The sequence below is a fragment of the Semicossyphus pulcher genome, unplaced genomic scaffold, assembly GCF_022749685.1.
Source record: "Semicossyphus pulcher isolate SPU_LCO1_2020_fin unplaced genomic scaffold, fSemPul1.0.p SCAF_23, whole genome shotgun sequence".
Lineage (NCBI taxonomy): Eukaryota > Metazoa > Chordata > Actinopteri > Labriformes > Labridae > Semicossyphus > Semicossyphus pulcher.
Genome location: NW_027211697.1, coordinates 15,096,611 through 15,219,425, shown reverse-complemented (window position 1 = coordinate 15,219,425; position 122,815 = coordinate 15,096,611). Strand labels below are relative to the sequence as shown.

Here is a 122,815-nt window from a genome sequence, read left to right as displayed (position 1 = left end):
CTCGATGTTAGGCGAGGCATCATGGCGAAGGTTATCTTCGCCACGGCACCAGGGTCACGACGTCTGTTGAAACCTCACTGTGTTTTTTCACAAACCTTGATCAAGGTCTTAAGGCTTTCCTGGCCAAAGTTTGATGTTGATGTGTCTTACCACCTTGGAGGAGAAGCTTGGAGAGTAAAACATGTAATTTCCTGTTTCCAGTAGGGGGCGCTAGGCCCGATGGGAAATGTTTTCATGTAGTTGTGTTCAGGCAGGGACTGTTATCATACATGTAAAATATAAAGAACATTGAACATTGTGTATGGGAGTTACAATGATTTTCTGTTTTTGGCCTTTGACCCACCGCCAAGGCCCCGCCCTTTGATGAAAACTCAAGCTTGTAATAACTTTGAATGTCCAGTGTGTTGTCAATACACTGACTGAGTTTGAAAAGGATCAGATGAAGTCCCTACGAGGCATTCGTTAAAGTATGACCACTGTAAATGACCAAAAACAAGAAGCTGTTTTGTGCATCTTGACCTGCTATATATACCTACCAAAATTCACACGTGTAGGTCAAAGTAACCTATGTGGGGAACCCTTTTTGAAATTTTCTAGGGGACGCTATGGAGCCATTTTGCCATGCCCATGTGCGTAACCCACAAAATAGCAAACTTTTCGTCAGACCTGATGCACAATCCAAATGTGGTGAGTTTTTTGGCATGTTTAAGCTGCGAAATTTGCGCTTCATTTGGGGTAAAAAGAAAGGGTCTTTGCACCCATCGGTGCTCGGGCACCAATAATACGAGTGACTCTGGTTCAATTAAAAATGTCAGTAAATATTAGATTCTAGATTAAATTCTGAAAGCTGTTATTCAACACAGTGAAATTTGAGGTGTTTCATATTCAGGAATAAAAGAAGGACGATTTCTTTTATGTTCCAAAGAATGAGGAAACTGTAAATGATCATTTTCTACATTAAGTTTTCTTGCTTTGCCCGACCACACTGCAGTTAGAACAGAGGAAACATGATGATCAAATATGACTAAATATGTCGAGAACACACAAAGAAAATCTCCCACCTGCCCCCAAAACACTCCTTATCTCTCTGTGAGGAGGAGTCAATGCAAACTGTGATGTCTTCCTCCTCTACTTATGTGACTGGAGAGAGGAGGACAGAGAACAGTGGACACACAGTTTAACATGATGGACTACAGGACAGGACTGCTGCTGTTAACTGTCTGCTGGGCAGGTGAAGATCATCACTATATTCATATTACATAGCGTATATATCTGTCAGCAGCTGATTTCACTTGATGTTTTTATCCTCTCTCCAGGTGTTGATGGTCAGACTCTGACACAATCTGAACCAGTGGTTAAACGTCCTGGAGAATCCCACAGACTGACCTGTACAGGCTCTGGATTCACATTCAGCAGCTACCCTATGGCTTGGGTCAGACAGGCTCCTGGAAAAGGACTGGAGTGGCTTGCCTGGATTAACACTGGTAGTAGCAGCAAATACTACTCTCAGTCAGTTCAAGGCCGGTTCACCGTCTCCAGAGACGACAGCAGACAGCAGCTGTATCTGCAGATGAACAGTCTGAAGACTGAAGACACTGCTGTGTATTACTGTGCCAGAGAGCCACAGTGAGAGACAATAACAGGAGAGTCGTACAAAAACTTCTTCCTCTATTTATCACCAGCAGCAACATCATTACAATAATAACTATATATTTTTTTTTACATTTGAAGGACATTAATATTAATCCAAATCAATCTCTAAATCTAATCTTGTTTTATTAACATGTTACATGATATTTTAATTGCAGGACTTCAGGGAGTTTTTCAGTGATCATCATCATTAAAGTGCTCAAACATACTTCCTGTTTCTCACTAAAGTTACTTTCTCTGTAGTTTCCTCGTGAGTGTGAAATCTAATCAAACCAGCATTACTGTGACTCACATTCATTCAATTATCTGGCAGTGATAGAAATTCCACTGATTGACTCAATGTTGGGATCTTTTTTCATCTCATTCAGCTGAATCTGAAATTCAAATTCAACCTGAAAATCAACATTAATATAGAAAGTTGTTGTTTGTCTTCTGAGGAAGAGAGCCAGAGAGCCACAATAACACAAACCATCAGCAGAGCTGAACAAAAACCCCTCAGTGCCTGAACACTTGTAACATGAAGCCACCAGAGGAGGAGCCCTCAGACCACTAATGATTATAACAACAGTCTCAGTGGGACAAACAGGCTTTAAACAACCCTGATCGCTGTACGAGAAGCACTGAAGCATGTCGGGCTTTAAAAACATTTCCCCTTCAACAATGAAGAATTAACACTGACGCACATTTGATCAATGAAAGTGTGTTTGTCAGCATGTTGGGACAGTTCATCATGACTCACAGCAACAGCTGCATTTATGTAAATACATCATCAATACGACTGAACAGAGAACTGTACTTTAAAAAGCTCTATCACATTATATTCTGTTTTTCTACATAAACCTACAAATACATCTCCACATAAACTTTTACAAGTTTAAACACATTTTCACTGTATGACTCAAATCAGAGCGGCCCTACAAGTTTGATATATTAACCATCTAGATGGTGACATTTCATAAAAACAGAACAAATAAAAAATGATGTTTATGTTCATTTAAGAAGAAAACAGAACCTCCAACTGATTCAAATTAAACTGAGATTATTTAAAAATATGCAAATATATGTAACTTGTACTTAAGGGCGTGTTTGTGTCAGAGAGAGAAGAGCTCACATCAGTCCAGCTTCATCATCAGCCATGTTCTCTGTAGCTCTGCTGCTGCTGCTGACAGCTGGATCCTGTGAGCAGCTTTAAACTAATAAACACATTAGAAACAGTGAATAATCAGATGAATGAACAGGTGAACAGATGAACAGCAAAGAGATTCAAACACAACCATCTTGTTTCTTTTTCTTCTACAGAACGATGAAACTGAAAACAGTTTCAGTCCCTCCTTTAAAACTGTTGAGGGCAGACAAGGACTGACTGTATTCAGTGCTGATCACAGTAATGGCCTCCATGGAACTGTATGTACAAGTAATGGCCCTGAGGAAAACACTGACAGTTTAACACAGTTAACACCCTCAAACATCCTCTGAGTGTCTGTGATGCTTTCCTCATCCTGTCAACACACATGTATTTAGGTAAAATGGCTTTTGGAATCCTTTCAGGTGACAATATGTGTGAATGTGTTTGTCTCGTGTTTCAACTTGCTTGTTGAGAATGCAATGAGAAAAGTCCAGTCACCATGAAAAAGACAAAGTGGTTTGGAAGCTTGAAAGAATCCTGGTACCGCTCTACAAACAAAGTTGTGTCTCACGTCAGGCTATAAAACTCATTAGTGCAACGTGTCATTAATTAATGAAAGGGGTTATATGTTGCTTCTACTGTCTGTCTGTCTGTCTGTCTGCTGAAATCTGGCACCAAAGACTCGATCCATTCAGTTTGATTTATCGTGCACGTCTTGTCCAACCAGCCCTGAAACCTCCAATAAAAAACAACATGGAAATATGAGGCTAAATCTTCATGCTTCTATTTTCAGCTCTGTGAGGCGGAGTCAATGCAAATCTACATCTCTTCCATCGTTATTAATCTCACTGCAAACTGAGGACAAACCAATCCACCAACCAGACATACAAACACATTTTCACAATGACTTTGGATGTTTTTAGTTTCCATTAGTGCTTATCTTCATTGTTATAGCAGTGCTGATTCTAATAACATTTTCTATTGTCCATGAATGTTACATTAACATGAAGTAATAATGTTTGTCATTTGAAAATCAACATAATGTTTCAGTATCATATTTCTTTCAATGCAAAACATTCAGACATTAATATTCTGTAAATGTTGGGACATTTAAATGTAAATGAAAATATCACATGTGAAGCAAAGGTGATTTCCAGGCATGTTTCCACTCGACTGCCCCTCCCTGCTTCACACACATAACATTCATAAAAACATTTAAATCAAGAATGTCATGAATTAAAATAAAACTATTTAAATAAAGTTATTTAGAGGAACACCAATACACGTATGCATGAAGTAATAATTCTGTAGTGCATTTGAATTTGTGTTTGCAGCTGAGGGGAAATGTAAACTGCAGAAACGAGATAGGCCTGAAAGTATGGCTGACATCTTAACATTAATAAGTCAACATCTGGGTAACATTGTCCATCGACTTTGGCTACAATACAGCCCCAAGCATCACTGATGTAAACACACAGTTTACAATGTGAACAACAGGAGGAGCCCTCAGACCAACAATGATGTCAACATCAGTTCACTGTTACAGCAGCAAGAAAAACTTGAGACTTCATGAAAGAACTCTTCTGTTTCCATCAATAGAACTGATCATTATCAGAATCATGTGAGCATTGGAAACTGAACCAGAAGTCACCTTTATTATTCAGACTACAACAAATGAAGCTTTCAATACCAATCTAAACTCTGGGCAGATACCCAGAAACAAAGGAGACAAAACCTCCCACACATGTCGACAGTGAGATCTATAATGAAAGAACATCACGGGCAGTTAACACCTGATAGAGGTTTATATGGGAGCAGATCTTCTGGTGTCAAACAAGAGAAGAACTTACTGCTTCAGTCTGATGAACTGAAAATAACAGAGATAAAAGTCAAATGATATTCCTCCCTGAGGAGGAGTCAATGCAAACTGTGATGTCTTCCTCCTCTACTTATGTGACTGCAGAGAGGAGGACAGAGAACAGTGGACACACAGTTTAACATGATGGACTACAGGACAGGACTGCTGCTGTTAACTGTCTGCTGGGCAGGTGAAGATCATCACTATATTCATGTTACATAGCGTATATATCTGTCAGCAGCTGATTTCACTTGATGTTTTTATCCTCTCTCCAGGTGTTGATGGTCAGACTCTGACAGAATCTGAACCAGTGATTAAACGTCCTGGAGAATCCCACAGACTGACCTGTACAGGCTCTGGATTCACATTCAGCAGCCATGAGATGGCCTGGGTCAGACAGGCTCCTGGAAAGGGACTGGAGTGGATCGCCTGGATACAAACTGGTGGTAGCAGCAAATTCTACTCTCAGTCAGTTCGAGGCCGGTTCACCGTCTCCAGAGACAACAGCAGACAGCAGCTGTATCTGCAGATGAACAGTCTGAAGACTGAAGACACTGCTGTGTATTACTGTGCCAGAGAGTCACAATAACACAAACCATCAGCAGAGCTGAACAAAAACCCCTCAGTGCCTGAACACTTGTAACATGAAGCCACCAGAGGAGGAGCCCTCAGACCACTAATGATTATAACAACAGTTCACTGTTAAGAACAGAACAGACATATTTAGAAACAGGAAAAGTCAAAGATTATAATGTATAAAAAGATATTTAATATACAGTGAAGTGTCAACATGTGAAATAGTGACATTATTTCTCTTCACAACTCTGTCTCAAAAAGGTTTCCATGAAACAAATGAAACATTAAAGATGGAATTTCTGTCTTTGACTAAATAACATGGGGTTAAATGGCATCTATGTTCTGAGGGCTTACACACGTTTCCTCACTTTGTTGTTAAAGCTTCATTAATATCCACAAATGTTTTCTACACATTTATTCCTGCTGTTTTTTTCTTAATGATGTTCTGAGAAATAAAACTGATGAGAACTCAGTGAGAAAATAAACAACAGCAAGAAAAACTCTGAAGGTTTGATTTGTTGGGAAAACTCACTTTGGCAAAACTTTCAAACTGATTAATTGTTGTCAAAGTCGACACATCATGCAGCCTGAGCTCCAGAACGTGAAGTTTAGTTTAGTTCATTTCGGTCATTATCTGACTTCTAATAGTACAATGCACTGGTAGATAAATAATAAATAGACAAAACAAAAACTGAATGAGTCGATGCTCCTGGCATTGACAACATATGGTAAACAAACAAAACAGGACTGAAAAGGTGTAGGTTGAAGCCTTAGCTTATGACACCTACCCTTTTAACATTCATTATTTTTCTTGTCAGCTTCCATTAAATTATACAAAGTAATAAAAAAAAAGTAACAAGCTAAATATAGAGCTAAGTTATGTAATCCTATTGTCTACCCAAGATCCCAAACACATTTTATGTTCACTCTGATACTCTAACTTCATTTTGATATTTGTTGATCATCTTGCTTTGAAATATTTTTTTAATATTACACACTTTCATTTCCATTTCTACGCCATTCCACACATTTACTCCATATACTGAAACACATCTTTGTTTTACATTTGTTCTGTTCTTGTTGTTGTGAACATACAGGTCCCTCTCAGTTCAAACTGACATTCTCTTGTTTGGAACAGCCTCCGGATACAGTCTGGTGACGTGTTATTGAATGCTTTGTACACGAGTGATGCTATTGTAAAGTCTACAAGCTCACTGATTTTAAGTGCCTGTGAATTAATAATTTATTTGTTGGTTCTCGATAATCAGCTCTGTTTATAATTCTGATCACTCTCTTCTGCAGCAAGAACATCGGTTTTTCCCCAAACCTCCACACAATATGTAACGTATGGAAGTATGAAAGAACGACACAATATATGTAATGAATTTACGTTGAGAACATCTTTTGTCTTATGTAATATTGCAATGGACTTTGATATTTTGGTTTTAATATGACTTTAGAGCAACCAATTAAAAATGCTTTAGTCAACATATCACACAAATTAAACTGAAACATGAGAGGAACGACTCATCACACTGAACATTCATTCTCCTGTTTCATTAAACAGTAACTGAGATCCAAGTTAAACCCAGTTTCTCTCTGTGAGGAGGAGTCAATGCAAACTGTGATGTCTTCCTCCTCTACTTATGTGACTGCAGAGAGGAGGACAGAGAACAGTGGACACACAGTTTAACATGATGGACTACAGGACAGGACTGCTGCTGTTAACTGTCTGCTGGGCAGGTGAAGATCATCACTATATTCATGTTACATAGCGTATATATCTGTCAGCAGCTGATTTCACTTGATGTTTTTATCCTCTCTCCAGGTGTTGATGCTCAGACTCTGACACAATCTGGACCAGTGGTTAAACGTCCTGGAGAATCCCACAGACTGACCTGTACAGGCTCTGGATTCACACTCAGTGACTACTGGATGCACTGGGTCAGACAGGCTCCTGGAAAAGGACTGGAGTGGATCGCTTACATCAGCAGCGGTGGTGGTAGCAGCATCTACTACTCTCAGTCAGTTGAAGGCCGGTTCACCATCTCCAGAGACGACCGCAGACAGCAGCTGTATCTGCAGATGAACAGTCTGCAGACTGAAGATTCGGCTGTTTATTATTGTGCTCAATGACTGGAGAGGGCTGAGCAGCTATACAGGTCCTACAGAACTGTGTGGTGTTTGGGTCTGTGGGACCCGTTTTCAATGTTGACCAAAAGAAAAATGGCCTTAGTCCATCATGTAGACTGATATGGAAACTGTATCTGTTCAAAGGGGCTGGTGTTTTTTACGTGTTCAATTTCTTAACATTGTTTCATTTAGATTTGTTCAAACTAAACAGATTTTTCCCCCTATATGTTTAGACTGATTTTTATGGCTGCATTGATTTAAAAACACAATAATGTGGTGGGTCCAGCAGACCTGCAAACACTGGCTGAGTAACAAAAACATGAACACTACACAAGGGTTAAGCTGGTGAAGCACAAGCATGAACATTTTGATAATATATATTTGATATGTTAAATATTTCATTCTAAATTGATTGACTAATGTTTTAATATCTATATTTAACATTAAACACATTTTCATAAAGAAAACTCACTTTTAAAAGGGCCAAAGAAATCACAACCATCTGAAGCAGACATTTAATACAAATGCTCAACAACCTGGCAAATTAAGACACAAAGTCTGTCTCAAAAGGTGATATTAAAGATCTTACAAGATGAACTTGAGAGCACAATATAAATATGATCAACTTTAGGGACTTCACGGGTATCTTACATGTGGACACGGCCAACGGGAAGTCACATGTTTGACTTTTGGAGACACAAGAGATCATGTTTGCAAGAGATGCTGGGCAAATGCTAAGTTCTCAAAGCTATATCCCTTGCCAAGGCTAGTTTATTAGCTGGCTTAGAAGCTAGCATTAAATAATGTTTCCCAAAGGATACATTTTTCATAAATGCTGAGTAATATTTGAAATGTTACAACTGAGTGTGTTATGACAATATCACATGTAAAGCAAAGGTAATTTCAAGGCATGTTTTCAGTCTGCAGATATAAAAGCAGTGAACACAATCTTCTAAACCAACAAGACCCCGAGATACTTCAACACCTTCTAATATCTCACTTCCCGCCCGAAGGAAGCACTCTGTTTTCCGACAGACAACCCTGGCCTCAGACTTGAAGGTGCTGACTCTCATCCCAACAGTTTCACAGGCTGCAAACCGCCCCAGTTACTGCTATAAGTCACAGCTTGATGAAGTAAACAGAACCACATCATCTGCAAGAAGCAGAGATGCAATTGTGAGGTCCCCAAACTGGACACTCTCCTTCCCCCAGCTCCTTGAAATCTTTTCTATGAAAATCACAAAAAGAAGCTGTGACAAGGGGCAATCCAGTCAAACTTGAACTTGTTGTGTTCCTCAAACCATTCCTGAACCATTTCTGCAGTGTGGCAGGGCGCATTTTACTGCTGAGAGAGGCCAAAATAACCTCCGTACACCTGCACATTTTTTCTGCTTCCAACACATCAAATTTGAGGACAAAATGTTCACTTAATTCCTAACCCACCCGCTGACAGGAACCATTGTAATGCGATTATCAGTGTTATTCACATCACCTGTCAGTGGTCATAATGTTATGGCTGATTGGTGAATATTAAATGACCCTTGGCTGCTTGATCTCGAGGAACTTTAGTTACAGATCAAGTCTGTTCCAGCTGTACGTTCTGGTGAGGAGGAGTCAATGCAAAACTCAGATGTATCATATGTAAAGCAGAGGTGATTTACAGTCATGCTTTCATATAGTCAGAGCAACACTGATGCTTCATATGTTTGACTCTATGCAAACTCAGTGAGCTTCCTTGTTACTCGGCTATAAAAGCTTCACATCAGGCTGTCAGTGGAGTTCACAGCACGTCACTTTAACATAAAGCATGTTTTCTGTAGCTCTGCTGCTGCTGTTGGCAGCTGGATGTGAGTCTCTCTGGATTTGTCAAAGTCAACAGTTCTTCTTTTGCACTTTAACTTGATCATTTCTTACAAAACATGTTCTTTATTTTAACAGGTGTGAAGTGTGAACAGTTGACACAGCCAGCCTCTGTGACTGTGCAGCCAGGTCAACGTCTGACCATCACCTGTCAGGTCTCTTATTCTGTTAGCGACTACTACACAGGCTGGATCAGACAGCCTGCAGGGAAAGGACTGGAGTGGATTGGAATGAAATACACTGGTGATTCTTACTACAAAGATTCACTGAAGAACAAGTTCAGTATCGACTTAGACTCTTCCAGCAACACAGCGACTTTAAACGGACAGAATGTGCAGCCTGAAGACACTGCTGTGTATTACTGTGCAGGAGACCCACAATAACACAAACCATCAGCAGAGCTGAACAAAAACCCCTCAGTGCCTGAACACTTGTAACATGAAGTCACCTGAGGAGGAGCCCTAAGACCACTAATGATTATAACAACAGTTTACTGTTAAGGACAGTGTAGGGATGAGCTAGTTATTAAGGCTCAAAAATGTATCAAAAATCCAAAAAGTGCAGTCCAAGTGAATTTATTTGAAGTGAAAAATCAAATCATGTGCAGCAATATTTACAGTGCAGGCCTGGTCCAAATACAAAAACTTGAGAAATTATAATTATACTTAAATAACAAAAGAATCAGTGAAACAAAGAAACTGTATACAAGGCTTAAAGTCTGGTCTCTTGCAGCTTTAAACACTGTGACTCACTTCACCTCAGACAACCAAACTCCTGCCACAACTCAGCTGCGTCAAGGACCTCCAGCCTTCTCTTTTATAAGAGCTGGGTGATAACTACTGACAATTCAAAACCAATTAACTAAAAGGAGATATATACGCAGTCTTCTACATAACAAAACATGCAATAACAATGTACAGCGTACCAAACACATTTGAAGTAAGTTAATATTCAAAATGCTTTTAAAAGGCTACCTGCTTAGCTGTCACTTCTCTCAGAGGGAAAACCTCAGGGTATGGTGGCATGGTCACTATTGAGCAGGGTAAACTTCTTTCCTGCTTGGCTCCTCTTAACTGGACCCACTACACTCAAATTGGGTACTTATGACAGGAAGTTGAACAAGAGGGACCAGGGCAAGGTCAATGGGCAATGAATCTGTCTGCAACTCTGGACCTGAAAGTTCCTGCTGTCTGCGCCTCTCCAATCTGTCCTCATGTTTAGCTCTTGGCTCTGCTACAACCTCTTCCCCAAGGAATGGCATTAGCTGCATTGTGTCTATCTAATTGTCTAGTGTGCTTGGTAGTGAGGCTGTTGCTGACACTTCCTCAGGTGCAATGTGAGGGTCTGCCTGCTGTGCTCCTGAACACACTGCTGGCAGTCGTACAGAGACTGGAGCAACTGCAACCTGCTTTGCCTTGAAACGAGTTACTGCACCACAGAATATTTCCTATACTGTAGTGAATGAGATCATACAAGACTGGCAAATCTGAACCTAGCAGGATGGGACAGGTGAAGACCATCACTATATTCATGTTACATAGCGTATATATCTGTCAGCAGCTGATTTCACTTGATGTTTTTATCCTCTCTCCAGGTGTTGATGGTCAGACTCTGACAGAATCTGAACCAGTGGTTAAACGTCCTGGAGAATCCCACAGTCTGACCTGTACAGGCTCTGGATTCACATTCAGAGACTACAGCATGCATTGGATCAGACAGGCTCCTGGAAAAGGACTGGAGTGGATCGCTTTCGTACACACTGGTGGTAGCCTCAAATACTACTCTCAGTCAGTTGAAGGCCGGTTCACCATCTCCAGAGACAACAGCAGACAGCAGCTGTATCTGCAGATGAACAGTCTGAAGACTGAAGACACTGCTGTGTATTACTGTGCCAGAGAGCCAAAGTGAGAGACAATAACAGGAGAGTCATAGACATTTGAACACAGAGAAGATTAAAAACAACAGACAAGTGATACAAGTGACTCCTGTTCAAATAAAATGTCATTAAATATTTGGTTGCAGATTAAATATTGAGATTGTTCAAAACGTAGTGAAAATTGAACTGTTTTATATTCAAGAATAAACGAAGGAAGATTTATTTTATGTTCCAGAGAATGAGGAAACTAAATGATCATTTTCTACATTAAGTTTTCTTGCTTTGCCCGACCACACTGCAGTTAGAACAGAGGAAACATGATGATCAAATATGACTAAATATGTCGAGAACACTCAAAGAAAATCTCCCACCTGCCCCCAAAACACTCCTTTTCTCTCTGTGAGGAGGAGTCAATGCAAACTGTGATGTCTTCCTCCTCTACTTATGTGACTGCAGAGAGGAGGACAGAGAACAGTGGACACACAGTTTAACATGATGGACTACAGGACAGGACTGCTGCTGTTAACTGTCTGCTGGGCAGGTGAAGATCATCACTATATTCAGGTTACATAGCGTATATATCTGTCAGCAGCTGATTTCACTTGATGTTTTTATCCTCTCTCCAGGTGTTGATGGTCAGACTCTGACACAATCTGGACCAGTGGTTAAACGTCCTGGAGAATCCCACAGTCTGACCTGTACAGCCTCTGGATTCACATACAGTGGCTTGTATTTGAACTGGGTCAGACAGGCTCCTGGAAAAGGACTGGAGTGGATCGCTTTCATCAGTGATGGCGGCAGCACCAAATACTACTCTCAGTCAGTTCAAGGCCGGTTCACCATCTCCAGAGACAACAGCAGACAGCAGGTGTATCTGCAGATGAACAGTCTGAAGACTGAAGACACTGCTGTGTATTACTGTGCCAGAGACACACAGTGAGAGACAATAACAGGAGAGTTGTACAAAAACTACTTCCTCTATTTACAACCATCAACTTTCAGCTGTCTCAGCATCACTTTATAAAAAGGCCTCTACAACTTATATTAGACTAAATGTAAAATATAACAAATAAAAATGTAATAATGATCGCAGAGTTGAAGTTCATTGATAAAAAAAACAGCTGATCGGTCTGCGGCTAAGCAGCCCCATACACAACAATGTGATGCTCTGTGTGTTCTGACACCTGTCTATCAGAACCAGCATCAACTCTTTCAGCTCTTTCAGCTACAGTAGCTCTTCTGTTGGATCGGACCACATGGTCCAGCCTTCACCCCACACGAGCATCAATGAACCTCGGCTGCCCATGACCCTGTCACCAGTTCACCTGTTTTCCTTCCTTCACCACTTTTGGTCGGTACTGACCGCTGCAGACCGGGAACACCCCACAAGAGCTGCAGTTCTGGAGATGCTCTGACCCAGTCATCCAGCCATCACAACTTGGCTCTTATCAAAGTCGCTCACATTCTTACACTTGCCATTGTAACGAGATCATCAATGTTATTCACTTCACCTGTCAGTGGTCATAATGTTATGGCTGATTGGTGAATATTAAATGACCCTTGGCTGCTTGATCTTGAGGAACTTTAGTTACAGATCAAGTCTGTTCCAGCTGTACGTTCTGGTGAGGAGGAGTCAATGCAAAACTCAGATGTATCATATGTAAAGCAGAGGTGATTTACAGTCATGCTTTCATATAGTCAGAGCAACACTGATGCTTCATATGTTTGACTCTATGCAAACTCAGTGAGCTTCCTTGTTACTCGGCTATAAAAGCTTCACATCAGGCTGTCAGTGGAGTTCACAGCACGTCACTTTAACATAAAGCATGTTTTCTGTAGCTCTGCTGCTGCTGTTGGCAGCTGGATGTGAGTCTCTCTGGATTTGTCAAAGTCAACAGTTCTTCTTTTGCACTTTAACTTGATCATTTCTTACAAAACATGTTCTTTATTTTAACAGGTGTGAAGTGTGAACAGTTGACACAGCCAGCCTCTGTGACTGTGCAGCCAGGTCAACGTCTGACCATCACCTGTCAAGTCTCTTATTCTGTTAGCGGCTACTACACAGCCTGGATCAGACAGCCTGCAGGGAAAGGACTGGAGTGGATTGGAATGAAATACACTGGAGACACTCACTACAAAGATTCACTGAAGAACAAGTTCAGTATCGACTTAGACTTCCAGCAACACAGTGACTCTAAACGGACAGAATGTGCAGCCTGAAGACACTGCTGTGTATTACTGTGCTTGTAAGTAACTTTTAAAAAGGGTTTTAATAACAGATTATCGCTGCCTGTATGCTTTTATTTGTTGTTTCCGCTTTTACTATTACATGCTTTTATTTTGGTGCTCCCGGGCCGGAAGTAGAAGTTGTGCATCTAATAACGACTTGACTTCGCACGGAGCAGACAATAACACGGGACGGTCAGAGATCAACATAGCTCCGCAATTTAAGGATTTCCCTGTATGTGTTAAGCACCTAGCTAGAATTGGGAACAAGGTATGTTGTAAAAATATGTTTTGCTTGGAGTTATGTGTGTTTAGCGGACTTACTGTGAGAGAGTGTTCATTTTCACCATGCTGATATTTATGTCGCTGGTTAAGCTAACTTTAGCCTGTATATGTGTATATGTGTGTATGCTGTGATGTTAAGCTAAAGGAAGCCTTTGAGTCATTTCATGGTTAAGATGGTTTATTTGTTTGTAAGAGCTCATTTTGTTTTATTTGTCTGTCCTTAGCTCTTACGGTGTTCCTGAAAGGAAAGGATTTATGTGCAAAATAAGAACAAACGGCTGTACATTAATAAACTCATCTGGAAACATCAGTACGCTTCACCATTGTCTGGCTGGGTTCGCTACAGTAAGAGCTTGCCCATCGTTTCTGATGATTTGCCGCTGCTGAGACGGGCCACGACAGAGGGTTTCCACGGCGTGTTGCTGCTACTGCTGTCGCACCACTCGCTGTCCACAGAGGGTTTCTCCAGACAACGCACATTCCCATACGTCAACGCCTGCTCTACGGTGATTCGTGTGGCAGTCACAACGATTCGGTGCAATGGTCAAGTTCAGTTATACTCAATGACATTGAAGCAGAACTATTAAACATGTAAAGTAAACATATAAATACTTACCTGCTCAACTACAGTAAAAGGGAAACTGTTGATACATTATATGCTATAAATGGACTCTTTCTAATTGATGGACATTTTTCACCTTTTGTTTTGCATTTATGCACCTTGAGAATTGCATTTATTGTGGTGTTTACATTCACATTTACAGCCAGAGTGTCTCTATATTAATGTATATGCGCTGCTGATTATTATGCACTGACGAACTATATGATGTGCTTACGCTGTTCACTTTAAGTTTCCTGAGCATATCTGCCTAAGGGTTTTCTTCTAACTTAAAGGGTTAAAAAATTCAGATGATGATGGCAGAGTCAGCTAACAAGAAAGGGGGGGAGAAGCAGACGGCTGGTTCCCAGCATAAAGCTCATGACCCACAGAGTGAACTCCACACAGCGGCAGATGCTTCTGAGAGAGTAGGTTTGGAGGAGATGGTTGAAGCTAAACAACAAAGCCCCACCGATCAGCAAGATAAATCAGAAAAAACAGGTGATGACCTACCTGAGGACCTCCGTCGCTCTGAGCGTGCACGGCATCCTACAGAGAAGATGCGTGCACTCCAAGAGGAAAATGCCAAGAAAAAGGAGAAAGGGCTGCTATCCATGTACGAGAAATGGAAGTCCCAAATACGCAGAGCGAGAGAGCAACTGAAGACATACAGGAAAGACAGTGACCTCTGGCTTCTCATTGACGAACTTAAGACAAGTAAAGAAGATATAATGACCAGGTACTTTGAAATTCGAGATCTCACCACACCTTCCACTGACATAAGACGACGAGTTGACACGTGTGAATCGATGTCCAAAGAAATCATCAACATCGCCTACAGCAGAGCGATAGACGAGGAAGGAGAGTTTGACGAGAAACAGGAAAGACGCCGTCTTCATGAACTGCTTCGCCATGACTGTGCAAAATCCATCTATGGATCCGCTGTGTCCATGATAAGTCACGTCAAGTCTGATCACTGCTCCATGACATCATCACTAGCAGCCAAGCGTGCTGATGCAGCAGCTGAACTAGCAGTGAAGGAAGCAAATTACGAGATGCTGTTAGAGGAAGAAAAACAGAGAGAATCTATACGAGAGTTAGAGGAACAACAACGGAAGGCTCTAGAGGCACAAAAGCGTGAGTTGGAACGATTGCAGGCAGAGAAGGAAGTGCGGGCAGCTCAGGCTAAGCTTAAGGCCTATGATAAGGAGACGGAACGTGATGTTGCTTACTACACAGACAATGAAAGGAACAAGGAAGCAAATAACGTGCCTATAACTGCAGTCCCTTCACCTTATGCTACAGCACCCTCTCACACAGACATTTCCTCACTCACTCAGGTCCTTCAAGACAGCATAGCCTTAAACAGACTTCCCGTTCCGGAACCATTCGTCTTCAGTGGTGATCCAATACGATTCACTGAATGGAAAGCAGCGTTTACCTCGCTTGTTGGTCAAAGGGCAATCACTCCACCTGAAAAACTCTACTATCTCAAGAAATATGTTGGCGGCCCAGCACGCCAGGCCCTCGACGGCACCTTCTACCGAAATGACAATGAAGCCTACCAAGATGCCTGGAACAAGTTGAATCATCGCTATGGCCAGCCATTCGCCATTCAGAGAGCGTTCAGAGAAAGACTCTCCAAATGGCCAAGGATTCAACCTAAAGATGCTGAGGGACTAAGAAACTTCTCAGACTTTCTGAACGCCTGTCAAGATGCCATTCCTCATGTCAAGGGTCTTGACATATTAAACGACTGCGAGGAGAGAAACTCGTTCACAAACTCCCAGACTGGGCGGCTTCACGCTGGAACCGTCAAGTCACACGAAGCCTGAATGAGAAGCAAGAATTCCCCACTTTCAAGGACTTTGCTAGCTTCTTGTCAACTGAAGCTGAGATTGCGTGCAATCCCATTACATCTCTTCATTCTCTTCGTTCATCAGACTTAAGCACTGACAAAAGAGATTCCCGAGACATGAAGAGAAATAAGGCCAGCGTTCTCACCATTCAAACAGTTGCTGATAATGAAAACCAAAGGTCATATAACGAGAACCAAAAGTCAAGAAAGGCTAAGACTCCATGTATTCTTTGTCAAGATGCTAAACACCAACTTCATGCATGCTCCAAGTTCGCAGAGATGTCATTAGTCGAGCGACGAAACTACGTAAAGGAGAAGAAACTCTGCTACGGATGCCTGAAAACAGGCCACAGCGCGAAAGACTGTCGCCATCGTCACTTTTGTGACACCTGCAAGGGGAAGCATCCGACAGCCCTTCACGACAACAACTATGCAAAGGAAAGGTCTTCATCCGAGGCAAGGACAAGTCAAGGTCCTGCTGCAACGTCACTCAGCGTAGCATCAGAAGGCTCATCCAACACATCGATGGTAATACCAGTGTGGGTTTCATCCAAAAATAACCCGACTCTTGAGAAACTTGTCTACGCTCTTCTCGACACCCAAAGTGACACTACATTCATCGACCAAGAAGTGAGCGACAGTCTTGATGCTGACAAGTGCCCTGTGAAGTTAAAGTTGACCACCATGAGTGGAAAGGACACAGTCATCAGAAGTGAGAGTGTTTCTGGCCTTCGTGTAAGGGGGTACAGTTCTGCTATTCAAGTTAATCTTCCAGTAGCCTACACAAAGGACTGTATACCAATAAACCGCGCCCACATTCCTACTTGTGAGACAGCTAAACAATGGAGTCATCTTGCAGAAATAGTTGATGAAATCCAACCACTGAAGGACTGTGAAGCAGGGCTTCTCATCGGCTACAACTGCTACAGAGCCATGGCTCCAAGGCAAGTCATTGTAGGAGGAAATGAAGAACCCTATGCTATACGAACGGACTTAGGATGGAGCATCGTGGGACGCTCATCACAAGGCCATGATTCCCTGAGCACAAGTCATCTGTGTCACAGAATCACCGTTAAGGAGCTGCCTCCAGCAACCCCTGCCGATGTGATCCGCATCCTGGAATCGGACTTCAAGGATGGCAGTGAAGATGGTAAAACAGTGTCACAAGATGACATCACATTCCTCAACAAGGTAGAAGAGGGCATATGGAAAAACATACATGGCCACTACGAAATGCCTCTGCCCTTCAAAACCAGACCCTCCTTACCTGACAACAAGGACTCAGCAGTGATACGCCTTAACCACCTCAAAAGGAAACTGCAACGGGATGAAAAATATAAGGAGCAGTACATCAGGTTCATGGAAGAAGTCATTGAAAGGGGGGATGCAGAGCTGGTTGAAGACGGTGGGAGCAAGGGGGAGAGGTGGTACGTTCCCCATCATGGTGTTCACCACGCGAAGAAGCCAGATAAACTTTGTGTAGTGTTCGATTGCTCGGCCAGGTACAGAGAGACCAGCTTAAACGACCATCTTCTCTGTGGACCTGACATGTTAAACAACTTGAGTGGAGTTCTCATCCGCTTTCGACAGCACCCCATTGCGCTGATGTGCGACATCGAGAAGATGTTCCACCAATTCCATGTTGCAGATGCTGATCGCAACTATCTGCGCTTTCTTTGCTGGAAGCAAGGAGACTTGAAATCGCGGCCTAGCGAGTTCCGTATGAAAGTGCATCTGTTCGGCGCGGCGTCCTCTCCCGGATGTGCAAATTTCGGGCTGAAGCATCTAGCTAAGGTTAATGCCGACGTCTACCCTCAAGGCTCACAATTTATCGTGAGGGACTTTTACGTCGATGACGGCCTCACGAGTGTGGAAAGCACTGAAGATGCTATTCAGCTGGCCAGAGAAGCGCGTGAACTTTGTGCCACGGGTGGTCTCAGACTACACAATTTTGTGTCGAACAACAGAGACGTCCTAGAAAGTATACCACCCTCTGAACGGGCAACCAATGTGAAAGATATGGTCCTCGCCTTCGGTGGCCTGCCACTTGAGAGAGCACTCGGGATTCAATGGGACGTGGAGTCTGACCACTTCAGGCTTAACGTCAGCCTCAAAGAGCAGCCTGCAACACGCCGCGGCATTCTGTCCACAGTGGCCTCTCTGTATGACCCTCTCGGGCTTGTAGCACCCGTCCTGCTGAAATCGAAGATCATCCTTCAAGAGATGTGTTGACGTGGCACGGGCTGGGATGATCCACCCACTGACGAACTTCGTCAACAATGGGAACAGTGGAGAAGTGATCTGGCTCATCTGGATAATGTCACCATACCCCGCACTTACTTACCTGCTGGATTTGGAAGGGTCTTAAAAACAGAGCTGCATCATTTCTCCGACGCCAGCACAAAGGGTTACGGTCAGTGCTATACAAAATGAAGATGGAGCTGTTCACTGCGCCTTAGTTTTTGGAAAATCACGCGTCTCACCGACAAAACTCACTACTATTCCAAGACTGGAATTGACGGCAGCAGTTGTTTCCGTGAAACAAGCAACCTACTCAAGGAGGAATTAGGATCTGCTGACACTGAGGAGTTCTTCTGAACCGACTCAAAGGTGGTCTTGGGGTACATAAAAAATGAGGCACGGCGATTCCACACCTTTGTGGCCAATCGCGTTCAGAAGATTCAGCTGAGCTCAGCTCCTCAACAATGGAGATATGTACCGACCAATGAGAATCCTGCTGACCACGCTTCTCGGGGCCTGACCACCAGTGAGCTTCTGTCGTCCACCTGGCTCACTGGACCCCGGTTCTTATCGAACAAGGAAATTAAGCTGCCAGCAGATGATACTCCAGAGTTGACAATTGGAGATCCAGAGGTCAGAAGCGCTTTAGCACTCACCACAAGAACCACGGAGCAAGTAAGCTTGGTTGATCGCTTGTCTAAGCTTTCATCTTGGTCACTGGCAACTCGAGGTGTTGCACGCATTCTAAGGCACATCCGCAAGAACAGGTCAAACAGTCTCACCTCTGTAAAAGAACGAGAAGATGCAGAACGGTGCATAATCAAAGATCTGCAGAAAAATGTGTATCAAGAAGAGTTGAAGCTGTTAAGCAAAGGGATTCCCCTACCCTCTCACAATCCACTTTACTCTCTCGATGCATTCCTGCACGAAGATGGCGTCCTCAGAGTGGGAGGAAGACTGGGCAACTCCTCTCTTCCCAATTCCATCAAGCACCCTGCAATCATTCCCAAGAATCATCACATCACAAAGATGTTGATTGGTCACTATCACGAAAGGATGAAACATCAAGGCAAAGGTCTCACCATTAATGAGATCAGGTCCAATGGCTACTGGATCCCAGGGATTAATCGCGCTGTAGCGTCTTACATTCATCAATGCGTCACCTGTAGACGGCACCGGAAACCGACTGAAGAGCAAAGGATGGCCGATCTTCCCACTGAACGTGTAGAACCATCACCACCCTTTACCTTCTGCGGAATGGACTGCTTCGGCCCATTCCTCACCAAGCAAGGAAGAAAGGAGAGCAAGCGGTACGGCCTTCTCTTTACTTGCCTCAGTTCCCGCGCCATCCATATTGAGATGCTCGACAGCATGTCAACGGACGCTTTCATCAATGGCCTGAGATGTTTCATTGCCATACGTGGCGCTGTTTGTCAGATTAAGTCTGACCAAGGAACCAACTTTGTTGGAGCCAACAACGGATTCAAAGAGGCTCTCAAGGAAGTTAATGCAGACCGGCTGGCTGCATTTCTTGCAGACAAACAATGTGACTTTGTCATGAACGCACCCTATTCAAGTCACGTTGGAGGGGTGTGGGAGAGACAAATCAGGACCGTGAGAAGCGTCCTCAGGACCACGCTTGACCTTTCCTCTGGTAGGCTAAACGATGCTTCTCTCCGGGCTTTTCTCTATGAAGCTATGGCAATCGTCAATGGTCGCCCACTGACCGTTACCAACCTCAACGATCCTCACGGCCTTGAGCCACTCACCCCAAATCATCTCCTGACTATGAAATCTGCCAAGGCCTTACCTCCCCCAGGAGAATTCGTCAGGGAAGACATGTATGGGAAGAAAAGGTGGCGGCATGTTCAATACTTAGCAGAACAGTTTTGGAGTCGATGGCGTAAGGAGTACCTTGCCAATATCGCTCTCAGACAGAGGTGGCACACCCCCAGAAGGAATCTGCAAGTTGGAGACATTGTGATGATGAAAGGAGATGACGTTAACAGGAATGAGTGGAGATTGGGAAGAGTCACAGGAACCACTATTGGCAAAGACGGACTCGTAAGGAGGGTTAAGATCTGCCTCGTTGACAGGAATCTTGGCAAAAAAGGGGGAGTGTCTCAACAAGATGTCTGAAGTAGAGCGCCCAGTCCAGAAACTAGTTTTGTTGCTAAAGGCTGACTAAAACCAGGTTTCTCCTTTAAAATCTTATATCTCCTCCACACACCTTATAATCTCAACACAGTTTGTAAAGAGGTTCTACCTGTGTTCTAAGCTACTCTATGTGTATTCTTACATAAGAAGGGTCATTTCAGTTAAAATCACTTGTGATTAATGTAAATTGTATACTGTTCCATTATTCACTCATGATTGGTGGGAGTGTAAGTAACTCTTAAAAAGGGTTTTAATAACAGATTATCGCTGCCTGTATGCTTTTATTTGTTGTTTCCGCTTTTACTATTACATGCTTTTATTTTGGTGCTCTTGGGCCGGAAGTAGAAGTTGTGCATCTAATAACGACTTGACTTCGCACGGAGCAGACAATAACACGGGACGGTCAGAGATCAACATAGCTCCGCAATTTAAGGATTTCCCTGTATGTGTTAAGCACCTAGCTAGAATTGGGAACAAGGTATGTTGTAAAAATATGTTTTGCTTGGAGTTATGTGTGTTTAGCGGACTTACTGTGAGAGAGTGTTTATTTTCCCCATGCTGATATTTATGTCGCTGGTTAAGCTAACTTTAGCCTGTATATGTGTATATGTGTGTATGCTGTGATGTTAAGCTAAAGGAAGCCTTTGAGTCATTTCATGGTTAAGATGGTTTATTTGTTTGTAAGAGCTCATTTTGTTTTATTTGTCTGTCCTTAGCTCTTACGGTGTTCCTGAAAGGAAAGGATTTATGTGCAAAATGAGAACAAACGGCTGTACATTAATAAACTCATCTGGAAACATCAGTACGCTTCACCATTGTCTGGCTGGGTTCGCTACTGTGCCAGAGAGCCACAGTGAGAGACAATAACAGGAGAGTCGTACAAAAACTACTTCCTCTGTTTACAACCATCACTGGGAACATTCAGTTCTCTCAGCATCACTTCATAAAAACTGAGTGTTATTATCTGTCAGTGATTAAAATGATGGTTATTGAATGTTTTTTCTTTTCTTTTATTTGTTGGAAGGTTTAATTCAGGTCCAACTTCACAAAAACAGTGAAATAATTTCAGTTTTTACTTGTAAGAAATGTTCACAGACACTTATGAAAGATTGTGTCCTGTTTCAATGCTGATTAAATTCATTCTAATTAATGTGGTTGAACTGTGTCCATGTGTATTCAACATGTTAAAGCCCTTTATTATTATTACTGCAATATCTACAGTGGAGTGGGTATTTGTGACGGAAATTCTGAGGCTTCCGTTAAAATAAGCAAAATGAAACATAATTCTACACAAAGAAAGTCAAAAACAAACAGTAACCACCTCTTTACAGCGGTTTGAAGAGACATCCAAACATCTAAACACATTTTAAAGAGTGGGAAACTGAGTTTAATTTGATGTTCAGAGAAGAAGAAAGCTGTTAATCTTCAGTTTTCACATGAACTCTTTTAACATCAGTGTTTTTTGTGTTGATTTACTCATGGCTTTGCCCGACCATACTGCTGTTAAAACAGAGGAAAATATGATCAAATATGACTGGTCAATACAAAGAGATGTTCTCTCTGTGAGGAGGAGTCAATGCAAACTGTGATGTCTTCCTCCTCTACTTATGTGACTGCAGAGAGGAGGACAGAGAACAGTGGACACACAGTTTAACATGATGGACTACAGGACAGGACTGCTGCTGTTAACTGTCTGCTGGGCAGGTGAAGATCATCACTATATTCATGTTACATAGCGTATATATCTGTCAGCAGCTGATTTCACTTGATGTTTTTATCCTCTCTCCAGGTGTTGATGGTCAGACTCTGACACAATCTGGACCAGTGGTTAAACGTCCTGGAGAATCCCACAGACTGACCTGTACAGGCTCTGGATTCACACTCAGCAGCTGGGCTATGGCCTGGGTCAGACAGGCTCCTGGAAAAGGACTGGAGTGGGTCGCTACTGATGGTGGTAGCAGCAGCAAATACTACTCTCAGTCAGTTCAAGGCCGGTTCACCGTCTCAAGAGACAACAGCAGACAGCAGGTGTATCTGCAGATGAACAGTCTGAAGACTGAAGACACTGCTGTGTATTACTGTGCCAGAGAGACACAGTCAGAGACAATAACAGGAGAGTCGTACAAAAACTACTTCCTCTATTTGCCAGCACCACATGGGACACTTGGAACACATTTTTGCAATACTGATTGTGCTTAACTGTCATGTTCATTCTAACGGTGCCCCAATTGGTCGGCCACCGATCGTGATCAGCCGATATACATACTAACTGCTTTGATCAGTGGCCTGTATTAAAGGCCGATCATAAGAGCTGATCAGATGATGCAAAAAAACAATTTCTCTAAGCGACACTAAAATGGCGTCACTGGTCTGGCGGTTTTACTTGGTGTCTGAAGAAGATAATAAATTAGTCATTTGCAAGGTGTGTTCCAAGTTAGTACCTCGTGGGGGAACGCAAACGATAACATTCAACACCACAAATCTCAGACGTTTGAGGTTGAGTCCGGTCAAAGAATATGACGAGTATTCAAAGCGAGCTTGTAGCACTAAGGAGAGAGAGCAGCTGGCATCAGCAACACTGCCACGACTCACTCAAACATCTGCAGCAGAGACATTTCAATGACAGCAACCAGAGAGCAAGGTCAGAAAGAAATCCACCAAAATAATGGTATTGATCACCAGCCGCTGTCAGTTGTGAAAGACGAGGGGCTCAGATGACTCATGTCATACATGGATCTACGTTACTCTCTGCCGGGGCGTAAATATTTCACAGATGTACGCCAGCCGCAGTTATACCAAACAATCTATACGCTTATCGACAGCCTTATGAAGAACAAGATCACTTTGATAAGTTTCACAAGTGACATCTGGAGTTCGAGTGTGTGTCTCATGTCCATGTTGAGCCTAACTGGGCAGTTTATTGATCAAAACTTCAAACTAAACAAAGTTGTTCTTTATCCTCAAGAGTTCTGCAGGTCACACACCACAGTTGCATTCAGTGACATGTTACGAGCAACGGGGATACCGAAGGAAAAAGTGCACGTTATTCTAAGAGATAATGCCAAGAACATGGAAAAGGCCATGAGGGATACGGATTTACCCAGCCTGCCGTACATGGAGCGTACACTCCAGCTTCCCGTTGCCGAAGGAGTTTCGTCACAATGAAGCATCACATTTGAAGCATTTAATAGCCTCTGAAAGACGCATCGTTGGCCATTTCGAACACTCCAAGTATCCAGAAACAACTGGGTCAGCCTATCAACAGGCTTTGAAGAGCTCACACAACAGATCCGCTCATTAACGGCATCTGCTGCAGATGGGATAACATTCATCAGAGCTTTAACTCGTCTTGAGAAAAACAGCAGATTCTGACCATGAAGTAAAAACATCGAGAGCCACATTGTTGGAAGCAGTCCAGAGGAGATTTAGGGACATTGAATCTGAGCGCCTGTATACCATCGCTACAGTCCTAGATCCGAGGTGAGAAAACCTCATGAGCGCATGTGCGTTTGTGTGTGTCCAGTGCTTATGTCGCTCTGAGCGAATTAAAGAACAGGAAAGAAAGCAAGCAAAATGAGTAGGCTATTGAAAATGTTTAGATTCAGAAGCAATGTAAATTAAAACGTATTCATTGCTTTGATAAAAATATGACTAATCAAAACAAGACTTATGAACAATCTTCGAAATTCATAAAATTATTGTTTACATTTATTTTTTTAAATAAAAAGGTCTAAAGAGATATTTTCCCGACACACTAAAGCCAAAGATACGTGTGCTGTTTCCTGAAGTCCTAGCTGCCCAAACGGAGCAACAGAATAGTCAGGCGAGTTCAGAAGCAAGTGGCTCCAAGCCCCCAGAGAAAGTACCACGAGCTAGGTCCTAGCATGCTATGTATGCTGAATTGTTGGATGAAGATGGGGAACATGGTGGCGGCGGCATCTTCAGCCCAACATCATCACAGATGAACCTCTGCCTATTGGAACAAGTTATCCCACGAAGCCGGCAGCCACTTGTTTTTTGGCAGGACAATAAAAGTCGCTTCCCTGCTCTTGCACAAGCAGCACGAGCCTACCTCGGTGCACCATGCACAAGTGTAGATAGCAAAAGACTTTTCAGCACAGCAGGGGATAGTGTTGATGACAAGAGGAAGAAGCGGTCTGCCAAAAATGCAGAGATGCTTATATTTATAAAGAAACATTTGCCATTGATGTCAAATAAATAAGCTTAGAGAGACACTGATCTCCACCCCCCACCACCACCACCTTTCACCCTCTAAACATGCACCAAACTGCCTCAGCTTTACAGAACAAAAGAACAGGACTGTATTATTTACTTGTGATGCCAAAGTCATCATAATGTGGGAAACATGTTTGAAACTTTATAATCAAATGTTTCAGAGTTGAAGTTATATATCCATAAGATTTATAAATGAAATGTTTTAAAAGTTAAAGGTCTTATAGTCTAATGTCTTAAAATTAACTTTCCTATAGTCTAATGCCTTTATAGTTAAAATGTCTTAAAGTTAACTTTTCTATAGTCTAAAGCCTTAAAGTTTTACAGTCAAATGTCTTAAAGTTAAAGTTTTAAAGTCAAATGTTTTATAGTTAAGGTTTTTTTAGTCAAATGTTTTAAAATAAGTTTTTACAATCTAAAGTGTTAAAACTTTAAAAATAGAATCCTAAGCTGAGAAACTCGCTGGGCTCAGTATAAAAGCCAGGTGCAGGGTGGGCAGCTGGCCAAGAAAAACAGGTGTCCCCCCGAGCCCCCCCCCCCTTATCTGTTGTACAGTGCATGAACGTGCCTAATTTATTTATTTATTTATTTATTTATTTATTCCTTCCTTCCTTTCATGAAAAATGCACAACATACCACAAAACCGGTACACAAATCCACAATACACATTTCAAATAAAAAATCCATGCCCTTCATGTCTGAAAAGGAAAGGAAAGGAAAGGAGCAGAAAGAAGAATATAATTCTTGTTATTTATCTGCCCCTTATTAGAACACAATACATCTTAGATGGTCTGTCATTTCCAATAACCTACACCATTATCTACACCCTTGGTTACAACATCATTAAACAAAATAACCTATAAAGTAAAAAAATTACAGGCACAAAAGAAATAAAGTTAAGTTTCATTTGCATATTGTCTAATTTGTAAATTTTTTTAAACTGAAAGATATTTATACAACCTTTTAAATCCTTCTATTGAGAATTCCAAAGTTTCACACCAACAACAGAAACACACATTTGTTTTAAAGTGGTCCGAGCAACTTGATGCTTAAAATCAAATCTCCTTCTGTGATGATCATCATCTGAGGCAAACACAAACAGTTTTTGCATGTTCTCTGGCAATACTCTGTTTTTAGCCTTGAACACAACTAATAATGTCTGCAATTCTATTATTTCTTTGAATTTCAATCATCTTGACTCAATAAATAATCTATTAGTGTGCTCTCTATATTCAACTTAATGCATAATTCTAAGTGCTCTTTTCTGTAATAAAAACAATGGCGTTATATTGCTTATATACGTGTTACCCCACACTTCTACACAGTAAATAAAGTAAGGCAGTATAAGTGAACAGTACAACATTGTCATTGTGTTACAATCTAAAACATGCTTAGCTTTGTTCAAAATAAAAATATCCTTAGACACTTTTTTTTTAACATATGATATATGGGATTTCCATGTCAGTTTTTCATCCACTATAACTCCCAAAAATCTAAACTCAGGTACTTTCTCAATGTTAACTCCATCAATAGATAATAAGACTTCATTCTTTCTTTTATTAGCAAAAATCATGAACTTAGTTTTTTTTTTATTTAACAAGAACTTATTTTCATCAAACCAAGATTTTAGTTTAACCATTTCATTTTCAATATTTTCTGATAACATTTTTAAATTATCTCCTGAACAGAAGAAATTTGTGTCATCTGCAAATAAAACAAAATGCAATAACTTTGAAACTTCACAAATGTCATTAATATATAAAATAAAAAGTTTCGGCCCCAAAACCGAACCTTGTGGAACCCCACATTTTATTTTCATACAGTTTGATGTTTTACCAGCAAATTGCACATATTGTTGTCTGTTGTTTAAATAACTAGTTAACCAGTTTAGAGCAACCCCTCTCACACCATATGTATTTAACTTAGAGATTAAAATTGAATGATCTATTGTGTCGAATGCTTTCTTTAAATCAATGAATACCCCTATTGTAAATTTATGTCTATCAATTGCTGTTGTGATTTCTTCTAATATTTTCATTATTGCTAGACCTGTAGACCGGTTTTTCCGAAAACTATATTGACTCTCACTCAATAAATTATTGTTTTCCATAAAACTATCAAATTTTTGAACAAACAATTTTCCTAGTACTTTTGAAAATTGTGATAGCATTGATACTGGTCTATAATTGTCAAAACTGTGTTTATCTCCTGCTTTAAAAAGTGGAATGACCCTAGCTATTTTCATCCTATCTGGAAAAACACCAGTTCTAAATGAAAGATTACAAACATAACTTAATGGTTTAATTATACAATCAATAGTCTTTTTTACTATGTTCATGTCAATTCCATCACTATCAGTTGATGTCTTGTTTTTTGTTTTAGCTACCACAGATAGTATTTCACTTTCACTCACCTATCCTAGAAACATTGACTGCAGCACCTTATTTTCCCCTTTCCAACTACTTCCTGTTTGTCCATGTTTTTTTGTAATGTCATTAGCCAAGCTAGGCCCAATGTTTACAAAAAAAGAATTAAATTCATTAGCCACTTCATTCATGTTTTTAATCACCTTATTGTCTTTTACAAAATGACTGGGTAGATCTGTTGATCTAATTTTGTTCCCTATTACATTATTTAGAATGTTCCATGTACCCTTAATGTTATTTTTATTTACATGTAAAATCTTATTATAATATTCCTTTTTCGCTTTTCTCAATATGTTGGTTAACTTATTTTTGTACAATTTGTATCGTTTTCCAGCAGTCTCTGTTCTAGATTTTATAAAGTCCCTATACAGTTTGTTTTTCTTTTTACATGCATTTTGTAAACCTTTTGTTATCCAGGGTTTTTTATTATATCTATGTTTATGCTTACATAAAACTGTTGGACACTGTTTGTCATAGAGAGCCAAATAACAATTTAAGAATGAATCATAAGCAGTATTTACCTCATCTGTATAAACCCCTCTCCAGTCTTGTTTTAAGAGGTCATTTCTGAAGGTATTAATTGCCTCATCAGTCCATACCCTTATATATCTGTGACAATCTTCTGCTTTCTTTCTCTGTAATCGATAATTAAATGTTGCAAATACAGGTAAATGGTCACTTATATCATTTATTATTAGCCCACTAGTTATACTGTTATCCAAGACATTTGTGAATATATTGTCAATTAATGTTGCACTAGTTGTGGTTACTCTACTGGGCTTTGTAATTAGTGGGTACAGCCCTCTACTATATAATGCATCCAGAAAATCAGAAGTTTGTTTATGTGTAGAAACCTTGAAGAGGTCGATGTTCAAATCGCCACAAATTATAAGTGTTTTGTTGTCATTTAAGCTATTCATTAATTCTTCCTTGTGTCCTTAAAAGTTTCCACATTTGACCCTGGTTTCCTGTAAACACATGTAACAACGATATTTCTCATTCTTTCTAATTGGATTTCCACAGAAATACAATCCATTAGACCATCAATTACAGCTGTCATGCATTCTACTGGTCTGCCTTTTAAGTCACTGTCCACATAGATAGCCACACCCCCTCCTCTCATGTTAGCTCTACTGCTGACATATAAATCATAACCATTAATATGCAAATCAATATCTTTCTCTTCATTTATCCATGTCTCTGATAAAGCTATCAACTTAAATTTACTTTTAAACACGTCCAAATATTCATTGATTTTAGCAAAATCTTAAGGTAGGCTTCTACAATTGAAATTAATTACTGAGAATGTCTTATCAAGTTCAACAATATCATTAATTGGCCGGAGTGAGGAAGAGTCCTGCGGAAAAGTTGGAAATGGGTTGGGCAAAACTGAAAGGAAACAAACTGAGGGCAGAGAGCCAGAGCGAGGGGGGGTCTCCAACAGGTGTTGATACATGCTGAAGGCCAGCGACGGGGGGGGGGGGGGGGGGGCGGCTTAAGAGTATATAAGACCCGAGCGGCTGAGCTGTGGGCAGTCTCATCCGGATGGACCCGGGTTTTTTTCGTTGTATTTATACGAGAATAGGAGTGCTTCTAAGAGCAGGACCAATATGTGGGGCATGTTACCTGCCTGTTTAAATAAACAGTTGGCAGTACACGGTTCTCTCTCATCTCTTAATTTTAAGACATTATATACAATGTTGTCAAATAAAAGAATAGATCATGTTAAAACAATAAATAGAGCTACACAATCCATCCAGGGCTTCAAAAAGACCCTGTGATCGGCATCGGCAGATCCTGCATCCGGTGATTGGCCTGAAAACTCAGGATCGGAGCACCCCTCTTAAATCCATACTATAGATTCAATGTTGAAGTCTTGTTTAATCTCATTCGTCTGAATGTTAAAGTCGTTTCCATCAAGAATTCAACATCATTCATTTGTCATTGCACAACAGAGTTCCACAATGATTACATGTTTTAGCCCATTCCTGCAACACACAGAACAAAAGGACACATTTTGTAAAGTAGAATAGAAAAAGAAAAAATAAATTGTTATATCCGAGTTATTTAGATACTAATACACTGTTTCATTTGCACGCATAAAGTTATAATTATGTTGCATTCTTTTTGGATTTGTTGTTTGGGGGAATGTAAACGGCAGCAACAAGATAGTGCTGATAACTTTATGCTGAAATCTGAACTTTAAAAACTTGACATCTGGGAAATATTAACTTTTATTATTATTTATTATTATTTAACAATATTTGAGCACCAAGTATCATCGATAAAAACAGTTTCTCCCCTTGTGAACACGAACATGAAGCCACCACAGGAGGAGCCCTCAGACCACCAAAGATTTCAACATCAGTTCACTGTTACAGCAGAAAGAAAAACTTGAGACTTCATGAAAGAACTCTTCTGTTTCCATCAATAGAACTGATCATTATCAGAATCATGTGAGCATTGGAAACTGAACCAGAAGTCACCTTTATTATTCAGACTACAACAAATGAAGCTTTCAATACCAATCTAAACTCTGGGCAGATACCCAGAAACAAAGGAGACAAAACCTCCCACACATGTCGACAGTGAGATCTATAATGAAAGAACATCACGGGCAGTTAACACCTGATAGAGGTTTATATGGGAGCAGATCTTCTGGTGTCAATCAAGAGAAGAACTTACTGCTTCAGTCTGATGAACTGAAAATAACAGAGATAAAAGTCAAATGATATTCCTCCCTGAGGAGGAGTCAATGCAAACTGTGATGTCTTCCTCCTCTACTTATGTGACTGCAGAGAGGAGGACAGAGAACAGTGGACACACAGTTTAACATGATGGACTACAGGACAGGACTGCTGCTGTTAACTGTCTGCTGGGCAGGTGAAGATCATCACTATATTCATGTTACATAGCGTATATATCTGTCAGCAGCTGATTTCACTTGATGTTTTTATCCTCTCTCCAGGTGTTGATGGTCAGACTCTGACACAATCTGAACCAGTGGTTAAACGTCCTGGAGAATCCCACAGACTGACCTGTACAGCCTCTGGATTCACATTCAGCAGCTTGTTTTTGAACTGGATCAGACAGGCTCCTGGAAAAGGACTGGAGTGGATCGCTCAAATTCAAACTCCCAGCATCTACTACTCTCAAACATTTCAAGGCCGGTTCACCATCTCCAGAGACAACAGCAGACAGCAGGTGTATCTGCAGATGAACATTCTGAAGACTGAAGATTCGGCTATTTATTATTGTGCTGGAGACACACACTCACACAGTGACTGGAGGAGGCTGAGCAGCTGTACAAAATCCTACATGACTCATCTTTTAAGCTGGAGCAAAAGCATGAAGGATTATTTTTTTAAAAATACATATTTTTTAATATATTGCATTTTAACATGCTTCATATTCTCTATTTTCCTTCAGAAAGATTTTTAAAATAATAAACAAAATATCCATCCATCCATCCATACATGATCTTTCGCTTGTCCAGGCTAGGTCACGAGGGTAGCAGGCTCAGCAAGGTGACCCTGGCGACCTCCCTCCAGCGAACTCTGGGTCTACCCCGGGGTCTCCTCCCAGTTTTACGTGCCTGGAAAACCTCCAAAGGAAGGGGCCCAGGAGGCATCCTAACCAGATGCCTGAACCACCTCAACTGGCTCCTTTCGATGCGAAGGAGAAGCGGCTCTACTCCAAGCTCCCCCCGAATCTCCGAGCTCCATACGCTATCTCTAAGGCTGAGCCCAGTCACCCTCTGAAGGAAACTCATTTTGGCCGCTTGTATCCGCAATCTCATTCTTTCGGTCACTACCCACAGCTGATGACCATGGGTAAGGGTTGGAACGTAGATCGACTGGTAAATCGAAAGCTTTTCCCTCAGGCTCAGCTCCCTCTTCACCACAACGGTCCGGTACAACGCCCGCATTATTGCTGATGCTGCACCTATCCCCCTGTCAATCTTACGATCCATTTTACCCTCACTTGTGAACAAGACCCCAAGATACTTAAACTCCTACGCTTGAGGCAAAGACTCGCTCCCTACCCGGAGAGGGCAATCCATCGTTTTCCGGCAGAGAACCATGGCCTCAGACTTGGAGGTGCTGACTCTCATCCCAACCGTGTCACACTCGGCTACAAACCGCCCCAATGCCTGCTGGAGGTCCCAGCTTGATGAAGCCAACAGGACAACATCATCGGCAAAAAGCAGAGATGAAATCCTGAGGTCCCCAATCTGTAAACCCTCCTCCCCCCAGCTGCGCCTTGAGATCATGTCCATGAAAATCACAAACAGCATCGGTGACAAGGGACCACCCTGGCGGAGGCCAACACGCACCGGGAACGTACTTGACTTTGTGCCAACTAGTCTACGTTGCCTGCTGCCCGGTTTGCAATGCACCCGACCCCTATGCCTATCCTTGCAGGTGGTGGGCCCACAAGGCGGCGGCTCCACTTAGCTCGTTAGGGCTGAGTCCGGCCGGGCCCCATCAAAAAAAAAGATAAAACAATGTACAATATGTTTCAATATTGAACTGTGGTCAACACAATACATTTAAGCATTAATAGTTAATATATAAAAGCAGTGAACAGACTCTTCTATTGGCTCCACTTAAACCAACACTGACACTTCATATATATGATTCTATGCAAACTCAGTGAGCTTCCTTGTTACTCGGCTATAAAAGCTTCACATCAGGCTGTCAGTGGAGTTCACAGCACGTCACTTTAACATAAAGCATGTTTTCTGTAGCTCTGCTGCTGCTGTTGGCAGCTGGATGTGAGTCTCTCTGGATTTGTCAAAGTCAACAGTTCTTCTTTTGCACTTTAACTTGATCATTTCTTACAAAACATGTTCTTTATTTTAACAGGTGTGAAGTGTGAACAGTTGACACAGCCAGCCTCTGTGACTGTGCAGCCAGGTCAACGTCTGACCATCACCTGTCAGGTCTCTTATTCTGTTAGCGACTACTACACAGCCTGGATCAGACAGCCTGCAGGAAAAGCACTGGAGTGGATTCTAGCTGCACGTGTGGGATACACAACATACTCAAAAAAGATTCACTGAAGAACAAGTTCAGTATCGACTTAGACTCTTCCAGAAACACAGCGACTCTAAACGGACAGAATGTGCAGCCTGAAGACACTGCTGTGTATTACTGTGCCAGAGAGACACAATAACACAAACCATCAGCAGAGCTGAACAAAAAACCCACAGTGCCTCAGCCTCTTGATTCACACTCAGTAGCTCTACTATGGTCTTGGTCAGACAGGCTCCAGGAAAAGGACTGGAGTGGATCGCTCTCATAGGCACATCTAGTTCTCCAATTCGTTACTCGAGTTCAGTCCAGGGCAGATACACCATCTCCAGAGATGACTCCAGCAGTAAGCTCTATCTGAAGACACTGCTGTGTATTACTGCGCAAGAGAGACACAGTGAGAGACAATAACAGGAGAGTCGTACAAAAACTACTTCCTCTGTTTACAACCATCACTGGGGACATTCAGTTGTTTCAGCATCACTCTATTAAAACCTGATTGTGATTATCTGTCAGTGGTTAAAATTCCAAGTAGTGATTGACTGAATATTGGAATCATGAACCACGGTCAGGCTGAATACTTGACTCTGATTGGTTGCAGGTTGTCACTTAATTTCTCACTTTGGATGGTTCTGGCCTCCAAGTCATCCATAATTTCCTGATAATGGAAACATCATCAGGAGGGTGTCCCTTATTGATTTTATTCTCAGGCTTCCTTTAATAATTGGTCTGTTTTCATGTCAGAAATTCATGTTGTCTCTGTTTCAATCATCAGAAAAATACACTGATACACATTTGAACACAGAGAACATGAAAAAAAAACAAATAATAGGAGTGACTCCTGTTAAAATAAAATGTCAGTAAATATTTGATTCTAGATTAAACGCTGAGATCCATATTGTTCAACACGTAGTGAAAAATTAAGTGTTTTATATTCAGGAATAAAAGAAGGAAGCTTTCTTTTATGTTCCAGAGAATAAGAACACTAAAAAATCATTTTCTACATGAAGTTTTCTTGCTTTGCCCGACCACACTGCAGTTAGAACAGAGGAAACATGATGATCACATATGACTAAATATGTCGAGACCACACAAAGAAAATCTCCCACCTGCCCCCAAAACACTCCTTTTCTCTCTGTGAGGAGGAGTCAATGCAAACTGTGATGTCTTCCTCCTCTACTTATGTGACTGCAGAGAGGAGGACAGAGAACAGTGGACACACAGTTTAACATGATGGACTACAGGACAGGACTGCTGCTGTTAACTGTCTGCTGGGCAGGTGAAGATCATCACTATATTCATGTTACATAGCGTATATATCTGTCAGCAGCTGATTTCACTTGATGTTTTTATCCTCTCTCCAGGTGTTGATGCTCAGACTCTGACACAATCTGAACCAGTGGTTAAACGTCCTGGAGAATCCCACAGACTGACCTGTACAGCCTCTGGATTCACATTCAGCAGCTATCCGATGCACTGGGTCAGACAGGCTCCTGGAAAAGGACTGGAGTGGATCACTGCTATAAGCAGTGGTGGTAGCGACAAATACTACTCTCAGTCAGTTCAAGGCAGGTTCACCATCTCCAGAGACAACAGCAGACAGCAGGTGTATCTGCAGATGGACAGTCTGAAGACTGAAGACACTGCTGTGTATTACTGTGCCAGAAGAGACACAATAACACAAACCATCAGCAGAGCTGAACAAAAACCCCTCAGTGCCTGAACACTTGTAACATGAAGCCACCAGAGGAGGAGCCCTCAGACCACTAATGATTATAACAACAGTCTCAGTGGGACAAACAGGCTTTAAGTGTATTTAGGTGTTAAACACTGCAAAATAGTTCATAGTGGTAGTATCAGACCCTCCCATCAAAATCAGAGTTTCTGCATGTATAAAATGTAAGTCATAAAATTTGCACAAATTACCATAAAAATGGTGCATGTAGTTGAAAATTGTCCTTCTGAAACATCCTTTAGCTGAATCCTTGTTCTTGTAAAACGTCTTCACTTAACCTCAGTGAGATGTGAAACAAAACTACAAGTTAACGTGTCTTCATGATACAATAAAAATAAAAACAAAAATAAAGATTAAGTTCATGTGAATAAACTTAATCTTTATTTCGTCACCTGTCACCTGTCAATACTTGACTCTGATTGGTTGCAGGGTGTCACTTCTTTTCTCACTTTGGATTGTTCTGGCCTCTAAGTCGTCCATAAGTTCCTCATAATGGAAACATCTTCAGGGAATGTCCCTTTATTAGTTTTTTAAGAGAACAGTGTTTATTCTTTTCTCTCGATTATAAGCATTATTAACAGGCAATATAAAAAGTCTATCTCTGTTTCTAACTATGCTGATTAAATCATTTGTATTTCTGTCATGAAACAGTATAATAAACAAGTTTTACTGCAGCAAAGAAATCATTGGCAATGAAGTTCTTATTCTCAGGCTTCCTTTAATAATTGGTCTATTTTCATGTCAGAAATTCATGTTGTCTGTGATTCAATCATCAGAAAAATACACTGATAGACATTTGAACACAGAGAACATGAAAAACAGCAGACAAGTTACAGCCGCAAGCGGCGATGAACGGGCCCTCGCACCCATGGCCACGTTGGGGAGTGTCGCGGCTACGGGGTGTGAGGCAGCCTCGGGACGTGCTGCAGCAGCAGGGTGTGCATGAGCCACAGCATGTGCTGCAGCCAGGGGCTATTAACCAGTAGGTGGTGCTATCAGCATCACCCAAATTCCTTTGTAGATCTGTTCAGGCCGAGACTTTAATCAAGTAAATGAAATTTGAAGCTGATTGAACATTGTATATGCGAGTTACTACTGCCTCTTTCCACTAGGTGGCGCCAAGAGTATGAGTGAAAATGTATATGCAGATCTATTCAGGGCAGTACCCCCATGAAAAATCACCAGTGCGTGGCACTATAGCTATCATGAAAAAGTGACTCTGTTCAGGGCGGGACTCAAGCATATGAAATTTGGTGCAGAGATGATGAAGTACAGCCATGTTATCAAAGCCTTGATGTTAGGCGACGCATCATGGCGAAGGTTATCTTCGCCACGGCACCAGGGTCACGACGTCTGTTGAAACCTCACCGGGTTTTTTCACAAACCTTGATCAAGGTCTTAAGGCTTTCCTGGCCAAAGTTTGATGTTGATGTGTCTTACCACCTTGGAGGAGAAGCTTGGAGAGTAAAACATGTAATTTCCTGTTTCCAGTAGGGGGCGCTAGGCCCGATGGGAAATGTTTTCATGTAGTTGTGTTCAGGCAGGGGCTGTTATCATACATGTAAAATATAAAGAACATTGAACATTGTGTAGGGGAGTTACAATGATTTCCTGTTTTTGTCCTTTGACCCCCCGCCAAGGCCCCGCCCTTTGATGAAAACTCAAGCTTGTAATAACTTTGAATGTCCAGTGTGTTGTCAATACACTGACTGAGTTTGAAAAGGATCAGATGAAGTCCCTATGAGGAATTCGTTAAAGTATGACCACTGTAAATCACCAAAAACAAGCCTTATTTTGAAATTCAAAGCAAAATGGATGACTTCCTGTTGGGTTTGAGGTATGGGTGCAAGAGGCTGTTTTGTGCATCTTGACCTGCTATATATACCTACCAAAATTCACACGTGTAGGTCAAAGTAACCTATATGGGGACCCCTTTTTTAAATTTTCTAGGGGGCGCTATGGAGCCATTTTGCCACGCCCATGTGCGTAACCCACAAAATATCAAACTTTTCGTCACACCTGATGCACAATCCAAATGTGGTGAGTTTTTCGGCATGTTTAAGCTGCGAAATTTGCGCTTCATTTGGGGTAAAAAGAAAGGGTCTTTGCACCCATCGGTGCTCGGGCACCAATAATACGAGTGACTCTGGTTCAATTAAAAATGTCAGTAAATATTAGATTCTAGATCAAATTCTGAAAGCTATGTTATTCAACACAGTGAAATTTGAGGTGTTTCATATTCAGGAATAAAAGAAGGAAGATTTCTTTTATGTTCCAAAGAATGAGGAAACTGTACATGATCATTTTCTACGTGAAGTTTTCTTGCTTTGCCCGACCACACTGCAGTTAGAACAGAGGAAACATGATGATCAAATAGGATTAAATATGTCGAGAACACACAAAGAAAATCTCCCACCTGCCCCCAAAACACTCCTTTTCTCTCTGTGAGGAGGAGTCAATGCAAACTGTGATGTCTTCCTCCTCTACTTATGTGACTGCAGAGAGGAGGACAGAGAACAGTGGACACACAGTTTAACATGATGGACTACAGGACAGGACTGCTGCTGTTAACTGTCTGCTGGGCAGGTGAAGATCATCACTATATTCATGTTACATAGCGTATATATCTGTCAGCAGCTGATTTCACTTGATGTTTTTATCCTCTCTCCAGGTGTTGATGGTCAGACTCTGACACAATCTGGACCAGTGGTTAAACGTCCTGGAGAATCCCACAGACTGACCTGTACAGCCTCTGGAATGACATTAAGTAGCTACCACATGGGTTGGGTCAGACAGGCTCCTGGAAAAGGACTGGAGTGGATCGCTCTCATCTACACTGATAGTAGCGGCAAATTCTACCCTCAGTCAGTTCAAGGCCGGTTCACCGTCTCCAGAGACAACAGCAGACAGCAGGTGTATCTGCAGATGAACAGTCTGAAGACTGAAGACACTGCTGTGTATTACTGTGCCAGAGAGCCACAGTGAGAGACAATAACAGGAGAGTCGTACAAAAACTACTTCCTCTGTTTACAACCATCACTGGGGACAGTTGGAACATATGTTTGTAATACTGATGTGCCATAATGTAAATTCTTATTATAGATTCAATGTTGAAGTCTTGTTTAATCTCATTCGTCTGAATGTTAAAGTCATTTTCATCAAGAATTCAACATCATTCATTTGTCATTGCACAACAGAGTTCCACAATGATTCAATGTTTTAGCCCATTCCTGCAACACACAGAACAAAAGGACACATTGTTTAAAGTAGAATAGAAAAAGATACATTGTCATATTTGAGTTATTTAGATACTAATACACTGGTTCATTAGCACAATTAAAATTATAATTCTGTTGCAATCTTTTTGGATTTGTTGTTTGGGGGAATGTAAACGGCAGCAACAAGATAGTGCTGATAACTTTATGCTGAAATCTGAACTTTAAAAACTTGACATCTGGGAAATATTATTAACTTTTACAATATTTGAGCACCAAGTATCATCGATAAAAACAGTTTCTCCCCTTGTGAACACTAACATGAAGCCACCACAGGAGGAGCCCTCAGACCACCAAAGATTTCAACATCAGTTCACTGTTACAGCAACAACAGAAACAGTCTTTAGAACATTGGAAATAATAGACAATGTTCCAATCACTGATAAAATAGTGTATGTTGTCACAGTAACAAACTCCACGATACATTATTAAATATTAAAGCATTCAACAACTTATACAAATGAGGTTGATTACTTTGCTCAGTGTTCCTCGTCTCTGAAAGTCAGTTCCTTTTTGAGAACATACTAAAAAATATCAAACTGATAAGTTATCAGAATCATACGTGCATTAGAGACTGAACCGGTCTTTAGCCAAAGTCATGGTGGTGTTTATTATTTAGGACATAAAAAATGTGATTTAAACATCAATCTCATGACGTTTGATATGACTGAAGTTTCACCAACTCTTTCTGTGAGACGGAGAGAAAACATTTTAATAAACTTTACTGTCCCATGGATGTAAATAAGCCTCCTTGTGTGTTGCCTTATAAGGACATAAAGTGTCTTCTCCTCTTGCTGGTTTCTAGTTTCTATTCATGGCTGCTCCTTTAGTTTCCAGTAGTCCTCTTCTTCATTGTTACAGCAACGCTGATTTTAATAAATATTATCAATGAATGCTTCTGGTTGTTTGCAATTTGAAAATAAATTACATGATGCTTAAAAATCAAATTGTCTCTCAGTGCAAAACATTCAGACATTTATATTCTGTAAATGTTGGGACATTTTAAATGTTGAGTGTTCTGAAATGAAAATATCACATGTGAAGCAAAGGTGATTTCCAGGCATGTTTCTACTCGACTGCCCCTCCCTGCTTCACACACATAACATTCATAAAAACGTTTAAATCAAGAATTCATGAATTTAAAAAAATAAAGTTGAGATAAACACCAATACACGTATGCATGAAGTGATATTATATAATATAATTTCCATCAATAGAACTGATCATTATCAGAATCATGTGGGCATTGGAAACTGAACCAGAAGTCACCTTTATTATTCAAATGGTAAATGGACTGTACTTATAGAGCGCTTTTCTCACTCAGAGCTGCTTTTTACACTACATATCACATTCATCCATTCACACACTGATGGCAGAGGCTGCTACGTAAAGTGCCCAACTGTCAATCAGATATCACATTCATACCCTTTGGCTATGCCACCGGGAGCAATTTGGGGTTCAGTGTCTTGCCCAAGGACACTTCGACATGTAGCCTGAGGGAGCAGGGGATCGAACCTCCGACCTTCCGATTGAAAGACGACCGACTCTACCACTGAGCCACAGCCGCCCCAAACTACAAAACTACAACAAATGAAGCTTTCAATACCAATCTAAACTCTGGGCAGATACCCAGAAACAAAGGAGACAAAACCTCCCACACATGTCGACAGTGAGATCTATAATGAAAGAACATCACGGGCAGTTAACACCTGATAGAGGTTTATATGGGAGCAGATCTTCTGGTGTCAAACAAGAGAAGAACTTACTGCTTCAGTCTGATGAACTGAAAATAACAGATAAAAGTCAAATGATATTCGTCCCTGAGGAGGAGTCAATGCAAACTGTGATGTCTTCCTCCTCTACTTATGTGACTGCAGAGAGGAGGACAGAGAACAGTGGACACACAGTTTAACATGATGGACTACAGGACAGGACTGCTGCTGTTAACTGTCTGCTGGGCAGGTGAAGATCATCACTATGTTCATGTTACATAGCGTATATATCTGTCAGCAGCTGATTTCACTTGATGTTTTTATCCTCTCTCCAGGTGTTGATGCTCAGACTCTGACACAATCTGAACCAGTGGTTAAACGTCCTGGAGAATCCCACAGACTGACCTGTACAGGCTCTGGATTCACATTCAGCAGCTACTATATGAACTGGGTCAGACAGGCTCCTGGAAAAGGACTGGAGTGGCTTGCCTGGATTGGCAGCAGCAGCAAATACTACTCTCAGTCAGTTCAAGGCCGGTTCACCATCTCCAGAGACGACAGCAGACAGCAGGTGTATCTGCAGATGAACAGTCTGAAGACTGAAGACACTGCTGTGTATTACTGTGCCAGAGACACACAGTGAGAGACAATAACAGGAGAGTCGTACAAAAACTACTTCCTCTATTTATCACCAGCAGCAACATCATTACAATAATAACTATATTTTTTTTTACATTTGAAGGACATTAATATTAATCCAAATCAATCTCTAAATCTAATCTTGTTTTATTAACATGTTACATGATATTTTAATTGCAGGACTTCAGAGAGTTTTTCAGTGATCATCATCATTAAAGTGCTCAAACATACTTCCTGTTTCTCACTAAAGTTACTTTCTCTGTAGTTTCCTCGTGAGTGTGAAATCTAATCAAACCAGCATTACTGTGACTCACATTCATTCAATTATCTGGCAGTGATAGAAATTCAACTGATTGACTCAATGTTGGGATCTTTTTTCATCTCATTCAGCTGAATCTGAAATTCAAATTCAACCTGAAAATCAACATTAATATAGAAAGTTGTTTTTTCTCTCATGAAGAAGAGAGCCAGAGAGTCACAATAACACAAACCATCAGCAGAGCTGAACAAAAACCCCTCAGTGCCTGAACACTTGTAACATGAAGCCACCAGAGGAGGAGCCCTCAGACCACTAATGATTATAACAACAGTCTCAGTGGGACAAACAGGCTTTAAATAGTGTATGTAACATTTATATACAGAAGTAATGAAAACATTTGAATGGTTATGTCAGATAGAAAAATAAATGTGTTAGTGTATGAATACTTAAAACATGTTTAAATGTAAGAGACTTGTATGAAACTAAACTGACCAGCATCACTTTCATAAATGGAGGATGTATTTGTTATGACTGAGTCATATTATGAGTCCAGCTGTTGTATTGAGAGTAATGATGTGGCTCTGCCTCCTTGCCTGGGGTGGGTGCTATTGTCTCTCGTTTTGTGTGTGTTTTCTCTCTCGGTGCTGTGTTGCAGGTGGCTGTTTGTGATTGGGGGAAAACTTGTGGCGCCTGTTTTAAAATCGAGCTGCAGAAGTAGACTTTGCCCCGCCTCCTTTCTTCACTCCCAACCCGAACGTAGTGTTGCAGCGTCTTTGAGACAAGTGGATGATCGCTTGAGCGAAATTCTGTAAATATTGTAAATAGAGTAAATATATATTTAAAGTCTGAAAAGCAGGGCCGCTGATTTAGCTCAGCTGGTAGAGCAGGCGTCCCATGTACAGAGGCTACAGCCCTTATTGCACTGATCGCAGGTTAGACTCCCGATCTGCCGATCATTTGGTGCATGTCATCCCCCACCCTCTCCTCCCAATATTTCCTGTCTATCTTCAGCTGTCCTATCTAATAAAAAAAAGCCCAAAAAGATAAATAAAAATCTGAAAAGCAGTCCTGGTAATAGTAGGGCAGAGGAGAAGTTACTTTTCACCCTTCTTTTGCTCCTGTTTTCTGTTAGGGAGTTAGGTAAGAACTTTGCATTTTCTTTATTGAGGTGAGAAAAATTGGTTTTGGGTAAGAGGTTCTGTTGGTTGTTTTGGCCTTGCTCTCCCTGAAGATTGTTTATGCTTTGTGTTGGATTAAATAAATCAGAGATTGTGGACTGCATATTGGTTTGACTGGTCTTCCTTGGGAGTGAGGAAAAGGAGGGGGTCACCTGTGTGCTTCAGTTTCCCCTGGGCCGGGCGTGACAGCACTTTTAATGCATGTGGATGTTTTATGAAATAATTGAGCATGAACCTGTTACTTCAAACATCATTTCTCCTGTTTGATGAATGTTTTCAGTATTTATCAATAAGTATTTCCAAAATCTGTGAGAATGTGCAGCCTGAAGACACTGCTGTGTATTACTGTGTGCGTGTCAGCTCCACTGTGATACAAACCACCAACACACCTGCATAAAAACTCAGAGACTCAGCTACCTCAATAATTGTTAACTTTATAAAGACAATACTCTCTGATTAGAAGATAAGATAAATGTTTATGTAACTCACAGAATCAGAGAGTTCAATATTTCAAAGTATCAAAGCAGATCTAGTTTCACCTTTACTGCAGCCGACATCAGTACAGAAGAATCAGAGAGAAGCTTCATCTTGTGATACCTAGAAACAGTTTGTTTCTGTTTTTATGGGATGGGGCAGAAATTACCATCTGATAATGTAACTACATAAACATTATAGCTCCCCGTCTCACACAAACAGGAAACTATTTTCCCTTTTGGAAATCGTCAAGATAAAAACAGGCTCTAAACTGCTGAACCATGAGTTAAAGATCGTCAGTGAGGAGAGAAAGGTGTATTCTCCTTCTCAGCTGGTTCACATATGAGTTGCCAGGACTCTGATATTTTACAGTTTGCTCTGCTGCTGTAGAGATACTCGACTTATGGAAATGTATCTGTGTCACATGTTCCCTTTTAAACCTGCAGAGGGAGGTCCATGCAAACTCTTCCTCTCTTATAAACACACCATCAGTAACCTGTGGCAGAACACCGGGACACTTTAGTTTATTCTGTAACACTGAGATCAGAGAGATCTAAACTACAGGATGGAAAAAACGATGATCTGGAGTTTAGTTTTTGTAGTTTCTATTCATGGTGAGAAAATCAATTCTGCTTCACTTTTTAATGTCCAACCTGTTCTTTACACGTTTGTTTGATAATGATCACTATTCATTTTTCTACAGGAGTTTGGAGTGAGATCAAACTGGAGCAGTCTCCCTCTGAGGTGAAAAGACCTGCAGAGACAGTGAAGATGTCATGTATCACATCAGGCTTTGACATGACGAGCTTCTATATGCACTGGATACGACAGAGGCCAGGGAGAGCTCTGGAGTGGATTGGTAGGATGAATACAGGCTCAAACTCTGCTAGCTATGCCAGCTCCTTTCAAAGCCGTTTCATCATGACTGAAGATGTGCCCAGCAGCACTCAGTACCTCCAGGTCAACAGCCTGACAGCAGAAGATTCTGCTGTTTACTTCTGTGCTCGAGAAGACACAGTGAGTGAAGACAGTGGAGCAGCTGCACAAAAACCTCCACAGGGAAACAGCCATGTGATCTCAATGACATCTGGGTTTACATACCATAATCCTTTTTACCAAGTCATTTCTATCTGTCCATCCATCCTTTTATTCTTCAGCTTCTTCTCCCTGTTCACTGTCAGGTCAGTGTTGGAGTGTGTTTAAGCACGCTCTAGCTGAGAGGCAGTGAAATCTCCTGACAGGTGAACAGATGAACAGCAAAAACATTCAAACACAACCATCTTGTTTCTGTTTCTTCTACAGAACGATGAAACTGAAAACAGTTACAGTCCCTCCTTTAAAACTGCTGAGGGCAGACAAGGACTGACTGTATTCAGTGCTGATCACAGTAATGGCCTCCATGGAACGAGCTGTATGTACAAGTAATGGCCCTGAGGAAAACACTGACAGTTTAACACAGTTAACACCCTCAAACATCCTCTGAGTGTCTGTGATGCTTTCCTCATCCTGTCAACACACATGTATTTAGGTAAAATGGCTTTTGGAATCCTTTCAGGTGACAATATGTGTGAATGTGTTTGTCTCGTGTTTCAACTTGCTTGTTGAGAATGCAATGAGAAAAGTCCAGTCACCATGAAAAAGACAAAGTGGTTTGGAAGCTTGAAAGAATCCTGGTACCGCTCTACAAACAAAGATGTGTCTCACGTCAGGCTATAAAACTCATTAGTGCAACGTGTCATTAATTAGTGAAAGGGGTTACACTGATCAGCCATAACATTATGACCACTGACAGTTCTAGTGAATAGCACTGATTACATTGCTACAAAGGCACCGTTCAGTGGGTGGGATATGTTAGGCAGCAAGTGAACATTTTCAAAGTTGATGTGTTGAAAGCTGAAAAATGGGCAAATGTAAGGATGTGAGCGACTTTGACAAGGGCCAAATTGTGATGGCTAGATCAGGGGTTCCCAACCTTTTTGACAACAAGGACCAGACAGTAGCAATAATATTTTTGAGGGACCGGGGGGTGGGGGGACACTATGTCTTGTCAAGTTCTAGGTACTCTTCCCGATCCTTGGGAATCCGCTCTGCTCATTGACATGCATGCGCATAAATCATTGTCTCACGCACGGAAATACAGACAGATCGTGTCTATATTTATTCAGTGAGGAGACTGCTTCTAAGTTTTTAATACTGGATGATATGACGAGAGGGATAGACGGCGCAGGTCAGAGAGAGATGATCCAAAGTGTGATCCTGGCAGTTAATCCGGAAACATAATAAACACTCGAAAACTGCAGCTCTTGTAGGCTGTCCCCGGTCTGCAGTGGTCAGAACCTACCAGAAGTGGTTAAGGACAGAAAACCGGTGAGTCGGTGACAGGGCCATGGGCAGCAAATGCTCATTGATGCTAGTGGGGAGCAAAGGCTGGACCACGTGGTCTGATCCAACGGAAGCTCAAGGTGCTAAACACCTGTCCACCGCTGAACGTGCCTACAATGGACAAGAGAGCATCTGAACTGGACCTCGGAGCAATGGAAGGAGGCGGCCTGGTCTGATGAATCACGTTTTCTTTTACATCATGTGGATGGCAGGGTGCATGTGCGTCACTTACCTGGGGAAGACGTGGTACCAGGATGCACTATGGGAAGAAGGCAAGCTGGCCGAGGCAGTGTGATGTTTTGGGCACCTAAACATGGTTTCAGACCAAGTCCACCTCTTCATGGAAATGGTATTCCCTAATGGCTGTAACCTCTTTCGGCAGGATAATGCGCCCTGCCACACTACAGAAATGGTTCAGGAATGGTGTGAGGAACACAACAAGTTCAAGATGTTGCCTTGGCCTCCAAATTCCCCAGATCTCAATCCAATCGAGCATCTGTGGGATGTGCTAGACAAACAAGTCTGATCAATGGAGGCCCCGCCTCGCAACTTACAGGACTTAAAGGATCTGCTGCTAATGTCTAAGTGCCAGCACAGCTTCAGAGGTCTAGTGGAGTCTGTGCCTTAATGAAACTTTAGACTTCATGAAAGTAATCATCTGTTTCCATCAATAGAACCTCCCACACATGTCGACACTGAGATCTATAATGAAAGAACAAAATGGGCAGTTAAAACCTGATAGAGGTTTATATGGGAGCAGATCTTCTGGTGTCAAACAAGAGAAGAACTTACTGCTTCAGTCTGGTGTGTGAGTCTGTGTTATTTGCCTTCTGTGTTGATGTTGATGGACTTAAGTTCAAGTTAGTGAATTTAAAACAGTAAAAGAAGGAACGAGTGGTATCTTAGTCAAATAGTTGTCACCCTCCTGTGAGGAGGAGTCAATGCAAACTGTGATGTCTTCCTCCTCTACTTATGAGACTGCAGAGAGGAGGACAGAGAACAGTGGACACACAGTTTAACATGATGGACTACAGGACAGGACTGCTGCTGTTAACTGTCTGCTGGGCAGGTGAAGATCATCACTATATTCATGTTACATAGCGTATATATCTGTCAGCAGCTGATTTCACTTGATGTTTTTATCCTCTCTCCAGGTGTTGATGCTCAGAATCTGACACAATCTGAACCAGTGGTTAAACGTCCTGGAGAATCCCACAGACTGACCTGTACAGCCTCTGGATTCACATTCAGCAGCTACGGCATGAACTGGGTCAGACAGGCTCCTGGAAAAGGACTGGAGTGGATCACTTTCATCAGCACTGGTGGCAGCAGCATCTACTACTCTCAGTCAGTTCAAGGCCGGTTCACCGTCTCCAGAGACAACAGCAGACAGCAGCTGTATCTGCAGATGAACAGTCTGAAGACTGAAGACACTGCTGTGTATTACTGTGCCAGAGAGCCACAATAACACAAACCATCAGCAGAGCTGAACAAAAACCCCTCAGTGCCTGAACACTTGTAACATGAAGCCACCAGAGGAGGAGCCCTCAGACCACTAATGATTATAACAACAGTCTCAGTGGGACAAACAGGCTTTAAATAATATACAATCATATTCGGAAATAATTTTAAAAATGTAATGGTCATATCAGATATTTCCAAAAAGTCTGAATCTTTTCATCAGTGATCATGAATGAAAAATGTACAAATAGAATATAAATAAAAGTTTTATTCAAATGTGTTAGTGTATGAATTATTAAAACATGTTTAAATGTAAGAGACTCAGATTAAATTAAATTGACCTGCTTCAGTTTAATAAATGGAGGATGTATTTTAAATGGATGTGTTATGAAATGATTGAGCATGAACCTGTTACTTCAAACATCCAGCATAGATGGACAATCAGCTACATGAAATGTTGAATTGAACTCTAACAGTGCTGAGTTCAGGAGCCACTCCCTCTTGATGCAAATGTTCAGTGTGTGCAGAGTACTTGTGTCCTGCTGACTGCTCTCGTCCTCTGTGTGGAGCTTCAGAGGTCACATCTCCAGCCTCAGGATGATGAACACACTCACTCTTCTGCTGGTTGCTCTCTCTCTGCCCTGTGAGTTCTCCTGCTTCTTGCTCTTTAATATTTTATCAGACAACATCGCCTGATGGTCAGTCAGTGATTCCAGATCCCCGTCTCACTTTCTCCTGTGGTTCCTGTCTGCTTTCCTCTCATCAGGTTGTACAGGTCAGAGTATGGAGTCCATTCCTTCCAGTTCAGTGGTGAAAATGCCCGGGGAGACTCTCAGTCTCTCCTGCAGGGGATCTGGCTTCACTTTTAGCTGCTGTGTTATGAGCTGGATAAGACGACCTGCAGGAAAAGCCCTGGAATGGATAGGGAGCAGTTTCTCTGATGCCAGCAGGAACACTTATGCCAGCAGTGTGCGAGGATGTGCAGAAGTCAGCAGAGATGACAGCAGCAGCATGGTGTATCTGAGACTGTCCAACTTAAAGCCAGAGGACTCTGCTGTGTATTACTGTGCCAGAGACACACTGGTTACAAGAAGCACAGAGGCTTTACAAAAACGTCTCAGACAGTGTTTTAACAAAGACCTACAGGTGGCAGCAGAACACATGAAGTCAGATGACTCTAAGGAGAGTGTAACACACTCTAAAACACACATGCAGGAACACACTGAAGGCAACAGCTGTAGTTGTGGTTTGTGACTTCCTGTTTCTTAGTGTCACATTAAACGAATGTTGACCCTGACCCTGCAGACCCTGACTCAGTCTGGACCAGTGGTTAAACGTCCTGGAGAATCCCACAGACTGACCTGTTACGCCTCTGGATTCACATTCAGCAGCCACTGGATGCACTGGATCAGACAGGCTCCTGGAAAAGGACTGGAGTGGGTCGCTGCTATAACTGATGGTGGTGGTAGCAACAAATACTACTCTCAGTCAGTTCGAGGCCGGTTCACCATCTCCAGAGACGACAGCAGACAGCAGCTGTATCTGCAGATGAACAGTCTGAAGACTGAAGATTCTGCTGTTTATTATTGTGCTCGAGACCCACAGTGACCGGAGGAGGCTGAGCAGCTGTACAAAATCCTGTTTCATATTCTTTATTTTACATTATAAACATTATTTAAATAACAAACAAAATATAGAATCCTTCAAACTGCTCCTAAAATGTTTCTAAGAAACACAATAAAGATCACTGGCTCGAACAGGCCGAACACAAAACAACAGTTTGGTTGCTGAAATTATATTTTGTAATACTTTTTTTTATCTTGTTCACACAAGATAATAAAAGATTATTTCCACAAGAGTTCAAACACAAGACAAACACAGGGCAGCAAGTTAATACATCTCTGAGAAGATGATCGCATTGTGCGCACAACATTTGCATCTGGTCTCAGATCCTCTGGCCTGCTTGAAGTTTCTTGTATTTCTGTGTCTTTAAACTGTGATAACACTGACACCTTTAAGAGTCTGTATGCAAACCTGCAAAGCAGCGCTATTAAATATGACTACTATTTACATGATGCTGACTGACGTCACTGTATTTCTGTTAGCAGCAAATGAGTAGAGTTAGTGAGAAAATACATTAATTCATAAATGCTACAATTAGAAACAAAGCTGTTTATAAATGTTCAAAGTCAATCATAAATTTAATGTAGCAGGCGACCGGTGATAAATTCTGTCAGGAAAACTGCTGAAGTAATATTTAAAGTGGATTTTAATCATTTGTAAACTTATTATTAAACTTACTGTAAATGTGGCTCATAAAGTAACAGATAGACAGCTGCTCCTTTAGACTCCATTAGTGCTCATCTTCATTATAGCAATGCTGATTTTAATGAATACATTTTCTATTATCCCTGAATGTTAATGTTAATATTCATAAGAGGAATAATTATCCTTATTGTTGTTCTCAATATGAAAATAAATTACATTATTATTATGTTTCCAGTCTGCAGATATAAAAGCAGTGAACAGACTCTTCTATTGGCTCCACTTAAACCAACACTGATGCTTCATATGTTTGACTCTATGCAAACTCAGTGAGCTTCCTTGTTACTCGGCTATAAAAGCTTCACATCAGGCTGTCAGTGGAGTTCACAGCACGTCACTTTAACATAAAGCATGTTTTCTGTAGCTCTGCTGCTGCTGTTGGCAGCTGGATGTGAGTCTCTCTGGATTTGTCAAAGTCAACAGTTCTTCTTTTGCACTTTAACTTGATCATTTCTTACAAAACATGTTCTTTATTTTAACAGGTGTGAAGTGTGAACAGTTGACACAGCCAGCCTCTGTGACTGTGCAGCCAGGTCAACGTCTGACCATCACCTGTCAGGTCTCTTATTCTGTTGGCAGCCACCACACAGCCTGGATCAGACAGCCTGCAGGGAAAGGACTGGAGTGGATTCTAGCTGGACGTGTGGGATACACAACATACTACAAAGATTCACTGAAGAACAAGTTCAGTATCGACTTAGACTCTTCCAGCAACACAGTGACTCTAAACGGACAGAATGTGCAGCCTGAAGACACTGCTGTGTATTACTGTGCCAGAGAGCCACAGTGAGAGACAATAACAGGAGAGTCGTACAAAAACTACTTCCTCTGTTTAAAACCATCACTGGGAACATTCAGTTCTCTCAGCATCACTTCATAAAAACTGAGTGTTATTATCTGTCAGTGATTAAAATGATGGTTATTCAATGTTTTTTCTTTTCTTTTATTTGTTGGAAGGTTTAATTCAGGTCCAACTTCACAAAAACAGTGAAATAATTTCAGTTTTTACTTGTAAGAAATGTTCACAGACACTTATGAAAGATTGTGTCCTGTTTCAATGCTGATTAAATTCATTCTAATTAATGAGGTTGAACTGTGTCCATGTGTATTCAACATGTTAAAGCCCTTTATTATTATTACTGCAATATCTACAGTGGGGTGGGCATTTGTGATGGAAATTCTGAGGCTTCCGTTAAAATAAGCAAAATGAAACATAATTCTACACAAAGAAAGTCAAAAACAAACAGTAACCACCTCTTTACAGCGGTTTGAAGAGACATCCAAACATCTAAACACATTTTAAAGAGTGGGAAACTGAGTTTAATTTGATGTTCAGAGAAGAAGAAAGCTGTTAATCTTCAGTTTTCACATGAACTCTTTTAACATCAGTGTTTTTTGTGTTGATTTACTCATGGCTTTGCCCGACCATACTGCTGTTAAAACAGAGGAAAACATGATCAAATATGACTGGTCAATACAAAGAGATGTTCTCTCTGTGAGGAGGAGTCAATGCAAACTGTGATGTCTTCCTCCTCTACTTATGTGACTGCAGAGAGGAGGACAGAGAACAGTGGACACACAGTTTAACATGATGGACTACAGGACAGGACTGCTGCTGTTAACTGTCTGCTGGGCAGGTGAAGATCATCACTATATTCATGTTACATAGCGTATATATCTGTCAGCAGCTGATTTCACTTGATGTTTTTATCCTCTCTCCAGGTGTTGATGGTCAGACTCTGACACAATCTGGACCAGTGGTTAAACGTCCTGGAGAATCCCACAGACTGACCTGTACAGGCTCTGGATTCACATTCAGCAGCTGGGCTATGGCCTGGGTCAGACAGGCTCCTGGAAAAGGACTGGAGTGGGTCGCTGCTATAAGCAATGGTGGTGGTAGCAGCAAATACTACTCTCAGTCAGTTCAAGGCCGGTTCACCATCTCCAGAGACGACAGCAGACAGCAGCTGTATCTGCAGATGAACAGTCTGAAGACTGAAGACACTGCTGTGTATTACTGTGCCAGAGACCCACAGTGAGAGACAATAACAGGAGAGTTGTACAAAAACTACTTCCTCTATTTGCCAGCACCACATGGGACACTTGGAACACATTTTTGCAATACTGATTGTGATTAACTGTCATGTTCATTCTAACGGTGCCCCAATTGGTCGGCCACCGATCGTGATCAGCCGATATACATACTAACTGGTTTGATCAGTGGCCTGTATTAAAGGCCGATCATAAGAGCTGATCAGATGATGCAAAAAAAACAATTTCTCTAAGCGACACTAAAATGGCGTCACTGGTCTGGCGGTTTTACTTGGTGTCTGAAGAAGATAATAAATTAGTCATTTGCAAGGTGTGTTCCAAGTTAGTACCTCGTGGGGGAACGCAAACGATAACATTCAACACCACAAATCTCAGACGTTTGAGGTTGAGTCACGTCAAAGAATATGACGAGTATTCAAAGTGAGCTTGTAGCACTAAGGAGAGAGAGCAGCTGGCATCAGCAACACTGCCACGACTCACTCAAACATCTGCAGCAGAGACATTTCAATGACAGCAACCAGAGAGCAAGGTCAGAAAGAAATCCACCAAAATAATGGTATTGATCACCAGCCGCTGTCAGTTGTGAAAGACGAGGGGCTCAGATGACTCATGTCATACATGGATCTACGTTACTCTCTGCCGGGGCGTAAATATTTCACAGATGTACGCCAGCCGCAGTTATACCAAACAATCTATACGCTTATCGACAGCCTTATGAAGAACAAGATCACTTTGATAAGTTTCACAAGTGACATCTGGAGTTCGAGTGTGTGTCTCATGTCCATGTTGAGCCTAACTGGGCAGTTTATTGATCAAAACTTCAAACTAAACAAAGTTGTTCTTTATCCTCAAGAGTTCTGCAGGTCACACACCACAGTTGCATTCAGTGACATGTTACGAGCAACGGGGATACCGAAGGAAAAAGTGCACGTTATTCTAAGAGATAATGCCAAGAACATGGAAAAGGCCATGAGGGATACGGATTTACCCAGCCTGCCGTACATGGAGCGTACACTCCAGCTTCCCATTGCCGAAGGAGTTTCGTCACAATGAAGCATCACATTTGAAGCATTTAATAGCCTCTGAAAGACGCATCGTTGGCCAACACTCCCAGCTTGCCTACTGGTGACCTCAAAGTATCCAGAAACAACTGAGTCAGTCTACCAAAAGACTTGAGCAAGACGTACCCACCCGATGGAACAGTGCGTTATTTATGCTACAGAGTCTACTTGAACAGAAACGTGCACTGTGCGCTTATGGAGCTGACTACAACAGAGTTGTTACTGTTGATCTCAAATCTACTCACGGCTGAAAGGACATTAAATTAAGCTCTCATCAATTTCAAACAATCGTCATTGCATCATTTTTATTTATCAATGTTAAACATATTCGCCTTCATTTTTCACCTGTTTGATTCAGTGTGATCTGTCCTGTTTAATGATCTTTAAATGCCTTAAACCACCAAGACTTTGAAAGCTTCTAGTTTTTCTTTAATATCTTAAAAGTACTTACAAAATGTTGCTATTGTTAGAAAATAAAAAGGTGTTGTACAAAAATGTAGATGTTTAAACTAATGTAGAAGATTGTGATGCAACAGTTTATTGAATATCATAGCTGACTGAAGAATGGTAATGATGGGACTGATGTTCCACCATCTCTTTCTGTGAGATTCTGAGAAAAACAAAACATTTCATCGACACTTTGAATGATTGAATAAAGTTAGTCAGCTGATTAACTGTCCTGTGTGTGTAAATACGCCTCTTTGTGTGTTGCCTTATAAGGACATGAAGTCTCTGTTGGACATGATACATTTCATGACTTATTTTAGACCTAGAAATGATTAGGCACTATTATTTTTCCACTCAACAGGGTGGAAATTCAGTTGATAACTATAAAATACTAAAATAATGTGGCTCCCTTTCTCACACAAACAGGAACTAATTTTCCCTTTTGTAAATCATCAAGATGAAAAATAAGCTCTTTTTTTACTTTCTTGGAGATGTACAACATATAGTTAATGTATTATTTCCTCCTCTGTCATTTGCTGAGGTTTGCTGTTGAAGAGATACTCTGCTGAACTAAATGTATCTGGTTCATATTTAAATTTCCCTGTTAAACCTGCAGAGGGAGGTCCATGCAAACTCTTCCTCTCTTATAAACACACCATCAGTAACCTGTGGCAGAACACCGGGACACTTTAGTTTATTCTGTAACACTGAGATCAGAGAGAACTAAACTACAGGATGGAAAAAACGATTATCTGGAGTTTAGTTTTTGTAGTTTCTATTCATGGTGAGAAAATCAATTCTGCTTCACTTTTTAATGTCCAACCTGTTCTTTACACGTTTGTTTGATAATGATCACTATTCATTTTTCTACAGGAGTTTGGAGTGAGATCAAACTGGAGCAGTCTCCCTCTGAGGTGAAAAGACCTGGAGAGACAGTGAAGATGTCATGTATCACATCAGGTTATAGCATGACAAGCAACAATATGCACTGGATACGACAGAGGCCAGGGAGAGCTCTGGAGTGGATTGGGTGGATGAGTACAGGCACAAACTCTGCTAGCTATGCCAGCTCCTTTCAAAGCCGTTTCATCATGACTGAAGATGAGCCCAGCAGCACTCAGTACCTCCAGGTCAACAGCCTGACAGCAGAAGATTCTGCTGTTTACTTCTGTGCTCGAGAAGAAACAGTGAGTGAAGACAGTGGAGCAGCTGCACAAAAACCTCCACAGGCAAACAGCCATGTGATCTCAATGACATCTGGGTTTACATACCATAATCCTTTTTACCAAGTCATCCGGTGAGTTTATGTAGAAACAGTTTATGTAATATCATAGATGATAAAGAATGGTAATGGACATCTAGTAGGTTGGCGTTCAATATATCAATACAAGAGTATAAAGTAATGTGATTTAAATCAAATGCTTTATACAAACTATAATGCTAAAAAGTAAATGACCTATTTAAAGCCTTAAATAGTTCTGCACTGTTTCTTCAGTGCAGGAAACTGTGTTGGGTTTTTGTACGAGGGTTTATCACAGTGTTCTATGGGGTGGGGCACTGAGATACAGAGCCATACAAAAACCTTACAGCAATAATCTCAAACTCAACCATTCATGTGATGGACCAAAGAGCACAGGACGAAATATATCCCTCTAAAAATGTGGTCACTACTGTGTCGATGACTTTGATACGCAGATTTGTGGTTAGAAGTCCGATTTTTAGTCGTTTACAGCCACAGTTAGTCCACAGATGTAAATGTTACCTCTCAGTAAACCTCTACTTTAAAATAATATTTTGCATCACTCCGAGCCGACGCTTACAAGATGACACCAGGGTTTCACACTGACCGGGACTCCTGACCAGGACTTCTGTCTAATAAGGTTTTAACACATTTTTCTGGTACTTCAGGTTTTTGTTCAAGCTTTGAATGGAGGCGTATCACTGTGACTCCTTTGACTACTGGGGTAAGGGGACTCAAGTCAGCGTTTATTCAGGTAAGTCACATTTAATGTAATATATTTAGAGACTAGTTTCTTTTACTTTTCTTAAAATGATCATTGATGTTTGAGAGGTTCAGCTCAGTTCATATTTAGAAAAATGATTTCACTGCAGCCGTTTCTTAGAAAGCATTTAGAAAAGTTCCTCTTTGGCATTAAAAGTTCATATTTAAGAGATGGTTCATTTTAATCTTTAAATCCACCCGGCCGATTGAAATCCATAGTTTTTGAGAGGTTTGTGTGTTTGAATACAAGGTCTCGATGCCCTTCAATTAAACTCTGAGTGAAGAGATTATTGAGCTCACACTTAAATAAAATGTTAAATATATATTATAAAGTTTCTTTTGAAATTCCAGGAGCATTGACTTTAATAGGACTATATAATTACACTGAACTGTTGATCAGTTTAAGTTCTGAGAAAACAATTCTCATCAAGTGTTTTATATGTCTTGTTACAATTAAACAATAGACCCACTACATTCTAATAATAAATACTTCAATACTTTATTAAAACTGATTATTATCATATACGATTATTATGGCCACAGAACAGTGCAGTGACTTCACTGGCTTCACTAGCTTCTAACATTAAGATTTAATACGCAAGTTCATTATGTAAACATTTTTATTTAATCAGTATGTTTTTCTTTATATTACGTTTTATTAAAAATTGTATTATTTAAAGTCTTTTCAGGTTCATGTCTGTGAAATGCTTAAATTTTGTATAAAGATAACAAAATAATTTTAAATTTTAGACAGAAATTGTTCAGTATATCAAATAAGAATTCTTGAACAAAACATTTGGTAGTCGTAGTATATAGTAGTTTTAGTTTTTAGTGTTTAAGTGTCAGTACCAGAGTCACATCCCTTGAAAGTGTCCACATACTTGGCCAATAAAACTGATTCTGAAATCTGCCGCAATATATTTTATAACAATAGAATAGTTGTTATTTATATATGATTCATATATGATGAGTTGTGATCATTTGTTAATTTCTATTAATTTTATTTTAACCTTATAAAATCTCTCTCTTTGAAAGGACCTCCACCGACTCTGTTCCCTTTGGTTCCATGCGATTCTGGGACTGGAGATACAATCACTGTTGGCTGTATGGCAGACGACTTCTACCCACAGGGTACTTTGCAGTGGACCGATGCCACAGGGAACAGCTTGACTTCTGTACAATATCCTGCGCTTGTCAAAGACAACAAATATATAGGAGTCAGTTTGGTCAACGTACCAAAATCTGACTGGAACTCCTTCAAGTCTTTGAACTGTTCTGCGACTCATCCTCAAGGCCCCCGAAGTGTGAAAGTTAAAAGTATGTAATTTTTTACCCTCTATCGTGGCTCTCTTATGTGTAGTCTAAACGCATGACCTTGTTTTTATGTTAGCAATTGATTTTCTATTTTAAATTTTTATCTACAAAGTCTACAATGAACAATCTTCTTAACTAATCTTCCTCTGCTTTTTCATTACTACGCGTAGAGGCCTCGACCCCTCCAAAGATAAATCTGGTATCAGTGCCAAGAGGAGACACTCAGGCTCTGGTGTGTACAATTGAGGAATTACCTAACAAAGACCTGTCAGTAAAATGGAAGAAAAATGGAATCAATGTACAAGACTTCACTTCTTGCCCCGCACAATCATCCGGAGACCTGTATTCATCTGTCAGTGTCCTGAATGTGAAGAACACAGACTGGGACAGTAAAGCTGTTTACACATGTGAGATGACGCACAGAGGCACACCATATACAAAGAAGGCCTCTAAAGGTACAGTCATTACTGCTGTACTATTACTCCAAGTAACCTGGTCGTAAAATAACAGTGAACATTGAGCTAAAATAAGCTAAATGTTTTCTCTGTTTATCTCGTTTATGTAGCTGCTGTCACAATGACACTCAAACAACCAAGTCCCAAAGAGCTGTTCAATAACAATCAGGCACAGTTGGAGTGTATCGTTACTGGACAAGACAAGGCCATTGTAGATGTGATGAAGATAACTTGGCTAATTGACGGAAACAATGTGAATGACAACATAACAGAGAAAACAGAATCCAGAAACGGTCAACACAGCAGAACCAGCACGATGACTCGGAGTTTCTCGAAGTGGCAGGAAGTTAACAAAGTGCGCTGTTCTGCTGGAGGAGACAACAGGACACCGGTAATTCAAGAATTCACTGTCCACAAAGGAGGTATGTTACCGAGTGATGGAAACTCATTGATGAAACAGCAAGCTGTGTGTAAAATGAACATTAATCTTGTAGATGAACCTCATTGCTAAAACAAGTGTCTCTTTCAGATCAGACGAAACATACTGTGACAGTCAACATCTTCCAAGAGGATCCACTCACTGTGGTGTGTCTGGTCTCCAGTGACAAAGAGCAGGACTACTACATCACCTGGGCAGAGAATAAAGGAGAGAAGACTGGCAACTATGTTGATGGCTTTGACCTCCCCCCACAGAAGACTCCAAAGGGCTACTTAGTTACAAGTATTTACTATCCAACTGAGAAGACAAATATGTTTGTGTGCAACGTCTGGCCTGCTGGCAGCGAAAGATCCTCCATGATTCCAAAATCAGTGTCTCAGACCAAGGGTAACTCGAGTGAATGCGAAACAGTTTAGATTGCATGTGGTATGTAGTGCTCACGTTTTGTTCTGTCTGTGTGTGTAATCTGTGCTGCGGTAACATGTGCACCCTGTGATGTCACCAGTCTTTGTGATTGTAAAACACAACAGTCAACATGTCAATGTAGTTTTGTTTGTCATCATATGGTGTTTCAAACTGTCTGTCACATTGTCTAACAGCTTGAGAAGCATGCTTATTGTTCCAAATAAATGTTGCATGGAGAAAAGTTTGTTACATGTTCATGAATGACTTCTACAATTTTAAACAAACTGAAAAGCTTGCACAAAGTAACTCAATAAATAGGCTTTAATATTAGATTCATTTTGTACTGTTCAACTGGAGAAACCTCCACACATGTGATCATAGAGTTAACAATGCTTCACGTTCACACACGCTTCAAAATAACCACCTTTACCTTCCTCTTCTTAGATTGTTTTGCTCTGAACTGCATAGATGATGCCAGTGAAGAGGATGAGTTCAGCAGCCTGTGGTCTACAACCTCCTCTTTCATATTCCTCTTCATATCCTCTCTCTTCTATAGCATGATAATCAGCCTGGTCAAGGTAAACATGGAGGTATTTTCTTCATTTTAGCTTTACTGTGTTATGATCATCATAACGTAAGTTATAAAATAAAGGCCAGTGACATACACAATGGAAATGCTGATGATAAAGGAAAGACACCTCTGACCAACTCATCTTTGCATAAGTGCTCTGAGTGCCACAGTTTCCTCTGATCTTCACAGACAAATATGTGCAGGAGAAGAAAAGACTTGTTCAGAGACATCACTGTGAAAGTTAGTGTAGTCTACGTGAGCTTGTGATGAACTGCAAACTCAAATACAGTATAATAATGGTCTTACTGATTATCAACGATCTGTGCAGTTTACTGGCACCAAATCATACATTGTGATACATTTTATTTTGTTGACGTTGAAGGACACAATTACACAATAAAGTGGTTAGCTCTGTTATGAAGAGTTTCAATGAAAAGCTTCTCCAAACACTTAAAATGTGCTGGTCTGTGCGTTTAAAATGCTCCACAGCACATAATAAGGATTAAACACTGTGCTGAATCAAATGCATTGCAAGTGTTGGAGTTCCTCTTGCATCAAAGCAAACCTTCAGGCAAATTATTCCAAAAGCAATAACAATGAAGGAATCAGTCCAACACTGAATACAACTGTCATTAAACATCAGTCGCCTGCAGCAAATCTGCAGGTCAGAACTGTCTTCTGTCTTGAAGACACTGGTGAACTCCAGTTTGATTAATCAGTCAAATTGTACTATTGATTAACAATCTGTATTGAATAAGTGAAAATAATCTATTGTTTGTAATTGTTTGATGTTTCTTTATTCCTAGATGAGGAGTCAATAAGGGACGAAATTGCTGCACAGCAGAAACAAGTATTTGTCTTCATTTGTTTGTCTTTTTTTTATCAAGTTTTAAAGCAATGTACATAATGCTACTGCTGTATATCTGCTAAATAAAACTGTCATACATAATGCTTTAAATATTGTTTAAAGTGTACTTATATGTAACCTTTAAAAATATACAGAATATACAGCAGACAATTATTTTGCCATTTTTTTTCTGACACTTTTACTGTCATCAAAATGTTGTGTAAGTGAGGTGTAGTGTAACTTTTCATTGGCGCATTAATAAATTGCACTGCAGTGAAAATGGATATATTGTGATGCTTTTTAAATTTTGACTTGAAATCTTTGCTTTCTACAAACACTCACATAATAGACAAAAATATAATAGATTATGGGAGACATAAAACTAAAGGGAGAAGGAATGATGGAGTGCTCATGATTAAAAGCTTTTGAGGATTTTGTTGTCACTCGAGGCCCAACAAAGGAATCTAAGAACAGCATGTGAAGTCAACGTCCTGCAGACTTCTGTTATCAGTTAAGAGCAGAAGGGTTTTCAATTTCCTGCCGCTGCTAAACATATCATCTTTTGAGAGTCACTTCCCCTTTTCTATGCACCTCTGGGACCACACCTGTGGCAATGGAACTTTGTAGAAACTGTCAGAGCTAGAAATACACTTCCTTGAAGTGAAACACTCATCTTTCACTGCATATATTTGCAAATCAGCACGTAACCAAGCGTGAAGAGGCGAATTTGCACACAGCAGACACATCCTCACAGACAAAGATAACATTAAAAAATGTCTAGAGAAAAGTGTTGATGAAAGCTTTTTACACAAACGTGAAGCAGCAGCATAAATCAGATATATCCAATACACAGAATATTGAAAGCTTGTTAAACAGTACAACAGAACATATGTATGTGTGTAGTATGTTTGTTTTGCTGTGTGGTGAAGAGTTCTTGGTGATATAGAGAGGGATAGTTTCATATAAGCGTTCTTGGTTTGTAGAACATCATGGCAGCACACATCAGACAGAGCTGGAAGCCTCTGAGGTGGTGTTTAAAGAGTCTGACCTTCTCACTGGTTCAATTAAGCTGTGGGGAGTTTCTGTGTCTTGTTGTTGCTTGACTGGAGTATTATAAAAAGGTGAAGAGATGATCAATAGCATTCTGAGGGCAGGTAATATTTTGATCTGCGTCCCAACATCCTCACCAGCTGATTTAAAGCATCCAAAGAACATTTTGTACATTTTAAAGTTAAAAGGAACCATCTTGTGCACTTTGAGACCAAGTTAAGAGGCTAGAAATGTGTGATCTTGTAACCAAATTGGCAGATATGACTGGTGATGACAGAGCCAACGAGCAGTTTGCTGCAGTTACTTATAAGGTATGTCATCCAACATTTCTAACAATGTTTAAATATATGTTTAATGAGCGTAATCAGCCTGGTGACAGTAACTGTTGGAAATGAAAGCTCGCTGCATCCCACTTCCTGATGGCACACACAACCTCACGCCGTGTGTGTGCTGCAGGTGAAGCCGCTAAAGTAAACCTTTCGCAGTATGTCCACTCAGTTACCAGCCCGTATCTGTAGCACCGAGACGAGGTGCCGCTGACAAAAGCACGCACCCCAAACGTTTTAGCCCAAACTGGATGAAGATTCAGCTGAGCAATTCATGAAAAAAGCAACTGTGCTTAAAGATGGAAACAACTTCAACATTTAGAAGAACTTCCTATTGCAGAAACGTGGGGTTTAAGCACATCGACGGTATCACCTTTAAGTTCATCACCTTTGTTTACTAAACAAACTCCTTTATTAAAAAGTCATACTTTACTAACCCCAGATACCATAAAAGGTTTGTCTGATATATGATCTGATAAATGCAATGTCACTTCTAACGTAGATGTCAAATTCATTTTGCGCATTCAGAACCTCTTGGGCCACCAGAAGAGCCACTTTTTGTAAACTAATTCAATAAAACTAACTTTAAATCATATTTATTGGGCAGTTTACTTGTATGTTGTTTATTGAATGTTGTACTATGTTTCATTCAAACTCACTACAACAACTATGTCCTCCTTGAGAATCATATCAAACCGTCAGATGGACAGTTTCAACCATCAAGAAATGTTTCAGTTTCAGCTTGTTGATATGCAAGAGGGATATTTTGGTTTAAATGCCAGCTCCTTACTAGAAGTGGGAAAAGTAGGTAAAAACCACCATCTAGTGGCAAAAGCATCAAGTGTTCTGTCATATTGCTGCAGCAAATGAAGGGGACACAGTTTACAACTTAAACCTCTCCTATGTGAGAAGATTTTAACATTGTATAACACTGTTAGATTTGACACATTTATGACATTTGTTGTTTAAGAAAACAAATCATTACAAAGATATAAAAAAAAAATACCTCTACACTACCACAACATTATTACTAATACTTTGCTGCCATCCACAGGCTTCTACTTTTACTGAACCAGCTGCCCACTCTGCACGGTGTCACCACTTCACAACACATCATTATCTGACACGACATGCAACGCTGATTTCCATTCTTTTTTGTAATTGATCTTTTAAAAGCTCAAGTGATGAGATAGATCTGAGATGACCAGCATCAGAGGAAGGGTCTAAATGATACTGAAATTCTCACACACAGAGAAATACATTTAAAAATATGCACTAAGGCTATAATTCATCCACCACTAAGATATTAAAAGCATAGACCTAACACTAACACCAGAAGCAGTGGAAGCAGACGGCACTGATTCAGCCCATATTCTAACATTAGCTGCAGCCAAATGCGTCTTGGTGTATGTTTGATGTTATAAAATATTCAGCTTTATATTCTTGTATTGCGTTCACATCGTCACATCCTGCTTGAAAAAATAACATAAAACATCAAGAGAATTGCACTTTCATTTATTTTCATATTTTTGTAAAACAATCTCTAAACCATTTAAATTTTTATTTAAAATAAAATCCACTGATTTTCTGACCAAGTCAGAGAACTGTGTTGTCTCCTGCAGATGTGGTGAGGTTTTGTCATGTACTTTTGTCACTGTGGTAACTGATAGCAGCTGGGGTGACGACACAGTGTTACACACTGTAACCAAAACCCTGTTCATACATTCATCTCTCTTTTTAATTGAAATGGCAGCAGAGCTGCTGGTGAATGACCATCAGACTGTCACAGGATTGGTTCAGTAAAAGTACTTATGTTCATTTCAACTATGGAGATTGTAGAAATATAGCAAAAAACATGTTTAAGAGAAGTGAAATCCTGTGTTTATATGCAGAGAATATTGTCTGACTTGACTCTGCATTTACTAAACTGAGTCAGCATAAACGATGTCAGCTATTGTCAACCTTTTGCCAAATCTGAACCATGACATGATGAATGGAGATCCTGATAATAGTTGCCAAGTTAAACAGAAAAAGCTTGTAAGCTGTTTTGACATTGCTTCTTGAAGATTCACAACCGAGAATAATTAAAAATCCTCCAGTAAGAACTGAGTCAGAATGACTAAAATCCATACGTTACCTAAACCTAAAAAGTTAATGGACTAAAACATGAGATACTTTCAGTATGGATGTTGTGGATGATTGAGTGGATATGACAGCCCGATATCATAAACCTATATCCATGTCCAAGTAATGCAGCTAAATCAAGTATATCTGGTTATCCACGCTGCAGTAACTGAAGGTGACAGGAGGATGTGATAAAGCTGTACACCAACTGTTGGCAAACACTTAGTTTTATATAAGCCCCACCACAGGAAAGGAATACCTTTAGGGAAGTGGTTAATAAATGGTACATTGGGGATTGCTTTAGTCAGTGAAACATGTTTGCTTTTCATGGTTTTTTTCATTATAAAAATGTATGTTGGTTAAAACTGTACTCAAACTAACATTTAATCTTTAGTTAAAACATAAGATCAGAGTAAATATTACATATATACACTAATTTACTGAGTAAGTACAACAATTTAGAATATGATACAAGCTCCCAAGTATTTTCGTACTATAGTTCAATTGAAACCTCTCCTTACATTTCAAATGTCATTGATATCACATAATTTGACCTCAGTGGCGTGAAAGGCGTCTTTGAGGTGCTTGTTTTTGTATGTTGGATGTGTTGACATATCACACTGTGACAATGCTTTTGACATCTGGGGAAAAGGAACCATGGTGACCGTCACATCAGGTAAAATAATTCATTTTGGTCTTGATAATGACAATTTGGTGATTACACAGTTAAATATAAGGTATTTTGACCTCAGTGGCTTGAAGGGAGTCTTTGAGGTGCTTGTTTTTGTATGTTGGATGTGTTCACATATCACACTGTGACGGTGCTTTTGACATCTGGGGAAAAGGAACGATGGTTACAGTCACATCAGGTAAGCCAAACACTTTTTTTGTCTTTTTAATTTGTTTGTTTGATTTTGAAGCAGAATTAGGAAATCCAGTTTTGACACCGTAAGTTAATGTATATCTGGAATACTGTATGTTAAAGGTGTTAAAATCCATAGACTCAATTTAAACTGAGCGGATCCAATTTCAAAGTTGGTAAGTGCAGAGGCCAATGTAACTATGTAATAGGGTAGATTATTACAAAATCACACACTATGGAACATGTAGATGCTTGAGATCCAGGTTTTTGTATGCAGCGGTTAATTATTTGTTGAACTGTGACAACTGGGCTTTTGACTACTGGGGAAAAGGCACTATGGTCACTGTCACTTCAGGTAAGTGATTTTAATATGTTTGATTAGTGAATGAAACTCCCATTGATGCCATTACTAATGCAATTTCATCTTTTTTCATGTGGTCACAAGTGTTGAACAAGGATATCATAGCCAACAGTATTTTGTAGGCTGGCATAGAATCTCTGATAATATTAAAACTCCTGGCTGGTAGTTCTATGGACAGGTTTATATCTAACTTTGGTTTTGGCAACAGTTCAAATCAAACTGTTTGATGAGAAGTTATTATTAAGGGATATTACAGTAAAAAGTAAGTTTTCGTGTTAAGTCCTTATGACTTTCTGAACTGTGACAACTGGGGTGCTTTCGACTACTGGGGAAAAGGCACTATGGTAACGGTGTCATCAGGTAAGATTTGCACTGCTAAATCCCTTTTTAAGTTACATTTAAATTGCTAAAACCTCTAAAGATTTGGAGTGTCACAAAATGAAAGTGTTTTACTATAAGGGTAAAAAAAAAAACATCTGTTTGCCGGTAAAAATTCTCTGAAGACACTGGTGAAGATTTATACTAAGTGTATTTTATTTCATTGGAAGAAAATATATGACAAAGCGAGCATTATTAAAAGTTAGAGTAGAGTAGAGTAGCTCTCAACGTTAGTAGACAGCCTTTTCAGACTAGTGGTTCAGTAATTTCAGCACTGTGTTACTATGAAGCTTTTGACTACTGGGGAAAGGGTACAATGGTAACTGTTACATCAGGTAAGAATACTGTTTAATCTCAAACATATTTGCCTAATTTAAACAAAAGTTAAAGTTAACAAAATGATATGATGCCATAAACTCAGTACTGTATGTTTGTCAAATGTACAGCTACACTCCATTTAACTTTGAAAAAATAACAATGATTATCATCAAAGTTACGGACTAAAAGTTATCGACATTTATATTTTAAAAAGAGTAGACCACAAATGATATTACTGAGGGAGGCTAGTTCATCAAATAACATCTAAAGAAATGTGATAAGATAAAGATGTATGTACGGAGCGCACTTCTCTCATTCAACATATGAAAAGGTTAAGGTATTAAAATGTATCCTTGATTGCAATGCTTTGCTATGCTTTTGATGAAGTAAGCCAACTTCATTCCATTGTTAACTTATGTTTGATGAAAAATATCTTATTTTAAATGTTCACTTCACTTTTTTAACGGCATTTTTGTTTCTACTTTGTTAGCATGTGTTTCCAAGCCAACCGTGTATCCTCTGATACAATGTGATTCTGGGACTGGTAACCTGGTCACTCTTGGCTGCCTTGCCACTGGCTTCACACCGTCCTCAGTGACCTACACATGGAACAAACAGGGGTCTAACTTGCGGGAATTCACTCAGTATCCTCCAGTACTGAAAGACAATGTTTATACGGGAGTCAGTCAACTCAAAGTGAGCAGACAGGACTGGGACAACATGAAGCCCTTCCAATGTGTTGTGACAAATACAGCAGGAACAGGACAGGGGACATTCATCAAGCCAGGTAAGTCTTGTGTTTAGTCATATATAAATGCCTTTATAGTAGTTGATTTGAAATTTAGCAGGTTAACATGGCAGAGCTGTTAACATATTTTAGCATTGTGAAACAATTTAAAAGGTTTTCAAATTGATTGTGATGACACAAAGCGTACATGTATTGCCAGTAGATGACAGTAGAATACAGTAACAAATACATAAGATCCATTTCTTACAGTGCACTAATCAATAATAATAATAATACATTGATAAATGTTATTGGTGTAATGTGTCTCTACTAGTTGGTTTTATTACTGTGTTCTTTAGAGGTGTTATCAGAGGTAGACTAACCCCGTCATTGTACCTTTATCCTGAGCTGATATTTTGACGTTTGAAGTAAAAGTAAAAGTGAGCCATCACTGTTGTAATTGTTTTACAATATACTCAATTATGAAGGAACGTGAACACAAAGGAGAGCACAAAAAATAATTTAGCTATTAAAAGGTTAGAGTGTTTCTAAGGTTTCTAATGTCATAATGAGCAGACCTGACCGGTTAACCAAACAGTGTGGTGGAATGAGAAGGTTGGCACTTTCTCGTGCACATACAGCTGCTGACTCAGTCTATATTATCTATTACTAATATTCTGCATGCCCTCTGCACCTGCTGAAGAACAAATTATTGTTGTGTGCTCTGCTTCTTTCCATCTATCTGCATAATCATAGTGATGCAGATAGATTGAACCTTTATGGTGATAATTAACGTTCAAGTTAACTCCATGTTTGCTTGCCTGAGCAGTCAATGTATATGCAGAAGCGAGCATCAGAGCTCTGCTGTTCAATTGTATTTTCCTCGAGTCCTTCTGCGCACTTTAAAAACAAGCTAAAGAGATCCTTTGAGTTTTATCAAACTACATGAACCTCTGCTTCTGCATATATATATTATATACACACACACACACACACACACACACATCCCCTGCTTGCGCATACATATATTTGTTTATATCTTTTTTTTTTTCAGATATGCCTTATCAGATACCAGATGTTAAAGTGTTTGTCTCATGTTATGAGGATCAGGAGGTTGCCTTCACCTGCATTGCCAGTGATTTTTCACCAAGTAATCAAAAAGATCAAATGGCTGAAAAATGAAGCACCAATAGCCGATGAAGCAAATGTGATGAAAAGCTCTTCTGCAGAGAAAAAGACAGCTAATGGACTGTACAGTGTTTACAGTGTTCTCAAAGTACCAGCCAGTGAATGGACTGAGAGCATTAATTATACATGCGAGTTTGAAGGGAAAGGTCAAAATGGTGCAACGTCCAATAGATCCACTGTGTCCTACAAACAGACGTCCTCTCCCTCTAGTAAGTAAATGAATACTAATTATTGAAACATTTTGTGTGAATTTCTATGGTTTATATTCTCATTGGTTTGCAGCCATTCCTGTCCAATAATGTTTCCCTTATTCCTCAGCCCCAAAGGTGACGGATGCAGTGAATTAGCTGCTGACGTAGTGATCAAAGACCCTTCACTGGAGGACTTGTTTTCAAAAGGAAAAGGAACAATAGTATGTGAAGTCAAGGTAAATACGCCATCAGTAGAAGAGGTACGTTGGGAGGACGAGGAAGGAACTGAAATCGCTAATGCCAAATCGAAGGACAAAAAAGGACGTGGAGGCCTTTACAGAGTACCACTCGAGATCACATTTGAGGACTGGACCCGGGGGATAAAACCCAGCTGTGTTGTTATTCATCCAGATTTACATGAACCGCTCAAGAAACCCTTTGAAAGGAATATTGGTAAGAAAACTGAAGGGCTGTCTTTATTTTTTCTAATCATGCCATCAAATCCAGTGATCTTTCTCAGCTGATTATGGAGCAGAGATTTTCTTCAGCACTGTATGTGTGGCAGGAGGTTTAATGTTTCTCTCATGCTTGCAGGAGGACCGACTCGGCGTCCTTCAGTGTTTATGCTGGCTCCAGTAGAACATACTAGACAAGAAATGGTGACCTTGACTTGCTATGTGAAAGACTTCTACCCTCGTGAGGTTTTGGTGTCTTGGCTTGTTGATGACGAGAAAGCAGATTCAACATACACGTTCCATACCACAGAGCCTGTAGAAAACCAAGGATCCTATTCGGCTTATGGCCAGTTATCGCTCAGCCTTGATCAGTGGAAACAGAGTGATGTAGTGTATAGCTGTGAAGTGTCCCACGAGTCTATGGCTCAACCAAACTCAACCAAAGCTATTGTCAGGTCCATTGGGTACAGAATGCATGAAGGGAACAACCTGGTCCACCTCAACATGTTTAGACACATGCCAATACTGCCTTTTTAAAATGCGTTGTTGTCTATTGAATTAACTGACCGAACAACTGTTTAAATCTGGTCTTACCTCGAAGGTTATAAAGTATATAACCCTACAAAAAATGACTCAAATACTTTTGAAATCCAAAAACCAACATTTAGCTTTGAACGTTTTACTTAAACTATGAAGGTCATAATTATGAAGATGTCAGACAAGTACTCATTGTGATATTTTATTATACAGTAATGTAGGCCTAACTGGAAAAGCAGGACTTTGATTACTTTGGTGCATTTTCACTCAACATTTGTTTTCTTTGTCTTCACAGGTTAAATGAAACAAGGTGAACTTTCTGTAAGACTTATTTTGTCTGCCTTTTTTTCATTAACTTCAGAGTCATTATTAAGAGTATTGTGTAAGTATTTTCCTTTGTTTTAATTACAAAAGCTTTATGTCTGCTGAACAAAAATGTTTAAATGTCATTAACCATTGATGTTGATCCATTTTTTGCTTTTCCATTTAATTGTTCATACTATCTATTGTCTAAATGTCTATTTCACCAATAAATATTTTAATACGTAACACTTATTTGTTGTTATTGACATTTTAATTGTTTTATCATGTTATTTATTGCATTACTCTGTTTATCATCTCCATTGCATCTGCAAAAGACAAAAGTTCTCGGTTCTATTATTAAGAGACTTAAACCTTCAGCAGGTCCTGACAAGCAATGCAAAAACTATAGTGCATGTACACTGACATGAGACGACATGAGATATTTAAATGTGCACTCTGTTTCTCTTACTGGCATAACCCCACCTCACACCTGGTGTCTGTGATGCTCCGTTGCTCATAACTTTGTTTCACTTCTGTAATTTGGTGCTTTACTAGGGGCGGCTGTGGCTCAGTGCTAGAGCCGGTCGTCTTTCAAACGGAAGGTCGGAGGTTCGATCCCCAGCTCCCTCACGCTCAGGTCGAAGTGTCCTAAATTGCTCCCGGTGGCATAGCCAACGGGTATGAATGTGATATCTGATTGACAGTTGGGCACTTTACGTAGCAGTCCTGCCATCAGTGTGTGTGAATGGTTGAATGTGAAATGTAGTGTAAAAGCAGCTTTGAGTGGTCGCAAAGACTAGAAAAGCACACAAGTACAGTCCATTTACTTTAGTGGGAGCTGGGTGTTACTCAATGCTTCCGCCTGCTGCTTGCCCTGATCACTCTACCCTGTCATGCTGCAACATCTGTGCAACAGACTTCCAGCCTTCTCTCCAACTAACTTTTAGGACACACACCATCTAGCCTAGACACAAAGGTATTACCATTTACAATTCAGGCCCACATAATGTAAAGGTATGTACAACTGCTGATATGATATCGGCTCATTTTTTATAAATAAACATCTAATAGTTAGAAAGAAGCAAGCAAAGGTAAAATAATACTCTCTCTCTCTCTCAGGACCGCAGGTTGTATCTCCAAACATCAATAAAATCAGCAATAAAAAAAGGTCATAACTTTCTTCAAGGATAGGCTTATACTGCAGTACATTGTTCTCACAATACCAACACCCCTGTGTTACTTAGACTGTCCACAAGAGTGAGACAAAGCTCCACGTACAGCAATGTTGAGCTGCATCCTCTGTGAAACACCAGTTGTGTAGACATTTGATGATTCTGAACTGGACTTGCTAAATGCTAAGACACAGAGGTACATTCACTTGAAGAACAGAGACTGTTTTTCTAACCATTTCTGTTCCTCCATACATACACATGCAGAGTTACTGTCAATGTGTGCACATTCTGTCTTTGAGGTAGAACTGCTTGTTTGTATTGTTTATAGATGCCGATGGTCTCTTTTCCCATTCCCAGTGGAGTGTAGTGCTTTCAGTCTCTTTTCTGCTGCGTCACCATCTGACGTCACAAACGTGCCGGGGACAGGGTTAGTAAAGGTTTTTATTGTACCTATTACTCAGTCTGTTTATCAAACTCGGCACCCACAACTTGGAACGATGTTCGAGCGCTGCTTGGAAGGAGACGGGCGGAAATTGTAGCTGAGTTGACAAGGAGTCACAGAAGTTACCGACGTAGCATGGCATTGCGCCTGAAAGGGGGCGGAGATTAGCGTGTCAACATGGTTTTTGTGTTCCCATCAATGCCGATTGGAGACGAGGCGATAATTACCCGGGTCTACTGCAGAGTCATTTGACCCGGGTCTGAATGTTGATTGTAGCCTTTCCCATTAAGAAAAAAAGATGAGTGTTCCCGGGTGTTAGAGGGTTTTTCGACCAGTGGGGAAAGGGCTTAAGAGAGAGTGTTCAAACATGGTTAGATTAACGTAAGTGGTCCATTCAGGAGACAGGGACTCATATTGGCCCCCGAGCCCACCTTGAGGCACAGATCTTATTCAACATTAAACAGAGCTGAATAAAATTCCAACAAGGTCTTCCACAACATCTATACTTTGATGTTACAAGGGTGATTCCTTTCTTCCTAAACCCTCATTTACAAAAAAACATTGAGATTTCAATTATTTTCATTTTTGGAAATAATATAGTGTAATTATAGTTAATTATAGTGTAATAGTGTGATTAAAAAGCACCTGTAAAGTGCCTTTGAGTGTCATGAAAAGCGCAATATAAATAAAATGTATTATTATTTTAAAATTAAACTGAAATTTAATAAGTGAGCCACTTGTCCCAAACAGTCAAAAAGTACATTTCTATCTGATGCTACTTCAACAGACAACCATAAAAATATTGTACCGACAAAAATTGTGACAACTTCAAATCTTCAATACAAAAACAAAAAGACACTTCACCCGTCATAGCTGCAAATGCACAGGTGTTACTCATAAAACTGATAGCTGTTTTATCAGTGTCCCAGTGAGCTGTGATAAAAGAGTCTTTGCTACGTCTTAACTTAAGGATGAGCTCTGTCTCCTCTTGGACCCTTTAACAATATAATGTGATTAAAATGTTTTTCTTGCTCTTTACTTTAATTAACGGGTTTTGCTTTTGCCGAAATTTCAACGTCATGATGCGGATTAGTAAGTAGTAAACATGAAGCTTTGTCAGGTCTGTCCTCAAGAGGAAACTACTTTTACAATGCTGGTTTGTTGAACGGAGGTCGGATTGATCATTTCTTATGCATTTGAAGAAGTCGGGAAATCTAAACGCTGAACGGCTTTTGTGACACCGTGTCAGGAAATGTAACTCAAGTTGAATCTTGATCTAGATGTATCTTTAGCTGTTAGCATGATGTCTGTTTATAGAGATTAATAAAACACTAAATCATCGCCAGACAGCCGCTGATGGGAGCCGGGATGTCATCTGCCTGCTTTTGCTCTCCACACGGACTGTTTTTCCTGCATACGCAGCAGCCTGCTGATATGTGATTGGTCACAGCCTACAGATTAATGCAAATATTAGGTCTGTGGGTAACATGAGCTTTTAAAAAGTACGACATATACATGTATATTGACAATATGTTTATACTGATGACATGTTGGCACTGCAGTAAATATTGTTTTAGAAACTGACCTTGCTTGTTTTGTTCATCTTCTCGTTCTTCAGTGGAAAAAAGCAGCCAGAGTGTTAAGTTTATTACTGCCACCAAACCATGGATGCATGTTCTTCCTGGAGTGACCTTTGTTGTTACTCACTCCTGCAGTCCTTCCAGGGTGGATCGAGCAAAGTTCCCTTCAGTTTTTCAGACAAAAGGAACTACACTTGTTGGCTGCGGGGATACCCCAACTCATGGGAGTAGACACATGAAAGGCATCTTATGTGAAGTCTGCAGAAAGTTTGCTCTGAGGCCTTCGTGGAATGGATGAAATGTGGATTTGGAGAGCATTTCAGAATGTGTCCAAAGTGAAGAGACATTTACGAGACAGAACTGATGAATGTCATTCAGGTTTGCTAAAAAAATAAATCACACCGACACATTACTGCTTATGTTGGCATTAGAGTATTTGTCAACTAGCTACCATGCATTTTGGCCTGCAGGCAGATAGCATTGTTGACTATGATAGACTCATTACACTCTATTTAAACAGTTTTACTCAGACCCTAAACATTACATGTAGAACCGTGCGCATGCTCTCAGAGATGGAGAATGCAGTAAACACAGCACTGATCATTGGTCACATGACTCTTTATACATATATCAAGCCTGTAATCTTGGTTGTTGAAATAAAATCTATGAATCCAGGATCCTTTTAAGCATTTCTATGTTTTTAACATAGACACCAAAAGCAATCTCACTAGCTGGCTTTTATCAAGCCAGCTAGCTTGACCCACCTGGCCCTACCTTTGTGCCCTTAAAGGTCAGCTTTGTTGCAGAAGAACAGTGGTAGAAATTCACGGTGGGAAATGACGTTTTTTGTACGTTTTTGGAGTATGTTTGCTTTTTCAAACATAGAAACAAAACAAGCTCCTCAGAGTGGATCAAGTTTCCATTTGTTGGTAAGCCTCAGAAAGAAATACCTTAAGCAGCATCAAGAAGCTGCAGCATCTGTTGTCCGAGCGTTTGTTAGACCTACCTGTAGGGTTGCTAGCCTTTAGGGAAGGTGGCCTGTGGGTAGGATAAGTTTGTGCCATAGACTGGCAGGTTTGTTATGTTTAGTGAATCTCACCTGTGTGTCAATTGTAACTAACTTTAATTACTCAACATGTGTGAAACATTGTCCATCAGCTTTGACTACAATTTGATAATGATGATGTATAATTGATGTAAACACAGTTTACACCAGAGGAGGAGCCCTCAGACCACCAATGATTTCAACAGCAGTTTAGTATTATAGCAGAAAGAAAAACTTTAGACTTCTTCTATTTTTATTTGGGAGCAGATCTTCAGTTCAAGTTAGTGAATTTAAAACAGTGAAAGAAGGAACAAGTGGTATCTTAGTCAAATAGTTGTCACCCTCCTGTGAGGAGGAGTCAATGCAAACTGTGATGTCTTCCTCCTCTACTTATGTGACTGCAGAGAGGAGGACAGAGAACAGTGGACACACAGTTTAACATGATGGACTACAGGACAGGACTGCTGCTGTTAACTGTCTGCTGGGCAGGTGAAGATCATCACTATATTCATGTTACATAGCGTATATATCTGTCAGCAGCGGATTTCACTTGATGTTTTTATCCTCTCTCCAGGTGTTGATGCTCAGACTCTGACACAATCTGGACCAGTGGTTAAACGTCCTGGAGAATCCCACAGACTGACCTGTACAGCCTCTGGATTCTCATTCAGCAGCTACTATATGTATTGGGTCAGACAGGCTCCTGGAAAAGGACTGGAGTGGATCGCTGCTATAAGCCATGCTGGTGGCAGCACCAAATCCTACTCTCAGTCAGTTCAAGGCCGGTTCACCGTCTCCAGAGACAACAGCAGACAGCAGGTGTATCTGCAGATGAACAGTCTGAAGACTGAAGACACTGCTGTGTATTACTGTGCCAGAGACCCACAGTGAGAGACAATAACAGGAGAGTCGTACAAAAACTACTTCCTCTATTTGCCAGCACCACATGGGACACTTGGAACACATTTTTGCAATTCTGATTGTGATTAACTGTCATGTTCATTCTAACGGTGCCCCAATTGGTCGGCCACCGATCGTGATCAGCCGATATACATACTAACTGCTTTGATCAGTGGCCTGTATTAAAGGGCGATCATAAGAGCTGATCAGATGATGCAAAAAAACAATTTCTCTAAGCAACACTAAAATGGCGTCACCGGTCTGGCAGTTCTACTTGGTGTCTGAAGAAGATAATAAATTAGTCATTTGCAAGGTGTGTTCCAAGTTAGTACCTCGTGGGGGAACGCAAACGATAACATTCAACACCACAAATCTCAGACGTTTGAGGTTGAGTCACGTCAAAGAATATGACGAGTATTCAAAGTGAGCTTGTAGCACTAAGGAGAGAGAGCAGCTGGCATCAGCAACACTGCCACGACTCACTCAAACATCTGCAGCAGAGACATTTCAATGACAGCAACCAGAGAGCAAGGTCAGAAAGAAATCCACCAAAATAATGGTATTGATCACCAGCCGCTGTCAGTTGTGAAAGACGAGGGGCTCAGATGACTCATGTCATACATGGATCTACGTTACTCTCTGCCGGGGCGTAAATATTTCACAGATGTACGCCAGCCGCAGTTATACCAAACAATCTATACGCTTATCGACAGCCTTATGAAGAACAAGATCACTTTGATAAGTTTCACAAGTGACATCTGGAGATCGAGTGTGTGTCTCATGTCCATGTTGAGCCTAACTGGGCAGTTTATTGATCAAAACTTCAAACTAAACAAAGTTGTTCTTTATCCTCAAGAGTTCTGCAGGTCACACACCACAGTTGCATTCAGTGACATGTTACGAGCAACGGGGATACCGAAGGAAAAAGTGCACGTTATTCTAAGAGATGATGCCAAGAACATGGAAAAGGCCATGAGGGATACGGATTTACCCAGCCTGCCGTACATGGAGCGTACACTCCAGCTTCCCGTTGCCGAAGGAGTTTCGTCACAATGAAGCATCACATTTGAAGCATTTAATAGCCTCTGAAAGATGCATCGTTGGCCATTTCAAACACTCCAAGTATCCAGAAACAACTGGGTCAGCCTATCAACAGGCTTTGAAGAGCTCACACAACAGATCAGCTCATTAACGGCATCTGCTGCAGATGTGATAACATTCATCAGAGCTTTAACTCGTCTTGAGAAAAACTGCAGATTCTGACCATGAAGTAAAAACATCGAGAGCCACATTGTTGGAAGCAGTCCAGAGGAGATTTAGGGACATTGAATCTGAGCGCCTGTATACCATCGCTACAGTCCTAGATCCGAGGTGAGAAAACCTCATGAGCGCATGTGTGTTTGTGTGTGTCCAGTGCTTATGTCGCTCTGAGCGAATTAAAGAACAGGAAAGAAAGCAAGCAAAATGAGTAGGCTATTGGAAATGTTTAGATTCAGAAGCAATGTAAATTAAAACGTATTCATTGCTTTGATAAAAATATGACAAATCAAAACAAGACTTATGAACAATCTTCAAAATTCATAAAATTATTGTTTACATTTATTTTTTTAAATAAAAGGTCTAAAGAGATATTTTCCCGACACACTAAAGCCAAAGATACGTGGGCTGTTTTCTGAAGTCCTAGCTGCCCAAACGGAGCAACAGAATAGTCAGGCGAGTTCAGAAGCAAGTGGCTCCAAGCCCCCAGAGAAAGTACCACGAGCTAGGTCCTAGCATGCTATGTATGCTGAATTGTTGGATGAAGATGGGGAACATGGTGGCGGCGGCATCGTCAGCCCAACATCATCACAGATGAACCTCTGCCTATTGGAACAAGTTATCCCACGAAGCCGGCAGCCACTTGTTTTTTGGCAGGACAATAAAAGTCGCTTCCCTGCTCTTGCACAAGCAGCACGAGCCTACCTCGGTGCACCATGCACAAGTGTAGATAGCAAAAGACTTTTCAGCACAGCAGGGGATAGTGTTGATGACAAGAGGAACAAGCGGTCTGCCAAAAATGCAGAGATGCTTATATTTATAAAGAAAAATTTGCCATTGATGCCAAATAAATAAGCTTAGAGAGACACTGATCTCCACCCCCCACCACCACCACCTTTCACCCTCTAAACATGCACCAAACTGCCTCAGCTTTACAGAACAAAAGAACAGGACTGTATTATTTACTTGTGATGCCAAAGTCATCATAATGTTGGAAACATGTTTGAAACTTTATAATCAAATGTTTCAGAGTTGAAGTTATATATCCATAAGATTTATAAATGAAATGTTTTAAAAGTTAAAGGTCTTATAGTCTAATGCCTTAAAATTAACTTTCCTATAGTCTAATGCCTTTATAGTTAAAATGTCTTAAAGTTAACTTTTCTATAGTCTAAAGCCTTAAAGTTTTACAGTCAAATGTCTTAAAGTTAAAGTTTGAAAGTCAAATGTTTTATAGTTAAGGTTTTTTAGTCAAATGTTTTAAAATAAGTTTTTATAATCTAAAGTGTTAAAACTTTAAAAATAGAATCCTAAGCTGAGAAACTCGCTGGGCTCAGTATAAAAGCCAGGTGCAGGGTGGGCAGCTGGCCAAGAAAAACAGGTGTCCCCCCGAGCCCCCCCCTTATCTGTCGTACAGTGCATGAACGTGCCTAATTGGCCGGAGTGAGGAAGAGTCCTGTGGAAAAGTTGGAAATGGGTCGGGCAAAACTGAAAGGAAACAAACTGAGGGCAGAGAGCCAGAGCGAGGGGGGGTCTCCAACAGGTGCTGTCAAATAAATGAATAGATCATGTTAAAACAATAAATAGAGCTACACAATCCATCCAGGGCTTCAAAAAGACCCTGTGATCGGCATCGGTAGATCCTGCATCCGGTGATTGGCCTGAAAACTCAGGATCGGAGCACCCCTCTTAAATCCATACTATAGATTCAATGTTGAAGTCTTGTTTAATCTCATTCGTCTGAATGTTAAAGTCGTTTCCATCAAGAATTCAACATCATTCATTTGTCATTGCACAACAGAGTTCCACAATGATTCAATGTTTTAGCCCATTCCTGCAACACACAGAACAAAAGGACACATTTTGTAAAGTAGAATAGAAAAAGAAAAAATAAATTGTCATATCTGAGTTATTTAGATACTAATACACTGTTTCATCTGCACACTTAAAGTTATAATTATGTTGCATTCTTTTTGGATTTGCTGTTTGGGGGAATGTAAACGGCAGCAACAAGATAGTGCTGATAACTTTATGCTGAAATCTGAACTTTAAAAACTTGACATCTGGGAAATATTAACTTTTATTATTATTTATTATTATTTAACAATATTTGAGCACCAAGTATCATCGATAAAAACAGTTTCTCCCCTTGTGAACACTAACATGAAGCCACCACAGGAGGAGCCCTCAGACCACCAAAGATTTCAACATCAGTTCACTGTTACAGCAGCAAGAAAAACTTGAGACTTCATGAAAGAACTCTTCTGTTTCCATCAATAGAACTGATCATTATCAGAATCATGTGAGCATTGGAAACTGAACCAGAAGTCACCTTTATTATTCAAACTACAACAAATGAAGCTTTCAATACCAATCTAAACTCTGGGCAGATACCCAGAAACAAAGGAGACAAAACCTCCCACACATGTCGACAGTGAGATCTATAATGAAAGAACATCACGGGCAGTTAACACCTGATAGAGGTTTATATGGGAGCAGATCTTCTGGTGTCAAACAAGAGAAGAACTTACTGCTTCAGTCTGATGAACTGAAAATAACAGAGATAAAAGTCAAATGATATTCCTCCCTGAGGAGGAGTCAATGCAAACTGTGATGTCTTCCTCCTCTACTTATGTGACTGCAGAGAGGAGGACAGAGAACAGTGGACACACAGTTTAACATGATGGACTACAGGACAGGACTGCTGCTGTTAACTGTCTGCTGGGCAGGTGAAGATCATCACTACATTCATGTTACATAGCGTCTATATCTGTCAGCAGCTGATTTCACTTGATGTTTTTATCCTCTCTCCAGGTGTTGATGGTCAGACTCTGACAGAATCTGGACCAGTGGTTAAACGTCCTGGAGAATCCCACAGACTGACCTGTACAGGCTCTGGATTCACATTCAGTGACTACAATATGCATTGGGTCAGACAGGCTCCTGAAAAAGGACTGGAGTGGGTCGCTTACATCTACGCTGATGGTAGCAGCAAATTCTACCCTCAGTCAGTTCAAGGCCGGTTCACCGTCTCCAGAGACAACAGCAGACAGCAGCTGTATCTGCAGATGAACAGTCTGAAGACTGAAGACACTGCTGTGTATTACTGTGCCAGAGAGCCACAATAACACAAACCATCAGCAGAGCTGAACAAAAACCTCTCAGTGCCTGAACACTTGTAACATGAAGCCACCAGAGGAGGAGCCCTCAGACCACTAATGATTATAACAACAGTCTCAGTGGGACAAACAGGCTTTAAATAATATACAATCATATTCGGAAATAATTTTAAAAATGTAATGGTCATATCAGATATTAACAAAAAGTCTGAATCTTTTCATCAGTGATCATGAATGAAAAATGTACAAATAGAATATAAACAAAAGTTGTATTCAAATGTGTTAGTGTATGAATTATTAAAACATGTTTAAATGTAAGAGACTCAGATTAAATTAAATTGACCTGCTTCAGTTTAATAAATGGAGGATGTATTTTAAATGGATGTGTTATGAAATGACTGAGCATGAACCTGTTACTTCAAACATCCAGCATAGATGGACAATCAGCTACATGAAATGTTGAATTGAACTCTAACAGTGCTGAGTTCAGGAGCCACTCCCTCTTGATGCAAATGTTCAGTGTGTGCAGAGTACTTGTGTCCTGCTGACTGCTCTCGTCCTCTGTGTGGAGCTTCAGAGGTCACATCTCCAGCCTCAGGATGATGAACACACTCACTCTTCTGCTGGTTGCTCTCTCTCTGCCCTGTGAGTTCTCCTGCTTCTTGCTCTTTAATATTTTATCAGACAACATCGCCTGATGGTCAGTCAGTGATTCCAGATCCCCGTCTCACTTTCTCCTGTGGTTCCTGTCTGCTTTCCTCTCATCAGGTTGTACAGGTCAGAGTATGGAGTCCATTCCTTCCAGTTCAGTGGTGAAAATGCCCGGGGAGACTCTCAGTCTCTCCTGCAGGGGATCTGGCTTCACTTTTAGCTGCTGTGTTATGAGCTGGATAAGACGACCTGCAGGAAAAGCCCTGGAATGGATAGGGAGCAGTTTCTCTGATGCCAGCAGGAACACTTATGCCAGATGACTCTAAGGAGAGTGTAACACACTCTAAAACACACACGCATGAACACACTGAAGGCAACAGCTGTAGTTGTGGTTTGTGACTTCCTGTTTCTTAGTGTCACATTAAACATGAGCTTTTCTACAACAACAATGGTCAGTGCTGTTATCATTACTCACTTTTAACAGCAGCTGTCAATCATTTATTCGGTCATGTATAATATATCCAGGTTATGGATGAAATGCTGCTGTGCAGAATGAATCTACATTTAATGGTTCTGTGGCTTAAAAGGCCTCTTCATCATTTAAAAAAACATATTTAGAATCATGATGTTAAAAAATGTCTACATCAGATCTCTCTCAGATACATGTATGAGGAGGAGGAGTCAATGCAAATCTCTGATGTCTTCCATCACTACATATGTGTGTGTCAGAGTGAGGACAGAGACTGAATCACTGACACACACACTGGAGACTGGACAGAGACAACCGGCGTTTACAACGACAACACCTGGTTATTTGGTTGTTTTTCTCATACTGTCTTTTCACTGGGCAGGTAAGAACAGTCATTGTTTTTCTGACAAACCTGTTGGAACATTACAGGAAGTAATGAGCTGTTGAAATGTCTGCAGGTACTGAGGGTCAGACCCTGACTCAGTCTGGACCAGTGGTTAAACGTCCTGGAGAATCCCACAGACTGACCTGTTACGCCTCTGGATTCACATTCAGCAGCCACTGGATGCACTGGGTCAGACAGGCTCCTGGAAAAGGACTGGAGTGGGTCGCTGCTATAACTGATGGTGGTGGTAGCAACAAATACTACTCTCAGTCAGTTCGAGGCCGGTTCACCATCTCCAGAGACGACAGCAGACAGCAGCTGTATCTGCAGATGAACAGTCTGAAGACTGAAGATTCTGCTGTTTATTATTGTGCTCGAGACCCACAGTGACCGGAGGAGGCTGAGCAGCTGTACAAAATCCTGTTTCATATTCTTTATTTTACATTATAAACATTATTTAAATAACAAACAAAATATAGAATCCTTCAAACTGCTCCTAAAATGTTTCTAAGAAACACAATAAAGATCACTGGCTCGAACAGGCCGAACACAAAACAACAGTTTGGTTGCTGAAATTATATTTTGTAATATTTTTTTTATCTTGTTCACACAAGATAATAAAAGATTATTTCCACAAGAGTTCAAACACAAGACACACACAGGGCAGCAAGTTAATACATCTCTGAGAAGATGATCGCATTGTGCGCACAACATTTGCATCTGGTCTCAGATCCTCTGGCCTGCTTGAAGTTTCTTGTATTTCTGTGTCTTTAAACTGTGATAACACTGACACCTTTAAGAGTCTGTATGCAAACCTGCAAAGCAGCGCTATTAAATATGACTACTATTTACATGATGCTGACTGACGTCACTGTATTTCTGTTAGCAGCAAATGAGTAGAGTTAGTGAGAAAATACATTAATTCATAAATGCTACAATTAGAAACAAAGCTGTTTATAAATGTTCAAAGTCAATCATAAATTTAATGTAGCAGGCGACCGGTGATAAATTCTGTCAGGAAAACTGCTGAAGTAATATTTAAAGTGGATTTTAATCATTTGGAAACTTATTATTAAACTTACTGTAAATGTGGCTCATAAAGTAACAGATAGACAGCTGCTCCTTTAGACTCCATTAGTGCTCATCTTCATTATAGCAATGCTGATTTTAATGAATACATTTTCTATTATCCCTGAATGTTAATGTTAATATTCACAAGAGGAATAATTATCCTTATTGTTGTTCTCAATATGAACATAAATTACATTATTATTATGTTTCCAGTCTGCAGATATAAAAGCAGTGAACAGACTCTTCTATTGGCTCCACTTAAACCAACACTGATGCTTCATATGTTTGACTCTATGCAAACTCAGTGAGCTTCCTTGTTACTCGGCTATAAAAGCTTCACATCAGGCTGTCAGTGGAGTTCACAGCACGTCACTTTAACATAAAGCATGTTTTCTGTAGCTCTGCTGCTGCTGTTGGCAGCTGGATGTGAGTCTCTCTGGATTTGTCAAAGTCAACAGTTCTTCTTTTGCACTTTAACTTGATCATTTCTTACAAAACATGTTCTTTATTTTAACAGGTGTGAAGTGTGAACAGTTGACACAGCCAGCCTCTGTGACTGTGCAGCCAGGTCAACGTCTGACCATCATTTGTCAGGTCTCTTATTGGCAGCTACTGGACAGCCTGGATCAGACAGCCTGCAGGGAAAGCACTGGAGTGGATTGGAATGAGACAAGTATCCTCAATACGCTACAAAGATTCACTGAAGAACAAGTTCAGTATCGAATCAGACCCTTCCAGCAACACAGTGACTCTAAACGGACAGAATGTGCAGCCTGAAGACACTGCTGTGTATTACTGTGCCAGAGAGCCACAGTGAGAGACAATAACAGGAGAGTCGTACAAAAACTACTTCCTCTGTTTACAACCATCACTGGGAACATTTAGACGCACAACACAAACACACCTGCATAAAAACTCAGAGACTCAGCTACCTCACTAAATGTTAACTTTATAAAGACAATACTCTCTGATTAGTAGATAAGATAAATGTTTATGTAACTCACAGAATCAGAGAGTTCAATATCTCAAAGTATCAAAGCAGATCTAGTTTCACCTTTACTGCAGCCGACATCAGTACAGAAGAATCAGAGAGAAGCTTCATCTTGTGATACCTAGAAACAGTTAGTTTCTGTTTTTATGGGATGGGGCAGAAATTACCATCTGATAATGTAACTACATAAACATTATAGCTCCCCGTCTCACACAAACAGGAAATCGTCAAGATAAAAACAGGCTCTAAACTGCTGAACCATGAGTTAAAGATCGTCAGTGAGGAGAGAAAGGTGTATTCTCCTTCTCAGATGGTTCAGATATGAGTTGCCAGGACTCTGATATTTTACAGTTTGCTCTGCTGCTGTAGAGATACTCTACTTATAGAAATGTATCTGTGTCACATGTTCCCTTTCAAACCTGCAGAGGGAGGTCCATGCAAACTCTTCCTCTCTTATAAACACACCATCAGTAACCTGTGGCAGAACACCGGGACACTTTAGTTTATTCTGTAACACTGAGATCAGAGAGAACTAAACTACAGGATGGAAAAAATGATTATCTGGGCCCGTATTCATAAAGCTTTATAGTACAAAGAGTTGCTCCTAGTGAAGAAATTCTAAGAAACTTCTTAGAATCTTGACGTTTTCTAAGAATTTCCCCTTAAAGTTAAGACTAGATCCTGGTAAAAATAAGAGTTATTCAGAAAGCATCTCAGCCCTTAAGAGAGCTCCTAAGGTGAGACACTGTTAGGAGTAGTGAGGAGGACTTTTAAGAGGCTTACAAGTTTTTTAAGCGGAGAAGAAAATGGGGGAAAGACAGAGAGAGAGGAGAAAAGTTCTCAAAACACTGAATAACAGTGAGCTAATTAAACAATAGCCTACAGAGTGGATCGTGCAGGGATCATGTTTGTGGTAAATCTCATTAGAGATGCGACGCAACAACGCAATATTGCCAGAAATGAAAGTGACGACATTAAAATATTTGGCAACTGGAAACATGCAAAGTGCAGCAGTGATGACTTGGGTCTGTCGCAACTGTCAATCAGCAGAGTGATCATAATTACAGGGAATAGGAACGGGTATAGTGGGCTTGGGTATGGGACGCACATCCATAGAACTGCACGGGCATATTTTAATTCAGCATTTAATTTAACTTTGACAGCAGTTACAAGTAAGAGGTAAACTATCTCACCTGTGCTTGCAGACTCCCGTTTGGGTGCTGCAGTCTCCTCTCTCACGTTAGACTTTAACACAGAGCCTAACACTGCTTTTCGCACTCTTCACTAGTGTGCACAACCAGAGGGAAAGATGCATTTCCCTGCAGCGCTACATTTTCCCATGCCTGCCTCTTGGTTTGAGCTGTAAAACCGGGGCTGAATTTATGTCCTAAAATGTTTTTTTATTCATCAACTACTTGAGATAAAAGTAAACACTGTCCCTCCATCCAGTTGGGATTTCTGGTTCTTCTTGTTCAATGCAACAAACCCATTTTCCCTCGTTAATATCAGTTAGATCTAGAACTTAAAGTAGCAGCATGGTAAATAAAAGTGATCAAGTAAATATAACTACATCAGCATGTGAAGATGAGCAGCTTCAAACATTCTGTAGGCTACTTTACAGTGTGGCTTACAATTCATTCAACAGAGACGTTCAGTACATTAAATAGTGTTCATGATGACACAATGTCTGAGTAAATTCTATGATTAGGCCGATAGATTTCACTGTCCTTCTCTGCCCATCATCACTGAAAGACCTTTTTTTTTCAACCAATCACAGCTTCTGAAAGAATGTGTCATACCTGGCAACGGGGTCAACCACGCCTCCTCACTAAGATACAAGTTTCTGTCCCTTCCTTGCTCAGAGTTGATCTGAGAGTGTTCCTAAATCACTCCTAAGCTAGGACTCTGCTAGAAGTGTATAAGCAAAGTGAGGAGCTCTCTGAGAGTATTCTGAGAATGTTTGTGAATACAGGCCCTGGAGTTTAGTTTTTGTAGTTTCTATTCATGGTGAGAAAATCCATTCTGCTTCACTTTTTAATGTCCACCCTGTTCTTTACAAGTTTGTTTGATAATATTCACAATTCATTTTTCTACAGGAGTTTGGAGTGAGATAAAACTGGAGCAGTCTCCATCTGAGGTGAAAAGACCTGGAGAGACAGTGAAGATGTCATGTATCACATCAGGCTTTGACATGACGAGCAGCTATATGCACTGGATATGACAGAGGCCAGGGAGAGCTCTGGAGTGGATTGGTGGGATGGATACAGGCACAAACTCTGCTCGTTATGCCAGCTCCTTTCAAAGTCGTTTCTTTATGACTGAAGATGAGCCCAGCAGCACTCAGTACCTCCAGGTCAACTGGAGCCCGACATCCGCATTGAGAGACAATAACAGGAGAGTCATACAAAAACTGCTTCCTCTATTTACAACCATCACTGGGAACATCCAGTTCTCTCTGCATCACTCTTTAAAAACTGATTGTGATTATTTGTCAGTGATTCAAATTCCAAGTAGTGATTGACTGAATATTGGAATCATATACCACGGTCAGGCTGAATACTTGTCTCTGATTGGTTGCAGGGTGTCACTTCTTTTCTCACTTTGGATTGTTCTGGCCTCTAAGTCGTCCATAAGTTCCTCATAATGGAAACATCATCAGAGAATGTCCCTTTCTTAGTTTTTTAAGAGAACAGTGTTTATTCTTTTCTCTCGATTATAAGGATTATTAACAGGCAATATAAAAAGTCTATCTCTGTTTCTAACTATGCTGATTAAATCATTTGTATTTCTGTCATGAAACAGTATAATAAACAAGTCTTACTGCAGCAAAGAAATCAGTAGCAATGAAGTTCTTATTCTCAGGCTTCCTTTAATAATTGGTCTATTTTCATGTCAGAAATTCATGTTGTCTCTGATTCAATCATCAGAAAAATACACTGATACACATTTGAACACAGAGAACATGAAAAAACAACTGACAAGTTACAGCCACAACCGGTGATGAACGGGCCCTCGCACTCATGGCCACGTTGGGGAGTGTCGCGGCTACGGGGTGTGAGGCAGCCTCGGGACGTGCTGCAGCAGCAGGGTGTGCATAAGCCACAGCATGTGCTGCAGCCAGGGGCTGTTAACCAGTAGGTGGTGCTATCAGCATGACCCAAATTCCTTTGTAGATCTGTTCAGGCCGAGACTTTAATCAAGCAAATGAAATTTGAAGCTGATTGAAAATTGTATATGTGAGTTACTACTGCCTCTTTCCACTAGGTGGCGCCAAGAGTATGAGTGAAAATTTATATGCAGATCTGTTCAGGGCAGTACCCTAATGAAAAATTTGTGAGGAGATTGGACAATGCATATGAGGGTTGATACAGGCTGTCACCAGTGTGTGGCACTATAGCTATCATGAAAAAATGACTCTGTTCAGGGCAGGACTCAAGCATATGAAATTTGGTGCAGAGATGATGAAGTACAGCCACGTTATCAAAGCCTTGATGTTAGGCGAGGCATCATGGCGAAGGTTATCTTCGCCACGGCACCAGGGTCACGACGTCTGTTGAAACCTCACCGTGTTTTTTCACAAACCTTGATCAAGGTCTTAAGGCTTTCCTGGCCAAAGTTTGATGTTGATGTGTCTTACCAACTTGGAGGAGAAGCTTGGAGAGTAAAACATGTAATTTCCTGTTGCCAGTAGGGGGCGCTAGGACTGATGGGAAATGTTTTCATGTAGTTGTGTTCAGGCAGGGGCTGTTATCATACATGTTAAATATAAAGAACATTGAACATTGTGTATGGGAGTTACAATGATTTTCTGTTTTTGGCCTTTGACCCCCCGCCAAGGCCCCGCCCTTTGATGAAAACTCAAGCTTGTAATAACTTTGAATGTCCAGTGTGTTGTCAATACACTGACTGAGTTTGAAAAGGATCGGATGAAGTACCTACGAGGAATTCGTTAAAGTATGACCACTGTAAATCACCAAAAACAAGAGGCTATTTTGTGCATCTTGACCTGCTATATATACCTACGACAATTCACACGTGTAGGTCAAAGTAACCTATATGGGGACCCCTTTTTGAAATTTTCTAGGGGGCGCTATGGAGCCATTTTGCCACGCCAATGTGCGTAACCCACAAAATAGCAAACTTTTCGTCAGACCTGATGCACAATCCAAATGTGGTGAGTTTTGCGGCATGTTTAAGCTGTGAAATTTGCGCTTCATTTGGGGTAAAAAGAAAGGGTCTTTGCACCCATCGGTGCTCGGGCACCAATAATACGAGTGACTCTGGTTCAATTAAAAATGTCAGTAAATATTAGACTCTAGATTAAATTCTGAAAGCTATGTTATTCAACACAGTGAAATTTGAGGTGTTTCATATTCAGGAATAAAAGAAGGAAGATTTATTTTATGTTCCAGAGAATGAGGAAACTGTACATGATCATTTTCTACATTAAGATTTCTTGCTTTGCCCGACCACACTGCAGTTAGAACAGAGGAAACATGATGATCAAATATGACTAAATATGTCGAGAACACACAAAGAAAATCTCCCACCTGCCCCCAAAACACTCCTTTTCTCTCTGTGAGGAGGAGTCAATGCAAACTGTGATGTCTTCCTCCTCTACTTATGTGACTGCAGAGAGGAGGACAGAGAACAGTGGACACACAGTTTAACATGATGGACTACAGGACAGGACTGCTGCTGTTAACTGTCTGCTGGGCAGGTGAAGATCATCACTATATTCATGTTACATAGCGTATATATCTGTCAGCAGCTGATTTCACTTGATGTTTTTATCCTCTCTCCAGGTGTTGATGCTCAGACTCTGAGATAATCTGAACCAGTGGTTAAACGTCCTGGAGAATCCCACAGACTGACCTGTACAGGCTCTGGATTCACATTCAGCGACTACTATATGCATTGGATCAGACAGGCTCCTGGAAAAGGACTGGAGTGGGTCACCCGGATTAGCACTGATAGTAGCAGCAAACTCTACTCTCAGTCAGTTCAAGGCCGGTTCACCATCTCCAGAGACAACAGCAGACAGCAGCTGTATCTGCAGATGAACAGTCTGAAGACTGAAGACACTGCTGTGTATTACTGTGCCAGAGACCCACAGTGAGAGACAATAACAGGAGAGTCGTACAAAAACTACTTCCTCTATTTATCACCATCAACTTTCAGCTGTCTCAGCATCACTTTATAAAAAGGCCTCTACAACTTATATTAGACTAAATGTAAAATATAACAAATAAAAATGTAATAATGATCGCAGAGTTGAAGTTCATTGATAAAAAAAACAGCTGATCGGTCTGCGGCTAAGCAGCCCCATACACAACAATGTGATGCTCTGTGTGTTCTGACACCTGTCTGTCAGAACCAGCATCAACTCTTTCAGCTCTTTCAGCTACAGTAGCTCTTCTGTTGGATCGGACCACATGGTCCAGCCTTCACTCCACACGAGCATCAATGAACCTCGGCTGCCCATGACCCTGTCAGCAGTTCACCTGTTTTCCTTCCTTGGACCACTTTTGGTCGGTACTGACCGCTGCAGACCGGGAACACCCCACAAGAGCTGCAGTTCTGGAGATGCTCTGACCCAGTCATCCAGCCATCACAACTTGGCTCTTATCAAAGTCGCTCACATTCTTACACTTGACAAATTGTTTTCCTGCTTTCAACACACCAACCTCGATGACAAAATGTTCCCTTGCTGCCTAACATATCCCACCCACTGACAGGGGCCATTGTAACGAGGTAATTGATGTCATTCACTTGACCTGTCAGTGGTCATAATAGGTGACTGGCGACAGCAGGAACTTTCCCCAGGAACTAGGAACCTTTTGAGGAACTATGTACGTTTCGACAGCAGGAACCAGAGTCTAAATTTAGTTCCAGGGTAATTGACTTACCCCCCTGAAAAGCCCCTGCTCAGGGGGTAGTACTTTCCAAAGGTCCAGGAACATTCAGGGCAGGGCCTGCAGTGCTGATCATTTCTGATTGGTCAAGTACTCACAGCATTTTATTTCACACACGAGGGCTGCACAATAATGATAAAAAAAACATACATAGCGATATACTTTTTATTTGTTCTGCAATATTTATTTCAGTATTAAACAATACAGGACATTATACCAGATTAATGCAGTGTTTTTATGTCCATAAAAACAATTAACAATCATATTTCTTACCCATTTGCACTTTTAAGTCTATTTTCCTTTAACATAACAAACCCTTCTTTTACTTCTACCACTCTAGGATCAGACTCCCTTATGAAAAAGTAGGATAGATAGTTCAGGTGGAGCGACACGCTTCCTTACGAAATAAATACAAATAGACCCGTGGGCTGCTGCTGTGTTATTTATACGGCGTGCCATCATCCGTTTCTAATGGTGTTCAAATCGAAGCAGGAGACGCGAGCTTTCCTGCTCAATCCATTTGCAATGCAATTAAGCAGGATCGAACCCAGCATAAGTTGAATCTCCTCCATGCTAACAGGCTAACTGTAGTGTTGGACAAATGATGATACCTTCTTCTTCTTCTTTGAGATTTAATGGCGGTTGGCAAACCAGCTTAAAGGTGCATTACCGCTACCTACTGGACTGGCGGTGTAGAGAAGTTACTTTTACTACTTCTCCCTATGTCACTGGCCAGATTTGCATAATCTTCCCGGGACTTTAGACTGCTGTGGAAAAGCAGATAACAAAAGGGCCACAGGATCTATTTAGTTCCTTTAAGAGAAGTTCCTGGGACTTTTGGTCGAAGATCACTTAGTGTTATGGCTGATTTGTGAATATTAAATTACTCTTAGCTGCTCGATCTTGAGGAACTTTAGTCATGTATCAACTCATTTCCAGCTGTACGTTCTGGTGAGGAGGAGTCAATGCAAAACTCAGATGTATCATATGTAAAGCAGAGGTGATTTACAGTCATGCTTTCATATAGTCAGAGCAACACTGATGCTTCATATGTTTGACTCTATGCAAACTCAGTGAGCTTCCTTGTTACTCGGCTATAAAAGCTTCACATCAGGCTGTCAGTGGAGTTCACAGCACGTCACTTTAACATAAAGCATGTTTTCTGTAGCTCTGCTGCTGCTGTTGGCAGCTGGATGTGAGTCTCTCTGGATTTGTCAAAGTCAACAGTTCTTCTTTTGCACTTTAACTTGATCATTTCTTACAAAACATGTTCTTTATTTTAACAGGTGTGAAGTGTGAACAGTTGACACAGCCAGCCTCTGTGACTGTGCAGCCAGGTCAACGTCTGACCATCACCTGTCAGGTCTCTTATTCTCTTAGCAGCTACCGGACAGCCTGGATCAGACAGCCTGCAGGGAAAGGACTGGAGTGGATTGGAATGAAATACACTGGAAACACTCACTACAAAGATTCACTGAAGAACAAGTTCAGTATCGACTTAGACTCTTCCAGCAACACAGTGACTCTAAACGGACAGAATGTGCAGCCTGAAGACACTGCTGTGTATTACTGTGCCAGAGAGTCACAATAACACAAACCATCAGCAGAGCTGAACAAAAACCCCTCAGTGCCTGAACACTTGTAACATGAAGCCACCAGAGGAGGAGCCCTCAGACCACTAATGATTATAACAACAGTTCACTGTTAAGAACAGAACAGACATATTTAGAAACAGGAAAAGTCAAAGATTATAATATATAAAAAGATATTTAATATACAGTGAAGTGTCAACATGTGAAATAGTGACATTATTTCTCTTCACAACTCTGTCTCAAAAAGGTTTCCATGAAACAAATGAAACATTAAAGATGGAATTTCTGTCTTTGACTAAATAACATGGGGTTAAATGGCATCTATGTTCTGAGGGCTTACACACGTTTCCTCACTTTGTTGTTAAAGCTTCATTAATATCCACAAATGTTTTCTACACATTTATTCCTGCTGTTTTTTTCCTAATGATGTTCTGAGAAATAAAACTGATGAGAACTCAGTGAGAAAATGAACAACAGAAAGAAAAACTCTGAAGGTTTGATTTGTTGGAAAAACTCACTTTGGCAAAACTTTCAAACTGATTAATTGTTGTCAAAGTCGTCACATCATGCAGCCTGAGCTCCGGAACGTAGAGCAGGGGTGTCCAAACTACGGCCCGTGGGCCAACTGCGGCCTGTGGTCCATTTCTAATTTGCAGCAATTCCTAAACACAGAATGGAATATGGCCCGCATGAGAAAATAAAGCTTGTGCTTGACTGTATTGTACGTCTTAGTTTTGACACTAGGCGGCGCTGCTGTCTTGAACAAGGCAGCTTCTCCGTCCTCACAAAACAGGTGCAATCACTCAGAGAAGATTTTGCCATGGGTGATTAAACATGAAAACCAAAGAAACACAAATTAGCAAGTGAGTGCAGAAAGTTTCAGACACGGTGGGAAAATGAATATTTCTTCATGGAAGTCAAGGGGAAGTGTGTCTGTTGGATTTGCATTGAAACTGCTGCAGTGATGAAAGACTACAATGTTCAACGACACGATGAAACCAAGCATCAGTCCGACACGTCCTACACTGGTGCCGAGCCACAACAGAAAGTTAAGCAAATGGCAGCTAGCCTGTTAGCTCAACAACAGTATTTTTTCCATCCTAACAAAACACAAGAAGATGCCACAGTCACCAGATACGAGGTAGCTCAACTCATTGCCCGACACGGGAAACCTTCCTCAGAGGGTGACTTCATAAAACAGTGCCTCACTAAAGTGGCAGGAATAATGTGACCAGAGAAAATGCAGGAATTCAACGTCAGCACGTCCAGAAACACAGTCGCCCAGCGAATCCAAGACTTGTCAGCTGACTTAAAGCATCAAGTGTCAGATGAAGCTCGTGCTTTTGAGTTTTACTTGATTGCATGTGATGAGAGCACAGAGGCCACTTTGTTCATTGTTTGTTTGCAGGAATTGACGAGAACATTTGACAATAACTCTGTGCCAAGACGGTCCAGCTTGGCGACATGATGATCACTTCTGAAAACATATTTCGAGCTCGAGGGCTCTATCACAGAGAATTTCAGGCTCTCCTAAAATCGATGCTGAATACGGGGACCTACTCTTCCACTCTGACGTGCGCTGGCTAAGTCGTGGCTCCGTGCTGCAGCAGTTTTTATTCCCTGAGATCAGAAATCGACCAGTTTTTGAAAGAGAAGGACCGACCTCTTCATGAACTGAGTGACCCTCTATGGTTGGCAGACCTGGCGTTTTTAGTTCATCTGACTGGTCATCTTGACACACTGAACAAGAGCCCACAAGGCAAAGACCAGTTTGTTCCACAGCTTTACACACACATGAAAGCCTTCTGTGTGAAGCTCCGTCTCTTTGAGACACAATGAGGCAACTTCAATGCTGCACACTTCCCCACGCTGTGTGAAATTAAATCTGCTTTTCCAAAGGCCAACTTCTCTGCTAAGAAAGGGAAATATGTGTCTGGGATCACATCTCTTTGGACAGAATTCAATCTGCACTTCCAAGATTTTTCTGCTATTGACAAAGACATCCAGCTGTTCTCTACCTCCTTCTTGAGGGATGCTTCTACTGGAGCTTGGAAAAAATGGCGCCGCGGATGGCTGCCTCGATGTGTTGGTGCCATGTTTTGTCTTGTTTTGTTTGTAAATACAATTTTTTGCCAAAACACACGCAGCTCTTACACCAGAGAAGAGCTCATGGACATAAGGACTACAACACCATCAGACTTATTTCCCTCTTTCCTTATAGAATCCTAGGAATACTTGGACATTCTGGTTAAAGGTGCCCTCACCTTTGCCAATGCAGTGAAATGCAGGAGGAGAGGGAAACGGGCCGGCACGCTCGTGCATCTACGCATCTACATGAGTTTGCTTTGAGGACATCAAAAAAGTGGACCAGTGAAGCTGTGGAGGATCTTCAGGTGTGCTTAAACTGCACGGATTGGGACGCTTTCAGGACTGCTACCAACAGTCTGGATGAGTGTACAGAGGCTGTGACGTCATACATCAGCTTCTGCAAGGACTGCTGTGTAACATCACGCACCACGGTGAGTTACAACAACGACAAGCCCTGGTTAACAGCCAAACTCAGACGGCTGAGGCAGTTAAAGGGGGAGGCATTAAGGAGTGGGGACAGAGACGGCTACAAACAGGCTAAATACACCTTCAGCCGGGCGGTGAGAGAAGCTAAGCGTCTGTACTCTGATAAATTACAACAGCAGTTTTCAGGCGGAGATGCTGGCTCAGTCTGGAAGGGTCTCGGACAGCTCGGGCAGCTCACCAGGGCAGGCTGCAGCGTATCATCCGCTCTGCAGAGAGGGTGATTGGCTGCAATCTGCCATCTCTCGAGGACCTGTACACCTCCAGGACCCCCTCTGGCAAGAGGCTGCGCTCCATCAGGACGAAAACCTCCCGTCACAGGAACAGTTTCTTCTCCTCTGCTGCCAGCCTCGTCAACAAGGCCCCGACCCCACCCCACCCCCCCACGTGACATGGACTCTCATGCAGCCTCTCAGTCACTCAACATTCCACGATTGTTTAAGACTCTAGTTCAGACTATGCGTTACATTAACGCACACTGGACTTTTATATTGTCTATACGCTGCACTATTTTTATTCTTATCTTTAACTTTATACCGCAAGCTTTTGCACTCACTTATATCCTGCACATATGTACAGTTTTTAATTTTTAATTCACACCTGTTGTACATATTTTATGTTATACGTGTTGTTTTTTACATTTTTATGCTTATTGCCTATTTTTTATCTTATTCTATTGAAGTCTTTTACGTATTTTATTCTAGTTCTGTGTTAATGGTTCTGCACCAAAACCACCAAAACTAATTCCTTGTATGTGTGAACCTACTTGGCAATAAACCTGATTCTGAAAAGGCCAAGTTTCCTCTGATGAGGCGCCAAAAAGAATGATCAGTCTTTTTGTCTCTTCATACAAATGTGAGCAAACTTTAACACACGAGAGGTGAGGTAAATTAAAGTGGGCCAGTTTCTCTCTGTGAGGAGGAGTCAATGCAAACTGTGATGTCTTCCTCCTCTACTTATGTGACTGCAGAGAGGAGGACAGAGAACAGTGGACACACAGTTTAACATGATGGACTACAGGACAGGACTGCTGCTGTTAACTGTCTGCTGGGCAGGTGAAGATCATCACTATATTCATGTTACATAGCGTATATATCTGTCAGCAGCTGATTTCACTTGATGTTTTTATCCTCTCTCCAGGTGTTGATGCTCAGACTCTGACACAATCTGAACCGGTGGTTAAACGTCCTGGAGAATCCCACAGACTGACCTGTACAGGCTCTGGATTCACATTCAGCAGCTACAACATGGGTTGGGTCAGACAGGCTCCTGGAAAAGGACTAGAGTGGATTGCTTACATCTACTATGATGGTAGCAGCAAATTCTACTCTCAGTCAGTTCAAGGCCGGTTCACCATCTCCAGAGACAACAGCAGACAGCAGGTGTATCTGCAGATGAACAGTCTGAAGACTGAAGACTCTGCTGTGTATTACTGTGCCAGAAGAGACACAGTGAGAGACAATAACAGGAGAGTCGTACAAAAACTACTTCCCCTGTTTACAACCATCACTGGGGACAGTTGGAACATATGTTTGTAATACTGATGTGCCATAATGTAAATTCTTATTATAGATTCAATGTTGAAGTCTTGTTTAATCTCATTCGTCTGAATGTTAAAGTCGTTTCCATCAAGAATTCAACATCATTCATTGGTCATTGCACAACAGAGTTCCACAATGATTCAATGTTTTAGCCCATTCCTGCAACACACAGAACAAAAGGACACATTGTTTAAAGTAGAATAGAAAAAGATACATTGTCATATTTGAGTTATTTAGATACTAATACACTGGTTCATTAGCACAATTAAAATTATAATTCTGTTGCACTCTTTTTGGATTTGTTGTTTGGGGGAATGTAAACGGCAGCAACAAGATAGTGCTGATAACTTTATGCTGAAATCTGAACATTAAAAACTTGACATCTGGGAAATATTATTAACTTTTACAATATTTGAGCACCAAGTATCATCAATAAAAACAGTTTCTCCCCTTGTGAACACTAACATGAAGCCACCACAGGAGGAGCCCTCAGACCACCAAAGATTTCAACATCAGTTCACTGTTACAGCAACAACAGAAACAGTCTTTAGAACATTGGAAATAATAGACAATGTTCCAATCACTGATAAAATAGTGTATGTTGTCACAGTAACAAACTCCACGATACATAAATATTAAAGCATTCAACAACTTATACAAATGAGGTTGATTACTTTGCTCAGTGTTCCTCGTCTCTGAAAGTCAGTTCCTTTTTGAGAACATACTAAAAAATTTCAAACTGATAAGTTATCAGAATCATACGTGCATTAGAGACTGAACCGGTCTTTAGCCAAAGTCATGGTGGTGTTTATTATTTAGGACATAAAACATGTGATTTAAACATCAATCTCATGACGTTTGATATGACTGAAGTTTCACCAACTCTTTCTGTGAGACGGAGAGAAAACATTTTAATAAACTTTACTGTCCCATGGATGTAAATAAGCCTCCTTGTGTGTTGCCTTATAAGGACATAAAGTGTCTTCTCCTCTTGCTGGTTTCTAGTTTCTATTCATGGCTGCTCCTTTAGTTTCCATTAGTGCTCATCTTCATTGTTACAGCAACACTGATTTTAATAAACACATTTTATATTGTCCGTGAATGTTAAAATTGATATTAAGCATCATATTAATGATGCTTTTGGTTGTTTGCAATTTGAACATAAATAAAATAATGTTTCAATATCAAATTTACTGGCTATAAAAGCTTCACATCAGGCTGTCAGTGGAGTTCACAGCACGTTTTACATAAAGCATGTTTTCTATAGCTCTGCTGCTGCTGAGGAGCCCGGACCTTCTAAACCTTCCAACAAGGACTCTGCAGCCAATACAGTACCAACTCTAACATTAAACTACATAAACATTCTATAATGACTGCACTGATACAATTTTGTCGTGTTACAAAGTGTTCTTCAAACTCTAGAGGGCAGTCTAGGACTGACTGAGTTTGATACAGGTTACTTGATTTGTCTTATGTGACATGAACACAACGACTGATGATGGTTCATTTGTCCAAATCAAGCCCATGTTCCTATGTCACCTGGTCTGATGATGTAAACTACTAATCCATCAAAACACTGACCTACAAATACTAAATGTCTCTTTGGCTGCTTGATTTTGAGTTTTATCAGAACTTTACATCAAACTCTGTGAAAAATTAAAGGAACAGATCAACTCTGATCCAGGTTTATCCTCCCTGTGAGGAGGAGTCAATGCAAACTGTGATGTCTTCCTCCTCTACTTATGTGACTGCAGAGAGGAGGACAGAGAACAGTGGACACACAGTTTAACATGATGGACTACAGGACAGGACTGCTGCTGTTAACTGTCTGCTGGGCAGGTGAAGATCATCACTATATTCATGTTACATAGCGTATATATCTGTCAGCAGCTGATTTCACTTTTATCCTCTCTCCAGGTGTTGATGGTCAGACTCTGAAACAATCTGAACCAGTGGTTAAAGGTCCTGGAGAATCCCACAGACTGACCTGTACAGCCTATGGATTAGACTTCAGCAACTTCTGGATGCACTGGGTCAGACAGGCTCCTGGAAAAGGACTGGAGTGGATCGCTGCTATAAGCGATGGTGGTGGTAGCAGCAAACTCTACTCTCAGTCAGTTCAAGGCCGGTTCACCGTCTCCAGAGACAACAACAAACGGCAGCTGCATCTGCAGATGAACAGTCTGAAGACTGAAGACACTGCTGTGTATTACTGTGCCAGAAGAGACACAGTGAGAGACAATAACAGGAGAGTCGTACAAAAACTACTTCCTCTATTTATCACCAGCAGCAACATCATTACAATAATAACTATATATTTTTTTTACATTTGAAGGACATTAATATTAATCCAAATCAATCTCTAAATCTAATCTTGTTTTATTAACATGTTACATGATATTTTAATTGCAGGACTTCAGAGAGTTTTTCAGTGATCATCATCATTAAAGTGCTCAAACATACTTCCTGTTTCTCACTAAAGTTACTTTCTCTGTAGTTTCCTCGTGAGTGTGAAATCTGATCAAACCAGCATTACTGTGACTCACATTCATTCAATTATCTGGCAGTGATAGAAATTCCACTGATTGACTCAATGTTGGGATCTTTTTTCATCTCATTCAGCTGAATCTGAAATTCACATTCAACCTGAAAATCAACACTAATATAGAAAGTTGTTTTTTCTCTCATGAAGAAGAGAGCCAGAGAGTCACAATAACACAAACCATCAGCAGAGCTGAACAAAAACCCCTCAGTGCCTGAACACTTGTAACATGAAGCCACCAGAGGAGGAGCCCTCAGACCACTAATGATTATAACAACAGTCTCAGTGGGACAAACAGGCTTTAAATAATATACAATCATATTCGGAAATAATTTAAAAAATGTAATGGTCATATCAGATATTTCCAAAAAGTCTGAATCTTTTCATCAGTGATCATGAATGAAAAATGTACAAATAGAATATAAAATAAAAGTTGTATTCAAATGTGTTAGTGTATGAATTATTAAAACATGTTTAAATGTAAGAGACTCAGATTAAATTAAATTGACCTGCTTCAGTTTAATAAATGGAGGATGTATTTTAAATGGATGTGTTATGAAATGATTGAGCATGAACCTGTTACTTCAAACATCCAGCATAGATGGACAATCAGCTACATGAAATGTTGAATTGAACTCTAACAGTGCTGAGTTCAGGAGCCACTCCCTCTTGATGCAAATGTTCAGTGTGTGCAGAGTACTTGTGTCCTGCTGACTGCTCTCGTCCTCTGTGTGGAGCTTCAGAGGTCACATCTCCAGCCTCAGGATGATGAACACACTCACTCTTCTGCTGGTTGCTCTCTCTCTGCCCTGTGAGTTCTCCTGCTTCTTGCTCTTTAATATTTTATCAGACAACATCGCCTGATGGTCAGTCAGTGATTCCAGCTCCCCGTCTCACTTTCTCCTGTGGTTCCTGTCTGCTTTCCTCTCATCAGCTTGTACAGGTCAGAGTATGGAGTCCATTCCTTCCAGTTCAGTGGTGAAAATGCCCGGGGAGACTCTCAGTCTCTCCTGCAGGGGATCTGGCTTCACTTTTAACTGCTGTGTTATGAGCTGGATAAAACAACCTGCAGGAAAAGCCCTGGAATGGATAGGGAGCAGTTACTCTGATGCCAGCAAGAACACTTATGCCAGCAGTGTGCGAGGACGTGCAGAAGTCAGCAGAGATGACAGCAGCAGCATGGTGTATCTGAGACTGTCCAACTTAAAGCCAGAGGACTCTGCTGTGTATTACTGTGCCAGAAGAGCCACAGTGAGAGACAATAACAGGAGAGTCGTACAAAAACTACTTCCTCTGTTTACAACCATCACTGGGGACAGTTGGAACATATGTTTGTAATACTGATGTGCCATAATGTAAATTCTTATTATAGATTCAATGTTGAAGTCTTGTTTAATCTCATTCGTCTGAATGTTAAAGTCGTTTCCATCAAGAATTCAACATCATTCATTTGTCATTGCACAACAGAGTTCCACAATGATTCAATGTTTTAGCCCGTTCCTGCAACACACAGAACAAAAGGACACATTGTTTAAAGTAGAATAGAAAAAGATACATTGTCATATTTGAGTTATTTAGATACTAATACACTGGTTCATTAGCACACTTAAAGTTATAATTCTGTTGCACTCTTTTTGGATTTGTTGTTTGGGGGAATGTAAACGGCAGCAACAAGATAGTGCTGATAACTTTATGCTGAAATCTGAACTTTAAAAACTTGACATCTGGGAAATATTATTAAGTTTTACAATATTTGAGCACCAAGTATCATCGATAAAAACAGTTTCTCCCCTTGTGAACACTAACATGAAGCCACCACAGGAGGAGCCCTCAGACCACCAAAGATTTCAACATCAGTTCACTGTTACAGCAACAACAGAAACAGTCTTTAGAACATTGGAAATAATAGACAATGTTCCAATCACTGATAAAATAGTGTATGTTGTCACAGTAACAAACTCCACGATACATTATTAAATATTAAAGCATTCAACAACTTATACAAATGAGGTTGATTACTTTGCTCAGTGTTCCTCGTCTCTGAAAGTCAGTTCCTTTTTGAGAACATACTAAAAAATATCAAACTGATAAGTTATCAGAATCATACGTGCATTAGAGACTGAACCGGTCTTTAGCCAAAGTCATGGTGGTGTTTATTATTTAGGACATAAAACATGTGATTCAAACATCAATCTCATTACGTTTGATATGACTGAAGTTTCACCAACTCTTTCTGTGAGACGGAGAGAAAACATTTTAATAAACTTTACTGTCCCATGGATGTAAATAAGCCTCCTTGTGTGTTGCCTTATAAGGACATAAAGTGTCTTCTCCTCTTGCTGGTTTCTAGTTTCTATTCATGGCTGCTCCTTTAGTTTCCAGTAGTCCTCTTCTTCATTGTTACAGCAACGCTGATTTTAATAAATATTATCAATGAATGCTTCTGGTTGTTTGCAATTTGAAAATAAATTACATGATGCTTAAAAATCAAATGTCTCTCAGTGCAAAACATTCAGACATTTATATTCTGTAAATGTTGGGACATTTTAAATGTTGAGTGTTCTGAAATGAAAATATCACATGTGAAGCAAAGGTGATTTCCAGGCATGTTTCTACTCGACTGCCCCTCCCTGCTTCACACACATAACATTCATAAACACGTTTAAATCAAGAATTCATGAATTTAAAAAAATAAAGTTGAGATAAACACCAATACACGTATGCATGAAGTGATATTATATAATATAATTTCCATCAATAGAACTGATCATTATCAGAATCATGTGGGCATTGGAAACTGAACCAGAAGTCACCTTTATTATTCAAATGGTAAATGGACTGTACTTATAGAGCGCTTTTCTCACTCAGAGCTGCTTTTTACACTACATATCACATTCATCCATTCACACACTGATGGCAGAGGCTGCTACTAAAGTGCCCAACTGTCAATCAGATATCACATTCATACCCTTTGGCTATGCCACTGGGTGCAATTTGGGTTTCAGTGTCTTGCCCAAAGACACTTCGACATGTAGCCTGAGGGAGCTGGGGATCGAACCTCCGACCTTCCGATTGAAAGACGACCGACTCTACCACTGAGCCACAGCCGCCACAAACTACAAACCTACAACAAATGAAGCTTTCAATACCAATCTAAACTCTGGGCAGATACCCAGAAACAAAGGAGACAAAACCTCCCACACATGTCGACAGTGAGATCTATAATGAAAGAACATCACGGGCAGTTAACACCTGATAGAGGTTTATATGGGAGCAGATCTTCTGGTGTCAAACAAGAGAAGAACTTACTGCTTCAGTCTGATGAACTGAAAATAACAGATGAAAGTCAAATGATATTCCTCCCTGAGGAGGAGTCAATGCAAACTGTGATGTCTTCCTCCTCTACTTATGTGACTGCAGAGAGGAGGACAGAGAACAGTGGACACACAGTTTAACATGATGGATTACAGGACAGGACTGCATGCATTTATTACTTCCCGTTTGGACTACTGCATCTCTATATGTGGGGGTCAGTCAGTCCTCCCTCTCACGTCTGCAGTATGTGCAAAATGCTGCTGCCAGATTTTTAAAAGGTACACGAAAGCGCGATTATATTTCCCCAGTACTCGCCTCTCTCCACTGGCTTCCTGTTAGTTTTCAGACTACATTTTAAAATTGTATTTCTTGTTTTTAAGTCGCTACATGGACTGGCTCCCTCTTACCTAGCAGACCCTTTAACCCTCTCTACCCCACCACGAGCACTCAGATCCTCTGAGCAGTCCCTGCTGGTCATCCCTCGGGCAAAGCGAAAACTACGGGGTGATCGCGCCTTTTCAGTTTTTGGCCCCAACCTGTGGAACTCATTGCCTCCTCTTATCCAAAGTGCAGAGTCAATAAATGTATTCAAAGCTCAGCTCAAAGCCCACCTCTTTTCCTTGGCCTTTGAAAATACTTTAAGTGAATGAAGATGTTTTGAAATTATATTGTATGAGTAGTTTGTATGTATGGGTGTATATAGGTGTGTGTGTGTATGCATGTGTAATTGTATATTGTTGTGTGTTATATTCATAATCTGTTATATCTCTTGCACTGTTTTATCTGCCACTGTCTGTAAAGCACTTTGGTCAGCTTATGTTGTTTTAAATGTGCTATACAAATACATTTGACTTGACTTGACAGACACCTTTACACAGAGAGGATAAATAATTCTGTAGTGCATTTCTTAAAATGTCTTCTAGGGGAATGTAAACGGCAGCAACGAGATCGAGCTGAAAATATTTCTGACATCTGAACATTAACATGTGTGAAACATTGTCCATCAGCTTTGACTTCATTTGAGCCCCATGTATAATTGATGCAAACACAGTTTACACCAGAGGAGGAGCCCTCAGACCACCAATGGTTTCAACATCAGTTTATAGTAGAAGAGAGAAAAAGACAGATTGAGAGAAATAAAGTAGAAGCAACAAGGTTTATCATTATACACAATAATAATATTAATAATAATAATTTGATTTAAAGACAACATTTCAGGGTTGTTAGTCAAAAACACTTTACAAAATGTAAAAATTAAACTACTAAAATAAAAATACTAAATACAAAGTGGAGGATTTTCCAAAAAATGTGTCTCTGACTGACTCAATATTTATGTGAGTTAACGAGATCATTATATCAGCTCAGAACTACTTCTAAAAAATCGCCTTCTTCTACCAAGACATGAAACACAAATAATTCCGTCTTCAAGTCACTTTTACATCAATCATTTCCGTCACTCAATCATGACGGCTGATGTCAAAACACCTGCATGATTGTTTCACAACTAACATGTCTGATTGTGTGCGAGGATGAATCAGTGATAAAAAATGTTCTAGTTGATCTCTTTCTTCTTTTTATTGTCAATAGAACCACTAACTCTAGCAGCATTGTAAAACTGATGAACTGAAAATAACAAAGATAAAAGTCAAATGATATTCCTCCCTGAGGAGGAGTCAATGCAAACTGTGATGTCTTCCTCCTCTACTTATGTGACTGCAGAGAGGAGCACAGAGAACAGTGGACACACAGTTTAACATGATGGACTACAGGACAGGACTGCTGCTGTTAACTGTCTGCTGGGCAGGTGAAGATCATCACTATATTCATGTTACATAGCGTATATATCTGTCAGCAGCTGATTTCACTTGATGTTTTTATCCTCTCTCCAGGTGTTGATGGTCAGACTCTGACACAATCTGAACCAGTGGTTAAACGTCCTGGAGAATCCCACAGTCTGACCTGTACAGGCTCTGGATTCACACTCAGCAGCTGGGCTATGGCCTGGGTCAGACAGGCTCCTGGAAAAGGACTGGAGTGGATCACTTACATCTACTATGATGGTAGCGGCAAATACTACTCTCAGTCAGTTCAAGGCCGGTTCACCGTCTCCAGAGACAACAGCAGACAGCAGCTGTATCTGCAGATGAACAGTCTGAAGACTGAAGACACTGCTGTGTATTACTGTGCCAGAGACCCACAGTGAGAGACAATAACAGGAGAGTCGTACAAAAACTACTTCCTCTATTTGCCAGCACCACATGGGACACTTGGAACACATTTTTGCAATACTGATTGTGATTAACTGTCATGTTCATTCTAACGGTGCCCCAATTGGTCGGCCACCGATCGTGATCAGCCGATATACATACTAACTGGTTTGATCAGTGGCCTGTATTAAAGGCCGATCATAAGAGCTGATCAGATGATGCAAAAAAACAATTTCTCTAAGCGACACTAAAATGGCGTCACCGGTCTGGCGGTTTTACTTGGTGTCTGAAGAAGATAATAAATTAGTCATTTGCAAGGTGTGTTCCAAGTTAGTACCTCGTGGGGGAACGCAAACGATAACATTCAACACCACAAATCTCAGACGTTTGAGGTTGAGTCACGTCAAAGAATATGACGAGTATTCAAAGTGAGCTTGTAGCACTAAGGAGAGAGAGCAGCTGGCATCAGCAACACTGCCACGACTCACTCAAACATCTGCAGCAGAGACATTTCAATGACAGCAACCAGAGAGCAAGGTCAGAAAGAAATCCACCAAAATAATGGTATTGATCACCAGCCGCTGTCAGTTGTGAAAGACGAGGGGCTCAGATGACTCATGTCATACATGGATCTACGTTACTCTCTGCCGGGGCGTAAATATTTCACAGATGTACGCCAGCCGCAGTTATACCAAACAATCTATACGCTTATCGACAGCCTTATGAAGAACAAGATCACTTTGATAAGTTTCACAAGTGACATCTGGAGTTCGAGTGTGTGTCTCATGTCCATGTTGAGCCTAACTGGGCAGTTTATTGATCAAAACTTCAAACTAAACAAAGTTGTTCTTTATCCTCAAGAGTTCTGCAGGTCACACACCACAGTTGCATTCAGTGACATGTTACGAGCAACGGGGATACCGAAGGAAAAAGTGCACGTTATTCTAAGAGATAATGCCAAGAACATGGAAAAGGCCATGAGGGATACGGATTTACCCAGCCTGCCGTACATGGAGCGTACACTCCAGCTTCCCGTTGCCGAAGGAGTTTCGTCACAATGAAGCATCACATTTGAAGCATTTAATAGCCTCTGAAAGACGCATCGTTGGCCATTTCGAACACTCCAAGTATCCAGAAACAACTGGGTCAGCCTATCAACAGGCTTTGAAGAGCTCACACAACAGATCAGCTCATTAACGGCATCTGCTGCAGATGTGATAACATTCATCAGAGCTTTAACTCGTCTTGAGAAAAACTGCAGATTCTGACCATGAAGTAAAAACATCGAGAGCCACATTGTTGGAAGCAGTCCAGAGGAGATTTAGGGACATTGAATCTGAGCGCCTGTATACCATCGCTACAGTCCTAGATCCGAGGTGAGAAAACCTCATGAGCGCATGTGCGTTTGTGTGTGTCCAGTGCTTATGTCGCGCTTAGGAAAGAAAGCAAGCATAATCAGTAGGCTATTGAAAATGTTTAGATTCAGAAGCAATGTAAATTAAAACGTATTCATTGCTTTGATAAAAATATGACAAATCAAAACGAGACTTATGAACAATCTTCAAAATTCATAAAATTATTGTTTACATTCATTTTTTTAAATAAAAAGGTCTAAAGAGATATTTTCCCGACACACTAAAGCCAAAGATACGTGGGCTGTTTTCTGAAGTCCTAGCTGCCCAAACGGAGCAACAGAATAGTCAGGCGAGTTCAGAAGCAAGTGGCTCCAAGCCCCCAGAGAAAGTACCACGAGCTAGGTCCTAGCATGCTATGTATGCTGAATTGTCGGATGAAGATGGGGAACATGGTGGCGGCGGCATCGTCAGCCCAACATCATCACAGATGAACCTCTGCCTATTGGAACAAGTTATCCCACGAAGCCGGCAGCCACTTGTTTTTTGGCAGGACAATAAAAGTCGCTTCCCTGCTCTTGCACAAGCAGCACGAGCCTACCTCGGTGCACCATGCACAAGTGTAGATAGCAAAAGACTTTTCAGCACAGCAGGGGATAGTGTTGATGACAAGAGGAACAAGCGGTCTGCCAAAAATGCAGAGATGCTTATATTTATAAAGAAAAATGTGCCATTGATGCCAAATAAATAAGCTTAGAGAGACACTGATCTCCACCCCCCACCACCACCACCTTTCACCCTCTAAACATGCACCAAACTGCCTCAGCTTTACAGAACAAAAGAACAGGACTGTATTATTTACTTGTGATGCCAAAGTCATCATAATGTTGGAAACATTTTTGAAACTTTATAATCAAATGTTTTAGAGTTGAAGTTATATATCCATAAGATTTATAAATGAAATGTTTTAAAAGTTAAAGGTCTTATAGTCTAATGTCTTAAAATTAACTTTCCTATAGTCTAATGCCTTTATAGTTAAAATGTCTTAAAGTTAACTTTTCTATAGTCTAAAGCCTTAAAGTTTTACACTCAAATGTCTTAAAGTTAAAGTTTTACAGTCAAATGTCTTAAAGTTAAAGTTTTAAAGTCAAATGTTTTAAACTAAGTTTTTATAATCTAAAGTGTTAAAACTTTAAAAATAGAATCCTAAGCTGAGAAACTCGCTGGGCTCAGTGTAAAAGCCAGGTGCAGGGTGGGCAGCTGGCCAAGAAAAACAGGTGTCCCCCCGAGCCCCCCCCTTATCTGTTGTACAGTGCATGAACGTGCCTAATTTATTTATTTATTTATTTATTTATTTATTTATTCCTTCCTTTCATGAAAAATGCACAACATACCACAAAACCGGTACACAAATCCACAATACACATTTCAAATAAAAAATCCATGCCCTTCATGTCTGAAAAGGAAAGGAAAGGAAAGGAGCAGAAAGAAGAATATAATTCTTGTTATTTATCTGCCCCTTATTAGAACACAATACATCTTAGATGGTCTGTCATTTCCAATAACCTACACCATTATCTACACCCTTGGTTACAACATCATTAAACAAAATAACCTATAAAGTAAAAAAATTACAGGCACAAAAGAAATAAAGTTAAGTTTCATTTGCATATTGTCTAATTTGTACATTTTTTTAAACTGAAAGATATTTATACAACCTTTTAAATCCTATTGAGAATTCCAAAGTTTCACACCAACAACAGAAACACACATTTGTTTTAAAGTGGTCCGAGCAACTTGATGCTTAAAATCAAATCTCCTTCTGTGATGATCATCATCTGAGGCAAACACAAACAGTTTTTGCATGTTCTCTGGCAATACTCTGTTTTTAGCCTTGAACACAACTAATAATGTCTGCAATTCTATTATTTCTTTGAATTTCAATCATCTTGACTCAATAAATAATCTATTAGTGTGCTCTCTATATTCAACTTAATGCATAATTCTAAGTGCTCTTTTCTGTAATAAAAACAATGGCGTTATATTGCTTATATACGTGTTACCACACACTTCTACACAGTAAATAAAGTAAGGCAGTATAAGTGAACAGTACAACATTGTCATTGTGTTACAATCTGAAACATGCTTAGCTTTGTTCAAAATAAAAATATTCTTAGACACTTTTTTTTTAACATATGATATATGGGATTTCCATGTCAGTTTTTCATCCACTATAACTCCCAAAAATCTAAACTCAGGTACTTTCTCAATGTTAACTCCATCAATAGATAATAAGACTTCATTCTTTCTTTTATTAGCAAAAATCATGAACTTAGTTTTTTTTTATTTAACAAGAACTTATTTTCATCAAACCAAGATTTTAGTTTAACCATTTCATTTTCAATATTTTCAGATAACATTTTTAAATTATCTCCTGAACAGAAGAAATTTGTGTCATCTGCAAATAAAACAAAATGCAATAACTTTGAAACTTCACAAATGTCATTAATATATAAAATAAAAAGTTTCGGCCCCAAAACCGAACCTTGTGGAACCCCACATTTTATTTTCATACAGTTTGACGTTTTACCAGCAAATTGCACATATTGTTGTCTGTTGTTTAAATAACTAGTTAACCAGTTTAGAGCAACCCCTCTCACACCATATGTATTTAACTTAGAGATTAAAATTGAATGATCTATTGTGTCGAATGCTTTCTTTAAATCAATGAATACCCCTATTGTAAATTTATGTCTATCAATTGCTGTTGTGATTTCTTCTAATATTTTCATTATTGCTAGACCTGTAGACCGGTTTTTCCGAAAACTATATTGACTCTCACTCAATAAATTATTGTTTTCCATAAAACTATCAAATTTTTGAACAAACAATTTTCCTAGTACTTTTGAAAATTGTGATAGCCTTGATACTGGTCTATAATTGTCAAAACTGTGTTTATCTCCTGCTTTAAAAAGTGGAATGACCCTAGCTATTTTCATCCTATCTGGAAAAACACCAGTTCTAAATGAAAGATTACAAACATAACTTAATGGTTTAATTATACAATCAATAGTCTTTTTTACTATGTTCATGTCAATTCCATCACTATCAGTTGATGTCTTGTTTTTTGTTTTAGCTACCACAGATAGTATTTCACTTTCACTCACCTCTCCTAGAAACATTGACTGCAGCACCTTATTTTCCCCTTTCCAACTACTTCCTGTTTGTCCATGTTTTTTTGTAATGTCATTAGCCAAGCTAGGCCCAATGTTTACAAAAAAAGAATTGAATTCATTAGCCACTTCATTCATGTTTTTAATCACCTTATTGTCTTTTACAAAATGACTGGGTAGATCTGTTGATCTAATTTTGTTCCCTATTACATTATTTAGAATGTTCCATGTACCCTTAATGTTATTTTTATTTACATGTAAAATCTTATTATAATATTCCTTTTTCGCTTTTCTCAATATGTTGGTTAACTTATTTTTGTACAATTTGTATCGTTTTCCAGCAGTCTCTGTTCTAGATTTTATAAAGTCCCTATACAGTTTGTTTTTCTTTTTATATGCATTTTGTAAACCTTTTGTTATCCAGGGTTTTTTTATTATATCTATGTTTATGCTTACATAAAACTGATGGACACTGTTTGTCATAGAGAGCCAAATAACAATTTAAGAATGAATTTATGAATGAATTAAGAGTATATAAGACCCGAGCGGCGGAGCCGTGGGCAGTCTCATCCGGATGGACTCAGGTTTTTTTCGTTGTATTTATACGAGAATAGGAGTGCTTCTAAGAGCAGGACCAATATGTTGGGCATGTTACCTGCCTGTTTAAATAAACAGTTGGCAGTACACGGTTCTCTCTCATCTCTTAATTTTAAGACATTATATACAATGTTGTCAAATAAATGAATAGATCATGTTAAAACAATAAATAGAGCTACACAATCCATCCAGGGCTTCAAAAAGACCCTGTGATCGGCATCGGCAGATCCTGCATCCGGTGATTGGCCTGAAAACTCAGGATCGGAGCACCCCTCTTAAATCCATACTATAGATTCAATGTTGAAGTCTTGTTTAATCTCATTCGTCTGAATGTTAAAGTCGTTTCCATCAAGAATTCAACATCATTCATTTGTCATTGCACAACAGAGTTCCACAATGATTCAATGTTTTAGCCCATTCCTGCAACACACAGAACAAAAGGACACATTTTGTAAAGTAGAATAGAAAAAGAAAAAAGAAATTGTTATATCTGAGTTATTTAGATACTAATACACTGTTTCATCTGCACACTTAAAGTTATAATTATGTTGCATTCTTTTGGGATTTGTTGTTTGGGGGAATGTAAACGGCAGCAACAAGATAGTGCTGATAACTTTATGCTGAAATCTGAACTTTAAAAACTTGACATCTGGGAAATATTAACTTTTATTATTATTTATTATTATTTAACAATATTTGAGCACCAAGTATCATCGATAAAAACAGTTTCTCCCCTTGTGAACACTAACATGAAGCCACCACAGGAGGAGCCCTCAGACCAACAATGATGTCAACATCAGTTCACTGTTACAGCAGAAAGAAAAACTTGAGACTTCATGAAAGAACTCTTCTGTTTCCATCAATAGAACTGATCATTATCAGAATCATGTGAGCATTGGAAACTGAACCAGAAGTCACCTTTATTATTCAAACTACAACAAATGAAGCTTTCAATACCAATCTAAACTCTGGGCAGATACCCAGAAACAAAGGAGACAAAACCTCCCACACATGTCGACAGTGAGATCTATAATGAAAGAACATCACGGGCAGTTAACACCTGATAGAGGTTTATATGGGAGCAGATCTTCTGGTGTCAAATAAGAGAAGAACTTACTGCTTCAGTCTGATGAACTGAAAATAACAGAGATAAAAGTCAAATGATATTCCTCCCTGAGGAGGAGTCAATGCAAACTGTGATGTCTTCCTCCTCTACTTATGTGACTGCAGAGAGGAGGACAGAGAACAGTGGACACACAGTTTAACATGATGGACTACAGGACAGGACTGCTGCTGTTAACTGTCTGCTGGGCAGGTGAAGATCATCACTATATTCATGTTACATAGCGTATATATCTGTCAGCAGCTGATTTCACTTGATGTTTTTATCCTCTCTCCAGGTGTTGATGCTCAGACTCTGACAGAATCTGGACCAGTGGTTAAACGTCCTGGAGAATCCCACAGACTGACCTGTACAGCCTCTGGATTCACATTCAGTGACTACAATATGCATTGGGTCAGACAGGCTCCTGGAAAAGGACTGGAGTGGGTCGCTTACATCTACGCTGATGGTAGCAGCAAATTCTACCCTCAGTCAGTTCAAGGCCGGTTCACCATCTCCAGAGACAACAGCAGACAGCAGCTGTATCTGCAGATGAACAGTCTGAAGACTGAAGACACTGCTGTGTATTACTGTGCCAGAGAGCCACAATAACACAAACCATCAGCAGAGCTGAACAAAAACCCCTCAGTGCCTGAACACTTGTAACATGAAGCCACCAGAGGAGGAGCCCTCAGACCACTAATGATTATAACAACAGTCTCAGTGGGACAAACAGGCTTTAAATAATATACAATCATATTCGGAAATAATTTTAAAAATGTAATGGTCATATCAGATATTAACAAAAAGTCTGAATCTTTTCATCAGTGATCATGAATGAAAAATGTACAAATAGAATATAAAATAAAAGTTTTAATCAAATATGTTAGTGTATGAATTATTAAAACATGTTTAAATGTAAGAGACTCAGATTAAATTAAATTGACCTGCTTCAGTTTAATAAATGGAGGATGTATTTTAAATGGATGTGTTATGAAATGATTGAGCATGAACCTGTTACTTCAAACATCCAGCATAGATGGACAATCAGCTACATGAAATGTTGAATTGAACTCTAACAGTGCTGAGTTCAGGAGCCACTCCCTCTTGATGCAAATGTTCAGTGTGTGCAGACTACTTGTGTCCTGCTGACTGCTCTCGTCCTCTGTGTGGAGCTTCAGAGGTCACATCTCCAGCCTCAGGATGATGAACACACTCACTCTTCTGCTGGTTGCTCTCTCTCTGCCCTGTGAGTTCTCCTGCTTCTTGCTCTTTAATATTTTATCAGACAACATCGCCTGATGGTCAGTCAGTGATTCCAGATCCCCGTCTCACTTTGTCCTGTGGTTCCTGTCTGCTTTCCTCTCATCAGGTTGTACAGGTCAGAGTATGGAGTCCATTCCTTCCAGTTCAGTGGTGAAAATGCCCGGGGAGACTCTCAGTCTCTCCTGCAGGGGATCTGGCTTCACTTTTAGCTGCTGTGTTATGAGCTGGATAAGACGACCTGCAGGAAAAGCCCTGGAATGGATAGGGAGCAGTTTCTCTGATGCCAGCAGGAACACTTATGCCAGATGACTCTAAGGAGAGTGTAACACACTCTAAAACACACACGCATGAACACACTGAAGGCAACAGCTGTAGTTGTGGTTTGTGACTTCCTGTTTCTTAGTGTCACCTTAAACATGAGCTTTTCTACAACAACAATGGTCAGTGCTGTTATCATTACTCAATTTTAACAGCAGCTGTCAATCATTTATTCGGTCATGTATAATATATCCAGGTTATGGATGAAATGCTGCTGTGCAGAATGAATCTACATTTAATGGTTCTGTGGCTTAAAAGGCCTCTTCATCATTTAAAAACACATATTTAGAATCATGATGTTAAAAAATGTCTACATCAGATCTCTCTCAGATACATGTATGAGGAGGAGGAGTCAATGCAAATCTCTGATGTCTTCCATCACTACATATGTGTGTGTCAGAGTGAGGACAGAGACTGAATCACTGACACACACACTGGAGACTGGACAGAGACAACCGGCGTTTACAACGACAACACCTGATTATTTGGTTGTTTTTCTCATACTGTCTTTTCACTGGGCAGGTAAGAACAGTCATTGTTTTTCTGACAAACCTGTTGGAACATTACAGGAAGTAATGAGCTGTTGAAATGTCTGCAGGTACTGAGGGTCAGACCCTGACTCAGTCTGGACCAGTGGTTAAACGTCCTGGAGAATCCCACAGACTGACCTGTTACGCCTCTGGATTCACATTCAGCAGCCACTGGATGCACTGGGTCAGACAGGCTCCTGGAAAAGGACTGGAGTGGGTCGCTGCTATAACTGATGGTGGTGGTAGCAACAAATACTACTCTCAGTCAGTTCGAGGCCGGTTCACCGTCTCCAGAGACGACAGCAGACAGCAGGTGTATCTGCAGATGAACAGTCTGAAGACTGAAGATTCTGCTGTTTATTATTGTGCTCGAGACCCACAGTGACCGGAGGAGGCTGAGCAGCTGTACAAAATCCTGTTTCATATTCTTTATTTTACATTATAAACATTATTTAAATAACAAACAAAATATAGAATCCTTCAAACTGCTCCTAAAATGTTTCTAAGAAACACAATAAAGATCACTGGCTCGAACAGGCCGAACACAAAACAACAGTTTGGTTGCTGAAATTATATTTTGTAATATTTTTTTTATCTTGTTCACACAAGATAATAAAAGATTATTTCCACAAGAGTTCAAACACAAGACACACACAGGGCAGCAAGTTAATACATCTCTGAGAAGATGATCGCATTGTGCGCACAACATTTGCATCTGGTCTCAGATCCTCTGGCCTGCTTGAAGTTTCTTGTATTTCTGTGTCTTTAAACTGTGATAACACTGACACCTTTAAGAGTCTGTATGCAAACCTGCAAAGCAGCGCTATTAAATATGACTACTATTTACATGATGCTGACTGACGTCACTGTATTTCTGTTAGCAGCAAATGAGTAGAGTTAGTGAGAAAATACATTCATTCATAAATGCTACAATTAGAAACAAAGCTGTTTATAAATGTTCAAAGTCAATCATAAATTTAATGTAGCAGGCGACCGGTGATAAATTCTGTCAGGAAAACTGCTGAAGTAATATTTAAAGTGGATTTTAATCATTTGTAAACTTATTATTAAACTTACTGTAAATGTGGCTCATAAAGTAACAGATAGACAGCTGCTCCTTTAGACTCCATTAGTGCTCATCTTCATTATAGCAATGCTGATTTTAATGAATACATTTTCTATTATCCCTGAATGTTAATGTTAATATTCATAAGAGGAATAATTATCCTTATTGTTGTTCTCAATATGAAAATAAATTACATTATTATTATGTTTCCAGTCTGCAGATATAAAAGCAGTGAACAGACTCTTCTATTGGCTCCACTTAAACCAACACTGATGCTTCATATGTTTGACTCTATGCAAACTCAGTGAGCTTCCTTGTTACTCGGCTATAAAAGCTTCACATCAGGCTGTCAGTGGAGTTCACAGCACGTCACTTTAACATAAAGCATGTTTTCTGTAGCTCTGCTGCTGCTGTTGGCAGCTGGATGTGAGTCTCTCTGGATTTGTCAAAGTCAACAGTTCTTCTTTTGCACTTTAACTTGATCATTTCTTACAAAACATGTTCTTTATTTTAACAGGTGTGAAGTGTGAACAGTTGACACAGCCAGCCTCTGTGACTGTGCAGCCAGGTCAACGTCTGACCATCACCTGTCAGGTCTCTTATTCTGTTGGCAGCTACTACACAGCCTGGATCAGACAGCCTGAAGGGAAAGGACTGGAGTGGATTGGAATGAGAGTTGGATCAACAACAGACTACAAAGATTCACTGAAGAACAAGTTCAGTATCGACTTAGACTCTTCCAGCAACACAGCGACTCTAAACGGACAGAATGTGCAGCCTGAAGACACTGCTGTGTATTACTGTGCCAGAGAGCCACAGTGAGAGACAATAACAGGAGAGTCGTACAAAAATCACTTCCTCTGTTTACAACCATCACTGGGAACATTCATTTACTCCAGTAGCTCTTCTTTTTTGTAATAACAGTCGTGATAAACTGTCAGAGCTGGAAATGATAGAGTTGATTGAATAACAGAGTCTTATTTCATCTCATGTGTCTGAATGGTAAATACAATTCAATCATTTTCATTTATTTGTGATGTCACAGTTTCTCATTCATGTGAAGATGTTGCCTCTTCCTGCTCCACACACATAGAACATAAATATAACTATTTAAAGTTAGAATAACATAAATAAAAATAAAACTATATATAAGGTTACTCATATTCACAGACACCTTTACACAGAGAGGATAAATAATTCTGTAGTGCATTTCTTAAAATGTCTTCTAGGGGAATGTAAACAGCAGCAACGAGATCGAGCTGAAAATATTTCTGACAACTGAACATTAACAACTCAACATGTGTGAAACATTGTCCATCAGCTTTGACTACATTTGAGCCCCATGTATAATTGATGCAAACACAGTTTACACCAGAGGAGGAGCCCTCAGACCACCAATGGTTTCAACATCAGGTTACTATTATAGCAGAAAGAAAAACTTTACACTTCTTCTGTTTCTGTTTTTATGTTGGAGCAGATCTTCTGGTGTCAAACAAGAGAAGAACTTGCTGCTTCAGTCTGGTGTGTGAGTGTGTGTTATTTGCCTTCTGTGTTGATGTTGATGGACTTAAGTTCAAGTTAGTGAATTTAAAACAGTAAAAGAAGGAACAAGTGGTATCTTAGTCAAATAGTTGTCACCCTCCTGTGAGGAGGAGTCAATGCAAACTGTGATGTCTTCCTCCTCTACTTATGTGACTGCAGAGAGGAGGACAGAGAACAGTGGACACACAGTTTAACATGATGGACTACAGGACAGGACTGCTGCTGTTAACTGTCTGCTGGGCAGGTGAAGATCATCACTATATTCATGTTACATAGCGTATATATCTGTCAGCAGCTGATTTCACTTGATGTTTTTATCCTCTCTCCAGGTGTTGATGCTCAGACTCTGACACAATCTGAACCAGTGGTTAAACGTCCTGGAGAATCCCACAGACTGACCTGTACAGGCTCTGGATTCACATTCAGTGACTATCCGATGCATTGGGTCAGACAGGCTCCTGGAAAAGGACTGGAGTGGATCGCTTACATCAGCAGTGCTAGTAGCTACAAACACTACTCTCAGTCGGTTCAAGGCCGGTTCACCATCTCCAGAGACAACAGCAGACAGCAGGTGTATCTGCAGATGAACCGTCTGAAGACTGAAGACACTGCTGTGTATTACTGTGCCAGAGAGCCACAATAACACAAACCATCAGCAGAGCTGAACAAAAACCCCTCAGTGCCTGAACACTTGTAACATGAAGCCACCAGAGGAGGAGCCCTCAGACCACTAATGATTATAACAACAGTTCACTGTTAAGAACAGAACAGACATATTTAGAAACAGGAAAAGTCAAAGATTATAATGTATAAAAAGATATTTAATATACAGTGAAGTGTCAACATGTGAAATAGTGACATTATTTCTCTTCACAACTCTGTCTCAAAAAGGTTTCCATGAAACAAATGAAACATTAAAGATGGAATTTCTGTCTTTGACTAAATAACATGGGGTTAAATGGCATCTATGTTCTGAGGGCTTACACACGTTTCCTCACTTTGTTGTTAAAGCTTCATTAATATCCACAAATGTTTTCTACACATTTATTCCTGCTGTTTTTTTCCTAATGATGTTCTGAGAAATAAAACTGATGAGAACTCAGTGAGAAAATAAACAACAGAAAGAAAAACTCTGAAGGTTTGATTTGTTGGAAAAACTTTGGCAAAACTTTAAAGTGGCTATATGTAAGATTTTATTTATATTCATCAATCAAATATCTTTTTTTTTTAATTGCCAATGTGTGAAGGGATAGTAGAGGAAGTGAGATACGGCCCGTGGGCAAACTGCGGCCTGTGGGCCAACAGCGGCCTTTGGTCCATTTCTAATTTGCAGCAATTCCTAAACACAGAATGGAATATGGCCCGCATGAGAAAATAAAGCTTGTGCTTGACTGTATTGTACTTCTTAGTTTTGACACTAGGCGGCGCTGCTGTCTTGAACAAGGCAGCTTCTCCGTCCTCACAAAACAGGTGCAATCACTCAGAGAAGATTTTGCCACGGGTGATTAAACATGAAAACCAAAGAAACACAAATTAGCAAGTGAGTGCAGAAAGTTTCAGACACGGTGGGAAAATGAATATTTCTTCATGGAAGTCAAGGGGAAGTGTGTCTGTTGGATTTGCATTGAAACTGCTGCAGTGATGAAAGACTACAATGTTCAACGACACGATGAAACCAAGCATCAGTCCGACACGTCCTACACTGGTGCCGAGCCACAACAGAAAGTTAAGCAAATGGCAGCTAGCCTGTTAGCTCAACAACAGTATTTTTTCCATCCTAACAAAACACAAGAAGATGCCACAGTCACCAGATACGAGGTGGCTCAACTCATTGCCCGACACGGGAAACCTTCCTCAGAGGGTGACTTCATGAAACAGTGCCTCACTAAAGTGGCAGGAATAATGTGACCAGAGAAAATGCAGGAATTCAACGTCAGCACGTCCAGAAACACAGTCGCCCAGCGAATCCAAGACTTGTCAGCTGACTTAAAGCATCAAGTGTCAGATGAAGCTCGTGCTTTTGATTTCTACTTGATTGCATGTGATGAGAGCACAGAGGCCACTTTGTTCTTTTTTGTTTGCAGGAATCGACGAGAACGTTTGACAATAACTCTGTGCCAAGAAGGTCCAGCTTGGTGACGTGATGAACACTGTTGTGAAAACTGTCAACATATTTCGAGCTCGTGGGCTCTATCACAGAGAATTTCAGGCTCTCCTGAAATCGATGCTGAATACGGGGACCTAATCTTCCAATGTCCAAAGAGCAGTTTGTGCCACAGCTTTACACACACATGAAAGCCTTCTGTGTGAAGCTCCGTCTCTTTGAGACACAATGAGGCAACTTCAATGCTGCACACTTCCCCACGCTGTGTGAAATTAAATCTGCTTTTCCAAAGGCCAACTTCTCTGCTAAGAAAGGGAAATATGTGTCTGGGATCATTTTTCTGCTATTGACAAAGACATCCAGCTGTTCTCTACCTCCTTCTTGATGGATGCAGAAGAAGTGGATGAGAGTCTGCAATTAGAACTGATGGAAATGCAGTGTGAAGACTCTGAAGAATCAACATCAGCTTCTCTTTGTACCCGACTTCTACTGGATCTTTGAAGAGGCCAAGTTTCCTCTGATGAGGTGCCAAAAACAATGATCAGTCTTTTTGTCTCTTCATACAAATGTGAGCAAACTTTAACACACGAGAGGTGAGGTAAATTAAAGTGGCCCAGTTTCTCTCTGTGAGGAGGAGTCAATGCAAACTGTGATGTCTTCCTCCTCTACTTATGTGACTGCAGAGAGGAGGACAGAGAACAGTGGACACACAGTTTAACATGATGGACTACAGGACAGGACTGCTGCTGTTAACTGTCTGCTGGGCAGGTGAAGATCATCACTATATTCATGTTACATAGCGTATATATCTGTCAGCAGCTGATTTCACTTTTATCCTCTCTCCAGGTGTTGATGCTCAGACTCTGACACAATCTGAACCAGTGGTTAAACGTCCTGAAGAATCCCACAGACTGACCTGTACAGCCTCTGGATTCACATTCAGTGACTCCTGGATGGCTTGGATCAGACAGGCTCCTGGAAAAGGACTGGAGTGGATCGCTTGGATCAGCGGTGACAGTAGCACCAAATACTACTCTCAGTCAGTTCAAGGCCGGTTCACCATCTCCAGAGACAACAGCAGACAGCAGGTGTATCTGCAGATGAACAGTCTGAAGACTGAAGACACTGCTGTGTATTACTGTGCCAGAGACACACAGTGAGAGACAATAACAGGAGAGTCGTACAAAAACTACTTCCTCTATTTACAACCATCAACTTTCAGTTGTCTCAGCATCACTTTGTAAAAAGGCCTCTACAACTTATATTAGACTAAATGTAAAATATAACAAATAAAAATGTAATAATGATCGCAGAGTTGAAGTTCATTGATAAAAAAAACAGCTGATCGGTCTGCGGCTAAGCAGCCCCATACACAACAATGTGATGCTCTGTGTGTTCTGACACCTGTCTATCAGAACCAGCATCAACTCTTTCAGCTCTTTCAGCTACAGTAGCTCTTCTGTTGGATCGGACCACATGGTCCAGCCTTCACTCCACACGAGCATCAATGAACCTCGGCTGCCCATGACCCTGTCAGCAGTTCACCTGTTTTCCTTCCTTGGACCACTTTTGGTCGGTACTGACCGCTGCAGACCGGGAACACCCCACAAGAGCTGCAGTTCTGGAGATGCTCTGACCCAGTCATCCAGGCATCACAACTTGGCTCTTATCAAAGTCGCTCACATTCTTACACTTGACCAATTTTTTTCCTGCTTTCAACACACAAAGTTCGAGGACAAAATGTTCCCTTGCTGCCTAACATATCCCAGCCACTGACGTGGGGCCATTGTAACAAGATCATCAATGTTATTCACTTCACCTGTCAGTGGTCATAATGTTATGGCTGATTGGTGTATACACTGTAGCGTGGCATCAGGATAGGCCTGATCCAGGCCTGACCTGGTCATTTGACCCCAGCAGGAAGAGAGCTAGACCACAAGCTCTGCTATTAATCAAGAGGACACTAATGGACTCAGAGGGGGGGTTTACAACCCTCTCCCTCATTTGTTTCAGTATTCCACAGAGTCAGGATGTAAACCTTGGGACACCTTCCAATAAACTGCAATGATTGTCGTTGTTTAAAAATGTGCATTTAGAATTGTATGTTGAGGATCAGTAACTAAATGCTTTGATCCAAGGACTGTGGACAACAGGGACGAGTCACACTTCAGATGCCAGACTGAAAGACTTTGTGGGTCACATATCTGCTTTCCCCCCTCTCCCTCACACAGAGAGGAGAAGGGAGGGGTGAAACAGAGCTAACTTAGGACAGAGAAAAGGTTGATTCATCACTGTGGCTCTTTTATTTGGTTTAATAGTCTGTAAACACACATATACATTCACATATAACTGTGTGTTCACCATGATATGTTTATTACTGAATTAACTTACTTTCATGAACTGTTTGTTTCATTTCATTCTGTGTCTCATAACCCAACAATGTTTGGAGTCTACACGCAGCTGAGAGTCCAGGGGGGGGGGGGTTATATAGATGAGATTAACTACTTAAATTTAGGTAGAAATAGTTTATTTGATAAGAAAGTTTTGGACAAAGGAGTGGTTAACTTCGCACCGTTTCGCTCAGGACACCGCCCTCGGGAGAAGAGACCCTTGAAATAAGAGACGACACCCCAAGATCGCTCTCTTACTCTCTTCCCCTTTTCCACTCTTTAACCCTTCGCGTTCCTGCATCCTCTTTGACCTGACAGCTGACGAGCGCTACACCCTGCCCCCGGTCTTTTAACCCTTTCTTTATCTTTTAAGTTTTGCCCCGCGTGAAGGCCCGGAGCCTGCGTGCGCCTTGCCGCGCTGAAGACCTCGCGAGTAGACATTGCTCCAAGTAAACTTTAAGCTGTTCTAGCCCTGTGTTCCAAGAACTGAAGACCACAGCTCTCTTTTTGCTCCAATCCTTGCGCTCTGACAAGCCTCGAACCCAGAGCCCAAAAGACGCACGCAGCCTCCATCCAGTACCAGTCACAACACGGAGTGACCTGCACATTGTCATCTAGAGAGACCGAACCGGCCGTGCGGCTGCACCGTGCTCCCTTAACAGGTTTCATTTGAAGCCAAGTTTTCCATCATATTCATCCTATTATTAATCATTTTCATGCTCATCACCATATTTCTTTATCTCATGTGTATTTAGTAGTTGAGTTAATTCTTAATTTAGAACTGATTACGTGCTTTGCATGTGTAAAGTACTAAGCCTCTATACACCGTGAAACAAAGTCAATTCTAGACTGTAGCAACCTTCAGATTATGAGATTGAATAAAATAATTAGGTAACTAATTATAAGCTTTCCCTGTTTTATCAAAATAGGGTGGTGCCACAATAAATACCTACAGTAGGTTAAATCTTTTAATTAAAGTTAAACTTTAATTTCCAATAGTCAAAATAGAGTGCAGGCATTCTACGACTAATTAATAATTAAATAATTAATCAACCGAATTATACTACAATGAAATGACCCTTGGCTGCGTGATCTTGGAACTTTAGTCACGTATCAACTCTGCAGCAGCAACGAGATCAAGCTGAAAATATTTCTGACATCTGAACATTAACAACTCAACATGTGTGAAACATTGTCCATCAGCTTTGACTACATTTGAGCCCCATGTATAATTGATGCAAACACAGTTTACACCAGAGGAGGAGCCCTCAGACCACCAATGGTTTCAACATCAGGTTACTATTATAGCAGAAAGAAAAACTTTACACTTCTTCTGTTTCTGTTTTTATGTTGGAGCAGATCTTCTGGTGTCAAACAAGAGAAGAACTTACTGCTTCAGTCTGGTGTGTGAGTGTGTGTTATTTGCCTTCTGTGTTGATGTTGATGGACTTAAGTTCAAGTTAGTGAATTTAATACAGTGAAAGAAGGAACGAGAGGTATCTTAGTCAAATAGTTGTCACCCTCCTGTGAGGAGGAGTCAATGCAAACTGTGATGTCTTCCTCCTCTACTTATGTGACTGCAGAGAGGAGGACAGAGAACAGTGGACACACAGTTTAACATGATGGACTACAGGACAGGACTGCTGCTGTTAACTGTCTGCTGGGCAGGTGAAGATCATCACTATATTCATGTTACATAGCGTATATATCTGTCAGCAGCTGATTTCACTTGATGTTTTTATCCTCTCTCCAGGTGTTGATGCTCAGACTCTGACACAATCTGAACCAGTGGTTAAACGTCCTGAAGAATCCCACAGTCTGACCTGTACAGGCTCTGGATTCTCATTCAGCAGCTACGGCATGGCCTGGGTCAGACTGGCTCCTGGAAAAGGACTGGAGTGGATCGCTTACATCAGTGATGGTGGTGGCAGCACCAAATTCTACTCTCAGTCAGTTCAAGGCCGGTTCACCATCTCCAGAGACAACAGCAGACAGCAGCTGTATCTGCAGATGAACAGTCTGAAGACTGAAGACACTGCTGTGTATTACTGTGCCAGAGACACACAGTGACTGGAGGAGGCTGAGCAGCTGTACAAAATCCTTCAGGACTCATCTTTACTGCACTGATCGATCAACAATAACCATAGAGCTCAAAGGCTGTCTTACAGTAATGATCACTTACTCATGTAACAGACAATAACAGAAAATCCATCTGCTAAAATAATTGTCTAGATATAAATTAAATAAATACTACATGTTTACATTATTGTTGCATTAATGTTTATATTATTTGGCGTCTAAAATCAGTCTCAGTATGAGAGTGAAAATAATAATGCAGTTCTCTTTATAGAAACACTAGATGGCAGTCAGTGTCCAGTCTCTCTCTGCTCTGTTACTGTAATGAGACACTCATGTCTACGGTGGCCAGCAAGGGCAAACGTGCTGCAACAGCCCAAACAATTTTGTTTAGAAGAAATGAGCTGCAAATTCAGAAACGATGTAAATTCAAAAACACAAGCAAAAGTCTAAAACAAATTCAACGACGGAAACGCGCTGCAAATGAAAAAACTGCTGCAAAAAGCCAAAACAAATACATTAACATCAAACACGCTGCAAATACAGAAACGATGCAAAGTCAAAAACACACAAACCCAGAAAACACATGCAAAAGAAAAACGCTGCAAATACAGCCAACACAATGGAAGAGCTCCAGGCCTGTAGGGGGCGCTCTGTGTGACAGGTTAGTATTAACTGGAGAGAGAGGGAGACGAGACTGAATTTATTACCTCTCAGACTTTCTCATTTTAGACGCTGCTGGAGCGGAGTGTCTCTGTTGGTCATGTACTACTGACAACTTTAAAATATGAGCAAAGAAATCACACACTTTTGTTGAGACACGGCTCCCGATCAACTGATAGCTTTACTAAATTAACCGCTGCTAATTGTAGCTTCTGTTAGCCGTGCAGCTAGTGGTTCTTTATGATTACTCTGTCCGGTATCGGGCTCCGAGTACAGTTAAGTGTCCGTGTTAACTCAACTAGCAAAAGGTAGTTTGGGTGTTTGGGGTTATCTCGTCCGCAGCAGAAGTCACGGCCGGGCCGCTACCATATGGCCAGAGACCAACACTGCTCAGTTTGAGAACAGGGAAGACAGTAGCGTGGTGGTTTTCTTGCAGAGTTCGGCACCAGTGAGATTTCCCATCTGAACCCCCACTTAGGCTGTCTTCTGTGTCACGAAGCTGCCTTCTTGTTTGCTTTTGTTTTGGACTTTTGCTTGTGTTTTTGAATTTACATCGTTTCTGAATTTGCAGCTCGTTTCTTCTAATTGAAATTGTTTGGGCTGTTGCAGCGCGTTTGCCCTTGCCGGCCACCGTACATATCTGCTTATCTCATTGTTCTTAAATAACCGACACACAAACCCTGGACTGAAACAGACTTTCATCCTCCTCTGTGAACCCGCTCCACCACAACACAAACACAACATTGAAGTTGCTGGCTCAACAGTTAATGCAGGTTCATGTGTGGACATCGTTGTTGATCACCATCTCAACAAGCTGCTGCTGACAGCTGGATCCTGTGAGCAGCTTTAAACTAATAAACACATTAGAAACAGGGAATAATCAGATGAATGATGGAGATCATGTTGGTTTGTGTTTCCACAGGTGTGAACAGTATCGACCTCATCCAGCCAGACTCAATGGTTGTGCAGCCTGGACAGTCTTTGACCATCACCTGTCAGGTCTCTGGTTATTCTTTGAATAATGCTCTGAAGAACAAGTTCAGCTACCACACACACACTTCAACGAGCTCGGTTACACTAAGTGCACTGTTACGTGTGAGAGAAGGGCAGGGCCAGTCTAGGTGTTTTTCCTTCCTGCTCTCCTCTCTTTTTTTTCTCTCCACTTTCCCCCAGGTGATAACCACCTGATTGAGCTTCACCTGTGCAGGCTGCTCATTGGCTCCCTCACACCACAGCTAGCCATCAGTATCATGGGCTAACGAGATAAGTAGAAACCAAGCGCAGTTCACTCTTTTCGATTGTTGTCTGTGCTGCCTGCTGGAGCTGCAGCTGCTCTATTAAAGAAACTGATGTTGAAAAGGTGTGTGGTGGGAGGTTTGTGACATAGGTGAGTTTGGGGTACTGTGTACATTTTGCACACACAGTTTGTTTGTTTGTCTAGAAACACTCGGTTTATTGGTTGGTGCCACCTCTGTATTTGTTCTGGTGGAGCTCTTTTTTAGAGAACACAGTTAGGTCTTTTTGTTTGTTTGAGTTAGACTTTTTAGTCCGGCCTAGTTTTGTTATATTGATTTCTGTTTATTTGGCACGACCATTTTTTTTGTAATTTCACAACTCGATCATGTGAATATGTAGCACCTCTACTTCACACACATGAAACACACACAGAATATCATGAATTAAAATGAAAAAATACAGATACTATTTAGATAAACACCAATACACGTGTGCATGAAGAAATAGTTCTGCAGTGTTTTTTTATTATTTGCAGCTGAGGGGAAAAGTAAACTGCAGAAACAATATGAGCCTGAAAGTATGGCTGACATCTTAACATTAATAAGTCAACATCTGGGTAACATTGTCCATCGACTTTGGCTACAATACAGCCCCAAGCATCACTGATGTAAACACACAGTTTACAATGTGAACAACAGGAGGAGCCCTCAGACCAACAATGATGTCAACATCAGTTCACTGTTACAGCAGAAAGAAAAACTTGAGACTTCATGAAAGAACTCTTCTGTTTCCATCAATAGAACTGATCATTATCAGAATCATGTGAGCATTGGAAACTGAACCAGAAGTCACCTTTATTATTCAAACTACAACAAATGAAGCTTTCAATACCAATCTAAACTCTGGGCAGATACCCAGAAACAAAGGAGACAAAACCTCCCACACATGTCGACAGTGAGATCTATAATGAAAGAACATCACGGGCAGTTAACACCTGATAGAGGTTTATATGGGAGCAGATCTTCTGGTGTCAAACAAGAGAAGAACTTACTGCTTCAGTCTGATGAACTGAAAATAACAGAGATAAAAGTCAAATGATATTCCTCCCTGAGGAGGAGTCAATGCAAACTGTGATGTCTTCCTCCTCTACTTATGTGACTGCAGAGAGGAGGACAGAGAACAGTGGACACACAGTTTAACATGATGGACTACAGGACAGGACTGCTGCTGTTAACTGTCTGCTGGGCAGGTGAAGATCATCACTATATTCATGTTACATAGCGTATATATCTGTCAGCAGCTGATTTCACTTGATGTTTTTATCCTCTCTCCAGGTGTTGATGGTCAGACTCTGACACAATCTGAACCAGTGGTTAAACGTCCTGGAGAATCCCACAGACTGACCTGTACAGGCTCTGGATTCACATTCAGCAGCTTGTTTTTGAACTGGATCAGACAGGTTCCTGGAAAAGGACTGGAGTGGATCGCTCAAATTCAAACTGCCAGCATCTACTACTCTCAAACATTTCAAGGCCGGTTCACCATCTCCAGAGACAACAGCAGACAGCAGGTGTATCTGCAGATGAACATTCTGAAGACTGAAGATTCGGCTATTTATTATTGTGCTGGAGACACACACTCACACAGTGACTGGAGGAGGCTGAGCAGCTGTACAAAATCCTACATGACTCATCTTTTAAGCTGGAGCAAAAGCATGAAGGCTTATTTTTCAAAAAATACATATTTTTTAATATATTGCATTTTAACATGCTTCATATTCTATATTTTACTTCAGAAAGATTTTTAAAATAATAAACAAAATATCCATCCATCCATCCATACATGATCTTTCACTTGTCCAGGCTAGGTCACGAGGGTAGCAGGCTCAGCACGGTGACCCTGGCGACCTCCCTCCAGCGAACTCTGGGTCTACCCCGGGGTCTCCTCCCAGTTGTACGTGCCTGGAAAACCTCCAAAGGAAGGGGCCCAGGAGGCATCCTAACCAGATGCCTGAACCACCTCAACTGGCTCCTTTCGACGCGAAGGAGAAGCGGCTCTACTCCGAGCTCCCCCCGGATCTCCGAGCTTCATACGCTATCTCTAAGGCTGAGCCCAGACACCCTCTGAAGGAAACTCATTTTGGCCGCTTGTATCCGCAGTCTCATTCTTTCAGTCACTACCCACAGCTGGTGACCATGGGTAAGGGTTGGAACATAGATCGACTGGTAAATCGAAAGCTTTTCCCTCAGGCTCAGCTCCCTCTTCACCACAACTGTCCGGTACAACGCCCGCATTAGTGCTGATGCTGCACCTATCCCCCTGTCAATCTTACGATCCATTTTACCCTCACTTGTGAACAAGACCCCAAGATACTTAAACTCCTACACTTGAGGCAAAGACTCGCTCCCTACCCGGAGGTGGCAATCCATCGTTTTCCGACAGAGAACCATGGCCTCAGACTTGGAGGTGCTGACTCTCATCCCAACCGTGTCACACTCGGCTACAAACCGCCCCAATGCCTGCTGGAGGTCCCAGCTCGATGAAGCCAACAGGACAACATCATCGGCAAAAAGCAGAGATTAAATCCTGAGGTCCCCAATCTGTAAACCCTCCTCCCCCCAGCTGCGCCTTGAGATCATGTCCATGAAAATCACAAACAGCATCGGTGACAAGGGACCACCCTGGCGGAGGCCAACACGCACCGGGAACGTACTTGACTTTGTGCCAAGGATGCAGACACAGCTCTCACTTTGGTAATACAGCGACCGGATGGCTCGTATCAACGGCCCCGGTACCCCATACTCCCGCAGTACCCCCCATAGGACCACCCGGGGGACACGATCATAGGCCTTCTCCAAGTCCACAAACCACATGTAGACTGGATGAGCAAACTGCCATGCCCCCCAAAGCAGCCCTGCCAGAGTAAAGAGCTGGTCTACTGTTCCACGGCCAGGTCGTAGTCAGCATTGTTCCTCCTGTATCTGAGGTTCGACAATTGGCTGGAGCCTCCTTTCAGGCACCCTGGAATAAAGTTTCCCCGGGAGGCTGAGTAGTGTTATACCCCGATAGTTGGGACACACCCTGCAGTCCCCCTTTTTGATGGGAACCACCATCCCGGTCTGCCATTCCACAGGTACTGTCACAGACCTCCATGCGACATTGAAGAGGCGTGCCAGCCACAACAGCCCAACAATGTCCAGAGCCTTTAGCATCTCAGGGTAAATCTCCTCTATACCTGGCGCTTTGCCACTGAGGAGCTTCTTGACTACCTCAGCAACCTCTGCCACGGATATAGATAAGGCTTCCCCTGGACCTTCAGACTCTGCCTCCTCATCAGAGGACGTTTTGGCTGGGATCAGGATTTCCTCAAAGTGTCCCTTCCACCGCCTGACAATTTCCTCAGTCGGTGTCAGCAGTTCTCCACCCCTGCTGAAAACAGCTTGAGCCAATCCCTGCTTCCCCTTCCTGAGTCATTCTGAGTCACTCGGTACCTTTCTGCTGCCTCTGGAGACCCCTGGGCTAACCAAGTCCGACCATTCGGATTCCTTGTCCCCAACCTCACCTGGGATGCAAGAGAAATTCTTTCGGAGGTGGGAGTTGAAGACCTCGCGGACAGGGGCCTCCGCCAGACGTTCCCAGATCACCCTCACCATACGTTTAGGTTTACCAGGTCTGTCCTGCAGCCTCCCTCGCCATCTGATCCAACTCACCACCAGGTGGTGATCAGTTGACAGCTCTGCTCCTGTCTGCGACCGAGTGTCCAAAACATGCAGCCGCAGGTCTGATGAAACGACCACAAAGTCGATCATTGATCTACGGCCTAGGGTGCTCTGGTACCAGGTACACTTATGAGCAGCCCTATGTTCGAACATAGTGTTTTTTATGGCCAATCTATGAAGAGCATAGAAGTCCAATAACAAGACACCACTCTGAGCACCAAGTTCAGATCGGGCAGGCAGTTCCTCCCAATCACCCCCCTCCAGGTTTCTCCATCATTGCCCACATGAGCGTTGAAGTCCCCCTGTAGAACTATAGAGTCCCCAGATGGGACCCCTTCCAGGACCCCACCCAGTGACTCCAAGAAGGCCGCGTACTCTGAATTGCTGTTTCGTGCGTAGGCACAAACAACAGTTAGAGCCTTCCTCTCCGCAACTTGCAGTCGCAGAGAGGCGACCCCCTCATTCACCGGGGAAAACTCCAACACAGAGGGGCTCAGCCGCACCTCTCATCCTGGGCAACTCCGGAAAAGGCGACAGTCCAGCCCCTCTCCAGGATTTTGGTTCCAGAGCCAGAGCTGTGCGTGAAGGTGAGCCCAACTATCTCTGGTTGGTAATGCTCCACCTCCCACACCAGCTCCAGTTCCTTCCCCACCAGAGAGGTGACATTCCACGTGCCAACGACTAGTCTACGTTGCCTGCTGCCCGGTTTGCAATGCACCCGACCCCTATGCCTATCCTTGCAGGTGGTGGGCCCACAAGGCGGCGGCTCCACTTAGCTCGTTAGGGCTGAGTCCGGCTGGGCCCCATCAAAAAAAAAGATAAAATAATGTACAATATGTTTCAATATTGAACTGTGGTCAACACAATACATTTAACCATTAATAGTTAATATATAAAAGCAGTGAACAGACTCTACTATTGGCT

At 40.8% G+C, this 122,815-nt stretch overlaps 1 protein-coding gene, 1 pseudogene and 1 gene segment (V, D, J or C); all 3 read left to right on the top strand.

Moving 5' to 3' along the window:
* The first annotated feature begins 1,182 nt into the window (after positions 1 to 1,182).
* LOC138602767 (immunoglobulin gamma-1 heavy chain-like) lies at positions 1,183 to 57,437 on the top strand. The gene is made up of 10 exons (XM_069674336.1): positions 1,183 to 1,231; positions 1,317 to 1,620; positions 18,446 to 18,460; positions 53,093 to 53,133; positions 54,177 to 54,458; positions 54,626 to 54,910; positions 55,021 to 55,332; positions 55,440 to 55,736; positions 56,199 to 56,332; positions 57,132 to 57,437. Exons 1-10 carry the CDS (start codon positions 1,183 to 1,185, stop codon positions 57,144 to 57,146), a joined length of 1,734 nt encoding a protein of 577 aa, XP_069530437.1. The 3' UTR covers positions 57,147 to 57,437.
* A 4,799-nt stretch (positions 57,438 to 62,236) lies between these two features.
* LOC138602589 (Ig mu chain C region membrane-bound form-like) lies at positions 62,237 to 66,644 on the top strand. The segment is given in 6 exon segments: positions 62,237 to 62,255; positions 63,082 to 63,378; positions 64,373 to 64,468; positions 64,833 to 65,150; positions 65,292 to 65,616; positions 66,548 to 66,644. Coding segments are annotated over 6 exon segments (1,152 nt in total).
* A 41,903-nt stretch (positions 66,645 to 108,547) lies between these two features.
* Positions 108,548 to 122,815, top strand: part of LOC138602588 (Ig heavy chain V region 5A-like) — a 14,596-nt pseudogene continuing 328 nt past the window's right edge.

Excerpts from the sequence above, each read along its gene's own strand:
- LOC138602767 (XM_069674336.1), top strand. The coding sequence starts at position 1,183 with ATGATGGACTACAGGACAGGACTGCTGCTGTTAACTGTCTGCTGGGCA. Across the intron at positions 54,911-55,020 it reads TACAAAGAAGGCCTCTAAAG|CTGCTGTCACAATGACACTC; the intron begins GTACAGTCATTA and ends TCGTTTATGTAG. Across the intron at positions 55,333-55,439 it reads ATTCACTGTCCACAAAGGAG|ATCAGACGAAACATACTGTG; the intron begins GTATGTTACCGA and ends TGTCTCTTTCAG.